The 144,179-nt window shown below is 42.3% G+C and overlaps 1 protein-coding gene and 1 long non-coding RNA gene across 2 annotated transcripts; both read left to right on the forward strand.

The window, feature by feature from the left end:
• The first annotated feature begins 32,516 nt into the window (after positions 1–32,516).
• LOC138371201 (uncharacterized) lies at positions 32,517–34,028 on the forward strand. The gene is made up of 3 exons (XR_011230333.1): positions 32,517–33,254; positions 33,394–33,522; positions 33,899–34,028. It is a non-coding gene; the product is annotated as an uncharacterized lncRNA (long non-coding RNA).
• Positions 34,029–41,040: 7,012 nt separating this feature from the next.
• On the forward strand, positions 41,041–118,416 carry LOC138371339 (tripartite motif-containing protein 5-like). The gene is made up of 5 exons (XM_069336127.1): positions 41,041–41,306; positions 71,582–71,651; positions 98,887–99,588; positions 113,984–114,163; positions 114,280–118,416. Exons 2-5 carry the CDS (start codon positions 71,646–71,648, stop codon positions 114,790–114,792), a joined length of 1,401 nt encoding a protein of 466 aa, XP_069192228.1. The 5' UTR covers positions 41,041–41,306; positions 71,582–71,645; the 3' UTR covers positions 114,793–118,416.
• The last annotated feature ends 25,763 nt before the right edge of the window (positions 118,417–144,179 follow it).

A 144,179-nucleotide genomic window follows, 5' to 3' on the forward strand; every position in this document is an offset into this window, starting at 1 on the left:
GTAACTCTGTGCCAAGTAACCCTATTCTAGCGTATGTTCCAGCAGAGGTTCAAGAGAGTGATGAAGTTTCTCCTCCGGTTCTCGTGACCACCCGTGCACAAGCCGCACGTCCACAGCCAGCTGACTCTACTGCTACCGCTGTCCCTCAAGACCCTCAGAAACTACCCCCGCATCTGACCAAGTTGGAGTTCCATAAGTTGCAGAGGGAAGATCTTACTTTAACACCATTGTTTTTCCAGGCTGAGACTCAACCCGACAGTATTCCTGGGTTCTTCCTAGAGAACGACTTGCTCTACCGCAGATATAGACCCAGTAAACTGAAGGAGGAGGACGATTGGGCCAACATCGAACAACTTGTGATTCCTACCAGCCTGCGGCCCACTATTCTACACCTGGCCCACGGAGCACTCTCCCACTACGGCTTCAATAAGACTTACCATGGAATTCGTCAAGACTACTACTGGCCAGGTATGGTAAATAGCGTCAAACAGTACGTAAAACAGTGTCATACATGTCAGATGGCAGGCAAACCGAACATCTCCATTCCCAGAGCGCCACTGATTCCCATACAGGTGCCTGCGGAACCTTTCCACAGACTCATAATAGACTGTGTTGGTCCTTTACCTCGGACCAGTTCAGGTAACGCCTACATCCTAACCATCCTGTGTCCTACCACCAGATTTCCCATAGCAGTTCCAGCGAAGAACATCACGGCTGCTACGGTTGTAAAACATCTATTGAAGATCTTCACTCAATACGGATTTCCCAGGGAGATTCAGAGAGACTGTGGTACGAACTTCACCAGTGATCTCTTCAAAAGGACACTGGAGGAGTTCAACATCAAACAGGTACTGTCCAGCCCCTATCATCCTGCTTCACAGGGTTCTCTTGAACGTAGTCATCAGACAATCAAAGCACTCTTGAAAAAGTTTTGTAGTGAAACCTCTAAGGATTGGGATAAGCAAATCGACCTTATAATGTGTATTTTCAGAAGTCTCCCCAATGAGTCCCTAGGAGTATCTCCTTATGAGATGCTCTACGGCCGTAAGTGCCGTACTCCCCTTAAGGCTTTCAAAGACTCTCTCCGAGATGCCACCTTCAGTGAGCATCAGAATGTGCCCCAGTTTCTTCAAAACCTTCAACACATTCTAGAGAGAGTCCACCGTTTTGCCCATGATAATCTATTGAAAGCCCAGGAGAGAATGAAGACTCATTACGACCAGACCAGCAAAGTAAGAAAATTTAAGCCGGGAGACTTCGTCCTAGCATACTTCCCTATCCCAGGTTCACCTTTACAAAACAGGTTTTCAGGACCCTACCGCGTCAAAGAGTGCAGAAATAACAACAACTACGTCATAGAGACTCCAGATAGGCGGCGGAAGACCCAGCTGTGCCACGTCAACCTCCTGAAGCAATATAATGGTACTCCTCCCACTGTCCTGATTAATTATTCCACCTTCACAGAACCCTACATCCACAGTGAGACCTTCCCAGCTTCTCCTCCCGAAAGCACTGACAAGGAGTCGGCGCTTTCTAATTCCGAAATCCTTAATGATCTTCCCAAATACTTTCAGGATAATCATAGTGCACCTCTTGTCAAGATCTTCAGAGAACATCAGGAGTTGTTCCGAGATGACCCCCAAGAGTGTAATGTTACCCAGCACGACATCCAACTGCTCCCCGACACCCGGCCGATTCGTCAACCCTTCTACCGAATCAGCCCGAGCAAGAAGGAAGTCATGCGTGCTGAGGTGCAGTACCTCTTGGATCATGGACTGGCTACACCTTGTGAGTCCCCCTGGGCCTCACCTTGTATCTTGGTGCCCAAACCCCAAGGTAAGGTGCGGTTATGTACTGACTATCGTAAACTGAACAATGTAACTGTCAAGGATGCTTACCCCTTGCCAAGGATAGATGACATCCTTGATGCCATTGGTAGTGCCCAGTACTTGTCCCAAGTGGACTTGCTTAAGGGGTACTATCAAGTGTGTCTAACGGAGCGCGCTAAAGAGATATCTGCCTTCATCACTCCTTTTGGACTTTTCAGATATGAACGCCTTCCTTTCGGACTATGTAATGCCCCGGCCACCTTTCAGAGAGCTGTCAACCGTGTCATCCAGGGCTTGGATAACACATACGCCTACCTGGACGATATCGTCGTAGCATCCAACACCTGGAGTGAACATCTGCTCCAGCTGCGACGTCTGTTCTCCAAGCTCCTGACAGCCGGCCTCACCATCAACCTGGGCAAGTCCACCTTCGCGAAAGGTAAAGTGCGTTATCTGGGTCATGTTATTGGGAGTGGCAGCATAGCTCCGTTAGACTCACACACTCAAGCCATCCAACAGTATCCACAGCCTACCACCAGGAAGCAGCTCCTGCGCTTCCTTGGTCTTGCCTCCTACTACCGTAGGTTTGTGAGGAATTTCAGTACAGTCGCCACACCTCTAATTCTATTAACCAGTCCCAAGCAACGGTATAATTGGACCATGCAGCAAACCGTTGCTTTCGAACAACTCAAATTCCTCCTCTGTTCTAATCCCATTCTCGCCTCACCAGATATCACCAAGCCTTTCGTCCTACATGTCGACGCCAGTGGTACCGGCGTTGGTGGTGTCCTGATGCAACAACGAGGCGAGGAGATTCTACCTGTCAGCTACTACAGCTACAAATTGAAACCACACCAGAGGAACTACAGCACTATTGAAAAGGAGCTACTATCCATAATCCTGAACTTCCAACACTTCGCTCCGTACCTACAAGGCGCCAGGTCTACCACCATCTTCTCAGACCACAACCCTCTCCGCTTCCTACATCAAGCTCAATTCACCAACCAGCGTCTTCTACGATGGGCTTTGTATTTACAAGATTTCAACCTGGAGATCCGCTATATCAAGGGTTCTGACAACACCATAGCCGATGCCCTCTCCAGAGTTTATGAAGTAGAAGCGACTCCATCTATTACTCCACCACATAACGACGTACTTCTTCCAGAACCGCAGGCTTCGGGGGAGAGTTGTGACGATAATCTCCTTCAAGAGATTGAGCCTGCTCTTCCTCCAAAAATACGTCGATACATCTATATAAAACTACTATGGAAGAAATGTCCAACAACGACAACAACACCAGCAAGGTTTGCCAGAGCGCAAAACGTATGCAGCCAGGAACACCTGCTCAGACTCAAACCGCCAAACTACCTGTCTTGTTGCCGGCTCCTCGCTGATTAGCCGCCGGTCTGGCTGCAACTGCACTCCGCCCACCATACTACTTGATGTCTGGGGCCGCCACGACCTCAGTCCTCAGAATATTCAGTGCTTTCATACGGTTAACACTTCTTCCTGGTAGAATGAGCTTTGGCTTACGTGTACTGAGAGAGGTGATAGCTTAAAGCCAATATTCCCGCACCTCTCATTTTTTGTATATTGCACTTCTTGTTATTTTGCTCACTTGTCTTAACGTAACTTTTCATTGTGTCATTTAATTATTCTTATTATTTTGATTGATTGATTTTATTATACGAATTTGTATGTCCATTTTATTCATGTTTTGTTTATTTAACGTAATTAAAATTTCATTGTTAAAGTTTACTTGTGTTTTGTGTGTCTTCTCCTTACCTTACCACAGACGAAGTTCCAAATTTTATATTTTTTTTAATACTATGTGACGAGGCCATACCCCTAGCTTTGAACAGCCGAACACCAACGCGTTACCGTCACAATATATATATATATATTATATATATATTATATATATATTCAAAATTCGTCAGTGTACTACATTTTTGTTGTTGCTTTTAGGTGATGCTTTTAACCAGTGTACGTGGGTCTGATTGTGCAACCACGGTTCGAAGAATAATGAAGATATGAACAAACGGCCTGTGGTCACTATACAGTCTGGAAGGGCAAAAGAAGAAATTGGCATTTCGACAAAAACAAGAACTATATAATGTTATTTTAAGTAAGTAATCAAAAAATTAAATAATTTTTTTAAAGTTTAAAATTCACTTAAAAATTTAAATTTTAAGTTAAAAAATTTTAACCAAAAAACTTAATATTTTTCATATTTGGAACCATTCCATAATATTTTCCCAAGCATAAATGATTATATTTCTATCACTTGCTCTTAAGATTGTTTCATTTAATAGAGGTTGGGCATAATTGTTCTCTGCTGCTAATAGAACTGACTGACTTAGCTATAGGAAAATGTAAACTTAATTGGTTTATCCATTACAGTATTGTGCAGTTTATTTCATGATCCTGTGCTTAATACTTGCATAAATAGTAGATTACAAAATGCATTTTTATATCATTAGTATTGAATAATAATAATGCAAATAATTGACTTATAAATGATGTACAATTAATTGGTAGGTGATATTATATTATTAATATTTTTTCATTCTTGCAAAGCCTTAACAAAGCCATTAACATGTTAATATAAACTTGATCACCTTCCACTTATTTTCTCATGTGCTACCTACATGTACAAAACCTTATTCCTAAATGCATATTTTGTTCTGAAGCTTGTCCTTTATATGTTGTGTATCACCATCTCTGGAGAGTTTTATCTGATAGCTGCTCCCGCAAGTCAGACCTTATCATTGCTGCAGTCGCTGTGAAATCCAAGGTTTATGTGAACGAATGTCTTACCAGATTCAGACAAAATCTCTTATTTAAACTACGTGGAATTCGCAATAGATCCACTGCTATTAAACATTGTTTTGTGCGCGATGGTAAAATAATAGCTAGGAAGACTGACTCTGGAAAAACTTATGTCATAACCACTGAAGCACACCTCACTTCTTTCCTGGATGACTGTGGGATATCAGCTGAATAACCAGAACATAATTTGTAGTCTCACATACAACCAAAGTGTACTTAAGCTCTGCCTTTCCTTTCCAAAGGTGTTTATTTTTATTTTTATTTTTATTTTTACTTTATTTTTTGTTTGTCATCTTTGCCTGTTTTATACCCTTAATTATTTGTTCTTAGTTAATCCCCTTGTCACTAAACCTAGGGCTTTTTATTACCCTGTTAATTAACCATTACTAAGCTAATTATCTTCAAGATCATTTTTTTTTTTATGATTATTATTTTTCTTATTATTTTTTATTTTACATTTATATTGTCAGTCTCTACTGATTTTTTGTGTTTTATTTTATGTAACTTCTGTGTCCTCACTGGCTATCTATTGGATCTTTATTTTACTTCTAAATTGTTACTATTTTATTGTATCTTGACAAAAATCAGAGGATACAACTGACGATTTACTATAAAACCAGAAAAACGGCCAACCTACTCATGAGAAACTCTCCAGACACAAAACAGAACGCTTTAAAAGAGACTAACGTCGTCTATGCCTTCAAATGCCTTCTTGGGGACTGTAAGCTCCAAAAAACCCAGTATATAGGCAAGACAACAACATCTCTTTCTAGGCGTTTAACGATGCATAAGCAACAGGGCTCCATTAAGGAACATATAATCTCTTCCCACAACCAAACCATCGCCAGAGAAATCCTAGTAAACAACACAGAAATCATCGATAGCAGGCGGCTTGACGTTTGCGAAGCACTACACATCAAGAAGTCAACACCAGCAATCAACAGCCAATTATTGCACAACTATATTCTATCCACCTCAAGACTCCGCTCCAATATAGAAGCATCAAGAAATATGGACCAATAGGCTTTCTACAAACACTTCTATTCAATATCCATTGTTTCGTGTTCTGTCTTGTGTTGATGAAATTAATACCCTATTAATACCCTCTTGTTCTGTCTTGTGTTGATGAAATTAATACCCTATTAATGCCACATCTTGTTCTGTCTTGTGTTAATGCCACATCACCCCTTCCACCTCACTCAAATGTAGATATAAAATCGGAGATGCGTAAGTTCTATTCAGTTGTGTATTTGTGAACTAAAGTCTTTGAAAATGTAATAAGTTTTACGAAACGCGCTCGTGTCGCGTCAGACTAGAAATAAAAATGAATTTTGGAGAATTGATTTTTGATTTACCTCCAACAGTGAAAAGAAATGTACGAAAGATTGAGAAAATTCGTGTTAGAATTATTAATCTTACTTTTTCGGTCATATTTAATAATATTTCGGTCATATATATATATATATATATGACCGAATATATATATATATATATATATATATATATATATATATATATATATGTCGTACCTAGTAGCCAGAATGCACTTCTGAGCCGAATATATATATATATATATATATATATATATATATATATATATATATATATATATATATATATATATATATATATATATATATATATATATATATATATATATATATATATATATATATGTCGTACCTAGTAGCCAGAACGCACTTCTCGGCCCACTATGCAAGGCCCGATTTGCCTAATAAGCCAAGTTTTCCTGAATTAATATATTTTCTCTAATTTTTTTCTTATGAAATGATAAAGCTACCCATTTCATTATGTATGAGGTCAATTTTTTTTTATTGGAGTTAAAATTAACGTAGATATATGACCGAACCTAACCAACCCTACCTAACCTAACCTAACCTATCTTTATAGGCTAGGTTAGGTTAGGTAGCCGAAAAAGTTAGGTTAGGTTAGGTTAGGTAGGTTAGGTTGTTGAAAAACAATTGATTCATGAAAACTTGGCTTATTAGGCAAATCGGTCCTTGCATAGTAGGCTGAGAAGTGCGTTCTGGCTACTAGGTACGACATATATATATATATATATATATATATATATATGTCGTACCTAGTAGCCAGAATGCACTTCTGAGCCTACTATGCAAGGCCCAATTTGCCTAATAAGCCAAGTTTTCCTGAATTAATATATTTTCTCTATTTTTTTTCTTATGAAATGATAAAGCTACCCATTTCATTATGTATGAGGTCAATTTTTTGTTATTGGAATTAAAATTAACGTAGATATATGACCGAACCTAACCAACCCTACCTGACCTAACCTAACCTATCTCTATAGGTTAGGTTCGGTTAGGTAGCCGAAAAAGTTAGGTTAGGTTAGGTTAGGTAGTCGAAAAACAATTATTTCATGAAAACTTGGCTTATTAGGCAAATCGGGCCTTGCATAGTAGACAGAGAAGTGCGTTCTGGCTACTAGGTACGACATATATATATATATATATATATATATATATATATATATGTCGTACCTAATAGCCAGAACTCACTTCTCAGCCTACTATGCAAGGCCCGATTTGCCTAATAAGGCAAGTTTTACTGAATTAATATATTTTCTCTAATTTTTTTCTTATGAAATGATAAAGCTACCCATTTCATTATGTATGAGGTCAATTTTTTTTATTGGAGTTAAAATTAACGTAGATATATGACCGAACCTAACCAACCCTACCTAACCTAATCTAACCTATCTTTATAGGTTAGGTTAGGTTAGGTAGCCGAAAACGTTAGGTTAGGTTAGGTTAGGTAGGTTAGGTAGTCGAAAAAACATTAATTCACGAAAACTAGGCTTATTAGGCAAATCGGGCCTTGCATAGTAGGCTGAGAAGTGAGTTCTGGCTACTAGGTACGACATATATATATATATATATATATATATGTATATATATATATATATATATATATATATATATATATATATATATATATATACATATATATATATATATATATATATATATATATATATATATATATATATATATATTTCAGGATTTTTCACAGGATTTTCCCCATGAAACTGACAGAGAAGACTGTACTGCCATCGTGATCCAGGAATTGCGTACTAAGTTGAATTATTCAATCGAAGCAAGAGACATTAAGTCAGCTTATAGAGTGGGTGCCAAATCATCTGGTACAAACAACAGAAAGATTAGGGTGAAGTTAGATAGCTGCTCCCGCAAGTCAGACCTTATCACTACTGCAGTCGCTAGGAAATCCAAGGTTTATGTGAACGAATGTCTTACCAGATTCAGACAAAATCTCTTATTTAAACTACGTGGAATTCGCAATAGATCCACTGCTATTAAACATTGTTTTGTGCGCGATGGTAAAATAATAGCTAGGAAGACTGACTCTGGAAAAACTTATGTCATAACCACTGAAGCACACCTCACTTCTTTCCTGGATGACTGTGGGATATCAGCTGAATAACCAGAACATAATTTGTAGTCTCACATACAACCAAAGTGTACTTAAGCTCTGCCTTTCCTTTCCAAAGGTGTTTATTTTTATTTTTATTGTTTTATTTTTTATTTTTTGTTTGTCATCTTTGCCTGTTTTATACTCTTAATTATTTGTTCTTAGTTAATCCCCTTGTCACTAAACCTAGGGCTTTTTATTACCCTGTTAATTAACCATTACTAAGCTAATTATCTTCAAGATCATTTTTTTTATGATTATCATTTTTCTTATTATTTTTTATTTTACATTTATATTGTCAGTCTCTACTGATTTTTTGTTTTTTTTTATTTTATGTAACTTCTGTGTCCTCCCTGGCTATCTATTGGATCTTTATTTTACTTCTAAATTGTTACTATTTATTGTATTTGCTCTTATTCTTGTGTTTTGCTTTATCGTGTATCTTGTATCGTGATCCCTCTGCATCCTATGCACACTGATATTGATCCTGATCAAAATCTTCTGTCTCATATCTATACCAACCAGCACATTGATCATCATTATTGTAAGTATTTCACAGCACACCAGGCTAAAAACAAACTTCAAAATAGCACCTATCTATCAGTTTATAACCAAAATGTTAGATCACTTGGTAAACATTTTGACGATTTAAATGCATTACTCACAGCAATAGGTACTAACCTATCGTTCATTATTTTAACAGAAACTTGGCTAAATAAAGATTATACCCAACTCTACAACTTAGCTGGTTATAAAGCCATTCATAACTGTAGGCCTAATAAAAAAGGTGGTGGCACAGCTATATATTACCGAGATACATTTATCTGCAACAGTGTTATTAGTGACAGAGATGACTACTGTGAATATACTTTTGCTCAGTTTACAATTAAATCCCTTAAATCTTCTTTGACTATTGGAGCCATCTATAGATTTCCTAATACTAACATAGCTTCTTTCTCAGACAACCTAAGGAATCTTATTATAAACAACAATCTCAACAAAAACCACTTCATTCTGGGAGGAGATTTTAATATTGACCTGGGTCAACAAAATTGCTCTCAAGTTGACTATTTCCTTAACAGCATGAACTCCTGTATGCTAATCCCCACAATCACCAAACCTACCCGAGTCACTCAAACATCAGCCACTACCTTGGACCACATATGGACAAACATAACAGCTCCCCTTGTATCTGGTATAATCTACGACAGAACAACTGACCACTATCCTACCTTTCTCATAGCGAACATGGACATAACACCACCAAAAAGCAAGAAACTTTCATTTAGGCTACACAGTGAATCAGCTTTAGACAATCTTACAGAGGCACTTTACAATATTAACTGGGATTCTGAATTCAATAATACCCATGATATAAATTCATTAGCTAACCTCTTCATTTCCAAAACTCTAAGCCTCTACAACATTCATTGTCCCCTTCTTACCAAGCAAGTAACTGACAAAAGATTAAACAATCCATGGCTCACAAGTGGCATTCTCAACTCAATCAACAAGAAACATGAATATGAAAAGAAAGTTAGGATTGGCCTAGTTTCAAAGGAAGTAGCTAAAAGGTACTCATCAATGCTTACCAGTATCATAAGAAAGGCAAAACTTGCATATTATGTGAATAGATTCAATGAAGCAAAAGGCAACATGAAAAGCACTTGGAAAACTATCTCTAGTATCCTAGGAACTAAACAACACTCACATAACCAAATAAAACTCTACAAGGATGGGGGTATACCGTCAACTGACTTAGAAATGGCAAATGAATTTAATAGTTTCTTTTCATCGGTTGGTGCTAATCTTGCCAGTAAAATCCCACAGACTCAGACACATATCAACACATATCTCTCAGGCAGCTATCCAAACTCTCTTCTCCTTTCACCAATCAGCCCGGCAGATGTTGTGTCCATCATACATTCTCTAAAAACCAAGGCAGGGAACACCAGTGAAATTCCGTCCATTGTGTACAAGAGAGCCTCCCATGCCCTTGCCCCACCCATAGCACTACTGTTCAACAAATCTATAGAGTATCACACCTTCCCTGATATCCTCAAAAAAGCAAGAGTAACGCCAGTCCATAAAGGAGGCAATCCGGCGGACATAAACAATTATAGACCAATATCAAATTTACCCATTCTATCAAAAATATTTGAAAAAATTATTTACAAACAGCTCTATTCCTACCTCGTAAAATTCGACATACTCAGCCCCTGCCAGTTTGGCTTCCGGTCCCAAAAGAGTACCAATGATGCAATCATTAGTCTCCTTGACATTATCTACTCAGCCCTTGACAAAAATGAGTTTCCGATTGGACTCTTCATTGACCTAAGAAAAGCCTTTGATACTGTTAATCACAACTACCTCTTACTTAAACTCCAGCATTATGGAATCCGAGGCCTTGCCCTTGACTACATCCGATCCTATCTTAGTGACAGACACCAATATGTAACCATCAATGATACAACTTCTTCCACTCTACCAATTACCGTTGGAGTGCCACAGGGCAGCATCTTAGGACCTCTTCTATTTCTTATATATATAAACGATCTGCCTAATGTCTCTAATATTCTCAAACCTATATTGTTTGCTGACGATACTACCCTTATCTACTCAAACCTCAACCCACATACACTAAATAATGTTGTGAATAATGAATTAAAAAAAGTCCACTTATGGATGTCAACGAACAAACTAACATTAAACATCGAAAAGACTTACTGCATCTTATTTGGAAGCAAATCATCAAATGCAATTCAGCTACAGATAGACAACATTAACATCAGTAATAAAAATGATGGCAAGTTTCTTGGCCTATTCCTAGACAAGAGACTCAACTTCAGCACCCACATTCAACACATAACTAAGAAAGTCTCTAAGACAGTTGGTATACTCTCCAAAATCAGATATTATGTTCCTAACTCTGCTCTCCTCTCACTATATTATGCACTAATCTACCCCTATCTTAATTATGGTATCTGTGCATGGGGGTCTACCACTGCAAACCACCTTAAGCCCATCATCACACAGCAAAAATCTGCTATCAGAATAATAACTAACTCTGCTTTCAGACAACACTCAGCTCCCTTGTTTAAATCCCTAAACTTGCTAAATATTAACTCCCTCCACACATTCTCTTGTGTCAACTACATTTACAAAACCCTGTTCTTAAATGCAAACCATGCTCTGAAACTCTCCCTGGACAGATGTAATAGGACCCATTATCACCACACCAGAAATAAATATCTCTTTGATATCCCCAGGGTCAAACTTAATCTGTGTAAACACTCTATGCAAATTAAGGGACCTAGTCTATGGAACTCACTCCCTAGTGAATTGAAAAACTGTAAAACTTTTGCCTTATTTAAAAGCAAAACCAAAAAGTACCTAACTTCATCTATTTAGTTTCCTACACTGAGCTTTAAATTTGCTCTGTACCTAGTGTTACCCAATCTCCTAATTTTTATGTAATATCAAACAACCTTATCATTGTGTTCATTGCTGTCTTCTTTTATGTGCTAGCCATATGCTGTATTGTGACTACCAATTTTTGTCAACTACCACTCAAGCTGTCATTGCAATCAATCTTATATTGTTTCTGCTGTATTGTGCCTACCAATTTGTTGTCAACTACCATTTTAAGCTGTCATTGCAATCAATCATAGCTACCTATGTGCTTTAATATACTGTACCTATAATTTTCTCTCATCTTTTTTTTTTCATTCCATGTAATCTGTTATCATTTTTTGTCTATAAATTTTGCAAGTATTTACCTCCTTAAAATTTTCTTAGATTAAGGACCTGCCCGAAACGCTGCGCGTGCTAGTGGCTTTACAAGACTGTAATTACAAGACTGTAATAACTGTATATATATATATATATATATATATATATATATATATATATATAATAGTCAATAGGTACCTGGGAGTTAGACAGCTGCCACTGGCTGCTGCTGCTTCGTGGGGATGTGTAACAAAAAGGTGGAGGCCTGGTCGAGGACCGGGCCGAGAGGACGCTGAGTCCCGAAATCATCTCGAGATAACCTTCTTGAGGTTATCTTGAGATGATTTCGGGGCTTTAGTGTCCCCGCGGCCCGGTCCTCGACCAGGCCTCCACCCCCAGGAAGCAACATGTGACAGCTGACTAACTCCCAGGTACCTATTTACTGCTAGGTAACAGGGGCATTTAGGGTGAAAGAAACTTTGCCCATTTGTTTCTGCCTCGTGCGAGAATCGAACCCGCGCCACAGAATTACGAGTCCGCGCTATCCACCAGGCTACAAGGCCCCTACCGCAAGATAACCACAAGATAACCCTCAAGATAATCCTCAAGATATAACCTGGTTGCTGCTCTTGTACAACATTGCCGGAAAAAAATCAAAAAGGGCAAATAAGGAGACCTTCGACAAGCAGCTGGCTTCCTGTCCCCATCGAGGCTACTAGCATTGGTAGCGGCCCTAAGGTAAATTCAGGTAAATTACGAATTCACATAAACTCAGACATTAAGGCAATTCCAGTCACCCGGGCCGTCTCATTACCCAAAGCTACTCAAATCTACCCAAATCTACCCAAAGCTACCTAAATCTACCCAAACCTACTCAAATTTACCCAAATCTATTCACAGCTACCCAACACTTCCTAGCATTACGTAAATAATGAATAAACATGATATATTTACTCACTATAACGTTGGTGCCAAAGGTAGAACACGAAAAAATACAAATTTTTACTCCGAAATAATATACGTTTATAACGAAATTAGACGAAAGTCAGTGGCATGAGAGGCCATAGGAAGTCGTCGATCCAAGCGACAATGTTGTGGAGCGACTTATTCAAGATATATTGTTGGCTACAGGTTATATTTAGGAATTAGGTTTGGATAGGTTAGGTTAGGGGGTTTGTTAGGTTAGGTTTTGTTAGGATGGTTAGGTTAGGTAGATACAAGATGCTCATATGGCAGCAAATACTCTTTAGGAAACAATGTGTCTGGGATAAGTCGCTCCACTACCCGGAGCCGGTCCGTCTAATTACCACAAGCTACACAAGCTTCACAAAGCTTCCTGACAGTACGTTAGTAATGAATAAATATGATATATTTACTCATTATAATGTTGGTGATGAATGTACAACACGAAAAAACATAATTTTAATCTGAAAAAGTATTTTTTTTAAAAAGAAATTAGACGAAAATAAAAAGCTGGTGACGCCAAATCAAGTCGACGATCCAAGCTTCGGTTAGGTTAGGTTTGGTTTGGTTTGGTTAAGTTAGGTTAGGTTAGGTTAGGTTAGTTTAGGTTAGGATAGGTTAGGTTAGGTTAGGTCAGCCTAACCTAACATATCATATTTATTCATTAATAACGTATTGCCAGGAAGCTTTGTGAAGCTTGTGGTAGCTTGTGGTAATTAGACGGACCCGATACTAGAGATCTGTGGAGGTGCAACTGCACCCTGCGTGACGGGAGATGTCTCCCGTGAGGAGCTGATACTGGAGATCTGTGGAGGTGCGACTGCACCCTGCGTGACGGGAGATGTCTCCCGTGGTGAGACTCGATGATTATGAAGATTAAGCCACCCAAAAGGTGGCACGGGCATGAATAGCCCGTAAGTGGTGGCCCTTTTAAGCCATTACCAGTATCAAGTGCTGATACTGGAGATCTGTGGAGGTGCGAATGCACCCTGCATGACGGGAGATGTCTCCCTTATGAATGTGTTAAGATGAAGATGAAGCAACCCAAAATACAATACAATACAATTTTATTTAGGTAAGGTACATACATACAATAAATATTTACAAGGATTGTTTAACTTATAGGTATAGCTAGTACATACAATGCCTAAAGCCACTATTACGCAAAGCGTTTCGGGCATGGTGGCCACTATTACGCAAAGCGTTTCGGGCATGGTGAAAAGGTGGCACGGGCATAAATAGCCCGTAAGTGGTGGCCCTTTAAGCCATTACCAGTATCAAGAGCTGATACTGGAGAGTGGCATGAGAGGCCATAGGAAGTCGTCGATCCAAGCGACAATGTTGTGGAGCGACTTATTCAAGATATATTGTTGGCTACAGGTTATATTTAGGTTAGGTTTGGATAGGTTAGGTTAGGGGGTTTGTTAGGTTAGGTTTTGTTAGGATGGTTAGGTTAGGTAGATACAAGATGCTCATATGGCAGCAAATACTCTTTAGGAAACAATGTGTCTGGGATAAGTCGCTCCACTACCCGGAGCCGGTCCGTCTAATTACCACAAGCTACACAAGCTTCACAAAGCTTCCTGGCAGTACGTTAGTAATGAATAAATATGATATATTTACTCATTATAATGTTGGTGATGAATGTACAACACGAAAAAACATAATTTTAATCTGAAAAAGTATTTTTTTAAAAAAGAAATTAGACGAAAATAAAAAGCTGGTGACGCCAAATCAAGTCGACGATCCAAGCTTCGGTTAGGTTAGGTTTGGTTTGGTTTGGTTAAGTTAGGTTAGGTTAGGTTAGGTTAGTTTAGGTTAGGATAGGTTAGGTTAGGTTAGGTCAGCCTAACCTAACATATCATATTTATTCATTAATAACGTATTGCCAGGAAGCTTTGTGAAGCTTGTGGTAGCTTGTGGTAATTAGACGGACCCGATACTAGAGATCTGTGGAGGTGCAACTGCACCCTGCGTGACGGGAGATGTCTCCCGTGAGGAGCTGATACTGGAGATCTGTGGAGGTGCGACTGCACCCTGCGTGACGGGAGATATGTCTCCCGTGGTGAGACTCGATGATTATGAAGATTAAGCCACCCAAAAGGTGGCACGGGCATGAATAGCCCGTAAGTGGTGGCCCTTTTAAGCCATTACCAGTATCAAGTGCTGATACTGGAGATCTGTGGAGGTGCGAATGCACCCTGCATGACGGGAGATGTCTCCCTTATGAATGTGTTAAGATGAAGATGAAGCAACCCAAAATACAATACAATACAATTTTATTTAGGTAAGGTACATACATACAATAAATATTTACAAGGATTGTTTAACTTATAGGTATAGCTAGTACATACAATGCCTAAAGCCACTATTACGCAAAGCGTTTCGGGCATGGTGGCCACTATTACGCAAAGCGTTTCGGGCATGGTGAAAAGGTGGCACGGGCATAAATAGCCCGTAAGTGGTGGCCCTTTAAGCCATTACCAGTATCAAGAGCTGATGCTGGAGATCTGTGGAGGTGCGACTGCACCCTGCGTGAGTGACGGGAGATGTCTCCCGGACCAAATGGTGACCAGATGGTGGTGAGACTCCTCATGCGTTTGCTTAAATATGCGCCCCCCCCCCCCCCCCACTGCGCGCGCAATTCTCACGGAGCGCTGCGTAAATGTTTTTCTCCTTCCCAGAATTCCCCCGCTTATTTCAAATAAGCAGTGGCCATTTCTTTAAAGATGTGGGAGAGTTTTGTAGCTGGATGAGGTCGTAGTCTGCTGCCTGCTCTGTGTCGAAGCTGTAGCGTCTTGGGTCGATTAGAACTGCCTACACCGAGTACTACATTCTTGACTGGAGATTGTACTGGTCGATATTCATCAAATCGCTTACATATATGGGGCCGGATTCAGGAAGGTACTTACGAAGGTTTTTCCTCTTAGCTAAGAGCGTTTTCCGTCTTAGCGCCTTCGTGGCGGCTACGTCCGTATTCAATTAACTACCCTAAGTGGAAAAATCTTCGTAAGTTCATTCCGGGATTTAAGTGTGGTTTCGACCACTCGTAGCTTTACGTAAACTGGATATAAGTCATTTTTTCTCTACTACATAACACTGGGATCGATTTATGATATTGGAACATGACCAAAATATTATAGCTGGTGAATCTAGTGGAGAGGAGTCCTTCGTGTTAGTTATATATGCATTCTCTGCTTGAAACTTGAAGTAAATATGTGTTTGATGATAGTAGAATTAGTTTTATAATAGCAAGATATTATACCAGTAGTTATTAAGTAAATAAACACTGGTGAACATGAAATATGAGAGGTGATGAGCCCTGCCTGATGGGATCATTTACTATCACCAAATGCCCCTGTTCACCTAGTAGTAAGGGTGTACTTTAGCTATACATACCCATTTCTAATTTATTTAGTTTGGTTTTATTTTGAAATTAAATCTGGGTGAGACATAAAATAAAAATATGCTGCACAAATGATGTTAGGTAAGGAAAAGGGTAAAAATGTCAAAAACTTTATTCATTGAATACTTAAAGCTATAATTATGACTATATAGACTACTAAAAAAGAGAGAGGGAAGTAGGGGTCCAAGACCTCTTCCTGTTATACAATTTGGGTGTGGAACAAGTAATTATCAAAAGAAGGCACCATGCCGGGAAGGCTATGTAGCAGTAAGGCAGTGAGATGAGGCAGCTACTTATTTGAGAAATGCTTATTTTATTTACCTTATAAGCTGAGGCAACTTATTTTATTTGAGGAATACTCAGCTGATTCCTCTACATTTAGCATGGAACAAATTTGTGTCCAAGACCTCTTCCTGTTACTCAATTTGGCTGTGTGTAACCAAACTAGAAGTGCTCTACAAATCAAGGGACCCAGAATGTGGAATGACCTCCCGAATCATGTCAAAGGCTGTACCTCTCTCAACCAGTTTAAGAGTTAAACCAAGTACTGCCTAATTAACTCCATGTAACCTAACTTACCTCCTAAATGTCAACCCATGTCTTGCTATTTTTTAAACAACGCTGTTCACCAACATGTGCAATTGCTGATTTATGCTATGTTAACCCCCTTTTTGTATTTTTTATTCCTTCTTTCAACACAATTTATACCTAATCTCGATTGCTATTAAGTTTTAGGCTGTGTTTTTTTCCCCCCACACCTTGCCCGAAATGCTATGAGTATTAGTGGCTTTAGGTATTGTATGTACTAGCTCTGCCTATAAATCCAACATTATGTTTGTAAATCAACTGTATGTACTTTTCCTGAATAAAATGTATTTATTATTTATTTTTTAATCAGCAAGTATTAAAAGAAGGCACCAAGCTGGGAAGGCTATGTAGCACCATTGTGTGTAACAATAAACCAAATTTTTTTTAACAAATAATGCACCTGTATGGAAAAACAAATCCTGTCAGCTGTAAAAATATTGATGCAGTTATTTAAATGAAAAATATAATGAAAGAAATATTACTGGTTTATTTTTATCCTATCTTTTTGTACTGTACAGTATATCCAAGGAAGTGAAAAATTAAGACATAATGCACAATTTAATGAATGATTAGCATGGATTAGCAGTTCAAAAGAATATGACTTGTATTACATATCAACATGAGATCTTAATGATCCATGGTCAACATGATTTAATAAGGATAATACAGTACTGTATTTGTAATAATACAAACTATAATTTAAAATCTTTATTACTGATTTTTTTTATTAAGAAGATTAGGTATACACAGCAATGTGCTGCTACCCTATTCTATATGGAATATTACACAGTGTAGATAAAAAACTAGCTATAAGTTTATCTAATACTCCCATCTCACAGGATGGTTAGACATACTGTACATGGAATCAATTTAGAAAATACCAGCCTCAATACAAAAAACAAATCAACTCTGACTAAACAACTCTAAGCAATTTTCACAAGAGGTAAGCACTGAATCATGGAAACATTATATTATAATTACTCTTACCAGTTTCTACAAAACTCCTCTCAAACAATGTATTTTTAAACATGTTTAGGTATACACAACAATGTGCTGCTTCCCTATTCTGTATAAAGGACCACACAGTGTAGATCAAAAACCAGCTACAAGCTCACACAACATCCTCACCTCACAGGATGGCCAGTCATACATGGAATTAGGAGAGAACAAAATACTTAATGCTGATCTATTAGCCTCCACTGGCAAAATCTGGGTGCAGCACAAGAATATCTTCCAATATTCCTGAGTGTATGAAGTATAATTACAGAGCTCAAAGTACCTCATACCATTTGGTATGAAGTCACTGATAGCAGGACAATCACAGATATAGTGTTGGAGAGTATGTTCTCTCAAGTAGGACTGAAAACAGATGTTTTTTTTTTCCACCGAGAGGGCTATAAACCCATGGAACTGCCTACCCGCTGAAGTCGTAAATGCCAAATTCCAGCTAAAAAATAACATTAATTCAATTGGCGGGCCCTTTAACAAGCCGCCGGCTTTCTGTCCTCTTCGAGGTCACTAGATAGTTAGTGGCCATTGGGTAAATTCAGTAAATATATACAATAATTGTCAGCGCATCTTCCGAGCAACAAGGACAGCTACACAGTATCTCTTAGAATTACATAGGTAAACAACAAATGTAACATATTTGTTTACTACAATGTCGGTGCTGGCTGTAGAAGTTGAAAAAACATTGTTTTACTTCGAAATATACTAATTTTATAAGAAAATTCGACGTAAATAGGAGGCAGTAGAGCTCCTATAAGCCAGCGCTAAATCTTCAATATGAAGAATGTTGCTGCTCTCTGATTGGCCAAACAAAACACAGTAGTGACCTCTATCGGCACGCAGGTGAACCAACAATTTTCTTCCTAAGTATACCTTATTGAATCGCACCTAAGCATCTTCTTAGGGCGCACTTAGGAACCTTCGTAGCAAACCCACTTACGAAGAAATACACAGAGCTTCCTGAATCTAGGTCCAGGTACCTATTGACTGCTTGTATGTATGTATGTATATGTCGTACCTAATAGCCAGAACGCACTTCTCAGCCTACTATTCAAGGCCCGATTTGCCTAATAAGCCAAGTTTTCATGAATTAATGTTTTTTCGTCTACCTAACCTACCTAACCTAACCTAACCTAGCTTTTTTTGGCTACCTAACCTAACCTTACCTATAAATATAGGTTAGGTTAGGTTAGGTAGGGTTGGTTAGGTTCGGTCATATATCTACGTTAATTTTAACTCCAATAAAAAAAAATTGACCTCATACATAGAGAAAAGGGTTGCTTTATTATTTCATAAGAAAAAAATTATAGTAAATATATTAATTCAGGAAAACTTGGCTTATTAGGCAAATCGGGCCTTGAATAGTAGGCTGAGAAGTGAGTTCTGGCTACTAGGTACGACATATATATATATATATATATATATATATATATATATATATATATATATATATATATATATATATATGTCGTACCTAGTAGCCAGAACACACTTCTCAGCCTACTATGCATGGCCCGATTTGCCTAATAAGCCAAGTTTTCCTGAATTAATATATTTTCTCTAATTTTTTTCTTATGAAATGATAAAGCTACCCATTTCATTATGTATGAGGTCAATTTTTTTTCATTGGAGTTAAAATTAACGTAGATATATGACCGAACCTAACCAACCCTACCTAACCTAACCTAACCTATCTTTATAGGTTAGGTTAGGTTAGGTATCCGAAAAAGTTAGGTTAGGTTAGGTTAGGTAGGTTAGGTAGTTGAAAAAACATTAATTCATGAAAACTTGGCTTATTAGGCAAATCGGGCCTTGCATAGTAGGCTCAGAAGTGAGTTCTGGCTACTAGGTACGACATATATATATATATATATATATATATATATATATATATATATATATATATATATATATATATATATATATATATATGTATATATATATATATATATATATATATATATATATATATATACCTGACTGGCGACGTTGGTATATCTGGTTTAATTATTTGTGAAGGGAAAGAAAGCAACATTAATTTTGTCGACTTTATTATAAAACATATATGATGAACTACACGTGACGCCTCTGAACCTTCCTAGATCAGCTGACTAATGTTTACACCAGATCAGCTGATCATTGTTTACCAAATCAGCTGATCATTGTTTACACCAGATCAGCTGACTAGTGTTTACACCAGATCAGCTGACTAGTGTTTACACCAGATCAGCTGATCATTGTTTACCAAATCAGCTGATCATTGTTGATCAGATCAGCTGACAATTGTTCACCAGAACAGGTGGTAAACATAACAGGTGTTCGGTGACACATGTGTGTTATATCCATCAAGGTTCCCCAAAAATGATGAGTTGAGAAATGTTATCCCTAACATTGGCTTGTAACAGTGGAGTTCACATGTGTTTGAACAACCTGGTTTGCTTGTTATCAAGCTTGTTCATCTATGTTCACTATAACATGAAGCTTTGTATATATATATATATATATATATATATATATATATATATATATATATATATATATATATATATATATATATATATATATATATATATATATATATAATATATATATATATATATATATATAAATATATATATATATATATATATATATATATATATATATATATATATATATATATATATATATATATTATTATTAAATATGACCGAAAAAGTAAGATTAATAATTCTAACACGAATTTTCTCAATCTTTCGTACATTACGCTTCACTGTTGGAGGTAAATCAAAAATCACTTCTCCAAAATTCATTTTTATTTCTAGTCTGACGCGACACGGGCGCGTTTCGTAAAACTTATTACATTTTCAAAGACTTCACAAATACACAACTGATTAGAACTTACGTATCTCTGCTATTATATCTACATTTGAGTGAGGTGGGAGGGATGATGTGGCATATAGTGATGTGGCATTAACACAAGACAGAACATGAGGGGATATTAATAGGGTATTAAAAGTATCAACACAAGACAGGACAGAAACAATGGGTATTGAATAGAAGTGTTTGTAGAAAGCCTATTGGTCCATATTTCTTGATGCTTCTATATTGGAGCGGAGTCTTGAGGTGGGTAGAATATAGTTGTGCAATAATTGGCTGTTGATTGCTGGTGTTGACTTCTTGATGTGTAGTGCCTCGCAAACGTCAAGCCGCCTGCTATCGCTGTATCTATCGATGATTTCTGTGTTGTTTACTAGGATTTCTCTGGCGATGGTTTGGTTATGGGAAGTGATTATATGTTCCTTAATGGAGCCCTGTTGCTTATGCATCGTTAAACGCCTAGAAAGAGATGTTGTTGTCTTGCCTATATACTGGGTTTTTTGGAGCTTACAGTCCCCAAGTGGGCATTTGAAGGCATAGACGACGTTAGTCTCTTTTAAAGCGTTCTGTTTTGTGTCTGGAGAGTTTCTCATGAGTAGGCTGGCCGTTTTTCTGGTTTTATAGTAAATCGTCAGTTGTATCCTCTGATTTTTGTCTGTAGGGATAACGTTTCTATTAACAATATCTTTCAGGACCCTTTCCTCCGTTTTATGAGCTGTGGAAAAGAAGTTCCTGTAAAATAGTCTAATAGGGGGTATAGGTGTTGTGTTAGTTGTCTCTTCAGAGGTTGCATGGCTTTTCACTTTCCTTCTTATGATGTCTTCGATGAAACCATTGGAGAAGCCGTTATTGACTAGAACCTGCCTTACCCTAGGCAGCCAATTATTGCACAACTATATTCTACCCACCTCAAGACTCCGCTCCAATATAGAAGCATCAAGAAATATGGACCAATAGGCTTTCTACAAACACTTCTATTCAATACCCATTGTTTCTGTCCTGTCTTGTGTTGATACTTTTAATACCCTATTAATATCCCCTCATGTTCTGTCTTGTGTTAATGCCACATCACTATATGCCACATCATCCCTCCCACCTCACTCAAATGTAGATATAATAGCAGAGATACGTAAGTTCTAATCAGTTGTGTATTTGTGAAGTCTTTGAAAATGTAATAAGTTTTACGAAACGCGCCCGTGTCGCGTCAGACTAGAAATAAAAATGAATTTTGGAGAAGTGATTTTTGATTTACCTCCAACAGTGAAGCGTAATGTACGAAAGATTGAGAAAATTCGTGTTAGAATTATTAATCTTACTTTTTCGGTCATATTTAATAATATATATATATATATATAAATGCTAGAACAAGCATGGCAAATGATCCTGTGTCACCCCTAGGAGATTCCTGGGGCACCCTAGGAGACATTGGGACACCCTAGGAGAATCCTGGGTCACCCTAGAAGACTCCTGGGTCACCCTAGGAGACTCTTGGGGTCACCTAGAAGACTCCTGGGTCACCCTAGGAGACTCCTGGGTCACCCTAGGAGACTCCTGGGTCTCCTTGTGCTATTTACATGTACAAAACCTTGTTCCTAAATGCTAATCCTGATTTGAAACTCTTCATTGATGGATGTAATAGAACCCACGAGCACCACAACATAAATAAATATTTTGTTGATTTAAATTGACAGTCATGCTAATTTAATTGCCAGTCAGGCTTATGTAATTCACAATCATCTTAATATAATTGCCAGTTTGGATAATATAATTGACAGAGAGGATTATGCCAGTCAGGCCAATATAATTACCAATAAGGCTAATATAATTGCCAATCAGGCAAATATATAACTTCGAATTGGGCTTTTTCACCCACAGGGTTATTGATTGATGGAACTGCCTACCTGTCGAAGCCTTAAACTGCCAAAACTGTGTTGAATTTCAAAATATAATTGGAACAGATCATCAAGGCAAATGGGGATAGGAGTGAGACCTTCAACAAGCCACCGGCTTCCTGTTCTCATTGAAGCCACTAGGGTTAGTGGCCCTCAGGTAAATCGGGTAAAGTCTTATTCCCAGACAATTGCAGCATAACTGATAAAATAGGGTACAGTAATATAAATTTCTGGTTAATTTTGAGTGATATAAATTTATATAGTAATATAAATTTAAATTTCATATTCACTTCACTGACAGTTATAAATGCCAGTCTGCCTTCAATAAACTCTTTGGTGAAATATTTATAATCAAGAGAGGAACTCATTTATTTATTTATTTATTTATTTATGCATATACAAGAATGTACATTGGGAATGTGAGGATACATAATAAGGTAATTACAGTCTTGTAAAGCCACTAGTGCGCGCAGCGTTTCGGGCATGTACTTAATCTAAGAAAATTTTAAGGAGGTAAATACTTGCAAAATTTATAGACAAAAAAATGATAACCGTTACATGGAATGAAAAAAAGAAGACGAGAGAAAATTGTAGGTACAGTATATTAAAGCACATAGGTAGCTAAAATTGATTGCAATGACAGCTTGAATGGTAGTTGACAAAAATTGGTAGACACAATACAGCATATGGCTAGCACATAAAAGAAGACAGCAATGAACACAATGATAAAGTTGTTTAATACTACATAAAAATTAGGAGATTGGGTAACACTAGGTACAGAGCAAATTTAAAGCTCAGTGTAAATAAGCCTAAGCAAAAAATAAAAAATGGACATCAGTTTGCATATGAATCTGATGAGAAAATTCCTTGATTAGTATACATTTCCCTTCCAATGAAATGGTCTCATCTTAAGTATGTCTCAGACTGTCTTCTTCACCAACTCCAATGCTATATAATATTACAACAAAAATGTCCATAACTTAGCTACAGAGTATATTAAATTTTAAATAAATTTCCACAGAGAGCAAAAACAAAGCACATTATTATTTACATAAATATGAAGAAAAACATTTAAAGCTTTGTTTTATCTTTGCTAAACTAAAGAGATTTTTCTATACTTATAAGCAATTTTGAGTTTTCCTACAGTGACAGCTTCTCTAGTTCTTGCTTGGTCATCTAACTCTCATAAAAGAACAATATAATAAAATATCTTTAGATCTTTACCTTTCATTGTTTAGTGTATTTCTCAAACAAAATATAATTACCTCTGAAGAACATTCAACTGAACAAATCCACAAGGGCCATGACAAGGATTCGAACCTACATCCAAAATCATCCCAGACACTGCCTTAATCGACTGAGCTACGACATGGTCCAACTGACAGTGTGATAACACACTGTTAGATTAAAGTTAATATACCATTATGTGCCTCATTATCCTTTAACATTCTCTTAATTATCTTCCACACTCAAAGTGTTTAGCCTATTATTTGCATGTGTCATCTTGTGCCTCTTCATATGTCCACGGTGACGGAATGTCTTCCCACACTCTGGACACTCCTGAGGTTTGTCATCTAAATGCACTAACATGTGAGTGTTCATACTTCCACACTGATTGAATCTCCTCCCACACTCTGGACACTCGTGAAGTTTATCACCTGAATGTACTAACATGTGCTTTACTATAATTCCACGTTCTTTAAATTTTTTGCCACACTCAGCACATTGAAAAGGTCTCTCATCCGTATGCACCATCATGTGAGTCTTCATATTTCCAACACGATTGAATCTCTTCCCACACTCTGGACACTCATGTGGTTTGTCACCTGAATGCACTAACATGTGAGACTTGATTTGTCCACGCTGACTGAATCTCTTCCCACACTTTGGACACTCATGTGGTTTGTCACCTGAATGCACTAACATGTGAGACTTGATATAACCAAGATGACTGAATCTCTTCCCACACTCTGGACACACATGAGGTTTATCACCTGAATGTACTAACATGTGTCTTATTATAGTTCCACGTTCTCTAAATTTTTTGCCACACTCGGCACATTGAAAAGGTCTCTCATCCGTATGCACCATCATGTGAGTCTTCATATTTCCAACACGATTGAATCTCTTCCCACACTCTGGACACTCATGAGGTTTATCACCTGAATGCACTAACATGTGAGTCTTCACATGTGAAGCACCGGTGAATACCTTCTGACACTGTGGACACTGGTGAGTCTTCATCTTCATTATGACAGGTGCAGTTTGTGTGAAGGTTTTCTCCCCCGGATGTTGGGAGAAGCGTCAAGGCTTGAGTGTTGTTTCTTAGAGTTAGACTTGATGTGAGCACTTGGCGGTCAATGGTGGTGCTTCTTCTTTATGATAGGTACAGTTTGTGTCAAGGTTTTCCCTTAATGCTCGTGCTGGACATCACCGGCGGGTGCTGCTAAAATGGCGGCGATTGTTTACCCTCTCATCACCTGAGCGTTCCAATGTTTTGGTCTGGTTCCACATATCATTTTTCCAATCTGTTATTTTTGTTTATAGCTAGTCATTTAAAATTAACACTTGTATTTATTCTCATGTTTTTGAATCAAAGAATGTACTTGGAATTGTTTCTTTAAACATAAGGCCACACGATTATACTTTTTGAAGGAAACAGCTCTCTCACTGGGATACAAGATACTCCTTACATTGACAACACTAATTTTTTTGCCATTTCGGACACCAGTTTTGGACGTTTCGCTTATGTGTACGTGTTCAATATTAAATCGACTATATAATGCTATTAATAATTAAATTATTACAAATTAAATAATTAAATTATTTATTATAAATAAATACTTAAAAAATGTATTATGTATGTTGTATTAAAAATTAAAAATACGGATGTACACTATTTCACTCGGAGATATTTGCATATTACGAATTATAATCTGAAAATATATACATATAACAATGTATAACCATATATGAAAAATCAAACAGGAAATTACTTAAGCACTTGCGTGATAATCAACACGTCATAATATACTTTGGCTGATATGTTCATCAACATGGAAGTGCTTAAGTTTTTTCCTTCGTGGTTATACATTGTCTTCAACTCTACATTGTCATACTATTCATTACGTGTTAATTTTTTCATGAAGCCTGTGAGGTGCGGATAAAAGATAAACTTATAGCCAGTTTTTTTTATTTAGTCTCTGTAATTCTTCATATAGAATATATCGTAGCATTATATAGAATAGGGTAGCAGCACAATGCTGCGTATACCTAAGCTTATCAATGAAAAAAAGGGATTTATATACACACACACACAAATATATATATATATATATATATATATATATATATATATATATATATATATATATATATATATATATATATATATATATATATATATATATATATATAAATAAATGTTTATTTAGGTAAGGTACATACATACAAGAAACTTTTACAAAGATTGGTTGACTTATAGGTAGAGCTAGTACATACAATGCCTAAAGCCACTATTACGCAAAGCGTTTCGGGCATGAAAAACTTAAATGACAAGCTTAATACTAATTGAGCATAAAGAGTAGAATGAAAACAAGAAATGAAAACATAGCTGAAAAAGTAGCACAAATACAATTATGTCGACAAACAGCGCTCTTTAAAAAAAAACAGACATTGGTTGACAATAGAAGGGTAAGGTAGGTTACACTGAATTTATTAGGTATAGCTTCGTTTTTATCTTAAACTGGTTGAGAGAGGTACAGTCTTTAACATGGTTGGGAAGGTCATTCCACATTCTGGGCCCCTTGATTTGTAGAGCATTTCTAGTTTGATTAAGTCGTATTCTAGGAATATCAAAACTATTTATTTCTGGTGTAGTGCTCATGGGTTCTGTTACAACCTTCTATGAAGCTTTTGAGATCGGGATTGGCATTATAGTTTAGCGTTTTATATATGTATAATACACATGAGAGAATGTGCAGTGACTTAATGTCTAACATATTCAGAGATTTGAGTAGGGGTACCGAGTGATGTCTGGGGCCAAAGTTGGATATTGTCCTAATAGCAGCTTTGTGTTGAGTAATTAGAGGACGTAAGTGATTTTGGGTAGTAGAGCCCCAAGCACAAATACCATAGTTGAGATATGGATAGATAAGGGAGTAATATAAGGAAGAGCCAATGATCTTTGCTAGCTTTGCTGAAGGATTAAGGATATTGTATTTAGTTATATCAGTTCAGGGATAGGATGTTTTTTTCTCAGATGTATTGGGCTGTCAACAGCATAGTCGGGATTCATATCCCTGGATTTTTCAATTTTGTATTTATGATTATTACTAGACAACCTGCTGGTCGTCACTGATGATTAGATAGAAAAGTTTTTGTTATTTTTGGAGGCTCTGGTTCAGATTGTTGATTATAGAGTAAGGAATTGGGATAAGAAACTGCGTGCTAAATATTTTAACACAAAGTTTCTTAAATACTTGAGCGAGGGGGTTGTAACAGTAATACAAGAAAGTATCTTACTGAAGTCAAATGCTTCTTTAGTAACATACAAGACTTATTCTCTGTTCTCAAGATGTAACATTAAAAGTTGGTAGTGACCCGACTTGCTAGGGAAGGCCCCCTCCCCCCAAAGGGATGTGAGCCCATAGTGTTAGAAACGGGGACGCCACACCCCCCATCCGTGTCGAGTCGTCAAACTAGGAGAATTATGAAAGATATTACAGAATTAGGAGGAATTATCAATCATGGTTAAGGGGACTTATTACGGGTTTCGTAAAAATTGTTCAATTTGTTTATAAATTTATTTATGAAATGGTTATAGAAAGAGCTGCAACTGGTCCAAGTTTCAGCATCACACCCTAAACAGAAAAGGAGAAAAAAAATACACAACGTATTATGCAACGAATTTTCAACATTTTCAAATAATTTCAGGGAACACATGTGTCAACTAAAATCATTTCTATAACACTCAAATATTAAACTAACACATAATAATAGATTGTATTGATCAGTTTTATCAAAAAAGTGTTTAGTGCAATAATTAAATTATTCAAAGTTACCCTTCCAAAAATATGCAATATATGATGTTTATAAATGTTTATAAAATCAACAAATGGACTTTGGACTAAAATGTCTCAATAGGTTTGTAGAAGCGCAAACTCTACATATAAGGTGTAATTTGCATGTAAATTGATTAATAAATGAAAGCTGAGAAACGCCTTGAAGTTATAAATTACTTTCCAGAGTAAAATAAAGATCCAAGTTCGGCCACCTGTAGCTGAGCTTGACTTCGACAGATTTCGTTCATAATTGGGACCCTTGCAGATAGCCATCCATTGAGCAAGGTGTGCAAGTTTCATGCAAATCCCTTGATAACAAACGAGAAAAAAAAATTGGCCAAAAAAAAAGGGAAAAAAAAAAATTACATATAAATATATTGCACATGCATATTACAATTATTACAAGAGTTTGTGCTTCTACAGCACATAGTAGACATTTTAGTTGACACATGTGTTTCCTGAGATTATTTGAGAATGTTGAACATTCGTTGCATAATACGTTGTGTATTTTTTTTCTCCTTTTCTGTTTAGGGTGTGATGCTGAAACTTGGACCAGTTGCAGCCCTTTCTATAACCATTTCAAAAAAAAAATTATAAACAAATTGAACAATTTTTACGAAACCTGTAATAAGCGTAATAAGCCCCCTTAAGCACTTATGTTAAAATTAACGTCAATTGAGAACAGAGAATAAGTCTTGTATGTTACCTAAGAAGTGAAAAAATCATCCCATTTTGTTGCAACTGTCGAGGCAGCCACAATGCTGGTTCCTCTCTATTTATTTATTTATTTATTTATGCATATACAAGAATGTACATAAGGAATGTGAGGATACAAATATGGTAATTACAGTCTTGTAAAGCCACTAGCACGCGCAGCGTTTCGGGCAGGTCCTTAATCTAAGAAAATTTTAAGGAGGTAAATACTTGCAAAAATTATAGACAAAAAAATGATAACAGATTACATGAAATGAAAAAAAGATGAGAGAAAATTGTAGGCACAGTATATTAAAGCACATAGGTAGCTGAGATTGATTGCAATGACAGCTTGAATGGTAGTTGACAAAAAAATTGGTAGGCACAATACAGCAGAAACAATATAAGATTGGTTGCAATGACAGCTTGAATGGTAGTTGACAAAAATTGGTAGTCACAATACAGCATATGGCTAGCACATAAAAGAAGACAGCAATGAACACAATGATAAGGTTGTTTGATATTACATAAAAATTAGGAGATTGGGTAACACTAGGTACAGAGCAAATTTAAAGCTCAGTGTAGGAAACTAAGAAGATGAAGTTAGGTACTTTTTGGTTTTGCTTTTAAATAAGGCAAAAGTTTTACAGTTTTTCAATTCACTAGGGAGTGAGTTCCATAGACTAGGTCCCTTAATTTGCATAGAGTGTTTACACAGATTAAGTTTGACCCTGGGGATATCAAAGAGATATTTATTTCTGGTGTGGTGATAATGGGTCCTATTACATCTGTCCAGGGAGAGTTTCAGAGCATGGTTTGCATTTAAGAACAGGGTTTTGTAAATGTAGTTGACACAAGAGAATGTGTGGAGGGAGTTAATATTTAGCAAGTTTAGGGATTTAAACAAGGGAGCTGAGTGTTGTCTGAAAGCAGAGTTAGTTATTATTCTGATAGCAGATTTTTGCTGTGTGATGATGGGCTTAAGGTGGTTTGCAGTGGTAGACCCCCATGCACAGATACCATAATTAAGATAGGGGTAGATTAGTGCATAATATAGTGAGAGGAGAGCAGAGTTAGAAACATAATATCTGATTTTGGAGAGTATACCAACTGTCTTAGAGACTTTCTTAGTTATGTGTTGAATGTGGGTGCTGAAGTTGAGTCTCTTGTCTAGGAATAGGCCAAGAAACTTGCCATCATTTTTATTACTGATGTTGATGTTGTCTATCTGTAGCTGAATTGCATTTGATGATTTGCTTCCAAATAAGATGTAGTAAGTCTTTTCGATGTTTAATGTTAGTTTGTTCGTTGACATCCATAAGTGGACTTTTTTTAATTCATTATTCACAACATTATTTAGTGTATGTGGGTTGAGGTTTGAATAGATACGAGTAGTATCGTCAGCAAACAGTATAGGTTTGAGAATATTAAAGACATTAGGCAGATCGTTTATATATATAAGAAATAGAAGAGGTCCTAAGATGCTGCCCTGTGGCACTCCAACGGTAATTGATAGAGTGGAAGAAGTTGTATCATTGATGGTTACATATTGGTGTCTGTCACTAAGATAGGATCGGATGTAGTCAAGGGCAAGGCCTCGGATTCCATAATGCTGGAGTTTAAGTAAGAGGTAGTTGTGATTAACAGTATCAAAGGCTTTTCTTAGGTCAATGAAGAGTCCAATCGGAAACTCATTTTTGTCAAGGGCTGAGTAGATAACGTCAAGGAGACTAATGATTGCATCGTTGGTGCTCTTTTGGGACCGGAAGCCAAACTGGCAGGGGCTGAGTATGTCGAATTTTACGAGGTAGGAATATAGCGGTTTGTAAATAATTTTTTCAAATATTTTTGATAGAATGGGTAGATTTGATATTGGTCTATAATTGTTTATGTCCGCCGGATTGCCTCCTTTATGGACTGGCGTTACTCTTGCTTTTTTGAGGATATCAGGGAAGGTGTGACACTCTATAGATTTGTTGAACAGTAGTGCTATGGGTGGGGCAAGGGCATGGGAGGCTCTCTTGTACACAATGGACGGAATTTCACTGGTGTTCCCTGCCTTGGTTTTTAGAGAGTGTATGATGGACACAACATCTGCCGGGCTGATTGGTGAAAGGAGAAGAGAGTTTGGATAGCTGCCTGAGAGATATGTGTTAATATGTGTCTGAGTCTGTGGGATTTTACTGGCAAGATTAGCACCAACCGATGAAAAGAAACTATTAAATTCATTAGCCATTTCTAAATCAGTTGACGGTATATCCCCATCCTTGTAGAGTTTTATTTGGTTATGTGAGTGTTGTTTAGTTCCTAGGATACTAGAGATAGTTTTCCAAGTGTTTTTCATGTTGCCTTTTGCTTCATTGAATCTATTCACATAATATGCAAGTTTTGCCTTTCTTATGATACTGGTAAGCATTGATGAGTACCTTTTAACTACTTCCTTTGAAACTAGGCCAATCCTAACTTTCTTTTCATATTCATGTTTCTTGTTGATTGAGTTGAGAATGCCACTTGTGAGCCATGGATTGTTTAATCTTTTGTCAGTTACTTGCTTGGTAAGAAGGGGACAATGAAGGTTGTAGAGGCTTAGAGTTTTGGAGAGGAAGAGGTTAGCTAGTGAATTTATATCATGGGTATTATTGAATTCAGAATCCCAGTTAATATTGTGAAGTGCCTCTGTAAGATTGCCTAAAGCTGATTCACTGTGTAGCCTAAATGATATATTTACTTACGCCCTGTGAGCGTCGTGGGCGTACACACGCCCTGTGGGCATCGTGGGCGTACACACACGCCCTGTGAGCGTCGTGGGCGTACACACGCCCTGTGAGCGTCGTGGGCGTACACACGCCCTGTGAGCGTCGTGGGCATACACACGCCCTGTGAGCGTACACACGCCCTGTGAGCGTACACACGCCCTGTGAGCGTCGTGGGCGTACACACGCCCTGTGAGCGTCGTGGGCGTACACACGCCCTGTGAGCGTCGTGGGCGTACACATGTGGGTTTAGAAAGATGATCCCTATCTTAATTATGGTATCTGTGCAAGGGGGTCTCTCTGCAAACCACCTCAAGCCCATCATCACCCAACAAAAATCTGCTATCAGAACAATAACAAACTCTGCTTTCAGACAACACTCGGCTCCCCCTGTTTAAATCCCTCAACATGCTAAACATAAGTTCATAATCTCCACACTTTCTCCTGTGTCAATTACATTTGTAAAACCCTGTTCTTAAGTGTAAACCCTGTTCTGAAACTCTCCCTGGACAGATGTAATAGAACCCATTATCACTACACCAGACATAAATATCTCTTTGATATCCCCAGGGCCAAACTTAATCTGTGTAAACACACTATGCAATTAAAGGGACCCAGTCTATGGAACTCACTCCCTAATGAATTGAAAAACTGTCAAACTTTTGCCTTATTCAAAAATAAAACCAAAAATTACCTTATTTTATCTTCATAGTTTTCTAACTGGTGCTTTATCTGGCATTGTATCTAGTGCTACCAAATCCCCCAATATTTGTGCCTAAGCCATGTTGCTTTACCATTGTAATCTTAGATATCATCTGATATCATGGTTGTTGTATTGAGTACATATCCTGCTGCATTATTCCTTGAAATGATCCTCATACTGTGCTTCAGTGAACCAATGTATAACCCTAAAATGTTATCCTAATGTACCTAGTAATCCTTTCATTGTTGTGTATTGTTTTTATTGTGTATTGTTCTAATCTGCTTTTGAGTCAAAAGTTCTTGCAATGTTCCTGTAAACATTTTTGACGATTTGCTGTAATTATTCAACTTAAAATTATCTGTACCTGTATAGTAAAGCTGTAAAGTACCTGTAAACATTTTTATGTCAATTTTGCTGTGAATAGTCTAAAATTTTCTGTTAGTTTAAGGATTTGCCCGAAACGCTATGCGTGCTAGTGGCTTTACAAGAAGGTAAAATCAACTCAATTTCTATGTTCTCTGTTAATCCCCAATGTACCTTCTTGTATATAAATAAATAAATATATAAATATGCAGGCAATGTATATACTGTATAATAAATAAATAATAAATAAATAAATGATATAATCGATAATTTTATACATTTTATGATAAACATTTTAAAAAGGGGGCATTATCATTGTTTGGCCGAAAAATTCGGCCAAACACGAAAAATTTATAAAAATAATACAACGTTCTGGCAACACCGTGGTGCAAACCGTTTAATGTTATGATAATAAATAACGTAATTAGAGTAAATTTTCCAGCCGCAATTGTCCGAAATCTGGTCCTCGCGGCTCGGGTGCGCCGTAGGGTGATGCGTCATACGTTGTAAGCGTCTAGTATTTCGCAATAGAGTGGAAAATATCTTGTTATGAATATACAAATTATAAACACACTCATTGGCAACAGTCTTGTGTGAGAGGGAGGGACGATAAGCCGATTACTGGCTCAGTCACCCCCTCTGTGTCTGTGCAGGCGGTCGTATGCCTGACGCGCTCTCACAGATCGTATTTTCTTGCATATACTGCACAATGGATATAGTATCGGACAAGAAGAAAGCTCTAAAGGCAAGAGCTCTACGCGTTAGCCAAGTAAAGAAGGAGCGTAAAGCCACACTGAGACAAAACAAGAGTTCTCTTGAGTGAAGAGAGAGGGCAGCCTCCCGCCCCACAACACACTACCTCGCCTCACTCCCTCACACTCCCAGGCACCCACACCTCCTGTGGCACCTGCCACACCTCTGTGGCACCTGCCACTCCTCCTGCTGCACCTGCCACACCACCTGCGGCACCTGCCACACCACCTGCGGCACCTGCCACACCACCTGCGGCACCTGCCACTCAAGATCTTAGACCTGCAACTCAAGACGTTCTCCCTCTTGATGTTGCAAGATGTTGCATATTTCAGACCAATTATATTAGGTTAGTATGTATTATTTTTTATATCTTGATACTACATCATAAATAATTGTAAATATAAAGCTGCTGTCTTTTTTTTTTATTTTTTTTATTTATTTTTTTTTTATTTTTTTTTTAATAATTTTTTTTTTTTTTTTATCAGGCGATCTTCATGGAACTTACACACCTTACTGAAGGAATGCCAATCTACAAGGGTGGTAATTTTGATTGAAATTGGTCGTTCATCAACCTCAGCCAAAGGTAGCTGAACTTTGACCTTGATTTTTTACAGGTAACTAATTTGCAACTATATGGTTGAATAACTTTTTTATTTATTATTCAATTTACATGGAACTTGCACATTATATGTAGAGTCTGTGCCTCTAAAAACCCAAGTTATATTTTTCCCCTAAGATCATTTATTGATTTTATATATATTTATAAACATCATTTTGTTGCATAATTTTTTGGGTGAACTTTGAAAATTTGTATTATTGCACTAAATAGGTTTGGGATAATAATGCCACTAGACAACCTTTATTATATAGTATTGTGATAGCTGAGTATCATAGAAATAATTTCAGTTGATATTTGTATTTGTTATATCAACTTTAAAACATGTAAAAAAATGGTTAAAAAAAGTTTTTTTTTTCTCCCTCTCTATTTAGGCTGCGATGCTGAAACTTGGACCACTTGCAGCCCTCTTCACGTGTAACACGTCAATAAATTTTCATTGCACTAGAACAACTTTTATGAACCCTACCTTAACCCAGTTTTATCCAGTGCTCCCACATGTCCCTTAGGCTTGTATTTTAACTTATTTATGTTACTTGATCTATAATTGTCACGCTATCACGGAATAAATCCACATATTGACTTAGATATCTCTGAAGTTACACAGTTTTTACACATTATCACTCCCAGTGAATTAACTTAATTAACCCCCTGTCAACTAGTGGGGCTAGGTTTCCTAAGTCTCCTTGTCTCATTTTCTGACTTAATTTTTAACTTACTCTTAACTAGTTATTTACTGAAATTATTTAATTGAGTGCATTAATAGTTCTTCAGGTCTTATTAATTATACAGTCATAACTGAACTATTTATAGTTAATAATCATTAGCTTAAATTTGCCTATGCTTATTATTCAACTTTTCTTTGATTTCATTTATTACCTAGGTTGCCTAGCCTCGCCATGCTCCCTTACTCCATTGTACCCCTGGCTTTGCCTGTGTCTCAAATTGCAAATTGTTACTTACAGTGTACCTGAGAGTACTTGTAAGCAATCTACCTCATTTTTCATTTTTTGCTCAATTTGTTTTTGTATTGCTTAGTCTTGTTTATATTTTTGTTTTGTATGTCTATATCTTGTGTTTTGTATAGTCCATGTTTATATGTTTTTTCTTTAATCTCATTTATTACCTAGGTTGCCTAGCCTAGCCATACTCCCTTACTCCATTGTACCCATGTAAGCCCCTTTTGTGTTTGTTTTGTACAGTATTGTGTACATTTTTTTCCCTATTTTATAGCTTACTTCTACCTTGTAATTTGCCTTTCTTTCCTTGTATTTCCTGCAATCAGCTTTTTTTATGCAGACAAGTATAGACCCAGAACTTAACCTCTTATCCACTATCTATGACAATAATCACTTTAATGATCTAAATTGCAGATATTTTGCAGCACATGATGTAAACAATGTATTAACTCATAATCACAATATCTCTGTAATCAATTTGAACGTTAGATCCCTAGGTAAACACTTCGATGATGTTAGTGCCTTGATTGAAGCTATTGACAACAAATTCTCTTTTATTATACTTACTGAAACATGGTTGAAAGAGGATACTACTCAACTCTTTAACATGCCTAACTACTCAGCAATTCACAACTGTCGTCAACTTCAGAGAGGTGGTGGCACTGCTCTTTACTACCACCAAGAACTAACATGCTTAAAAGAAATTAGAACTAGAGACTGCTATGGGGAGTATATCTTCGCCAGCTTCAGAGTCAAGGGTGCCGAGTCTGTCCTGTCTGTGGGTGCAGTCTATAGAATTCCCAACACTGATGTGTCTGAATTCAACTCAAACCTTAGAAATCTAATACTTGATAACAGACTGAACAAAAACCACCTAATTATCGCAGGGGACTTTAATATTGACCTCTGCGAGCCAGAACACCCTACTGCTGTTAGCTTCCTCAACTGTATGAATTCCTGCTTCCTCATACCCTTAATCACTAGACCTACTAGAATCACTGATAGCACTGCCACGACTCTAGATCACATCTGGACCAACATAACCTCTCCGCTTACTTCAGGTATAATCACCGATAGCACTACAGACCATTACCCCACATTTCTCTTAACTAACATTATCAAACCACCTCTAGAAACAAGGGAGTTAAGCTTTAGGCTGCACAATGAAACTGCTATAAACAATTTTATAACTGCTGCTGATAATGTCAACTGGGAGTCCGAGTTAGGTAACATAGGGGACATCAACCTAGCAGTGCAATCTTTTCTACAAACAACTCTTAGCCTTTATAACACCCACTGTCCTAGGCTTACAAAACAAGTCACAAGCAAAAGGCTTAACAATCCTTGGCTTACAAAGGGAATACTGAAATCCATTAACAAAAAACACGACCTTGAGAAGAAGTATAGGTTAGGAATTGTCTCCAAAGAATTCTCAAAGAATTACTCATTATTGCTATCTAAGATAATTAGACGAGCCAAAACTAAATACTACGAAGATAAATTTACCCAAATAAAGAGCAACATTAAACAAACTTGGAGCACAATTTCACAAATATTGGGATCAAAGAAATCTTTAAATAACAAACCGACTCTCCTGTCTAATAACGATGGTCAGCTTTCAGCCTCTGATTCTGCTATTGAGTTCAATAGGTTCTTCTCTTCCATTGGTTCATCCCTTGCAAATGATATTCCATCTTCCAGTACTGACATTAAGGACTATCTTACAGGTAACTATCCACAGTCTCTGTACCTAAAGCCTATTAACTCCACTGACGTCAATGAGATAATCCTTTCCCTTAAAACCAAGTCTGGTGCCCTTGAGGAGATACCAACTTTAATTTACAAAAAAGCCTCCAGATCTTTAGCCCCTGCTATTGCTTTGCTCTTCAACAAGTCACTTGAACTCCAAACCTTTCCAGATATTCTAAAAAAAGCGAGAGTAACGCCTGTCGACAAATGTGGTGATCCCACAGATGTTAACAACTACAGACCTATATCAATCCTGCCAAACTTGTCAAAAATTTTTGAAAAACTAATATATAAGCAGCTTTACTCATATCTAGCCAAACTCAATATACTTAGCCCCTGCCAATATGGCTTCAGACCCAAAAAAAGCACTAACGATGCACTTATTAGTATGCTTAACTCGATTCATACAGCTCTTGATAAAAATGAGTTCCCTGTTGGGTTATTTGTGGACCTGCGTAAAGCTTTTGATACTGTCAACCACCATAACCTTCTTCTTAAATTACATCATTATGGAGTCAGAGGACACTCCCTACAATACCTCGAGTCCTACCTTACTGACAGGCTCCAATATGTTTCTGTGAATAATACAATTTCTCCCACCCTACCCATCAACATTGGTATTCCTCAGGGCAGCATACTTGGCCCTCTCCTCTTTCTCATCTACATTAATGACCTTCCAAATGCCTCCCAACACCTCAAACCAATTCTATTTGCTGACGACACAACCTTCATTTACTCCAGTCCTGACCCTCTTGCTCTAAATGCCACAGTAAATACTGAGCTAAATAAAGTCCATCTTTGGCTAACTGCCAACAAACTCACCCTTAACATTGACAAAACTTTCTATATTCTGTTTGGCAATAAATCCTCTAGTCAAATAAATCTCAAAATAAACAATACCCAAATTTGTAACAAATTAGATGGCAAATTCCTTGGCATTCTCATTGACCACAAGCTGAATTTCCAGGGACACATTCTAAATATATCAAAAAAAGTTTCAAAAACTGTGGGCATTCTTTCTAAGATCAGATATTATGTACCACGCCCTGCCCTGGTGACTCTCTATTACTCCCTTATCTATCCTTATCTCAACTATGGTATTTGTGCTTGGGGTTCTACTACCCAAAATCACTTACGTCCTCTAATTACCCAACACAAAGCTGCTATTAGAACAATATCCAACTCTGGCCCCAGACATCACTCGGTACCCCTACTCAAATCTCTGAATATGTTAGATATTAAGTCACTGCACATTCTCTCATGTGTATTATACATATATAAAACGCTAAACTATAATGCCAATCCTGATCTCAAAAGCTTCATAGAAGGTTGTAACAGAACCCATGAGCACCACACCAGAAATAAATACAGTTTTGATATTCCTAGAGTACGACTTAATCAAACTAGAAATGCTCTGCAAATCAAGGGGCCCAGAATGTGGAATGACCTTCCCAACCATGTTAAAGACTGTACCTCTCTCAACCAGTTTAAGATAAAAACTAAACACTACCTAATAAATTCCCTGTAATCTACCTCACTCCTCTATTGTCAACCCATGTCTGTTATTTTCTTTTTTTTAATCAACACTGTTTGTCAACCTATTGTATTTGTGCTGCTTTTTCAGTCATGTTCCCCCTTTTTTTTTATCTTTATTTGTATTTGTTCTCAACACTTTTTATTCTTTATGCTCAATTAGTATTAAGTTCTAGATATTAATGTTTTTCTTGCCCGAATCGCATTGCGTAATAGTGGCTTTAGGCATTGTATGTACTAGCTCTATCTATATATCAATCCATTAATGTAACATCACTTGTATGTATATACCTTACCTGAATAAACATCTGAATCTGAATCTGAATTGTGGGGTTCAGTCCCTGAGCCCATTATGTGCCTCTGTAACCCTTTCCACTACCGCCCACAAGATGGGTATGGGGTGCATAATAAATGAACTAAACTAAAACTTCTTTATTGACAGCAGAGGAGCGTTAGAGTCTTTAAATAGCAGACGCCCAGTATATCAGAATATTGTGATAGAGTGTAGAGAGAATGTTAAGAGACTAGAAAAAACTGGGTATAAAGTAAGATTCATGTGGATCCCTTCACATGTGGGAATACTGTTGAATGAGGTAGTTGATGACATAGCGAAGAGAGCCACTGAAAAAACTCTTGTTGATGTTGTATGTCAGTTAACCTTGAAACAAATAAAAACAAGACTCAAGGTGATTCAGGAGGGTGAAGAAATGATAAAGAGAATGGCAATGGTGGACAGTAGTAACACACTTAAGAATTATTCAATAATAAATACAAATTTGTCCTTCACTTATGGTAAAGGAAAGTCTACTTGGAAGGATTCAATTTACATGAGATTACGATTAGGATATAAATATATCTGGCAATACGGTGTTGATGTCAGTGAAAAAGATAAGGAGTGTAAATTATGTAGTATGCCGTACGCCCACACCTTAGAACATTATGTATTAGAGTGTCAACTTATTGAAAAATATAGAAATAAGGAAATAAATAGTGTACCACATCAAATTGTTTGGATGTGTGATAATGGTATAATAGACAGTATACTTAGGAGCTACAAGAATTTTGCCCCAAGAATGTAACAATTATATGCTGTACTTGCTGTATGCAATGTTAAATGGGATTCTTGTACTGTTATATGTCTATTTGTACTCACTGAATTTGTGCGCCCCTTGAGGGACTTGAAGTAGAGGGGGGTAGAAATAGCCTAAGCTACTCTATCCCTTTGAGATGTATTTATTGCTTATCTCAATAAACATACTTGAACTTGAATTATGAAAGATATTACAGAATTAGGAGGAATTATCAATCATGGTTAAGCACTTATGTTAAAATTAACGTCAATTGAGAACAGAGAATAAGTCTTGTATGTTACCTAAGAAGCATTTGACTTCAGTAAGATTTGTATATATGAAAAAGTATTTCGTCATTGGAAAATAAGTACCCAGTCTAGTTTCCTAAATCATGTAATTAGTGAAATACAAGTGCTACTGAATATTGTAATTAATCTGGCTCTTGTATCTAGATAAATCCCAATTGTTTTGGAATAATAAAGTCACCTTCAGTGACAAATACTGGATTTTAGTTAATAATCATTTTCAAAGATTAATCTGGCAACTAGCCTGGGTCAGCCTGTGAGAGGTCAGTGTGGAGAGGTTAGTTAGTGTGTGTTGGAAGCTTCCTGGGGGTCAACATCTCTCAGAGAGTAAGGCTGAACAACTGGCCTGGGTCAGCCTGTGAGAGGTCAGTGTGGAGAGGTTAGTTAGTGTGTGTTGAAGGCTTCCTGGGGGTCAACATCTCTCAGAGGGTAAGACTGAACAACTAGCCTGGGTCAGCCTGTGAGAGGTCAGTGTGGAGAGGTTAGTTAGTGTGTGATGGAGGCTTCCTGGAGGTCAACATCTCTCAGAGAGTAAGGCTGAACAACTAGCCTGGGTCAGCCTGTGAGAGGTCAGTGTGGAGAGGTTAGTTAGTGTGTGTTGGAGGCTTCCTGGGGGTCAACATCTCTCAGAGAGTAAGGCTGAACAACTGGCCTGTCTGTGGTGTTTAAGGTATCTGTCTCTGAAGTTTTAGTACAGTGTAGAGTCCACATCATTTTTGTATTCAGTATTCAGTTTAGGAAGTGTTCAGATAGAACGTTTGAAACTTACCATTATTTTCAGTGTTAATCTTTGCTGTAATAAATCTGTTATAGAATTTGTGGTGTTTAGTGGAATTTCCCCAACGATAATTTTTCATTGTTGTTGATCTTAAGTCCCCGTGTTTGAAACCTGGGTTCCCCCTGTAAGCCTGCAGCTGCTTTAGATTCAGCTGCTTACAACAAAAGTTCCAAAGTAACACGGGCTATGGTGAGCCCGTAGTGGACTTACCTGGCACAGGAGCGGGGCTATAACTGCCCTGTAAGCCAGCAAGCATTTATTTAATACCAAAGATAGTCCCTTTATACTTAGATTTAATTCCCACACTAACGTCGAAATCTTATCCCATCCTTTTCCGATAACTGGGGATCCATTTTCGGGGTTTATGCCTAGTTGAGGGAATCCTGCTCCACCGTCAATTGAGGAAACTAATCAGTGGGTAGCAGGTGGTGGCGGAGAACTTCAGAGTTGCAGTATAACATAGAAGGGTACAGTATCCTCCAGCCGTGACATCTAAACTGTCAAATGTTTAGATCTTGACGAGGTGAACTATTATAGGCTACACAGCACATACTCTGGTTCCTGTATATAGTTTTACTTAGTAACGACCAGCATTTAACCAGGAAAGTGAGGGTTAAAGGCTAGCCCCCCTTACACCAGTAGAACAGTCCAGGGTCCCGGTAGTACAGTCCAGGGTCCCGGTAGTACAGTCCAGGGTCCTGATAGTACAGTCCAGGGTCCCGGTAGTAGAGTCCAGGGTCCCGGTAGTAGAGTCCATCACAAGTCAACAATTTGGACGATGTCAATCCGGACACTTTCTTCAAAAGGTCAGATGTAATACGAACGAGGAGCAAAGGGTTCAAGCTCAACAAGCCACAATGTAGGACAGAAAACAGGAGAGGCTTCTTCACCCGTATGGTTGTAAACCCGTGGAACAGCCTACCCGCCAAGGAGTAGGTAAGGTAAACACCAAAACTCTACTGGGTTTTAAAATACAGATAGAAAAGATCATCCAGGCAAATGGGTAGGAACTTTGACAAGCCGCCAACTTCCTGTCCTCGTTGAGGCCACCAGTATTAGTGGCTCTCAGGTTAAACGTCAGCAAAGATCAGTAACCAAAGAAAATGGGAAGAGCACCGTGGCGGGTAAGCGAGCGAGCGAGTGACGTCATCACAACAAAGGTTGCTATAGACGTCTCCACGACTCGTGAAGTTCGCCTGTCTTAAAGACCTGTGTCCACAATACCCGCCAAATTGTCCCTCTCACAGTACTCTCAGGACACTTGTGACAGTGTAAGTGTGTGGTGAGGCCACACCATTGAGGATATACCACGAGGGAGAGACAAAACTGTTGAAGGAAGGAGTCACTGGCTCCACCTGACCACCTTGTTCCTCGCACTCTCATCATCCGTAAGTTCTTGAGTACTTTCTGCTCCACCATTGTCTTACACCTCAACATGCAATTGTTGGGGTGTGGAAATAGGCCTATGGCAGTGTTGGGGTGTGGACATTGGCCTATCGAATATGATAATTTTTATAATAATAATAATAATAATAGAGAAAATCTACTGGGACTGTGTGGTGTTGCAAACCCATGACCAAGGCATTGCCAGCTGCATACTCTACCACTGTACCACCACTGACTTCCTAAAAGTCTTACAATCAGATTTCTACTGATATCACAGGAAGTCCTGAAGCCAGGCCAAGTTTTACGTAAGGCCCCTAAGCACTCAGGTGAAGGGGTTAAGTATTGTAGTTGAACACCGTATGCCCATCTTCAGATACACAGAAAATCGCACTAAGGAGATATACATCAATGAACGATCCACTGGGGCTGTGAGGTGACGCAAACATTGCAGGTTCACATCGCCTCACAGCCCGAGTGAATTTTCTCATTGATGTATATCACGTTAGTGTGATTTTATGTGTAAATAATAATATTAAAAATATTATTATTATTCAAAAGATTGTGTACAAAGAACATAAGAGTAATAAATGAATAATGGCTTTACCATTGTGATCATTGCTGTCTTATATGTGCTATCAATCTGCTGTATGGTGTCTGTTAATCTTGTTTAAATTAACAATCAAGTTGACAATGTAATCAACCAGAGCTTTAATAAACCAATGTGCTTTAATATACTTACTATTCTCTCTCATCTCATTTTTTTTTCTTGCAATGTATGTTATCATTTTATTAATTCTGCTAGAATTTACCTACTTAAAATTAGCTGTTAGGTAATAGTTAGATAATGACCTGCCCGAAACACTGCGCGTACTAGTGGCTTTACAAGATTGTAAATATTATGCTATGTATTCTCTAACACAATGTACCTTCTTGTATATAAATTAAATAAATAAATCAATCCATAAGGGCCGTGAAGAGGGTTCGAACCTACATCAGAGAAGATCCCAGACGCTCCTTAACCACTTAACTGCGCCAACCGAGAATACGCAGTTTGTCAACCGAGAAAGCTCATTTTGATTTTTTCGTACCCATTCTAAATGTGTGCGAGGTTGGTTGTGTACGAAATGGACTCTTAGGACCTCCAGTGAGAGGTAGCCATCTAGGAAAAAATTCCCCTTATGCCCTAGGGCTGCTGGCTGGGTTAGTACCGAGTGGCACACGCGCCTCTGGCTCCCAAACACCTGTCCGACGCGAGTTGAAAGATCGTGCTTTGTCGGTGAAATTCAAACCTTAATGTTTGAAGAATATAAGGGTCATAATATTGGTGAAGCTAGACGCAATAGGATCTAACACAAAGATCAGATGCAAGTGATACAGCACCTATGAGGACGATACAGCGAGCATATCCAGTTGTAGCTCTGAGCGCCACCCTTGCCCATCTATGCTATCTCCAATTTATTTAGATGATACATAGATGAATCGTTTTCTGCATTCAGTGATGATGCATCTGATACAAGTAGCATAGATGAGCAGTGTTAGCGGCTTCCATGGTGGTGTTTTCCATAGATATTTTCAAGAATAGCTGAATCTCTTCTTTACTGACGGACACTCTTTGAGGCTGGCTGAATCTCTTCTTTACTGACGGACACTCTTTGAGGCTGGCTGAATCTCTTGTGTGGGACCTTACAAGGGGATCTTTTCACGACTACCTTACAAATTGATCTTTCCTTGTAATCTTTTCAAGACTACCTTACATTTTACAAGCTTGGATACATACTACCTACAGGTACTAATGCCAAGGGTGTACATGAGTGCGTTATTTGCAAGCACACAGAACAAAGAAACAGGAAGCGAAATTCTATCTGTACCTGGTGCAACGAGAGCGAAGTCGCGCTGTGTACCCTGGACTACTTCATTGATTATTACTCACTTCCGAAGTACTGATTGTGTAATACAGTGTGTTAGTGTGTAAATAGTGTGTGAAACTGTACATATTGTAATTTTAGTGAATTTTTAACACGTAATATTGCGACAATAAACATTTATTGTGGACACATTACTGACACATGTATCACAGTTTCATGGAACATTATGAACATTCTGCTGTATACATATTGTAAAGGATACAAATATGCATCATATATGCACACAAGCATAAGAAATATTGCCGGAACAACCGTGGACATATTCAAGAGGAAACTAGATTTATTTCTCCAAGGAGTGCCGGACCAACCGGGCTGTGGTGGGTATGTGGGCCTGTGGGCCGCTCCAAGCAACAGCCTGGTGGACCAAACTCTCACAAGTCAAGCCTGGCCTCGGGCCGGGCTTGGGGAGTAGAAGAACTCCCAGAACCCCATCATCCAGGTATCAACCAGGTATACGATAAAAAAACAAACAAATAAAACCAAATTGGAAATACATAAAACAGATAATTGAAAATATATTTGTGCCAACATCTGGTGCTTGAATGGCCCGCGCGATGATGTCTGGGCGTGTCACGCATGGGCCACCAGCCCCTGATGACATCACAACGCACCTTGTCCACATCCCCAGAGCCAAAGTAAGTGGAATTTGGTATTTATTTTTACATAGATATTGTGAGAGTTTTAAGTGGTGGAATAAATGAAATTGTTATAAGGAATTGAGCTCGGAAAATTTCTAAGAATTTTCTTTATTCTTTAACCTTTATTCCTGTCGTGATATTCAATTAGGTCGCCTGAGGAAGGACTTGCTTAGCTAATACACCAGTGTAGTAAGCAGCTCATTCCTCACTTTGGGACCATGTATGAACAATTGACTAGGCGCGAGCAAACGCCGAGACCCCAATGAAAATTGAAATCCCCTCCACTTGGTCGTCGACCTTCGCCAATCGCTGAAGCGAATCTAACGAGTAGGTCCTGGGCTCTCACAACAATAATTTATTGTTATGTGGTGCCGTATATTTGGTCCAAAACTCAGAATCGGTCTCAATTTTATTAGTCGAGTGTGAAGAACACATGCATAACAATAATAGTGTGTGGGGTGTAACGAAAAGACAGTGTTAACCATAACAACTTAGTTTATTCAATAAAGTACTAACTACTACAACAAAACAAAAAGAAATGTCAATGACGTTACTCGAAATCCTTCCTGTGACACTATCAATGACAGCTAGACACCAGCCCCTCGAACTGCATAATGAACTAACTCGAACATAAGCGTGAACACAGAGGCATCAATAAAAAAAAAAGAACTAACAGATCTATAATCACAATTACAACAAATGACACAGTGGGTTTTGAAACACGTCTCCAGTAACCTCCTAACTGTTCTACGCCTCAGTGCAGTCTACACCTGCAATGGCGGATGCAATGCAATCAAATCAATAGTCTTTCAATGACAACAATAACTAATGGGTTCACTGGCAACTCCAGCAAACCTTCCTCAAATTAATCCTTACGTTAACACTCCGTGCCACGGACGATCAACAATCAATAACAATTGATTTACGTTAATAACACAAGAACATTTACGTTAATAACAAAATAGCATTTACGTTAATTTAATAACTCTTACAACTGTCACTAGTAACGCAGAAATTACACAACACTCTACCTGTCGAGCATTCAGTGAGAAAATCCCATTAATTAATCCCTGTACTACCAGACAGCTGATTAATCTCTTTACTAGTTACGTTAATTTACGTTAATCAGTTACTAATCACTCAGCGATGGTAAACTCTGATTTACAATGTCCAAAGTGCTAAGAGAACGGTAATCACTCGTGATTAGCTTTAGAGTAATTAATTATTATCCTCAAGATCAATAATTAAACAATAAAAATACGCAACCTTTCACACTGGCTCAGCAATTTACATTAAGGTATGAATTCCGTCTAAGCCTTCCATACTCAGACCAATTCAGGTGGCTAATAACAGTAATTAGCTCCACGTTTACGTTATTCTAAAATGACGTTACTCCTCCCACGAGTCAATCAAGTGCCGGTACTTCCGGACAGATAAATAATGACGTTACGTTAATGGAACAATGAAGCATTCGTGTGAGTCGATCAAACAAGGATCGAGGTTAATTATTTTGACTTCCTGAAACACGTCAATTACCCGGCCCACTGACCATTAATTACGACAGACAATACTGGTTGATACCTGGTTGATGGGGTTCTGGGAGTTCTTCTACTCCCCAAGCCCGGCCCGAGGCCAGGCTTGACTTGTGAGAGTTTGGTCCACTAGACTGTTGCTTGGAGCGGCCCGCAGGGCCACATACCCACCACAGCCCGGTTGGTCCGGCACTCCTTGGAGGAATAAATCTAGTTTCCTCTTGAAAAAGTCCACGGTTGTTCCGGCAATATTTCTTATGCTTGCTGGGAGGGTGTTGAACAACCGGGGACCTCTGATGTTTATACAGTGTTCTCTGATTGTGCCTATGGCACCCCTGCTCTTCACTGGTTCTATTCTGCATTTTCTTCCATGTCGTTCACTCCAGTACGTTGTTATTTTACTGTGTAGATTTGGTACTTGGCCCTCCAGTATCTTCCAGGTGTATATTATTTGATATCTCTCTCGTCTTCTTTCTAGTGAGTACATTTGGAGGGCTTTGAGACGATCCCAATAATTTAGGTGCTTTATCGCGTCTATGCTTGCCGTATATGTTCTCTGTATTCCCTCTATTTCAGCAATCTCTCCTGCTCTGAAGGGGGAAGTGAGTACTGAGCAGTATTCAAGACGGGACAACACAAGTGACTTGAAGAGTACAACCATTGTGATGGGATCCCTGGATTTGAAAGTTCTCGTAATCCATCCTATCATTTTTCTGGCTGTTCAATATTTGCTTGGTTATGCTCCTTAAACGTTAGGTCGTCAGACATTATTATTCCCAAATCCTTTACATGCTGTTTTCCTACTATGGGTACATTTGATTGTGTTTTGTACTCTGTATTATGTTTAAGGTCCTGATGTTTACCGTACCTGAGTACCTGGAATTTATCACTGTTAAACATCATGTTATTTTCTGATGCCCATTCGAAAACTTTATTAAGATCAGCTTGAAGTTTTTCAATGTCTTCAGCCGAGGTAATTTTCATACTGATTTTTGTGTCATCTGCAAAGAATGATACGAAGCTGTGACTTGTATTTTTGTCTATATCTGATATAAGAATAAGGAAAAGCAGCAGTGCAAGGACTGTACCCTGAGGTACAGAGCTTTTAACTGCACTTGGACTAGATTTTATATGGTTGACCGTTACTCGCTGAGTCCTGTTTGACAGAAAACCGAGTATCCAGCGTCCTACTTTACCGGTTATTCCCATTGACTTCATTTTGGGTGCTGTCACGCCATGGTCACATTTATCGAAAGCCTTTGCGAAGTCCGAGTATATCACATCAGCATTCTGTTTTTCTTCTAATGCCTCAGTGACTTTGTCATAGTGCTCAAGTAGCTGTGAGAGGCACGATCTTCCCGCTCGAAATCCATGTTGGCCTGGGTTGTGAAGGTCATTGGTCTCCATGAAATTGGCGACCTGACTCCTAATCACTCTCTCAAATACTTTTATGATGTGCGATGTTAGTGCAACTGGTCTATAATTCTTTGCCAATGCTTTGCTCCCTCCCTTGTGTAGAGGGGCTATGTCTGCTACTTTAAGTGCATCTGGTATCTCCCCCGTGTCCAAGCTCTTCCTCCACACTATACTGAGTGCCTGTGCTACCGGCACTTTGCATTTCTTTATAAATATTGAATTCCATGAGTCTGGACCTGGGGCTGAGTGCATGGGCATGTTTTCAATTTCTCTTTCAAAATTTAGTGCGCTCGTGTTGATATCAGTTATGTTTACAGGGGTTTGAATATCCCGCATAAAGAAATTGTCTGGATCTTCCACTTTCATGTTTATTGGAGTGCTAAACATGTCCTCGTACTGCTTTTTTAGGATTTCACTAATTTCTTTGTCATCCTCCGTGTATGAACCTTCACTTGTATGAATAGGTCCAATACTGGCAGTGGTTTTTGCTTTTGATTTCGCATATGTGAAGAAATATTTTGGACTTTTCTTTATTTCCTGATTTGCTTTCTGTTCTAACTGCCTTTCTTCAGTTTCATATGAGTGTTTCAATTTTCGCTCGATTTCTTCAATCTCCCTATTTAAATTATTCCTTCTTTGACAGGAAATTTGTGTCTGCATAATCAGTTCCGTTATTTTTTTCCTGCGTTTGTAGTGTCGTCTGCGTTCTCTTTCTATGTTGGATCTCTTTCTGGCTTTCCTCAAGGAACATGTTTTAGACAGACTTGATACGCTTCCGAAGTCAGTTTTTCTATTCCTTCTGTAGGACTTGTATTACTTAGAACAGTTTCCCATGGAATGTTTGTAAGTTTCCTGTTTATTATCTCCCAGTCTATCCATTTATTATTAAAATTGAATTTACTGAATAGCCCCTCTCGCTTTATCAACGTTTTAGGTCTATTCTGAGTATTGATGGTCGTTTGCACTTCAATGAGCTTATGATCTGAGTATGTGGTATCTGATATTGTAATGTCTCTGATAATGTCTTCATTGTTCGTAAAGACCAGATCTAGAATATTTTCATTTCTCTAATTCTTATCCGGCTGACGGCTAGGCTCCTTGAGACTACCGAAGCTGCTTGCAGGAAAGTAAATTAACCCAAACGTATTCTACGTTACTCAAATTGTCAAAGAACAAATTCCCTTACAGCAATGGGCGTTCCCTTGGTTACGTTATATTAATTGCCTCGCATCACCTCACTGAATACTGGACTTCGATGTCCTACCAGATAAACAGGAGAATACATGTGTACCCAAGTACTCGTCTACAGCCGAGTTCACCCACGACAATGACAAATCACACTAACAAATCACAGTGATTTACGTTACAATGCGGTTGCAATGACAATTCTGCAGAACCTAGTAAAATAATATACAGGACATGAACCCTCTAGAACACTGCCCCACAATGACTTTACTGAACTGCAATCACATACGGTGATTGCTCAACTCTAGCAACAATCACCATCAAATAACAACCCCTTTGCAATAACATACTCGGCAATATTATAGACTCGTGGGTTGGTTGGTGTTGTCGTCGTCGATCCTTCTCTACGGACAACCCAACCCACAACTCGGTAGAGTGCTTATACTAGGAGATCACCCTTGGCGCTTCTGGCTCTTGGAGAGGGGCTCAACGTCACACGTTCAGGGGATGCGGCTCCAACACTTAGCCTCGTCGTCACGTGCACACACCCACTCGAGCCGCTGTGGCTCCCCACTCTCTCCTTATGAGATATGATCTCCTCAATCCCCCTATGACTTACTAGTATTACCTCCTACCCTGTCCACAGCAGTGGTTCATGGTTCTTTCTCTCTCTCCTTCTTTACTACCTCCTGGGAAGCCTCACTAGGACAAGGGCAAACACCAGCAAATTGTGACACATTTACTGAACAAAGCACATACACGATACATACACACATATAATAATAATGAATCCTATACTCTATAATATCACAATCAGGTTGCACTCCAATACCATCAGAACTCTATTATCAGCTTATCAAGTGGTATCCTATCTCCTGGTTCACCACCTGATACTATTAACCTCCTCAAGTTGGTCAAGCCTACACACTGTTGCACCATCAACAAGATAACATATATATATAGAAAATCAGCATTTGAATGCAATAACATATACCAGTATAAATGTTCATTGATACTTCAGTATAAAAAACTCCTTGGCATAAGAATGCAAACAGTCACTCACCTCTCACTGCGTCTTGCACGCTACTGACAACCAAACACTATCAACTCCCTACTAGTAATCCACCAGAACTTCCCCTTCCACCTCTGGAAGTTCACAACCCTAATATCCTTAGGTTCTTCCAGGCTTCACTACCAGGATCCTCTGCAGCTCCTCCAGGCTGCTATCATGAAGTTTCCTTGAGTAACTACGGTGCTTCACCCTTCTGTTAGGTTCTTCCACAGCTCTCTTGGCTGCTACACCACCTCTACAGAAGCACGTGACACTCCTCTTCACTGCTGCTTCTCCTCACAGCTCGAGGTCCTCTGCTCCACTACCTTGGAGTCTCATCAGCTACATCATCTGCTGGCTTCGAAGTTCTCAGCAACTTCTTCCCCAAAAGACAAACCTGCAACCCATCGACGTTCCAATAAAATGTTCCCCATTAACACATAAACAAAAATAACCACACAATATGCTTGCCTCAAACCTCTATCTGTTCTCTACATACAGTGAGAGTGGACTCCCCCGTTTTGGGCGGGTCCATACTCCACCTCGCCTGGCGGCGGCGTCCTCACTCGCTGGGAGGGTCTTCCTCCATCCGGAGCCAGGCTCCCTCAGTCGTCCGCCAGAGCTCAGAGAGGACGGACGTCGCTCCGTGCTCCTCCCTCTCCACTCTCCTATTTCAGGCCTTCTGCCTTATTAAAACATGTCTAACCTATAAATAAACATTGCTACTGTCGCTGGGCACACGACCAACTACAATGCAATCACTATGAACTGGCGTATATCGTGCTTACCACAGAACGTCTGGTCGAGGGCGCTTCTTCCTCTGACGAGGTTTGGTCAGGGCGCTCCACGGCCCACAATAATGCTTCTGGGCGATTTAATATCTGCTCGTCGACCAGGACTTGAGACCACAACGTTCCCAGCTCGATTCCACAGCTGGTACGTCCGCTCACTTCTCTTCTCTTCGAGATATATCACTAGGGGTTCCCTTCTGGCGGGAGCTCAAACGGAGCGCGGCTTCCCCCTGCGATGTCTGGCACTCAAGTGAGGTCAAGGTCCTCCAGAAGCGAGCCTCACGCCTCCAGCAAAATGTCCACATCTCCTAGCCCGTCATTTATCTATTTTCTTCTGCATTGCCCATAATCTCAAACTGTTACACATATCCAACCAACTATTTTACATATGCGTTATCACCTCAATACTTGCTAGACCTTCTAGTTAGGTCAGGCTTGCTGAATAACTCTCAAGAAGGGAGACTCGTTTCTCCTGCAGGCTGAGATCATAACACTCCCCTCCCCTTATTTTTGAGAGTTATTCCAGTGGCAAAGCTCGGGATAATACATCCGCCACCACACTGTCTCGTTCTTCAACCAATTGGTTCGAACGGTTGATCTGTTTACATACTCCCGTAGGAGTCTACAACTAGTTCGTTGCTCCTTGCAACATCTGGCTCACAACTCGCCAGAAATATGATCTTCTCACAAACGATTTGACTTCTCTGGCACCTCTTGGCTAGGCTGTCCTCCTTGGACGCCTGCACTCCATCGGTCCACTCTACTTATTGTTTCCACCCTCCGTTTCCTCGTCTTCCTCTCTTCACATCCAGAGTCAGACATCTACTGTCTGTATCTCCTCTGTCGTCTTCACACTTCCATCTACTGCCATTATACTTTCGTCTCCTGTCATCATACTTCACTCCCTCGTCTTCACCGACTATCCTCCCTTTCGTCTCATTTATCCGAGACCTCATCCTGTTTGACTTACATCGAGTCCTCGGCTTTCTTCTATTCCTCCATGCTTGCATCATCATCTTCTTCCTGCACTTCTCACCTCTATACAACTCCATTTCTTCTCCTTCGACTCTTCTTCGTTCCCTAAAAGTTTCTTCGGGCACTGTATTACATCCAACAGCACTCGACCGTACATGTCGCTCTATCTCTCCCAGAGTGCTCGTAAGCATCTCTCCACACATACTGTCTCTTCTCCTTTCATTTTCTCGGCTATTACTCTTCACCATCTCTCCTCCACGTTTTCTGTGAAACATGTCAACTCTTGACATCTCCCGCAACTTAACTCCATTATCCATATGCCTCTGTGCTCGTGGACCACTTGACGCTCTACTCTCGTCTTCAGTCTGTCCACATCTTTCCTCATTCCTACTCAGCACAGTTGCGTTCACCTTCCGACCCTTAATTTCAGCAGTCTGGGCTCTACTCAGGTCCGCTCTCTTCTCACGATTCTTCTTCGGCTGGGCCATCTTCACTTTCGACCTCACCGAGACTCCATTTTCCTGGGCTGGACCTTCATCAAACAGCCACGCTATGTCTACATCGATCTCTTCCACCGGTTTAATCGACACTGTCTCACCTTCTCCAGTGTCTTCCTCGTCGGCCAACTCTGCCTTCGTCACTACCGAGACAGGGTTTTCAATGGCTTGGCGGTCTCCTGACTCATCTTCTCGGATGTCAGTCAGGTTCACACTCTCAGGTGTCCCAACCGTGCCGTGGCCTTCTGGGCTCTCCTCTGGCACAGTCTCCGCCATGACTCTTGTCAACACCTTTGTCCCACACAAGTCATTTCCCAGGATCACTTGGACTCCTGGAATAGGTATGTCGGGGCACACTCCCAACATCACCTCTGCCGACACATATTCCGACCTTAGCTGGACAGCACATACGGGCATGTCACTCTCCGACAATAACCCATATACTTTCATCTTCCCACTGCCAGCTAATCGTCGATCATTCCCAATCAGGCTTCTCACGATCAAGCTCTGATTAGCTCCGGTATCTCTTAAGATACCAACTTCTACCTCAGGTTGGCCTCTTATACTGATCCAACCTTTGCTCATGAACGGCCTATACCTCTCGTTCACTAAGTTCGCTCTCTGTGGTTTGTCTTCGAACACATTAGTATATTTACCTCGGGGGTCACACATGGCCAGGGTCACAACTCTCTTGCCCTGCCGACAATCTCGCATCACGTGACCCAATCCGTTACAATTGTAACATCTCATCTGGGAAAAGTCTCTTCTATATGTACCAGAGTAGCTCTGACTCTGCCCACTCGTATTGGAGTTCCTCGGGCCAGACGTACTACTCGTACTCTGTGGAGCTTTACTGGACTCTTGATTCCCTGGATAACGATTAGTTTCTCGTTTAGCTCCTCCATCCTCACTTCCAGACGAAGTGCGCGACCTACTCTTCTGAGTTTTAGGGTACTTACTTTTATCTGCCCATTTATCAAAATTTTTCTCATCCCAGACTCTTCTGGGCCTCTCGTAATTTCTTCCTCCCCAGACTCCATTGGATCTGCCATTGCTGCGTCTCGCCTCGCTTCTCACTCTGTTCTCCCTTAAGCTCTTGTATGCTTCAGTAATCCTATCCGCCCTATCTGCGGCATCTTTCACCTCCATTATCCCTGCTTCTTGGATCTTGAACTTTGTTTCGGGATGCATCATCTCCAAGAACTTCTCCATGACCATCAGTTGCTTCAGGTCAGCATAAGATCCAACTCCAGCAGCCTCAATCCACTTCTGGAATCGTCTTTCCAGATCTCTTGCTGTCTCAGCAAACGTACATGCTCCAACTTTCACCATCTCTCTGAAGCGCTTTCTATAAGCTTCTGAGGTTAACTGAAACGAGCGCAATATGCTGCTCTTTACCGTGGCATAATCCTGGCACTCTTCCAGTGACAATTGGGTGTACGCCTCCCTGGCTGCACCGGTCAATCTTAACTGGACCAGCTGGGCCCATTCCTCCTGTGGCCACTCCTTGATACTGGCTACTTTCTCAAAATGCTCGAAAAAGCTCTCTGCCTCTTCGGGAACAAACAAGGGAATGTCCTTCTCCCTAACCCTAACATCTGGTGGGTGTGATACCTGGGTGGTGCTCTCTGGCAACCCATGTTCAATCCTTTGTTCAGCCAAGGTTCTATTCGCTTCTATCTGCATTTGTTTTGTTCTCTCTTTTTCTTTTTCGACCTGGGCTTTTTCTTTTTCGACCTCTAGTCTTGCTTTCTCTTTTTCTTTCTCTTGTTCCAACTCCAGTTCTCTTATTCTGGTTTTCTCTTTTTCTACTTCCAGTTTGGTTTTCTCGGCTTCATTTTTCATCTGGAGTTCCAATTTCATCTTTTCCAGCTGGAACTGTCTCTCCTTGTCCTCTCGTTGTTGCTGCATCTGGAGCTCTAACTGGAATCTCTCCAAGCTCCTATTCCGGCTACTCCTACTACTGCGGCTACTCTTGCTGCTCCTACTCGATCCCTGGGATCTCACTTCATCCTGCCCATCATCCTCCTTTCCACTTTCAGCTCCTTTTTGGGCTCCTTGCTCTGCCGCTTCACTTCTGGCTCTCAACTGCCTCAGGATCTCATCCTTCATCCCAGCTAATTTAGATGCTTTCAACCTGATGCCACATTTTTCTGCTATTTGTTTCAATTGATCCCTCGTGCAACCTTCCAAGTCCTCAGGCTTGCCTGACTCCACAAATGCTTGCACCTTATCCATCTTTGTCCTGTGAGTCTTCCCAAGAGAGAATATACACCTGCGGTCACACAGTTTATTTCAGCAAGGGTGTACAAATCCACTCTTGGACAGGGTGTGGGTGTGTCAGTTCACTCTCCCGGACACAGGCCCCCAATTTTATTATAGACTCGTGGGTTGGTTGGTGTTGTCGTCGTCGATCCTTCTCTACGGACAACCCAACCCACAACTCGGTAGAGTGCTTATACTAGGAGATCACCCTTGGCGCTTCTGGCTCTTGGAGAGGGGCTCAACGTCACACGTTCAGGGGATGCGGCTCCAACACTTAGCCTCGTCGTCACGTGCACACACCCACTCGAGCCGCTGTGGCTCCCCACTCTCTCCTTATGAGATATGATCTCCTCAATCCCCCTATGACTTACTAGTATTACCTCCTACCCTGTCCACAGCAGTGGTTCATGGTTCTTTCTCTCTCTCCTTCTTTACTACCTCCTGGGAAGCCTCACTAGGACAAGGGCAAACACCAGCAAATTGTGACACATTTACTGAACAAAGCACATACACGATACATACACACATATAATAATAATGAATCCTATACTCTATAATATCACAATCAGGTTGCACTCCAATACCATCAGAACTCTATTATCAGCTTATCAAGTGGTATCCTATCTCCTGGTTCACCACCTGATACTATTAACCTCCTCAAGTTGGTCAAGCCTACACACTGTTGCACCATCAACAAGATAACATATATATATAGAAAATCAGCATTTGAATGCAATAACATATACCAGTATAAATGTTCATTGATACTTCAGTATAAAAAACTCCTTGGCATAAGAATGCAAACAGTCACTCACCTCTCACTGCGTCTTGCACGCTACTGACAACCAAACACTATCAACTCCCTACTAGTAATCCACCAGAACTTCCCCTTCCACCTCTGGAAGTTCACAACCCTAATATCCTTAGGTTCTTCCAGGCTTCACTACCAGGATCCTCTGCAGCTCCTCCAGGCTGCTATCATGAAGTTTCCTTGAGTAACTACGGTGCTTCACCCTTCTGTTAGGTTCTTCCACAGCTCTCTTGGCTGCTACACCACCTCTACAGAAGCACGTGACACTCCTCTTCACTGCTGCTTCTCCTCACAGCTCGAGGTCCTCTGCTCCACTACCTTGGAGTCTCATCAGCTACATCATCTGCTGGCTTCGAAGTTCTCAGCAACTTCTTCCCCAAAAGACAAACCTGCAACCCATCGACGTTCCAATAAAATGTTCCCCATTAACACATAAACAAAAATAACCACACAATATGCTTGCCTCAAACCTCTATCTGTTCTCTACATACAGTGAGAGTGGACTCCCCCGTTTTGGGCGGGTCCATACTCCACCTCGCCTGGCGGCGGCGTCCTCACTCGCTGGGAGGGTCTTCCTCCATCCGGAGCCAGGCTCCCTCAGTCGTCCGCCAGAGCTCAGAGAGGACGGACGTCGCTCCGTGCTCCTCCCTCTCCACTCTCCTATTTCAGGCCTTCTGCCTTATTAAAACATGTCTAACCTATAAATAAACATTGCTACTGTCGCTGGGCACACGACCAACTACAATGCAATCACTATGAACTGGCGTATATCGTGCTTACCACAGAACGTCTGGTCGAGGGCGCTTCTTCCTCTGACGAGGTTTGGTCAGGGCGCTCCACGGCCCACAATAATGCTTCTGGGCGATTTAATATCTGCTCGTCGACCAGGACTTGAGACCACAACGTTCCCAGCTCGATTCCACAGCTGGTACGTCCGCACACTTCTCTTCTCTTCGAGATATATCACTAGGGGTTCCCTTCTGGCGGGAGCTCAAACGGAGCGCGGCTTCCCCCTGCGATGTCTGGCACTCAAGTGAGGTCAAGGTCCTCCAGAAGCGAGCCTCACGCCTCCAGCAAAATGTCCACATCTCCTAGCCCGTCATTTATCTATTTTCTTCTGCATTGCCCATAATCTCAAACTGTTACACATATCCAACCAACTATTTTACATATGCGTTATCACCTCAATACTTGCTAGACCTTCTAGTTAGGTCAGGCTTGCTGAATAACTCTCAAGAAGGGAGACTCGTTTCTCCTGCAGGCTGAGATCATAACAGCAAGTACTATAATTTCCAAATATTAGAATACTGCACACACTTACTTCCTGTTGCAAATGACCCCAGTGCTCTCAATAACCCCTAGAACATAGGTCCACACATTGCAATCACCACAGTAAATAACACAATAACACTAGGCACCGTGACACTACGATTATATATATATATAATTACTGCTGACACATGTAGCCTACAGTTATCAAACGTTATTGGGAACACTAAGGAGATCTCGCACTCCTTAAATCACATGGGTGAGTGATTTATCGATCCCGCATGCCGATAAACACTATCGAGAGTTACGTTACTCGACAGAGCGATGGCGGTCTCTCCAGACAGCCTCGTCACTCACCAAATTCTACCAAAATTATGTTAATACTGCAACCACAATACATATATATATATATATATATATATATATATATATATATATATATATATATATATATATATATATATATATATATATATATATATAATATATATGCGAACAAGCCTGAATGGTCCCCAGGACAATATGCAACTGAAAACTCACACCCCAGAAGTGACTCGAACCCATACTCCCAGGAGCCACGCAACTGGTATGTACAAGACGCCTTAATCCACTTGACCATCACGACCGGACAAAATGAGGTAATAGCCGAGGCTATTTGAACCACCCCACCGCCGGCACTCGGATAGTAATCTTGGGCATAGCATTTTACCAAATCTAACCCAAATCTAAAATATTTTACGAAATATATATATATATATACAGAGCACCACTTGGTTTCCAAACCCCTTGGGGACGAGACCCGTCGGTTAACATGTAAGTTCGTATACGAGAAATAGAGGGGAAAAAATAAACTAGAAATGTAAAAAGAAATTTTTCCGAAAAAATTTACGAAAAAACTCTAGGGGAAAAAATCGACAGGTTCAAAGCGTAAATGCGACTGTGTTTTGTTTGTACTCACCAATAAGTGAAGTCCTGATCCGCTTTATAAAAGTCCTTAATTGTTCCTAACTGATTATTAAGACGTCTGGCAAACATCCTCTGGATGTTTCCTGCCAGCCTGCAGGCACATCCTGCCTAAAATATACGATGATGTACTGTACATTTAAGAAACAAATCTGGGTCACAGGTCTGTGGAGTGTGGTTAGGCTTACGGAGTCAGCCGGTCCCTCCCCCACCACCAACACACCTCCCCCTCTCCCCCCACCCCAAACCCATACACACACACACACACTCAAAGGTCACGTGGTTCATGGTTCACTTCAACACCCATATATCGCTTCCTGCCTGCCTGCCTCCTTCCCAGCCTGCAAGCCTGCCTGCCTGCCTGCCTCCTTCCCAGCCTGCAAGCCTGCCTGCAAGCCTGCCTGCAAGCCTGCCTGCCTGCCTGCCTCCTTCCCAGCCTGCAAGCCTGTCTGCCTGCCTGCCTCCTTAATTCCCAGCCTGCAAGCCTGCCTGCCTGCCTGCCTCCTTCCCAGCCTGCAAGCCTGCCTGCCTGCCTGCCTCCTTCCCAGCCTGCAAGCCTGTCTGCCTGCTTGCCTCCTTCCCAGCCTGCAAGCCTGCCTGCCTGCCTGCCTCCTTCCCAGCCTGCCTCCTTCCCAGCCTGCAAGCCTGCCTGCCTGCCTGCCTCCTTCCCAGCCTGCAAGCCTGCCTGCCTGCCTGCCTCCTTCCCAGCCTGCAAGCCTGTCTGCCTGCTTGCCTCCTTCCCAGCCTGCAAGCCTGCCTGCCTGCCTGCCTCCTTCCCAGCCTGCCTCCTTCCCAGCCTGCAAGCCTGCCTGCCTGCCTGCCTCCTTCCCAGCCTGCAAGCCTGCCTGCCTCCTTCCCAGCCTGCCTGCCTGCCTGCCTCCTTCCCAGCCTGCAAGCCTGCCTGCCTCCTTCCCAGCCTGCCTGCCTGCCTGCCTCCTTCCCAGCCTGCAAGCCTGCCTGCCTGCCTCCTTCCCAGCCTGCAAGCCTGCCTGTCTGCCTGCCTCCTTCCCAGCCTGCAAGCCTGCCTGCCTGCCTGCCTCCTTCCCAGCCTGCAAGCCTGCCTGCCTCCTTCCCAGCCTGCAAGCCTGCCTGCCTGCCTGCCTCCTTCCCAGCCTGCAAGCCTGCCTGCCTGCCTGCCTCCTTCCCAGCCTGCAAGCCTGCCTGCCTGCCTGCCTCCTTCCCAGCCTGCAAGCCTGCCTGCCTGCCTGCCTCCTTCCCAGCCTGCCTGCCTCCTTCCCAGCCTGCCAGCCTGCTTCCTTTCCAGCCTGCCAGCCTGCTTCCTTTCCAGCCAGCCTGCCTCCCTCCCTGCCATCATGCTAACGGGTAGTGTGTGTTAGGCTTATCTTCGGGAATGAGCCGGTCTCGCCCCCACCACCAACAAACCACCCGCCCCCCTACATCCCATCTCTCAAGGTCACGCGGTTCAACCGCGACTACCACTCACTCCCTGCTGCGCCTGCCTGCCTGCCTGTGCCTGCCAGCCTGCCTTTCCCTCCCTAATTCTCACTACTTCCATCCCTTCCTGCCTACCTCCTAGCACCTCTCCCTACCTCCCCCTCCCTCTTAGCATCTCTCCCTACCTCCTAACATCTCTCCCTACCTCCCCCTCCCTCCTAGCATCTCTCTCTCCCCCTCTCTCACTGATTCTCCCCCCCCCCCTCATTCATACTGCCTCCCACCTAAACTCCATCGTCCATCCACCCACCAGTCAGCCATCACTGATGCAATGCGTGCATTTGGAGCCAACATGGTGCACAGATGTTTCTTGATTGTGCAGATATGTAAAACAAAAGCACAGAATGAACATTCCAGCCTTATGGCAATTCAAAATAATAGGAATAATAGGCCGTGAATCTGTGAAGTCACAGTGGGCAAACTGGACCATCTCCCACCCACCACAAGAAGCCGGCGTGACGCTTGGCGGACCCCTTCCTACCCGAACTTTGTTCGGGTAGCATGACTCCCCAACCCCAATCGGGAAACTGGAAGTTTCGGATAACTAAAGTTCGGAAACCAAGTGGTGCTCTGTATATATATATATATATATATATATATATATATATATATATATATATATATATATATATATATATATGTATATATGTATATATAAATAAATCACACTTGTCACATCCCTGGGAACAATACAAGAAATTAAGACCACACTGTGGTACACTCCATAATAATCATTGCCAGGAATCACTGACGTTACACACACATTAACCTGAGCGCTCAGTGTTGGAATTCCACACCTGCAAGACTACACATGGAAATGATATCACTCCATCCCACGGACGATCAAAAATGCTTTAATTATCACAATGGAATATAATTATTACATGGACATCCTCTCTGTCCGTGGCTAATCTATGTATACTCTGTTCCCGTGTGTACCCACACACACACACACACACACACTGTACGTCTGTGTACACAAGACGCAAGTCCCTCTGGACTGACAAGATGACAATAAAGGGTGATTATCTCCTCGTCCACACTTCACTTCACCTCCACAGGTGCTGCGTGACAATGTGGACGGAACACCTGACTTCGAATTCAAGATTTAAGAGACTAACTGATCACCAGAAATACACACATAGGTATTTACTCATTCATACTGCCGGCTTGCACACCATTCCCATACATCAGGCACCCCGCTACGGGTGGCTGCCTCAGTCACGGCAGTAGTAGGTGGCGTAGGCGGTGATAGTACATCACGTGGTATTTTACGAACAATTGGCGCGCACTCGAACCCCTCCCCTCACAACACGGCTCAGTTCGCACCCTCGACCCACCGGTAAAGCGAGGCGTTCGTACCCAGGTGATGCGCACAATGATAGCATCTTACACAAACATGGGAAATCTGCCTTAAAACTCTGACACGAATTTCCCCGTTCCCATCGACTGCTACAGAGTACTAGCAGGTATTATTAATAATCACTGGTATGGGATCTACAAGTCTGTTACTGCTCGTATGCACATTACCCCACAATCCCAGATCACTGTACCTCTACCCACTGTACACAATGTCTTTCTCCAATCCAAGCAACAACTTCGGCCGGATTCTGTGACGACCCCCGTCGTCGATGAAGCAGGAGGTGAAGCAGTTGAGTAATCAACCCACCACGACGCCCTATACTCAATTTGGCCGAATTGAGTACAGAGAGCGTCTTGACAAAGTGGCAGCTATGTTCAGAATGACGCTTACACCCGCAATTCCCGCGTCCTCCTCGAAATAACCAATGAGAGGAAGGCATACAGCGGCCTACCCCTCTCGACCAATCAGCGACGGTGTAGCACAGCCCCTAGGGCAACTCCAAGATGGCCGACCAACATGGCGGCTCAAGATGTTTACTAAGATGGCAGCTGTTTCCATGACGATGACTGGCTAGCGCGCGGGAGGCCCACAGCTCACCCCACGCCTGGGGCCTAGCTGTTCCCGCGCAAAGTTGAGTCTCGCTCAAGCCATACAATGAGGTTACCTTGAGGTGCTTCTGGGGCATAGTGTCCCCGCGGCCCGGTCGTCGACCAGGCCTCCTGGTTGCTATCGGCATATCTCTTCTACTCTCATATCATCATGCTATGAGATGATGCTATCGGCATATCTCTGTCCACAGATGTGCTACTCCGGCCAGGGTAACATTTCTGGACTGCTGATGAATGGGGCTCTCACATGAGCCCAAACACTAGATGTTTCGGTTGCTGGTTACCAAGCTTAAGTCCGCACACTTAACAAGTGTACTGGCCTCCACAGGCATAAGAGCACTATTGTAAGTGAGCTGGTGAACCATCTCCTCACAGACATGTTCAGGGAAGGGAATTTATCATTTTACAAAGAAAAAATGAATTTTTGGGAACACTTTATTTCATGCGCACAGGGGGAATTTCACAATAAACTCGGCGCAGCATGGTGGTTAATCGACTGAGCTATGACACGGATAAGAATTGCAACCAAGAAATCAACTTGACCTACCACGGATCTTGCAGTCTCTCCGAGACACAAACCAGGTTTTTACACAATTTCCCCATGCACCTGAGCTCTGTCAATAATCTGTTCTACCTCTTTGCCCTTACTTCATTACACACTCTCGGACGTAGGTTCGAACCCTCGTCACGGCTCTTGTGGATTTGTTCATATCAAACTTGAAATGAAACAAACAAACAAACTCATTTCAAATTTGTTCATATCAAACCTACCCATACTATCAAAAATATTTGAAAAAATTATCTACAAACAGCTCTACTCATACCTCGTAAAATTTGACATACCCGGCCCCTGTCAGTTTGGCTTCCACTCCCAAAAGAGTACTAGCGACGCAATTATTAGTCTCCTTGATATAATTTACTCAGCCCTTGACAAAAATGAGTTAACGACTGGACTCTTCATTAACCTGAAAAAGGCCTTTGATACTGTTAATCACAACTACCTCTTGTGTAAACTGCATCATTATGGGGTCCGAGGCCATGCCCTGGACTATATCCAATCCTATCTTAGTGATAGACACCAATGTGTAGCCATCAATGATATATCCTCTCCTACTTTACCTAACCATTGGAGTGCCACAGGGCAGCATCTTGGGACCTCTCCTATTTCTTATATACATCATTGGTCTGCCTAATGTCACCAACATTCTGAAACCTATATTGTTTGCTGATGATACTACCCTCATCTACTCTAACCCCAACCCACATACACTAAATAATGCTGTTAATAATGAACTAAAAAAAAGTCCACTTATGGATGTCAACCAACAAACTAACACTTAACATAGAAAAGACCTACTACATCTTATTTGGAAGCAAATCAACAAATGCAATTCAGCTTCACATAGACAATGTTAACATTAGTAATAGAAATGATGGAAAGTTTTTTGGCCTATTCCTAGATAAGAGACTCAACTTCAGCACCTACATACAACACATAACTAAGAAAGTCTAAAACAGTTGGTATACTCTCCAAAATCAGATACTATGTACCTAACTCTGCTCTCATCTCAATATATTATGCACTAATCTATCACTATCTTAATTATGGTATCTGTGCATGGGGTTCAATCCACTGCAAACCACCTCAGGTCCATCATCCCCCAGCAAAAATCTGCTATCAGAATAATAAATTCTGTTTTCAGACAACACTCAGCCCCCTTGTTTAACTCCCTAAACATGCTAAACATAATCTCATTCCACACATTCTTTTGTGTCAACTACATTTACAAAGGCCTGTTCTTAAATGCAAATCATGTTCTGAAACTCTCCCTGGACAGATATAATAGGACCCATTATCACCACAACAGAAATAAATATCGCTTTGTTATCCCCAGAGTCAAACTTAATCTGTACACACACAATCTATGCAAATAATGGGATCTAGTCTATGGAACTCACTCCCTAATGAATTGAAAAGCTGTCCAACTTTTGCATCATTCAAAAACAAAACTAAAAAGTACCTAATCTCATCTGCATAGTTTTTTTACCTTGTTGCTTTAAAATTGCAATGTATCTAGTGCTACCCAATCTCCCAATCTTCATGTACCCAACCCAAACAACTTTACCATTGTTATCATTGCTGTCTTCTTATATGTGCTTTCAATTTGCTGTATGGTGCCTATTAATCTTCGTTTAAATTTCCAATCAAGCTGTCAATGCAAGCAATCAGAACTTTAATATAACAATGTGCTCTAATATTCCTACTAATCTCTCTCATCTAACTTTTTTTCTCTCTTGCAATGAATCTGTTATTTTATCAATTCCGCTAGAATTTACCTACTTAAAATTATCTGTTAGATTAAGGACCTGCCCGAAACGCTGCGCATACTAGTGGCTTTACAAGATTGTAAATACCATGCTATGTATTCTCACAAACCCAATGTACCTTGTATATAAATAATTAAATAATTAAATAAATAAATAAAAAAATTTGATGCATCACGCTATTGTGATTTCTATGTGTAATAAGAGTATTGTTCAATTGAAGGGACAGCAGTTACACATACTAATGAAGCCACTATTACGCAAAGCGTTTCGGGCAAAATTAATAGTAATATAGAAATTTTTTAATTATTGTTGTGATGGGGTAAAACACTTAATACTATAAGAGAAGTAAGCTAACAAAATGAGAATGTTCAAGGAAAATAAAAAATTAATACAAAGGTGATTCATAAGGATGACAAGCATTTATTTATTTATTTATATACAAGAAGGTACATTAGGGGTTAAGAGAGAACATAGAAATGAAGTTGATTTTACATTCCTGTAAAGCCATTAGCACGCATAGAGTTTCGGGGAAGTCCTTAAACTAACAGATAATTTTAAGTAGATAATTTACAGTAAAATTGACAAAAAATATGTACAGGTACTTTACAGCCTTACTTTACAGGTACAGAGTATAGTCAGAGTACTGGCATAGATTATTACATTATGGAGTCAGTAGTTCTAGCAACAGTACAGTAGTTTATTTACATTAATTACTGAATGGAAATACAAGGTGTATTTTAGAACTGCTCCTCATGACATTTTCTCGGAACATATCAGAACATAGAGTAACATAAACATACTATAATTTAAGGTTAATGAGGCCAGCACTTACAAATAACCAAGATCATAAAGGACACGAGTAAACACTTTATCAAAGAAATGCGTGATAATTAAATGACATTAAATGTAGACAGTAAATGTAGAAATTATGAGTAATACAGTGTGCCCTCGCTTGAACGAAGCTATATGGGGGCGTAGCCGATTCATTTCAGTGTGGAATTCATTCCATCAATCCGGCCCCAGCATCCCCCTCCCCCCCCCCAAAAAAAAAAAAAAAAAAATTAATAATACATATGCCAGTACACATTTGCCTTTTGAAAAATTTAAATAACCAAGAATTTGAATTGCAATGAAATAAATTGATATTGCACGTTACAGTACTGTACTTACCCTACCAGTTGAGTTTTGTAGTGCAAACTTTGTTAGCCTTAATATCCTGAGAGTGCCACACGTATGAATATAAATTGTTTAAAGAACAGTAACTTTTCTAACAAATGTACATTATACACTACGGTCTGTACATAAAGTACAGACCACTAGAATCACACTACTGCAGTACACTTATATCATAAACTACACTTTGTACATTTAATGTCATTAGAACTGTGCTGTACAGCTCAATTGGTACTCCCAGGTAAGTTATGGCTAGTGCTGGGTGCTGGTCTAGTGGCCTGGGTATCCTCAGCAGATAATTACCTAAGTGTAGTTACAGGATGAGAGCTACGCTCGTGGTGTCCCGTCTTCCCAGCACTCTTTGTCATATAACGCTTTGAAACTACTGACGGTCTTGGCCTCCACCACCTTCTCCCCTAACTTGTTCCAACCGTCTACCACTCTGTTTGCGAAAGTGAATTTTCTTATATTTCTTCGGCATCTGTGTTTAGCTAGTTTATATCTATGACCTCTTGTTCTTAACGTTCCAGGTCTCAAGAAATCTTCCCTATCGATTTTATCAATTCCTGTTACTATTTTGTATGTAGTGATCATATCACCTCTTTTTCTTCTGTCTTCTAGTTTTGGCATATTTAATGCCTCTATCCTCTCCTCGTAGCTCTTGCCCTTCAGTTCTGGGAGCCACTTAGTAGCATGTCTTTGCACCTTTTCCAGTTTGTTGATGTGCTTCTTAAGATATGGGCACCACACAACTGCTGCATATTCTAGCTTTGGCCTAACAAAAGTCGTGAACAATTTCTTTAGTATATCGCCATCCATGTATTTAACAGCAATTCTGAAGTTAGAAAGCGTAGCATAGACTCCTCGCACAATATTCTTTGTGGTCCTCAGGTGATAGTTTTCTATCTAGAACCACTCCTAGATCTCTTTCTTTATCAGAATTCTTTAAAGATTTCTCACATAATATATAGGTTGTGTGGGATCTATGTTCTCCTATTCCACATTCCATAACATGGCATTTATTAACATTAAATTCCATTTGCCAAGTGGCACTCCATGTACTTTTGTCCAGGTCTTCTTGAAGGGCATGACAATCATCTAAGTTTCTTATCCTTCCTATTATCTTAGCATCATCAGCAAACATGTTCATATAATTCTGTATACCAACTGGTAGATCATTTATGTAGACAATAAACATCACTGGTGCAAGAACTGAACCCTGTGGTACTCCACTTGTGACATTTCTCCAGTCCGATACATTGCCTCTGATCACAGCCCTCATTTTTCTATGTCAGAAAATTTTTCATCCATGTTAGAAGCATACCTGTCACTCCTCCAATATTTTCCAGTTTCCAGAACAACCTCTTATGTGGAACTCTGTCGAAAGCCTTTTTTAGGTCCAGATAGATGCAGTCAACCCAACCATCTCTTTCCTGTAATATCTCTGTTGCTCGATCATAGAAAATGAGTAAATTCGATACACAGGATCTTCCAGATCGAAAACCATACTGTCTGTCTGATATTATATCATTTCTCTCCAGGTGTTCTACCCATTTAGTTTTAGTTATTTTTTTCCAATATTTTGACTATTACACTTGTTAATGATACCGGTCTATAATTAAGGGGGTCTTCTCTGCTTCCACTTTTGTCGATTGGAACTATGTTAGCCTTTTTCCACATATCAGCTACAACTCCTGTATACAGGGATGCCTGAAAAATCAGTTGAAGAGGAATGCTGAGCTCAGGTGCACATTCTCTCAGAACCCATTGTGAAACTCCATCTGGACCAACTGCTTTGTTCTTATTTAGCTCCTTGAGCATTTTTTCCACTTCTTCTCTGGACACCTCTATGTGCTCTATGTTGTTCTCTGGAATTCTTATTGTATCTGGTTCCCTGAAGATTTCATTTTGTACAAACACACTTTGGAACTTTTTGTTTAATGTTTCACACATTTCCTTTTCATTTTCCGTGAATCTATTTCCCATTTTCAACCTCTGAATATTATCCTTTACCTGCAATTTGTTGTTTATGAATTTATAGAACAGACCTGGTTCTGTTTTGCATTTGTCTGCAATCCCTTTTTCAAAATTTCTTTCTGCCTCTCTCCTCACTGCCGTGTAGTTGTTTCTCGCATCTTTGTATTGCTGGTATGTTTGGGGGTTCGGCCTCTTCCTGTATTGATTCCATTTTTGTGTCGTTTGGTCTCTGGCCCTCACGCACGCAAGGTGAGTCCTTGCTAGTGCTGGGTGCTGGTCCAGTTGCCTGGGCATCCTCGGAAGGTGAGTCCTTGCTTGTGCTGGGTGATGGTCCAGTTGCCTGGGCATCCTCGGAAGGTGAGTCCTTGCTAGTGCTGGGTGCTGGTCTAGTTGCCTGGGCATCCTCGGAAGGTGAGTCCTTGCTTGTGATGGGTGCTGGTCCAGTTGCCTGTGAGTCCTTGCTAGTGCTGGGTGCTGGTCCAGTTGCCTGGGTATCCTCGGAAGGTGAGTCCTTGCTAGTGCTGGGTGCTGGTCCAGTGGCCTGGACATCCTTAGAAGGTGTGTCCTTGCTAGTGCTGGTCCAGTGGCCTGTACATCCTTAGAAGGTGTGTTCTTGCTAGTGCTGGGTGCTGGTCCAGTTGCCTGGGCATCCTCAGCAGGTGAGTCCTTGCTAGTGCTGGGTGCTGGTCCAGTTGCCTGGACATTCTCAGGAGGCGAGTCCTTGCTAGTGCTGGTCCAATTGCCTGGGCATCCTCGGATCATGAGTCCTTGCTAGTGCAGGGTGCTGGTCCTGTAGGCCTACTGTGAAACCGTACCAAAAACTTTTGAATCTTAGTTTGTTTCTTTGTTGTGAGTTTCATTATAATATCTTTCATGTCCTTTAGGTGCTGGTAATAATCTGTCAGCTCTTCATTATCAGTTACATCAACCAAATCAAGCAGATCATTAACCTTTTGCAATGATGCAGCATATGGAATAGGTAACACACTATCATCTTCCTCTTTCACATCCTCATCATTATTACCAGTAACACACTGGATAATCTCAGTATCAGTTAATTCAATATAACCTGGATCATCAGCATCATTATCTAACCACTCAGTCACATCAGAAAGTTGCAAATCTTCCTCACCTTCATCTCTGAATGTCTCAAAAATCGCATTATCAAAGCACTCAAAATCATAGTCATCTTCGTCTTTATTCTAACCAGGTACCGGACTCAGAATTTTATTCCATGCATTCTTTTATGTGGTGACCTTCAACTCGCTCCATTCCTTGGCCTAGTTGTAAATTGCATCTTTAATTGAATATTTCTTGAAATTTTCTAGTGTTCTACTAAACTTCGTATCCTTATTAGGCATCTCGTCTTCCTCAGAGAGCAGAACTTCCAAAATATCTGAATTCATAGCTCTTTTATAAAGCCTTTGAGAGCATAGATAACCCCTAATCCATGGGCTGTATTACAGATGTAGTGTTTGGTGGTAAAGCCATACATGTTATTTTGCCATCAGGCGATGTTAATTTAGCAATGGGGTGAGCTGGGGCATTGTCAGTCAACAACATTGCCTTTACCTCAGCAGGATGAATTCTACACATATTGATCTGCTGCTTTTTTACTTCTTTACAAAAATGATTCTGGAACCAATCCTCAAAAATAATCTGTGTGAACCAGGCATTTTTTGTGTTGTAGTAGATGACAGGTAATCTGTTCATGCAGTTTTTCAATGCTCTGAGGTTGGCAGATTTCCCAACAATTGCGCACTTTGTTCGGTGACTGCCATCTGCGTTACAGCACAATAATGCTGAAATTCTTTCCTTCTTTACCTTGCAACTAGGAATACTCTTCTCAAGCCTGAAGGTCAAAGTGTTTCTTTGAAGGCATTTCCAGTTAAAGCCTGTTACATCTGCATTGTACACTTAAAACCAGCTTAGATTATTAGATATAATGTGCTGAGAAAGTTTATGCTTATATGCATTAGCACTTCCAACATCTGCACTTAATGCCTCGCCACAAATTTTCTTGTTAATGATGCCATACCTTTCTTTAAATTGACATACCCATTCAGTGCTAGCCTTGAAATTGTCAATGTTTAACTTTACAGCAAGTCTTTCAGCTGCATTTCTAATAGAATCAACTGAAACAGCAATTCCTTTCACACCATGCTGTGTAAACCATTTAAATACAGACGAGTCCAAATCCGTATACTTAGCAGGCCTCAATTTTTCCTGTTGCCTATTGCATCAGAGCAAAGAATTTCTTAATATTATCCTTCTGCTTTTTTATATCACAAATTGTAGCTTTACCAATGTTGAATTCTTGGGCGAGTCGAGTGACAGAGTATCCACGCTCTGCTTTCTCTGTTAAGTCAACTGTCTGATCAATTGACAAATGTTTTCTCTTTTATTTTATACCTTCAATACCATGAATGCTGCTCTGAGACATCTTGATAGATTAAATGAGTTCAAACAGTAAAAATTGTTCAAATTTATCACAAAATCCTTCACGCGCGAGCCCGACGTTTTTACCCCAGGAAGAGGAGAAGCACATGGTGCCAGCCATCTCATCCAGGCCCAATGCGTTGACATGACCTGTGCTTATTTTATAGGCATACTCAAAATTTAATGTACATATTGACTGTTACAAGTTAGTTTTATTTAAAATATTATTATTGTTATAATTAGAGAAATATTGTTAGTTTGAAGTTTTATGCATTTTATACAGTACAGTTCTGTATTAACCCTTAAGCTGTGCATGGCATACATATACAACAGGACCTGATGGCAAAGTTCAATTTCTCAAATTTGCTCTAATGCTTTCCAAGTTTTTGTGCATACTAGCAAATCCTGCAACTTTGTCTAAATGATCATAAACGTAACTTGTAAAGTAAGAAAATAAAAAATAATTATAAAATTGAATATTGAAAACTTCAGATATTGAGATAAGCTGCAAAAATATAAACTATCACTAATTGTTCATTTGGTGTTATTATGCTCTCAGAATAGTATATGATCTTCATTTTCATAGATTTAGAATATATGTTTTCAGTTTAGTTTACTGTAAAAAATATCATCAATGTGGCATTTGAATTATGCGCCAAATTTAGAAAAAAAATTGATAGCTACAAATGTTCAGGGTTTGTGAAAAATCCATTCTAATAGGATTGTAGAACAGACAACTGTGCACAATATTTGTAAAAATCGTGAGAATCGGTCAGAAACTGAATTTTTTGAAGCTGACTCAAAGTTTTAGAGATAATTGAAGTTAAATTTATCGATAATGAATAAGGTAGTTCTAATTCATTAATTTACTTATATGTTTTAATAAACGTTGTTTGGCATTCGTACTCAAATATGTGAAAGTTGTAGGTCAATATGTGTTGGAATGATGTCAAGAAAAAATACCCCCCACCCCAAAAAAAAAAAAAAACTAAATACTGTATAGGAAAAATTATAATGATTTAGGGGATAAAAATATATATAGTGGCACCTCGATTAACGAGTTTAATCCTTTCTGGCACCGAGCTCGTTATGTGGAAAACTCGTCTTTAGAAACAAATTTCCCCATATAAAATAAAGGAAATAAATTTAATCCGTTCCACTCACAAAAATATCCATACTTGTATGACATTTTATAATGTAAATATAATACTGCACATGTATTTATGAATGTTTTGTTGTACTATTTTCATGTTTACCTTATGAAGAGTCGTTGCTTGCTTGAATGAGACGATGGGGAGGTGGGAAGGAGGAGAGGGGTTATGGTGTGGCAGGAGAATCCACCTCTGAATCAGGGGGGCTCTCTCGGGAATTTCTCCCCACTGGGACCGGATTGTGGATTCACTATCACTGGCTCTTCTTTTCTCTACTTTTCCAAAGAACGTATCTATTGACAATTGCTCTTGTCTTTGTTTTAGGATGTTCCTAAAACGAGTCGGCAAATTGTCATTAAACATGTTCACACACAAGGTTGTCACTGCTTTATCAGGGCAGCTTTTCCAAGAATGCGGTCACCTTTTCAAACATTCCCAACACTTCCCTGATCTCACTGAAAGAGGCAGCATCCTCCCTTACCTCCTACCCCCTTACTAATGGTGCAAATTGTTGATGAGGATCTGCCATACTCCATTGTGAGATCAGTCACACAGACACCACGCTCATGCTTTGCTATAATTTCCTTCTTCAAATCCATAGTAATTGTGTGTTTCTTCCTCTTGACAAGACTATCTTTAACAAGCAGCTTCTTTGGCGACATCTTGCGTTACAAATTGTTTTCACAAAACCACAAAATACTGAAAGAAAAGCACAAATAAATGCAGAGGGATGCTTGTCATGCGCGATACAACAACAACACTGGCGTCGGAGGCGTCCGAGAATTTGTGAGAACCCGCGAGACGCTAGGAAGCACCATGTGGTTTTGCTCGTTAATAGAGGTGAAGCTCGTCAATAGAGACAAATTTGCTGTGAGTGGCTCACTCGTTACTCGAAATGATCTTAGATACAGCCGCTCGTTAATCGAGGTGCCACTGTACTTTATAAAAGTGATAAAGCCCTGATCATCAAAAACCGCCTAAAGAGACAAAGAAAATAGAATTTGAAATCTGTGAAAAACTCAGTCAAAAGAAATTCAAAGTCCCAAGTTCTGCCAGTTGTGACTGATTTATTGGGTGACCAATTTCATTCTATCTTGACATAGTTAGGGATGGGTATGCACTCTCCAGGATGTAGAGGTTACATCAAAATGAGATAATAAACAAGGGAGATAAAAAATATATATATTTTTTGGATATTGGTGACAGTAACAGATATTAACATTAGGCAATACATTTTTATGATATTTAACAAAATAGAGCATGATAACATACTCATTATTATTGGTATTATGATGCATCACTCAGCAATGCTATACAGGCACCAGCTGCATATCCACTTTGTGGACACTTCTTGCTACTATTCTTCTTCTTTGTACATTGTACAAGTGCTTGCATCTCTTTATTACTGCATTATCCCTCAGTTCCAGTTAATAGGAGCTGTTCTCCTTATCAACAAAATGTTCTCCTTTTAAAAAAAAATTGTCTAAAATACATTTTTGAAAATATTAGGATGAAACTTGCATGACGCTTATGCCAATAAGTTGGAGATTTGTCTAACATTTAATATTAATTTTCACATAATTCAAATATTTTTTGCCCAGCCCCAGCTTTTACAGCCCAGGCTGTAGCAGCTTTAGGGTTAATGCACGTGGTTTGTATTACATAGGCTGTTAGAGAGGGAGGGGAGGCAACCGAGAACCCGCCCATACCCCTTCCCCTTTCCTGCCCCACCCTCCTTACTCCTGCCCACCCTCCATACTCCTGTCCACCCTCCTTACTCCTGCCCACCCTCCTTACTCCTGCCCTCCCTCCATACTCCTGCCCTCCCTCCATACTCCTGCCCATCCTCCTTACTCCTGCCCACCCTCCTTACTCCTGCCCACCCTCCTTACTCCTGCCCATCCTCCATACTCCTGCCCACCCTCCTTACTCCTGCCCACCCTCCTTACTCCTGCCCACCCTCCTTACTCCTGCCCACCCTCCATACTCCTGTCCACCCTCCTTACTCCTACCCACCCTCCATACTCCTGCCCACCCTCCTTACTCCTGCCCACCCGCCTTATTCCTGCCCACCTTTCTTACTTCTGCCCACCCTCCATACTCCTGTCCACCCTCCATACTCCTGCCCACCCTCCATACTCCTGCCCACCCTCCTTACTCCTGCCCACCCTCCTTACTCCTGCCCACCCTCCATACTCCTGCCCACCCTCCTTACTCCTGCCCACCCTCCTTACTCCTGCCCACCCTCCATACTCCTGCCCACCCTCCTTACTCCTGCCCACCCTCCTTACTCCTGCCCACCCTCCATACTCCTGCCCACCCTCCTTACTCCTGCCCACCCTCCTTACTTTTGCTCAAAGTACAATACCTAAAAAATATTATTAAATTTTTCTAAAAATGTACTATGTTTTGGTGGGAAAAATTTAGTCATAGAAACCTTAAATTTGTTTTATTTTGCCTAATAGGTAATACTGCTTCCATCTCTGCTCGGCTCCCAAGGACGATAGCAGACACAACTTCTGCCCATTAATGATGGTAAGGACAGTTTTATTCTTACTGTACTACCAGTGTGTGTGTGTGTATCATATTGTTATTAACTAGTGATGGTAAGTATATTTATTATGTTGCCATTAACTAGTGATGCTGAGCGTATTAACCCTTTAAGTGCGCAACACATCATATGATGGGTTAAGTGACTTGCAGTAACTTGTGCTCCACATCATATGATGCATTGGAGTACCGCGCAAGATTTGAAAGGCCCGCGGGTAGAGGGGACTCCCATACGCTGCTTAGGGGTTATAGTAAACAGACACCATTTTGTAAAAAAAAATCCAGCTCACGCTACCATCGCGTGGGAGGCATCAGTTACCCAGCAGCCACCATGTCGAGCGCACGGCCGAACGCTTATCGGGCGCGCACCACGCAATCACTCGTCCAAGAGCAAATAACCAGTGAATTATTTTCTGATGGTGAGGAAAGTAATTTTGATAACTGATATTGATAAAGACTACACACAATTGACCGATGATAGTAGCACTGACAGTGAAAATGAGATACAGCCGCCTCCCATGGCGAGGCCTATACTGTATGCTCACCCATACCACTTAGCCCAGTGTCTACTCCAATTCACCCTCGACCACACAGTTCATGTGATTATTTAGAGTCTGAGGATATTTTCGGTAACAAGTCAGAGGAAGGTGACTCTTTTTCTGGTTTTAGTGAAGTGGAATCAGAACATAGTGTTACCGAGCCTGGTGCCAGTACCAGTGGTGTTACTGGGCAAGAATTTGTTACGTCAGCAGTGTCTCGCCCAGCCAAGCGCCGCCGCATGGAACACGCCGCCGAGGCACCAAGAGTAGTGTAGTGATGGTGATGTTCTCGGGTAGTGTACTCACCTAGTTGTGCTTGCGGGGGATGAGCTCTGGCTCTTTGGTCCCGCCTCTCAACTGTCAATCAACAGGTGTACAGGTTCCTGAGCCTATTGGGCTCTATCATATCTACACTTGAAACTGTGTATGGAGTCAGCCTCCACCATATCACTTCCTAATGCATTCCATTTGTCAACCACTCTGACACTAAAAAAGTTCTTTCTAATATATCTGTGGCTCATTTGGGCACTCAGTTTCCACCTGTGTTCCCCTAGTGCGTGTGCCCCTTGTGTTAAACAGCCTGTCTTTATCAACCCTGTCGATTCCCTTGAGAATCTTGAATGTGGTGACCATGTCCCCCCTAACTCTTCTGTCTTCCAACGAAGTGAGGTTTAATTCCCGTAGTCTCTCCTCGTAGCTAATACCTCTCAGCTCGGGTACTAGTCTGGTGGCAAACCTTTGAACCTTTTCCATTTTAGTCTTATGCTTGACTAGATATGGACTCCATGCTGGAGCCGCATACTCCAGGATTGGTCTGACATATGCGGTATATAATGTTCTGAAAGATTCCTTACACAAGTTTCTAAAGGCCGTTCTTATGTTAGCCAACCTGGCATATGCTGCTGATGTTATCCTCTTGATATGAGCTTCAGGGGACAGGTCTGGCGTGATATCAACCCCCAGGTCTTTCTCTCTGACTCTTGAAGTATTTCATCTCCCAAATGGTACCTTGTATCTGGTTTCCTGCTTCCTACCCCTATCTTCATTACATTACATTTGCTTGGGTTAAACTCTAACAGCCATTTGTTCGACCATTCCTGCAGCTTGTCCAGGTCTTCTTGAAGCCTCAAACTGTCCTCCTCTGTCTTAATCCTTCTCATAATTTTGGCGTCGTCAGCAAACATTGAGAGGAATGAGTCTATACCCTCTGGGAGATCATTTACGTATATCAGAAACAGGATAGGTCCAAGTACAGAGCCCTGTGGGACTCCACTGGTGACTTCACGCCAGTCTGAGGTCTCACCCCTCACTGTAACTCTCTGCTTTCTATTGTTTAGGTACTCCCTTATCCACTGGAGCGCGCTACCAGTTACTCCTGCCTGTTTCTCCAGCTTATGCATCAACCTTTTATGGGGTACTGTGTAGTGTGGTGATGTTCACGTGCTTCCACCTTATGTGCACGTAGCGGCCGTACTGTGCGTAAACGGGCTTCAGCTCCTGGTCCGCTGTGTACATCACTTCCTCGCCGTCGTGCCCCTGTTGCGTCTCGCAGGACACCAGGTGTACTAGTGTGGAGTGATGGTGCTGGTTTTGTTCCTCGAATTCCTGCCTTTGACAATAAAGATGGGATTACCGAGCTTTTTCCTGATAATGGAGAGGATATGAGTGAATTTTACACTCATATCCTATTTTATTTTACAGCATTCTATGATGAGCCGCTCATGGAATATATTGTACACCAAACGAACCTTCATGCGGCTCATCTCATTAGAAGAGAGATAACAGAATTTTCATGATTGCAACATTGGAAAACCACCAATGTAGGTGAAATGTATGTGTTTTTAGCAATATGTATTGTTGATGAAGCACTGTGTCAAACACGCTATCACAGATTACTGGAGCAAAGATCTGACTATTTCAACACCTTTCTTAGGGAAATATATATCCCGAGATAGGTTTCAGATACTCCTCAGGTGTCTGCATTTTGCATGTAATGAGGACCGGGCAGAGGATGATAGACTTTGGCGAGTGATGCACTATATGAATGAAGTGATTGATAAGTTCAGAGATTTTTACGTACCAGCACAGAAGCTGGTGATTGACGAATCCTTTGTGCTTTTCAAAGGATATGTTTCATTCAAGCAGTATATTCCCTCCAAACAAAACAGATTTGGATTGAAATTCTTTGTACTGTGTGACTGTGAAACAGGATATGTGTTACACATGATTCTGTATTCAGCTAGTGATGTAGACATTCCCGGTAACGACGAACATGGTTTCTCGGGTAGTGTGGTGAAGTCACTGATGGCACCATGGATGAACAAGGGCCACATCTTATACACAGATAATTACTATACAAGTCCATTGCTAACTAAGTTTTTGGTTGAAAATAGAACTGGATTGGTTGGCACAGTAAAGGCACGAAGGAGGGAAATGCCAGTGTTTGACGGTAGACTCTCAGTTGGTGAGTGCCAGTTACGGAAATGTGATCAAATACTCTCGGTTCGGTGGAAAGACAAGAGAGAAGTGAACATGCTGACAACCATTCATGAGGGTACAATGTTGAACAGTGGCAAGGTGAACTGTGTAACGAAAGAACCAGTATATAAGCCAGATTGTGTTCTTGACTATACTGTAATATCAACATGCGTTTGATTAATAAGGCTAACATGATGGTTGGCACTATCGAGTGTGTGCGGAAAACATTGAAATGGACGAAAAAAGATTTTTTCCATCATGTTGACATGAGCATGTTGAACTGCTATAATATGTATCTGGTGAAAACTGGACGTAAACCTAGTTTCCGTGCGTTTGCTTTTACACTTGCAACACAGTTATTAGCAAAGCTTGGTAAAGATGTCCCTGGCATGCAAAGACCAATCATGAACCCAGTGTTGCAGCATGCTGTAACACCCAGGCTTGCTCACATGGAGGCCTTTCAGCAACACAGACTAAAACATTTGCCACCAGCTGGAAAGCGTGCAATAGGCCAACATGAATGCCTAGTATGTAAAACAACAAAAAGGAGAGTACAGAAACGTAAAGTGGTGCAAACATGGTGTGAAGCGTGTGCAGTTCCATTGTGTGCTGTCGACTGCTTCAACGACTACCACTCTCTCTAAGAATTCTAAATGTGCAATAATAGTGCAAAAGCCTGTACATAGTGCATGCTTGTGTGTACATATAATAATGAACATTGTGATACATAATATAATGGCATAATGGAAAACATTTGTGTGCACATGTGTATACTCGATGTATGTAACATTTATTGACAATGACTGTGATGTAACATTATGTGCAACACAATTGTGACTAATATTGCTAATAAAATAGGCCTAAACACTGTAAATAATGCCGCGAAAATAAATTCGTGGCAACTCTGGCTGCTTGAAGACCGCGCGCGACGCCTCTGGGACACACCGTGCATGAGCGATCATGCATGGTGTGACGTCATCTCCCATCTTGTCGGCTCAATTACGTCGTCGGTAAGTTCAATTGAATTTTTTGTTCTCATGGTCAGGGAACACGACTTAACAGGTTGGGAAGAAAAATTTTTTTTTTTTTTTTTGGTATGCGCCTGTGGGTGACAAATGCTAAATAGCCCGGAGCCACACAAGGGTTATTCTTGGTGTTTTCATTACCCAGTGATGGTGAGTGTATTCATCATATTGGCATTACCCAGTGATGTTGATTGTATTAGTCATGGTATTATTAACCAGTTTTGTTGAGTGTATTAACCCTCTGAAATGCATTAGCGCCTAATTTCGCTCGATCAAGGGGTGCGCATAACACCTTAACCACTGCTCTGTGCCAAACGACAAATGCTTTTCGCCAATAACTGTCCCCACCGACAAAAGTTTTTTTTTTGTACACGGTCAAAACACGCTCGCGGTAGGTTGGATACAAAATGAACTCTTGGGAGGGGAGGACCAGTGAGAGGCAGCTTTCTTTGAAAAAAATTCCCAGAATGTCCTAGGGCTGCTCGCTGGGTTAGTATTGAGTGAGTAACCATGGGGTGGTGCACACGCCTCTGGCTCCCAAACACCTGTCCGACGCAGTGTTGAAAGATCGCTCTCTGTCGGTGAAATTCAGACCTTATAGCTTAAAGAACATAAAGGTCATGATATTGATGAAGCTAGGCGCAATAAGGACCTAACACAAAGGTCGGATGCAAGTTATACCACACCTATTAGGATGATACAGCGAGCGTATCCAGTTGTAGCTGTGAACGCCACCCATGCCCACCTATGCCATCTCCAATTTATATAAGGGATACATAGATGAATCGTTTTCTGGGTTCAGTGATGATGCATCTGATACAAGTAGCATAGATGAACAGTGTTAGCGGTTTCCATGGTGGTGTTTTCCATAGATATTTTCAAGATTAGCTGAATCTCTTCCAGAATGGCTGAATCTCTTCTAGATTGACTGACACTTGCTGTAAATGACTGAATCTTCCAGTCAGGGACCTTACAAAGCAATATTTTCAAGACTACCTTATGCATTACGAGCTTGGCTACATACCACTTTGTAACACGGATTTGGGTTTCTCTCTCTCTACTTCTCTTCCTTCTTTGCCCTCTACCCGTATTTTTACTTTTTATTCTCTACCAAGGGACTCCAAAACTTTTACCAAAGCCAACTCCACGCCACGTGGTCCTAAGACGATTGACCGACTTAGGATTCTACACCCAGTATGACGTGACCTAGGCTCTGAGCAAAACCCTAGAGTCGCCTCTACGCTGCCACCACCAGACCAGTAACACAAGAGCAATGATCGAGGTCTGGATCGATCACGCTAATTAATCAACCTAGGGGCTTGATCCCCACTATATACGATGACCTTGAGTGTGGAATAAATTACACGGTAATGATAATTCCGATTCGATGTTAGAATCGGCGCCCAATCCAACTTTACCTCGTGTGGACCACGTGACCAGGACAAGTTTACACATAAAACACATGGAAATAATGAAATGCAAAATATTAACAAATTTAATTTATTAAAAGAAAACTAAAACAAAATCTAAATATGTTCACTCCCTGTCACTTTAACACTCCCTACTTGACCTGAGTGGCAAATGAGAAGACTATCCCTATAATTAACAATAGCAACTATACCTTGGGCGACCACAGCTCTAGATGTTTGGCTGGTCTTGGGGAGAGGTAAGATGGTTGGCCTCTTATCCCAGCTGCTCCCGTTTCCACACTGATCTCTCCCTTGTCTGGTCTACCCCAGACAGACCATTGTAACCTTCCGCCTAGTCAAAGTTTCACAAAGTTACTAGCAAGGTTTAAGTTATAACAATTAACCTCTGTTGTACTTAATTGATCCAGACTGGTTGAATTATTTTACTGAAATTAAATTACACAAGCCTCTAACGGCAGAGCTGTTCCCGATCACAAAGATGGTTATTAAAACTTTGAGAAATAGTAGACCTGTCAACCCCTGATGACCTATGACCGCCGGTCACTCCGCCTTACAAGTTAGATCTGATTCGTGACGTCACTGATGGTGACTTAAACTCAATAATTAGAATACTCTTGATATTGTACCCAGTACTATTATACAATACAATTTTAATGCAAAATGAATAAAGGCTAATTTCTCTAAATTACTGAATACTATAGGATGGTTCATTATACAAAATTATGAACAAAGATGCCCGCCATTTGTGACTCAGACCTGCTAATTCCCAGGGGACTGGGCGTTGTTGAGAGGTCAGGTCCCTACTCGAACTTCTGGAACCTTCTGGAATAATTCTTACAACAGCCTAGTTTGTTACAACTTACAAGTACTAAAGCCAAGGGTGTACGTGAGTGCGTTATTTGCAAGCACACAGAACAAAGAAACAGCGAAAATCTATCAGTACCTGGTGCAACGAGAGCGAAGTCGCGCTTTGTACCATGGACTACTTCATTGATTATTACTCACTTCCAAAGTACTGATTGTGTAATACAGTGTGTTAGTGTGTAAATAGTGTGTGAAACTATACATATTGTAATCTTAGTGAATTTTTAGCAAGTAATATTGCAACAATAAACATTGTGGATACATTACTGACACACAGTATCACAGTTCCATGGAACATTATGAACGTTCTGTTGTATACATATTGTAAATAACAAAAATATGCATCATATACAATAAAAAAAACTAATAAAACAGCATTGGAAATACATAGAACAAATAATTGAAAATATATTTGTGGCAACTCACAATGCTTGAATGGCCTGCACGCTTGTTTCTGGGAGTTTCTGGTACGGGCGACCAGCCATGATGACGTCACAGCGCACCTTGTCCACGTCCCCACTGCCAAAGTAAGTGGAATTTTGTATTTATTTTTACATAGACATGTTCAGGGTTAAAAAAGCATTTTTTGGGGAACACTTGATTTCATGCGCATGGGGAATGTCACAATAAACTCGGCGCATCACAGTGGTTAAGGCACTCGTAGATATATTGTAGGGTTCAAAACTTGGGTACAAGATGGATTCCTGAGGTGTTTGCCAGCTTGAAAAAAATTCCCAGCATTCCCCATGGTTGTGGGCAAGCTCATATTCAAGGTAGCAACCATTTTGTATGTATCTGTTTGTATATTGAGCTCCCAGTCTCTAGTTGGTCATGTTTTTGAGAAAACACTCTCTGATGTTGAAATACAGGGCATATTGCTTGAAGATGAGCATGCCAGTGATTTTGATAACTCAAATCTGGAAAAAGACCTAAGACAGGTGTCTGATACTAGTGATACAGATATTGAAGTGAACGCTGTGGAGAGTATGTACAGTACACAGCTCTCACAGCCCTGCCATGCCGGCCTAGGTCATCACCATCAGTGGAACAACACAAATGAATTTTTGTATGTTCTCCTGAACATTTAGCGCCAAATGCAATTTGTTCGGATTATCCGGGAATGCTTTAGAGTAGGGTTCGTTAGAGTGAGGATGCACTGTAATTGAATCACTAATATGCTCACAATACTTTTTGAGTATAGCGATGGATCACATTTTATTATATAAATATATCACACTACACACTATTGAATAATATTACTCGAAAAAAAAACAGAAAAAAAAATCAAAGACATTGAAATAATTAAGTAATAATATTTTTGTGGCAACTCCCGCCTGACAGCTCGGGTGGAGCTGACTGCCTCCGATGATTACTCTGTCAACGCCTCACTTTTGCCAGACTTCCTCGCCCTATTGTGGTCAAAATATGTCACAAATTATTTTCTATTTTTCCCATGATCAGGAAACACACATGAACACTTTTATAACTTTTTCTTCAACACGTGTTGCAGGCTAAAATCGCAAGAGAGCAGCTCAAGGGTTAACAAAAACCAACTAATAATATCAGGGGTTTCGCGGCCTGATGAGGGTATCGACATCATAAAACCAAAACACGCCGAGTCCCTGATGAAGGTAATGCCATCATCAATTAATGCATTTTTAAAAATCCCATTTATTGTCCGAATATTATGGGACTGGTTTTAAATGTGCCCCTTTATATTGTGAACAGTTTGATAGCAAAATGAATGACGTAGCATGAAAATTGAGGTTAGAAAGCTGAAAAGAGTACAGTTCATCCTCACTAACGAACCCCGTTCTAGCGAATTCCCAGAAGATCCGAACAAATTGAATTAGGTACTAAATGTTCAGTGGAACATACAAATGTTTGATTAAGCGAAGATTGTTCATCCAAGCAGTCACCGAGACCGAGCGTCGGAGGTGGCTGTCATCATCTATGATTCGCCAAAGTGTAAACAGTTATACAGTGTTTTATTATGCTTACCCATTGTTTCTAGGGATAAATGGTTGAAGGATGATAAAATGGTATCAAGGGTCATTGGTGAGAGTTGTTGTCAGGGGGGGCAAGTGGTGTCAGTAGTTAGGATTTATTGTTAGGGGGGGGCAGGTGGTGTAAGTTATTCTCATGGAAGGCAGGTTGTCAGTGGTGTAAGTTGTCAGGGAAGCTGGAGTAATAGTGGTGTCAGGGGAGGCAGGTTGTGTCAGTGGAGAGCTCTGGCTCGAGTTATCATGTAAATGGCAACACGTGGCTGGCGCCTCCATGCTCCACCTTGATAGTTCACTCACTGTCTGCTTTTCACCAAATTAGCTGAGAAAATGTTACCATTTCAGTTGTTTGCAACACAAAGCTCTATCATATTCCATAGTCAAAATTAACAATTTATAATAAATTGTGGTGTCAGTGGTGAGAGGATGTATTAGGGGGTGGAAAGGCGTCAGAGAAGGAGGGTGAGTAGAGACACCAGCTGACTGCTACAGCACGTGCCTGCCTCGATACTAAGCTCACTTGCTGCTTTTGACAAAATTAGGAGAGAAAATTTTACCATTTCAGTGGTTTGTAATGCATCGCTCTACCATATTCCGTAGTCAAAATGAAGAATTCATAATAATGTGTGGGGTCAGTGGTGAGGGGATGTATTGGGGGGGGGAGGGAGGGGTAAGGAGGCGGCTAGCCTCTATGCAGTCAACATTGGGTCGAGTTTCGTCGAGGTCTGGGTTCAAGGTCTGGCCTGAGGCCTGGTCTGGCCCAAGGCCTGTCAGTCTGGCTGCCACCCTCCCCCCCTCACTCCTATACTGCCAACATGCTACAACCCCTCCCCCCTCCCCTCCCGCACCTGACTACCAGCGGCCGGCCCTGACCCTCCTTCCCCTACCACCGGGGGCCGCCAACCACCCCTCCTCCTCTCTTCAGTTTGTTGAGAAAATTATATGATTTTGCTTTTTTGGATTCAATAATGCTCATATATGTAGAATTTTTAATCCAAATTGTTTGTAAGTGATTGTTCTATCAAATGCCATAGTGAAAATGAAGACTTCATAATAAATGAATTGTTTATGAATATTTATGTAGACTGATACAGTTGGCTTATGGAAATCCTGGCCATTACATCATATTTGCAGCCACCAATAACAGTCACATAGTTTTGATTTTAATATGGAATTGTTTACAATTGATTGTTCTATCATGTGCCATGTTCAAAATGATAAATACATAATAAATAGATTTTCTGTGATTTTTTGTTTTGTTGATAGTGGATGTAGGACCTTTGTTATTTTCACATGAAGGGGAGGGACAGCCTGGGGCTGACGGGTAGAACGAATTCCGCAGTGAAACGAATCGGCCTCGCCTCGTTCGAGTGAGGTCACACTGTATAAATATTTAAGTGTGGTTTGTGCGCTCACGGCCAATGCTCAGCCTTCGTTGCAGTGTGTGCCAGGTCGCTTGCCAGGCCAGCAAAAGAGTTAATCTTCCTTGGAGATTTCAATTTACCGAGTCTAAGATGGAGAATGGCAAACACAATTAGCATAGCAAGGAATGACCCGGGAAATAACCAACCACAGGTTAGAGAACTTTTGAGATTCTGTGACAAATTCTCGCTCAATCAACAGATTACAGAACCAACTAGGAACGAAAACACACTAGACTTGTTTTCTAGTGTGTTTTTGTTGTTTTCTAGTTTTCTAGACTTGTTTTCTAGTTCATCATTAGTTCACAAACAATGATGAACTAATCAGAGACATCACAATCTCAGATACTTCATACTCAGGCCATAAGCTCATTGAAGTGCGAACTAGCATAAATAATGGTAGTAGGTCTAAGAGACCCAACAAGCGAGAAGGAATATTCAATCAATTCAATTTTAACAATAAGAGGATCGACTGGGAAAAAATAAATGTAGACCTTGCAACCATTCAATGGGAGACAGTCATAAACGACAAAACTCCCACACAGGGAATAGCTCAACTGACAGCTGAAGCTTACAAGGTCTGCTTGAAGCACGTGCCTGTGAGGAGGGGCAGAAAGAGGACCACTCTAGAAAGAGAACGCAAACAACTCTACAGGAGAAGGAAAAAAATAACGGAAATGCTTCGGCAGACACAACTATCACAAGCAAAAAAAATAAGCCTAAGCAGGGAGATCGAAGAAATAGAACAAACGTTGAAGCGATCATATGAGTCTGAGGAAATGGAATTGGAACAGAAAGCTATACAAGAGATAAGGAAAAATCCGAAATATTTTTTCACATACGCAAAACCAAAATCAAAAACCTCTACCAGTATTGGACCGTTAATTACAAATGAAGGTACGTACACAGAGGACAACAAAGAGATTAGTGAAATTCTAAGACGCCAGTATGAGGCTATGTTTAGCACACCAATAAACAACATGAAAGTTGATGACCCAGACAGCTTCTTTATGAATGACATTCAAGCTGCAGATAATATAACGGATATTACCACAAACTCGAAAGACTTTGAAAGAGAAATTGACAATATGCCTATGCACTCAGCTCCTGGGCCTGACTCATGGAATTCAATATTCATAAAGAAATGTAAAGTACCAGTAGCGAGAGCACTCAGCGTAATTTGGAGAAAGAGCCTGGATACAGGGGACATACCAGCAGCACTTAAATCTGCAGATATAGCTCCGTTGCACAAGGTGGGGGGGAGTAAAGCCTTGGCAAAAAATTATAGGCCAGTTGCACTAACATCACACATAATAAAAGTGTTTAAAACGTTTGTATATAGGGTAATAACACCACAAACAGTATTGTTGGGGTGAAACTTTAGTGCGTCTGACCTTGAATGTGTGAAGGAAGCAGCCGCCACCTGACTGTGTGTAGTGACGTCTCTTAGTGCCTGAACTAACTATATCAACTTAGTTGTACAGTTGTGGTGAACAAAACATGTAGATACTTACATATAACATCTGTATATAGTGAATAAAATCAAAAACAGTATTGTGGGAGGAGAATGTGGGTGAGGGAGGGAGGAAGTAGCAGCCAGAGGCGGGCTGCCACTGGTTGCCACTGCCACTCAGCATGCCAACTTAGTGGTTCGTTATGGTGAACACGAATGTAGATACTTATATGTAACGTCTGTATATAGTGAATAAAAGCAAAAACAGTATGGTGGGAGGAGAATGTGGGCGAGTGAGTGGCTGGCTGGTGTGTGGCGGTCACTCCTCGTTGCTTTTTGACTCATATTAGCGACTTAATGGTACGTTATGGTGAACAAAACATGCAGATATTTATATATAACCTGTGTATATAGTGTAATAATCGACAAAGTATTTGTTCACTGTTTGATGAACATAATAATTGAATCAACAATATGCACACTATATTTTTGAGTACAGCGATGATTCACTCATTTTATTATATAAATATATCACACTACACACTATTGAATAATATTACAGCAAAAATACTATGAAAAATCAATCAGAGACATTGAAATAATTAGGTAATTATCTCTTTGTGGCCACTCCTGCCTGACAGCTGGCGAGCAACAGACCGCTTGGGACGCACGCTGAGTCAGCGCCTGTTTTTTGCCAGACTTCCCGCCCTATAGCGGGCAATATATGCCACTTACGATATTTTTATTATTTTTCCCATGATCAGAGAACACAAATTAACAGGTTTAAAAGAAAAAATAATTATTTTTTTGTATGCGCCTGTGGGTGACAAATGCTAAATAACTTTGAGCCACACAAGGGGTTAAACATAATACAGGGTACATAACACAATCAAATTTGCCCATAGTAGGTAAGCACCATGTAAAGAATTTGGGAATAATGATGTCTAACGACCTAATGTTTAGGGAGCATAACCAAGCAAATATTGCGTCAGCCAGAAAAATGATGGATTACGAGAACTTTCAAATCCAGGGATCCCATCACAATGGTTGTGCTCTTCAAATAACTTGTGTTGTCGCATCATGAGTACTGCTCAGTACTCACTTTACCCTTCAGAGCAGGAGAGATTGCAGAAATAGAGGGAGTACAGAGAACATATACGGCATACATAGACCCGATAAAGCACCTAAATTATTGGGATCGTCTCAAAGCCCCCCAAATGTACTCACTAGAAAGTCGACGAGAGAGATATCAAATAATATACATATGGAAAATACTAGAGGGCCAGGTTCCAAATCTACACTGTAAAATAATAACATACTGGAGTGAATGATACGAAAGAAAAAGCTCAATAAAACCAGTGAAGAGCAGGGGTGCCATAGGCACAGAGAACACTGTATAAACGTCAGTGGTCCGCGGTTGTTCAACATTCTCCCGGCAAGCATAAGAAATATTGCTGGGACAACCGTGGACATCTTCAAGATAAAACTAGATAGGTTTCTCCAAGGAGTGCTGGACCAACCTGGCTATGGTGGGTATGTGGGCCGCTCCAAGCAACAGCCTGGTGGACCAAACTCTCACAAGTCAGAGTTTGAGGAGTAGAGAGTACTCCTCAAGTACTTCCAGTAGAGTAGAAGTAGAACAACTCCCAGAACCCCATCAAGCAGGTAAACTGCCTCTAGATACAATGAAGATAAGCCTTAGGCTACACAATGAAACTTGTAAAAGCAACTGTATTGCTGCTGCCTCTAATATCAATTGGGAGTTTGAAATAGGTGACATAGTGATTATCAACCTTGTAGTGCAAACATTTCTTCACAAAACTTTTAGCCTTGCCTTAAGGCTACCTTGAGGTGTTTTCTGGGCTTAGCGTCCCCGCTGCCCGGTCGTCGACCAGGCCTCCTCGTTGCTGGATTGGTCAACCAGGCTGTTGAATGCGGCTACTCGCAGCCTGACGTATGAATCACAGCCTGGTTAATCAGGTATCATTTGGAGGTGCTTATTGAGTTCTCTCTTGAACATTGTGAGGGATCGGCCAGTTATGCCTCTTATATTTAGTGGAAGCGTGTTGAACAGTATCAGGCCTCTGATGTTGACAGAGTTCTCTCAGAGTACCTATTGAACCTCTGCTCTTCAATGGGGGTATTCTGCACATGCTGCCATACCTTCCGGTCTCAAATGATATTATTTCTGTGTGCAGATTTGGGACCAGCCCCTCTACTATTTTCCACGAGTAAATTACAGTAGTTGCATGTCTCTGCACCTTTTCCAGTTTGTTGATGTGCTGCTTAAGATATGGGCACCATACAACCACTGCATATTCCAGTTTTGGTCTGACAATAGTTGTGAATAATTTCTTTAGTATTTTGCCATCCATGTATTTAAAAGCAATTCTGAAGTTAGAAAGTGTAGCATTGGCTCTTCACACAATGTTCTTTATGTGGTCCTCAGGTGATAGCTTTTTATCTAGAACCACTTCTAGATCTCTTTCTTTATCCAAATTCTTTAAAGATTTCTCACATTTCATAGAGGTGTCTGAATATAAAGTGAAAAAAATGCCAAAGGAGCTAAGTAAGAACAAAGCATTTGGTCCAGATGGAGTTTCACCATGGGTTTTGAGAGAATGTGCACTTGAGCTCAGCATTCCACTTAACAGATTTTTTCAGGCATCCCCGTGAACAGGAGTCCTAGCAGATGTGTGGAAAAAGGCTAACACAGAACAAATGTTTGCACTACAAGGTTGATATTCACTCTACTACCTATTTCAGATTCCCTGTTGATATTAGAGGCAGCAGCAATCTACAACAGTGGCAGCAGGGAAGATCCCATCAAATATAGACCTGTATCATTGACAAGTGTTACAGTATAGTGAAAATTTTGGAAAAAACCAGCGTTGAATGTAATGAAACGCCATTTTCTGGGTGAGACCCGGAGGCTCCCCGGAGCTTTACCAGGCTGATATGCTAATGTCAGACTTTGGCATCAGTCATGTGTATGGAGTTCAAGGGCCTACCGGGGACCACGGCCAGAACCTGGCCCCCTCAGAGAGGCAAGGGGAGCAATGGCCTATAGAATGGCTTATGCATCGTTAACGATGCATAAGCAACAGGGCTCCATTAAGGAACATATAATCTCTTCCCACAACCAGACCATCACCAGAGAAGTCTTATCAAAAAACACATAAATTATCGATAGATACAGCGATAGCAGGCGGCTTGATATCTGCGAGGCACTACACATTAAGAAGTCGATACCAGCAATCAACAGCCAATTAATGCACAACTATATTCTACCCACTTCAAGACTCCGCACCAATATAGGCCCATTGCAGGGTCTTACATTCTTCCTTTTAACTTACAAAATATTATACCCATTGTTTCGTGTTTTGTCTTGTGTTGAAAATTTGTTTTCACCTCATCCAAAACTGTTGTAACATATCACCTCACCCAAATGCAGGTATAAAATCAAAGCTGTTTAACCCTTACACTGCTCAGGGGTCCTGGGGACATTTACACCCCTGTGCGCAAGAAAAAAAAAAATTCAACATTTTTTTTTCGTCTTCTAGACATGTTAATTTGTGTCCCCTGAGCACGGGAAAAATAAAAAAAATCGTAGGTGACATATTTTGGGCGCAATTGACCGAGAAAGTCTGGCAAAAAGTGGGCGTTGACAGAGCGGTCGTCAGACCCGGTCAGCGTCACCCGCGCTGACAGGTGGGAGTTGCCACAAAGATATTATTACCTAATTGTTTCAATGTCTTCGATTGATTTTTTCTTAGTTTTTTTGCAGTAATATTATTCAGTAGTGTGTATTGTAATATATTTATATAATAAAAGTGGTGAATAATCGCTATACTCAAAAGTATGATGTGCATATTAGTGATTCAATTATTATGTTTATAAAACCATAAACAAATAGTTTTGCTGCTTTTACACTCTATACACAGGTTATATATAAGTATCTGCATGTTTTGGTCACCATAACGAACCACTAAGTTGGTATTGTGACGGTAACGCGTTGGTGTTCGGCTGTTTAAGGCTAGGGGTATGGCCTCGTCACATAGTTATAAAAAAATAGAAAAACTGGAACTTCGTCTGTGGTAAGGTAAGGAGAAGACACACAAAACACAAGTAAACTTTAACAATGAAATTTTAATTACGTTAAATAAATCAAAACATGAAAATAATGCACAAACAAATTCTTATAATAAAATCAATGAATCAAAATAATAAGAATAATTAAATGACACAATGAAAAGTTACGTTAAGGCAAAATAACAAGAAGTGCAACAAAAGTTAAGTGGGAGGTGCTGGAATATTGGCTTAAAGCCACCACCTCTCTCAGTACACTCTAGAGTCTAGCTGGGAGGTGTGCTGGCTACGAAAGCACTGAACATTCTGAGGACTGATGTTGGGGCGACCCCAGACATCAGGTAGTATTGGGGGGGGGGGGCGAGGCAGGTGCAGCCAGACCGGCGACCAATCAGCGGAGCCGTAGCGATCAACGGGTAGTTTGGTGGTTGGAGTTCGAACAGGTGGCTGGCTGCATACGTTTCTGCTCACCCTGGCAAGCCTTGCTGGTGTTGTTGTCGTTGTTGGACATTTCTTCCATAGTCTTTTTATATAATTGTGAAGACGTAATTATGGAGGGAAGAGCAGGCTCAATCTCTTGAAGGAGATTATCGTCACAACTCTCCCCCGAAGCCTGCGGTTCTGGAAGAAGTACGTCGTTATGTGGTGGAGTAATGGATGGAGTCGCTTCTACTTCATAAACTCTGGAGAGGGCATCGGCTATGGTGTTGTCAGAACCCTTGATATAGCGGATCTCCAGGTTGAAGTCTTGTAAATACAGAGCCCATCGTAGAAGACGCTGGTTGGTGAATTGGGCTTGATGTAGGAAGCGGAGAGGGTTGTGGTCTGAGAAGATGGTGGTAGACCTGGCGCCTTGTAGGTACGGAGCGAAGTGTTGGAGGTTCAGGACGATGGATAGTAGCTCCTTTTCAATAGTGCTGTAGTTCCTCTGGTGTGGTTTCAGTTTGTAGCTGTAGTAGCTGACAGGTAGAACCTCCTCGCCTCGTTGTTGCATCAGGACACCACCAACGCCGGTACCACTGGCGTCGACATGAAGGACGAAAGGCTTGGTGATATCTGGAGAGGCGAGAATGGGGTTAGAACAGAGGAGGAATTTGAGTTGTTCAAAAGCAACGGTTTGCTGCATGGTCCAATTATACCGTTGCTTGGGACTGGTTAATAGAATTAGAGGTGTGGCGACTGTACTGAAATTCCTCACAAACCTACGGTAGTAAGAGGCAAGACCAAGGAAGCGCAGGAGCTGCTTCCTGGTGGTAGGCTGTGGATACTGTAGGATGGCTTGAGTGTGTGAGTCTAACGGAGCTATGCTGCCACTCCCAATAACATGACCCAGATAACGCACTTTACCTTTCGCGAAAGTGGACTTGCCCAGGTTGATGGTGAGGCCGGCTGTCAGGAGCTTGGAGAACAGACGTCGCAGCTGGAGCAGATGTTCACTCCAGGAGTTGGAGGCTACGACGATATCGTCCAGGTAGGCGTATGTGTTATCCAAGCCCTGGATGACACGGTTGACAGCTCTTTGAAAGGTGGCCGGGGCATTACATAGTCCGAAAGGAAGGCGTTCATATCTGAAAAGTCCAAAAGGAGTGATGAAGGCAGATATCTCTTTAGCGCGCTCCGTTAGACACACTTGATAGTACCCCTTAAGCAAGTCCACTTGGGACAAGTACTGGGCACTACCAATGGCATCAAGGATGTCATCTATCCTTGGCAAGGGGTAAGCATCCTTGACAGTGACAGAGTTCAGTTTACGATAGTCAGTGCACAACCGCACCTTACCTTGGGGTTTGGGCACCAAGATACAAGGTGAGGCCCAGGGGGACTCACAAGGTGTAGCCAGTCCATGGTCCAAGAGGTACTGCACCTCAGCACGCATGACTTCCTTCTTGCTCGGGCTGATTCGGTAGAAGGGTTGACGAATCGGCCGGGTGTCGGGGAGCAGTTGGATGTCGTGCTGGGTAACATTACACTCTTGGGGATCATCTCTGAACAACTCTTGATGTTCTCTGAAGATCTTGACGAGAGGTGCACTATAATTATCCTGAAAGTATTTGGGAAGATCATTAAGGATTTCGGAATTAGAAAGCGCTGACTCCTTGTCAGTGCTTTCGGGAGGAGAAGCTGGGAAGGTCTCACTGTGGATGTAGGGTTCTGTGAATGTGGAATAGTTAGTCAAGACAGTGGGAGGAGTACCATTATATTGCTTCAGGAGGTTGACGTGGCACAGCTGGGTCTTCCGCCGCCTATCTGGAGTCTCTATCACATAATTATTATTATTCCTGCACTCTTTGACGCAGTAGGGTCCTGAAAATCTGTTCTGTAAAGGTGAACCTGGGATAGGGAAATAAGCAAGGACGAAGTCTCCCGGCTTGAATTTTCTTACTTTGCTGGTCTGGTCGTAATGAGTCTTCATTCTCACCTGGGCTTTCAATAGATTATCATGAGCAAAGCGGTGGACTCTCTCTAGAATGTGTTGAAGGTTTTGAAGAAACTGGGGCACATTCTGATGCTCACTGAAGGTGGCATCTCTGAGAGAGTCTTTGAAAGCCTTAAGGGGAGTACGGCACTTACGGCCGTAGAGCATCTCATAAGGAGATACTCCTAGGGACTCATTGGGGAGACTTCTGAAAATACACATTATTAGGTCAATCTGCTTATCCCAATCCTTTGAGGTTTCACTACAAAACTTTTTCAAGAGTGCTTTGATGGTCTGATGACTACGTTCAAGAGAACCCTGTGAAGCAGGATGATAGGGGCTGGACAATACCTGTTTGATGTTGAACTCCTCCAGTGTCCTTTTGAAGAGATCACTGGTGAAGTTGGTGCCACAGTCACTTTGAATCTCCCTGGGAAATCCGTATTGAGTGAAGATCTTCAATAGATGTTTGATAACCGTAGCAGCCGTGATGTTCTTCACTGGAACTGCTATGGGAAATCTGGTGGTAGGACACAGGATGGTTAGGATGTAGGCGTTACCTGAACTGGTCCGAGGTAAAGGACCAACACAGTCTATTATGAGTCTGTGGAAAGGTTCCGCAGGTACCTGTATGGGAATCAGTGGTGCTCTGGGAATGGAGACGTTCGGTTTGCCTGCCATCTGACATGTATGACACTGTTTTACGTACTGTTTGACGTTGTTTACCATACCTGGCCAGTAGTAGTCTTGACGAATCCCATGGTAAGTCTTGTTGAAGCCGTAGTGGGAGAATGCTCCGTGGGCCAGGTGTAGAATAGTGGGCCGCAGGCTGGTGGGAATCACAAGTTGTTCGGTGTTGGCCCAATCGTCCTCCTCCTTCAGTTTACTGGGTCTATATCTGCGGTAGAGCAAGTCGTTCTCTAGGAAGAACCCAGGAATACTGTCGGGTTGAGTCTCAGCCTGGAAAAACAATGGTGTTAAAGTAAGATCTTCCCTCTGCAACTTACGGAACTCCAACTTGGTCAGATGCGGGGGTAGTTTCTGAGGGTCTTGAGGGACAGCGGTAGCAGTAGAGTCAGCTGGCTGTGGACGTGCGGCTTGCGCACGGGTGGTCACGAGAACCGGAGGAGAAACTTCATCACTCTCTTGAACCTCTGCTGGAACATACTCGAGAATAGGATTTATTGGCACAGAGTTACACACCTGGGGTTTGTCCATGACGATCAGGTTGGTCGGTTGCAGGTCTTCTGCCAAGTCGTTGCCTAGGAGAAGTTGCACTCCAGGCATGGGAAAAGGCTTTTCCCTGACGGCGACTTGGACTTCCCTGTTCACGTAGGGACAATCCAGGTGGACTCTGGCGAGAGGGTATGGAGTGGTAGCAGTGAGGTCAGTGATGAAGACTGTTTCCCCGGTGTAGACTATGTTGGGCACAGCCGACTTCAAGATGATCGATTGTAGAGCCGCTGTGTCCCTCAAGATCTTCAATTTGAAACGTCCCTCCGGATTTGAACCGTTGGCAGAGACAGTTCCAGTATACAGGTGGTTACTGAAAAGAGAAAGATCATTAACATCAACACCAACATTCATCACAGGCTTACCGGACTTAGGAGGAGTTGGTTTGGGTCGTTGTTGGTCAGTGGTTCCCTTGTATTGAGACTTACCACACTTGTCTATGGTATGTCCATAGAGTCTACAATACTTGCAGTACAGTTGTGAACCAGCTTGATCGGGGCTCACCTTCTCGTAACTGTACCACGACTTCTTACTGGAGGATGGTTCAGGTGTCAGCCGGTGGATGAGGCTGTAAGTGTCAGCCGACTTAGCACACTTCAGGTAGTCGGTTTCTTCTTTATCTGCTAAGTAGAGGCGGACAGGAGGCGGCACACGTCTCAAGAATTCTTCAACAAGCATCAGGTTGACGAGTTCTGTAAAAGTAGAGACATGTGCTGCTTCCAGCCATTTCATGAAATACCTCCGTTTCGTGTTAGCAAACTCGAGGAAGGTAGTGGTACTTGCCTTCAGGTGGTCACGGAATTTCCTTCTATAACTTTCAGTAGAGAGGAGGTAGGCGTCCAACACTGCTTGTTTCAGAGTGTAGTAGTCATTCTCAGACGCCAAAGTACTGAGTGTGACTGCAGCTCTACCTGTAAGATGGACTCTGAGAAGTGTGGCCCATTGGTCGACAGGCCAACTGAGTTGATTAGCAAGGGTTTCAAAGGTGGTAAAAAACACATCAACTTCTGCTTCTACAAAGGATGGCATTAACTTACTTGCATGTGATATATTAAAACTGACGGGAAGATTGGCAGTAGCTTGCTGGCGTTGAGCGAGGTGTGAAGTTTCCAACGTGTATTCCCGTTGACGACACTCAAGAGCCAGAGTCGCTTGTTGCTTGTCATGTTCACGTTGCATTTCCAACTCGCGTTGTTTGGTTTCAAGCCGTATGCGTTCCCGCTCCTGGAGTAAGGCAATCTCACGTTCTTGTTCTTCCCTTCGTATGGCAGCAGCTCGTTCTTGTTGTTCGAGGGCTTCCCTTTGCTGCTCACGTTCAATCTTGGCCAGCTCTAGTTTGAGTTTCAGCGTTGCCAAATCAGTTTTATCTGCAATATAGTAAGTTTCATGAGTTTCAGAGTCTATCTTACCTTGCTCTAAATAGTAATCCAGCAACAGATTGTGTAGGTCATTTTTGTTGGCTTGGTAGGGAACTTCTAGTTGATACTCATGTGCAAGAGTTTGTAATTCAGTCCTCTTGGCACGACTTAAAGTCCCTATTTCACCTGCTGGATTTGCACGGAAAGTTTGGAGACGAAACATGGTGAAATTAGCAAATAAAGGTACACGAATATTCAATAATGAAATGTCAGAAACAGGACAACGTGGCAACTGGTACCTATCCTGTGTGATCTTTAACAATTAACGTTAAGTGAAAGATATTAAATTAAATCAAGGGCGCAGGAAATCTTGTACCCGGTACTCATGTAAGAGAATAAGGGCAAGAAAATCCTACTAACAAATGAAACAAAGTTTCGAAAACAAATGAAACAGTTAAATGCTTCAAAAGTAAAATTGGTAGTCCAAGGATGTAGGCATACCTTGCCAAGTCTCTAAAGGACATAAAGCAAGTTTTCCCCACTGAATTTAATATGATACTTACAGAATTAGCGAATTTTTGTGCTCTGAAAAAATAAGCTAATTCCCTACCGTTGTATGTATCATCATCTCTGACTGACGTGTAGGGGTGCGAGGTGTCAACTGGTGACGAGAACTGCTGCTGAGGTCCCAATTCAGCAACTAAAGTTCGAGCTAGAGGAACTATGGCCCTCTTTGTCCTCCTACAGTCAGATTGCAGAAGATTGGGTACTCTTGACCCGGGGCAGACCACAGTACCAGGGTACCAATATGATGATCTGTCAGAATGAGAAATATTCAAGGGACATAGATGGTAAATACGAGTAATAACATGGAGGGAGAGATGACCAATTAAGAGTATGACTGAGGCCTACAGTCACCACGTAATCCAAAGTTGTCTCACCTTCACTATATGTTACTCTCGTAATGCACAATACACCGCACCTTATAAAAAATGAAATTGAATGAAAAATAGTAAAGCTACGTTAACAAAGTTAAATACGCTTACCATAAATTACCACTTGGCACCAGTACCTGAGTGAAGCTCCTAGGACAGGCCCCCATATAACTTGTGACGGTAACGCGTTGGTGTTCGGCTGTTTAAGGCTAGGGGTATGGCCTCGTCACATAGTTATAAAAAAAAATAGAAAAACTGGAACTTCGTCTGTGGTAAGGTAAGGAGAAGACACACAAAACACAAGTAAACTTTAACAATGAAATTTTAATTACGTTAAATAAATCAAAACATGAAAATAATGCACAAACAAATTCTTATAATAAAATCAATGAATCAAAATAATAAGAATAATTAAATGACACAATGAAAAGTTACGTTAAGGCAAAATAACAAGAAGTGCAACAAAAGTTAAGTGGGAGGTGCTGGAATATTGGCTTAAAGCCACCACCTCTCTCAGTACACTCTAGAGTCTAGCTGGGAGGTGTGCTGGCTACGAAAGCACTGAACATTCTGAGGACTGATGTTGGGGCGACCCCAGACATCAGGTAGTATTGGGGGGGGGGGGGCGAGGCAGGTGCAGCCAGACCGGCGACCAATCAGCGGAGCCGTAGCGATCAACGGGTAGTTTGGTGGTTGGAGTTCGAACAGGTGGCTGGCTGCATACGTTTCTGCTCACCCTGGCAAGCCTTGCTGGTGTTGTTGTCGTTGTTGGACATTTCTTCCATAGTCTTTTTATATAATTGTGAAGACGTAATTATGGAGGGAAGAGCAGGCTCAATCTCTTGAAGGAGATTATCGTCACAGTATTGAGAGTCGAAAAGCAACGAAGAGTTACCACCACACACCAGCCAGCCACTCGCTGCCACTCCCTCAACACACGCACTAAACTTTCTTCCCCCAACAATACCATTTGTGGTGTTATTACACTATATACAGACGTTATATATAAGTATGTATATATTTTGTTCACCACAACTGTACAGCTAAGCTGAAATAGTTAGTTCAGGCACTAAGAGTCGTCGCTATACACAGATGGCGGCTGGCGGCTCCCTCACTCATTCAAGGTCACACGCACTAAACTTTCTCCCCCAACAATACTGTTTGCAGTGTTATTACCCTATATACACATGTTATATATAAGTATCTACATGTTTTATGCACCGTAACTATACACCTAAGCTTGTAGTGCGCCCAAAGAGCATAGTGGCCACCCTCTAAACAGCTAGACAAATCGTGCAGACGACGTCACCTCCGTCACCCATATGGCTCCTCCCAGCATAATCCTTTTGCTGTTAATACACTAATACACACATTATATATAAGTATCTACATTTGTGTTCACCATAGAGAACCACTGACCTGGTATGGTGAATGCAAACAATAACAGGTGGCCACACAGTCAGTAAACGATGCTGTCTCTCTCCGTCTCTCAGCATCACTCCTCCCACAGCGCTAATTATTACAACATTCCTGCTATTATCACAACCCTGGTTATTTATATCAGTCAGGGGTCATCTGTAATATTGTCATCGCTAAATAATAACAATTATATATTTATTTTGACATTTTTCGGCGATGCTGTGGTCACAAGCTGAACAGCAAAGCTGTTCGCTCATGCTGCGTGCGCCAGCCTTGGTTGCTCCAACAGTACTGTGCCTCTTACACCTGAGAATATTGCCCACGATTTTTTAAAAAAATGGCGTCTGTTTACAAGAGCCCTGAGGAAGCTTCTGTGAACCCCGTGTAGCCGCGGGCCATTTGAATCGGGCCTGGCACCCTATGGCGTATATATACTCCATGCACATCGTGGGACATGTTACTCAGGGCGTATATATACACCATGCGCAGTTTAAGGGTTAAACTCTGTTTAGTGTTTGTAAGTTATAGTTGTGTGTGTGTAAACTAAAGTCTTTGAAAATGTAATAAGTTATTACGAAACGCATTCAAGTGTCGCGTCAAACTAGAAATAAAAATGAATTTTGGAGAATTGATTTTTCAATTACCATCGACAGTGAAAACAAACATAAGAAATATGGAGAAAATTCGTGTTAGAATTATTAATCTTACTTTTTAGGTCATATTTAATAATATATGTCTACAGGAAAGACTGCTACCAAAATATACTAATATATATATATATATATATATATATATATATATATATATATATATATATATATATATATATATATATATATATATATATATATATATATATATATAATGTCGTACCTAGTAGCCAGAACGCACTTCTCTGCCTACTATGCAAGGCCCGATTTGCCTATTAAGCCAAGTTTTCATGAATTAATTGGTTTTCGACTACCTAACCAACCTAACCTAACCTAACCTAACTTTTTCGTTTACCTAACCTAACCTAACCTATAAAGATAGGTTAGGTTAGGTTAGGTAGAGTTGGTTAGGTTCGGTCATATATCTATGTTAATTTTAACTCCAATAACAAAAAATTGACCTCATACGTAATGAAATGGGTAGCTCTATCATTTCATAAGAAAAAAATTAGAGAAAATATATTAATTCAGGAAAACTTGGCTTATTAGGCAAATCGGGACTTGAATAGTAGGCCGAGAAGTGCATTCTGGCTACTAGGTACGACATATATATATATATATATATATATATATATATATATATATATATATATATATATATATATATATATATATATATATATATATATATATACATACACTGTATATATATATATATATTAGTATATTTTGGTAGCATTCTTTCCTGTAGACATATATTATTAAATATGACCTAAAAAGTAAGATTAATAATTCTAACACAAATTTTCTCAATATTTCTTATGTTTCTTTTCACTGTCGATGGTAATTGAAAAATCAGTTCTCCAAAATTCATTTTTATTTCTAGTCTGACACCACATTTGAACGCGTTTCGTAATAACTTATTACATTTTCAAAGACTTTAGTTTACACACACACAACTATAACCTGCAAACACTAAACAGATTTCTTACTATGCTATAATTCAAATGTTTTTCATTTTATATACCTGCATTTGGGTGAGGTGATATGTTACAACAGTTTTGGATGAGGTGAAAACAAACTTTCAACACAAGATAGAACACGAAATATTGGGTAAAGTTAAAGGGGAAGAATGGAAGTAAATGCAAAGGGCCTATTGGCCCATATTTCTTGATGCTTCTACAGTATATTGGTGCGGAGTCTTGAAGTGGGTAGAATATAGTTGTGCATTAATTGGCTGTTGATTGCTGGTGTAGACTTCTTAATGTGTAGTGCCTCGCAGATATCAAGCCGCCTGCTATCGGTGTATCTATCGATGATTTCCGTGTTTTTTGTTAAGACTTCTCTGGTGATAGTATGGTTGTGGGAAGAGATTATATGTTCCTTAATGGAGCCCTGTTGCTTATGTATCGTTAATCGCTTGGAAAGTGATGTTGTTGTCTTGCCTATATACTGAGTTCTTTGAGGCTTACAGTCTCCAAGTGGGCATTTGAAGGCATAGACGACATTGGTCTCTTTCAAAACGTTCTGCTTTGTGTCTGGAGAGTTTCTCATGAGTAGGATGGCAGTTTTCTTGGTTTTATAGTAAATCGTCAATTGTATCTTCTGATTTTTGTCTGTAGGGATAACGTTTCTATTAACAATATCTTTCAGGACCCTTTCCTGCATTTTATGAGCTGTGGAAAAGAAGTTCCTGTAAAATAGTCTAATAGGGGGTACAGGTGTTGTGTTAGTTGTCTCTTCAGAGGTTGCATGGCGTTTCACCTTCCTTCTTATGATGTCTTCAACGAAACCATTGGAGAAGCCGTTGTTGACTAGGACCTGCCTTACCCTACAAAGTTCTTCATCGACTTGCTTCCATCCTGAGCTGTGGCTGAGAGCACGGTCGACATAAGCGTTAAGAACACTCCTCTTGTACCTGTCTGGGCAGTCACTATTGGCATTGAGGCACATTCCTATGTTTGTTTCTCTAGTGTAGACTGCAGTGTAGAAACCTCCGCTCCTTTCCATGACTGTTACATCTAGAAAGGGCAGCTTCCCATCCTTTTCCATCTCGTAGGTGAAACGCAACACAGAATTTCGCTCAAATGCCTCCTTCAGCTCCTGCAGATGTCTGACCTCAGGTACCTGAGTAAAAATGTCGTCAACATACCTGCAGTATATGGCCGGTTTCAACTTCATGTCGACTAAGACTTTTTGCTCGATGGTACCCATGTAGAAGTTTGCAAACAGGACACCTAGGGGAGAACCCATGGCATCATAAGAAGGAAAGTGAAACGCCATGCAACCTCTGAAGAGACAACTAACACAACACCTATACCCCCTATTAGACTATTTTACAGGAACTTCTTTTCCACAGCTCATAAAACAGAGGAAAGGGTCCTGAAAGATATTGTTAATAGAAACGTTATCCCTACAGACAAAAATCAGAGGATACAACTGACGATTTACTATAAAACCAGAAAAACGGCCAGCCTACTCATGAGAAACTCTCCAGACACAAAGCAGAACGCTTTAAAAGAGACCAACGTCGTCTATGCCTTCAAATGCCCACTTGGGGACTGTAAGCTCCAAAAAACCCAGTATATAGGCAAGACAACAACATCTCTTTCTAGGCGTTTAACGATGCATAAACAACAGGGCTCCATTAAGGAACATATAATCTCTTCCCACAACCAAACCATCGCCAGAGAAATCCTAGTAAACAACACAGAAATCATCGATAGATACAGCGATAGCAGGCGGCTTGACGTTTGCGAGGCACTACACATTAAGAAGTCAACACCAGCAATCAACAGCCAATTAATGCACAACTATATTCTACCCACCTCAAGACTCCGCTCCAATATAGAAGCATCAAGAAATATGGACCAATAGGCTTTCTACAATCACTTCCATTTCAATACCCATTGTTTCGTGTTCTGTCTTGTGTTGTTGAAATTAATACCCTATTAATGCCACCTCTTGTTCTGTCTTGTGTTGATGAAATTAATACCCTATTAATGCCACCTCACCCCATCCACCTCACTCAAATGTAGATATAAACAAAATCGGAGATGCGTAAGTTCTATTCAGTTGTGTATTTGTAAACTAAAGTCTTTGAAAATGTAATAAGTTTTACGAAACGCGCTCGTGTCGCGTCAGACTAGAAATAAAAATGAATTTTGGAGAATTGATTTTTGAATTACCTCCAACAGTGAAAAGAAATGTACGAAAGATTGAGAAAATTCGTGTTAGAATTATTAATCTTACTTTTTCGGTCATATTTAATAATATATATATTTATATATATATATACTGTACTTTATAAATCAAATAGATAAGATTTGGTGGTCTTATCACCACCAAATCAACTAAGCCCAGATTTGTGTGAGACCAATAGTCAATTTATCCATCATGGTTATGTTTGGTGAAGAGTATCACTCAATCTCAACAGTCCTGTAACGTAATTGTGTGTTCCCATAGTAAGTGTAAAATAATCCAGAGTTGTTCAATAAAACCCATGTGTTAAGATGTAACCCACAGTGTACTTATTGTCCAACTTAGACTAAGAATACTTGATCCTTCCCCCATTATCACATACGATACATACATTTCCTTCCATTATTCTTAATAAAGTAAGGACGGGTTTTGTTAGTCTGTACTCTTGGGTACGGCTTATAAACTTATATACGGCCCTGCTGCTGCAATGTGTTACCAAAATATATTATCCCATACTCCGGGATATGTTTATAAAAAATATTGGCCTTGCTGTGAATGTGTTAATCTGTCAGTAATATTAACCCTGCTTTGAAATAGCTAATGCAAAGAATGTATAAAAATATGTAATTTGTATTAGTAAATAAAGTACTGTAATATTAGTTTTAGTTGTAAATACATCTAGCAAACTAAATATTCTTTTCCACAGGATAACAAGCCAGAGGAATGTTCAGTGTGTTTTAACGATTATGCCGAAAATCGGCTACGACCTCGCACACTGCCATGTGGCCACACATTCTGCTCCCAGTGTATTGACAATGCTATCAAGAATGGTCAGCTGACCTGCCCCAGCTGCCGTGCCGAGCACGCTGCCACAGCTGCTACTCAGTTCCCAATTAACTATGCTGTGGAGGCTTTAGTTAGGAAACTCAAAAATATCCAGCTAACAACTGAGGAAGTAGTGCCAGCAAAACCTTATGAAGGTTCTGCCAAAGGCATCAGTAAGACATTACGTTCCATGGTGCAGGAGCAGATGAGCAGCATCAGCCGCCTCATTACTAGCTGTGAAGAGGTACTGTCCCAGCTGGGGGAGTACCGGGGGCAGTTGGGGGACTGGAAGACTCATCACCTCCAGCTCCAGGACAGACTCTATGCTCTGGTAGAGCAGAATAAGTCAGCAATGAAACTCTTGGAACTGGAGGATACCAGTGTGGTGGATATGACAACACAAGGAGAGGAAGGGAAGACTCAGCTGCAGGCCATGTTGGGGAGCCTCAACACAGTCAACACAGCACAGGAAGTATTCATGACCATCAATGAAGTTGACCAATGCAACATGGAGGTAGAAAATTGGCTCCGGAAGTGCCAGGAACTCTTCCCAGATGTCAAGACTGTCCACACCTCAGTGAAGGTACGCTGCTGAAGGTCACATTGTTCTCACCCAACTGAGTGTAGTATTGCCTCTATATAAACACTTTTGACATGGACACACATCAAGATGAGAGTAGACTTTATATATAGGAAACTTTTTGTTCTAACACCTGAAACATTTTTATTAATAAAGTCAACTGTCATCTTGGTGTTTCTCTACACTGTGGTCAGTGTAGAAAAACATTACTTATATTGTCAAATTACTTTACTCAGAGGCTGATGCTTCATTTACTCAGAGCCAGGTTCCGCCATTAATGTTTGTGTTGGCAATGACAGGTGCAGGAGACCATGAGGGAGGCCCTGGAGATGATGTCCACAGAGACAAGTGCCACAGCTGACCCCGTACACCTGGGAGACTCAGCCTCCACTATTAATGTTTGTGTTGGTAATGACAGGTGCAGGAGACCATCAAGGAGGCCCTGGAGATGATGACCACAGAGACAGGTGCCACAGCTGACCCCATACACCTGGGAGACTCAGCCTCCACTATTAATGTTTGTGTTGGCAATGACAGGTGCAGGAGACCATGAGGGAGGCCCTGGAGATGATGTCCACAGAGACAAGTGCCACAGCTGACCCCGTACACCTGGGAGACTCAGCCTCCACTATTAATGTTTGTGTTGGTAATGACAGGTGCAGGAGACCATCAAGGAGGCCCTGGAGATGATGACCACAGAGACAGGTGCCACAGCTGACCCCATACACCTGGGAGACTCAGCCTCCACCATTAATGTTTGTGTTGGTAATGACAGGTGCAGGAGACCATCAGGGAGGCCCTGGAGATGATGACCACAGAGACAGGTGCCACAGCTGACCCCGTACACCTGGGAGACTCAGCCTCCACCATTAATGTTTGTGTTGGTAATGACAGGTGCAGGAGACCATCAGGGAGGCCCTGGAGATGATGACCACAGAGACAGGTGCCACAGCTGACACCGTACACCTGGGAGACTCAGCCTCCAGCATCATGAATAAAGTTCAGGAAATCACTGGAGAGATCCACCAGAAGCAATTAACAGTAAGTTTCTGATTTCCTCTCATAGGTCATATCACAAGATATTGAGTTGCGTTTTGAGGAGAGGAAGCCTGTTCTTAGGTTTATCGAGGTTCCCCAAGGTCAACTACTGACTTTCCTTAACATACAATGCACAATAGTTGCCTAACTCCTGGATAAATATTTACTGGTAGGTGAACAGACCTATCAGGTGAAAGGAAGCATGTGAACCATTTCTGTCCTGCATGGTGATTGAACCTGTGATCCTCTATTGAACCCGGGATCCTGGCTCCCCTCACAGAGGCACAGAGAGCGGGTGACACTCCACCAACCAACCGGGAAAGCATTCAGGAAGACAGTGAACCAAAACAGACCACTGCTGGGTTCGAAGAGACTGAAGCCTTAGAACTGCCAACAAACTCCCAGACAATGCCAGCATAAACCTCCCTGCCAGAAGAGGAGGCTGGAATTTCAGGTCCAACACCAACCCCCTGCCAGTAGAGGGGGAGTGGAGCTACGGGTCCAGCACCAACCCCCTGCCAGTACAGGGAGGCTGGAGCTACAGGTCCAGCACCAACCCCCTGCCAGTACAGGGAGGCTGGAGCTACAGGTCCAGTACCAACCCCCTGCCAGTACAGGGAGGCTGGAGCTACAGGTCCAGCACCAACCCCCTGCCAGTAGAGTGAGGCTGGAGCTACAGGTCCAGCGGTCCAGCACCAACCCCCTGCCAGTACCTGGTTGATACCTAGTTGATGGGGTTCTGGGAGTTCTACTCCCCAAGCCCAGCCCGAGGCCAGGCTCGACTTGTGAGATTTTGGTCCACCAGGCTGTTGCTTGGAGCGGCCCGCAGGGCCACATACCCACCACAGCCCGGCTGATCCGGAACTTCTCTTAGAAAACCGTCCAGTTTTCTCTTGAAGATGCCCACAGTTGTTCCGGCAATATTTATTATAATCACTGGGAGGACGTTGAACAAGCGCTGACCTCTGATGTTTATACAGTGTTCTCTGATTGTGCCTATGGCACCCCTGCTCTTCACTGGTCCAATCATGCATTTTCTTCCATATTGTTCACTCCAGTATGTTGTTAATTTACTGTGTACATTTTGGACCTGACCCTTCAGTATTTTCAGTGTGTATATTATTTGGTAACTCTCTCGTCTCCTTTCTAGAGAGTACATTTGGAGAGTTTTGAGACGATCCCAATAATTTAGGTGTTTTATCTCGTCTATGCGTGCCGTATATGTTCTCTGTATTCCCTCTAATTCAGCAATCTCTCCTGCTCTAAAGGGGGGACTGAGTACTGAACAGTACTCGAGACGGAACAACACAAGTGACTTGAAGAGTACAACCATTGTGATGGGATCCCTGGATTTGAAAGTTCTCGCGATCATTTTTCTGGCTGATGCGATATTTGCTTGGTTATGCTCCCTAAATGTTACATCGTCGGACATCATTATTCCCAAATCCTTGACATGCAGTAGAGGTGGGCTAAAGCTACAGATCCAGAACCAACCCCCTGCCAGTAGAGAGGGGCTGGAGCTTTAGGTCCAGCACCAGCCCCCTGCCAGTAGAGGTGGGCTGGAGCTACAGGTCCAGAACCAACCCCCTGCCAGTAGAGGGGGGCTGAAGGTACAGGTCTAGCACCAACCCCCTGCCAGTAGAGGGGGGGCTGGAGCTACATTTCCCACACCAACCCCCTGCCAGTATAGTGGTTGGCTGGAGCTACAGGTCCAGAATCAACCCCCTGCCAGTAGAGGGGGGGGGGCTAGAGCTACAGGTCCAGGACCAAGCCCCTGCCATTAGAGGGGGCTGGGGCTACAGATCCAGCACCATCCCCCCCTGAAAGTAGAGGGGAGGCTGGACCTACAGGTCCAGCACCAACCCCCTGCCAGTAGAAAGGGGCTGGGGCTACAGATCCAGCACCATCCCCCCTGCCAGTAGATGGGGGGGGGGGGCTGGAGCTACAGGTCCAGCACCAACCCGCTGTCAGTAGAGGGGGACTGGAACTACAGGTCCAGCACCAACCCCCTGCCAGTAGAGGGAGGGCTGTAGCTACAGGTCCAGCACCAACTCCCTGCCAGTAGAAGGGGGCTGGGGCTACAGGTCCAGCACCATCCCTCCCCCTGCCAGTAGAGTGAGGCTGGAGCTACAGGTCCAGCACCAACCCCCTGCCAGTAGAGGGGAGGGGCTGGAGCTACAGGTCCAGCTTCAACCCCCCTGCCACTAGAGGGGTGGGGCTAGAGCTAAAGTTCCAGAATCAAACACATGCCAGTAGAGGGGGGCTGGAGCTACAGGTCCACCACCAGTCCCCTGCCAGTTGGGAGAGAGGGGGGGGGGGGTTGGAGCTACAGGTCCAGCACAGACCCCCTGCCAGCAGAGGGGGGCTGGAGCTACAGGTCCAGCACCAAACCCCTGCCAGTAGAGGTGGGCTGGAGCTACAGGTCCAGAACCAACCCTCTGCTAGTAGAGGATGGCTGGAGCTTCAGGTCCAACACCAACCCCCTGCCAGTAGAGGGGGGCTTAAGATAGAGGTCCAGCACCAACCCCTTTCCAGTAGAGGGGGGGGGGCTGGAGCTACGGGTCCAGCACCAACCCCCTGCCAGTAGAGGGGGGGCTGTAGCAACATCTCCAACACCAGCCCTTGCCAGAAGAGTGGGGCTGGAGTTACAGGTCCAGCTCCATCCCCCTGCCAATAGAGGGAGGTTATCTTGAGGTTATCTTGAGATGATTTCGGGGCTTTAGTGTCCCCGCGGCCCGGTCCTCGACCAGGCCTCCACCCCCAAGAAGCAGCCCGTGACAGCTGACTAACTCCCAGGTACCTATTTACTGCTAGGTAACAGGGGCATTCAGGGTGAAAGAAACTTTTGCCCATTTGTTTCTGCCTCGTGCGGGAATCGAACCCGCGCCACAGAATTACGAGTCCTGCGCGCTATCCACCAGGCTACGAGGCCCCCTCGTAGGAGGCTGGAGGCTGGAGCTACTGCTCCAGCACCAACCCCCTGCCAATAGAGTGGGGCTGGAGCTACAGGTCCAGCACCAACCCCCTGCTAGTAGAGGGGGGCTGGAGCTACAGGTCCAGCACTAACCCCCTGCCAGTAGAAGGGGGCTGGAGCTACAGGTCCAGCATCAACCCCCTGCCAGTAGAGCGGCGCTGGAGCTACAGGTCCAGCATCAACCCCCTGCCAGTAGAGTGGGGCTGGAGCTACAGGTCCAGCACCAACCCCCTGCCAGTAGAGGGGGGGCTGGAGCTACAGGTCAAGCACCAACCCCCTGCCAGTGGAAGGGGGCTGGAGTTACAGGTCTAGCACCAACCCCCTGGCAGTAGAGGGGTGGGTTGGAGCTTCTGGTTCGGCACCAACCACTTCCCAGTAGAGGGGGGCTGGAGATACATGTCCAGCACCAACCCCCTGCCAGTAGAGGGGGGCTGGAGATACATGTCCAGCACCAACCCCCTGCCAGTACAGGGAGGCTGGAGCTACAGGTCCAGCACCAACCCCCTGCCAGTACAGGGAGGCTGGAGCTACAGGTCCAGTACCAACCCCCTGCCAGTACAGGGAGGCTGGAGCTACAGGTCCAGCACCAACCCCCTGCCAGTAGAGTGAGGCTGGAGCTACAGGTCCAGCGGTCCAGCACCAACCCCCTGCCAGTACCTGGTTGATACCTAGTTGATGGGGTTCTGGGAGTTCTACTCCCCAAGCCCAGCCCGAGGCCAGGCTCGACTTGTGAGATTTTGGTCCACCAGGCTGTTGCTTGGAGCGGCCCGCAGGGCCACATACCCACCACAGCCCGGCTGATCCGGAACTTCTCTTAGAAAACCGTCCAGTTTTCTCTTGAAGATGCCCACAGTTGTTCCGGCAATATTTATTATAATCACTGGGAGGACGTTGAACAAGCGCTGACCTCTGATGTTTATACAGTGTTCTCTGATTGTGCCTATGGCACCCCTGCTCTTCACTGGTCCAATCATGCATTTTCTTCCATATTGTTCACTCCAGTATGTTGTTAATTTACTGTGTACATTTTGGACCTGACCCTTCAGTATTTTCAGTGTGTATATTATTTGGTAACTCTCTCGTCTCCTTTCTAGAGAGTACATTTGGAGAGTTTTGAGACGATCCCAATAATTTAGGTGTTTTATCTCGTCTATGCGTGCCGTATATGTTCTCTGTATTCCCTCTAATTCAGCAATCTCTCCTGCTCTAAAGGGGGGACTGAGTACTGAACAGTACTCGAGACGGAACAACACAAGTGACTTGAAGAGTACAACCATTGTGATGGGATCCCTGGATTTGAAAGTTCTCGCGATCATTTTTCTGGCTGATGCGATATTTGCTTGGTTATGCTCCCTAAATGTTACATCGTCGGACATCATTATTCCCAAATCCTTGACATGCAGTAGAGGTGGGCTAAAGCTACAGATCCAGAACCAACCCCCTGCCAGTAGAGAGGGGCTGGAGCTTTAGGTCCAGCACCAGCCCCCTGCCAGTAGAGGTGGGCTGGAGCTACAGGTCCAGAACCAACCCCCTGCCAGTAGAGGGGGGCTGAAGGTACAGGTCTAGCACCAACCCCCTGCCAGTAGAGGGGGGGCTGGAGCTACATTTCCCACACCAACCCCCTGCCAGTATAGTGGTTGGCTGGAGCTACAGGTCCAGAATCAACCCCCTGCCAGTAGAGGGGGGGGGGCTAGAGCTACAGGTCCAGGACCAAGCCCCTGCCATTAGAGGGGGCTGGGGCTACAGATCCAGCACCATCCCCCCCTGAAAGTAGAGGGGAGGCTGGACCTACAGGTCCAGCACCAACCCCCTGCCAGTAGAAAGGGGCTGGGGCTACAGATCCAGCACCATCCCCCCTGCCAGTAGATGGGGGGGGGGGCTGGAGCTACAGGTCCAGCACCAACCCGCTGTCAGTAGAGGGGGACTGGAACTACAGGTCCAGCACCAACCCCCTGCCAGTAGAGGGAGGGCTGTAGCTACAGGTCCAGCACCAACTCCCTGCCAGTAGAAGGGGGCTGGGGCTACAGGTCCAGCACCATCCCTCCCCCTGCCAGTAGAGTGAGGCTGGAGCTACAGGTCCAGCACCAACCCCCTGCCAGTAGAGGGGAGGGGCTGGAGCTACAGGTCCAGCTTCAACCCCCCTGCCACTAGAGGGGTGGGGCTAGAGCTAAAGTTCCAGAATCAAACACATGCCAGTAGAGGGGGGCTGGAGCTACAGGTCCACCACCAGTCCCCTGCCAGTTGGGAGAGAGGGGGGGGGGGGTTGGAGCTACAGGTCCAGCACAGACCCCCTGCCAGCAGAGGGGGGCTGGAGCTACAGGTCCAGCACCAAACCCCTGCCAGTAGAGGTGGGCTGGAGCTACAGGTCCAGAACCAACCCTCTGCTAGTAGAGGATGGCTGGAGCTTCAGGTCCAACACCAACCCCCTGCCAGTAGAGGGGGGCTTAAGATAGAGGTCCAGCACCAACCCCTTTCCAGTAGAGGGGGGGGGGCTGGAGCTACGGGTCCAGCACCAACCCCCTGCCAGTAGAGGGGGGGCTGTAGCAACATCTCCAACACCAGCCCTTGCCAGAAGAGTGGGGCTGGAGTTACAGGTCCAGCTCCATCCCCCTGCCAATAGAGGGAGGTTATCTTGAGGTTATCTTGAGATGATTTCGGGGCTTTAGTGTCCCCGCGGCCCGGTCCTCGACCAGGCCTCCACCCCCAAGAAGCAGCCCGTGACAGCTGACTAACTCCCAGGTACCTATTTACTGCTAGGTAACAGGGGCATTCAGGGTGAAAGAAACTTTTGCCCATTTGTTTCTGCCTCGTGCGGGAATCGAACCCGCGCCACAGAATTACGAGTCCTGCGCGCTATCCACCAGGCTACGAGGCCCCCTCGTAGGAGGCTGGAGGCTGGAGCTACTGCTCCAGCACCAACCCCCTGCCAATAGAGTGGGGCTGGAGCTACAGGTCCAGCACCAACCCCCTGCTAGTAGAGGGGGGCTGGAGCTACAGGTCCAGCACTAACCCCCTGCCAGTAGAAGGGGGCTGGAGCTACAGGTCCAGCATCAACCCCCTGCCAGTAGAGCGGCGCTGGAGCTACAGGTCCAGCATCAACCCCCTGCCAGTAGAGTGGGGCTGGAGCTACAGGTCCAGCACCAACCCCCTGCCAGTAGAGGGGGGGCTGGAGCTACAGGTCAAGCACCAACCCCCTGCCAGTGGAAGGGGGCTGGAGTTACAGGTCTAGCACCAACCCCCTGGCAGTAGAGGGGTGGGTTGGAGCTTCTGGTTCGGCACCAACCACTTCCCAGTAGAGGGGGGCTGGAGATACATGTCCAGCACCAACCCCCTGCCAGTAGAGGGGGGCTGGAGATACATGTCCAGCACCAACCCCCTGCCAGTAGAGGGGGGTGCTGGAGCTACAGGTCCAACACCAACCCCCTGGCAGTAGAGGGGGGCTGGAGTTACAGGTCCAGCACCAGCCCCCTGCCAGTAGAGGGGGGGCTGGAGATATAGGTCCAGCTCCAACCCGCTGCCAGTAGAGGGGGGCTGGAGCTACTGGTCCATCCGTAACCCCCTGCCAGTAGAGGGAGGGGCTGGAGCTGTAGGTCCAGCACCAACCCCCTGCCCGTAGAGGGGGCTGGAGCTGTAGATCCAGCACCAACCCCATGCCAGTAGAGGGGAGGGTTGGAGCTTCAGGTTTAGCACCAGCCTCTTGACAATAGAGGAGGGCAGGAGCTACAGGTCCAGCACCAACCCCCTGCCAGTAGAGAGAGACTGGAGCTACAGGTCTAGCACTAACCCCCTGGCAGTAGAGGGGGGAGGGGGCTGGAGCTACTGGTCCAGCACCAACCCCCTGGCAGTAGAGGGGGGCTGGAGCTACTGGTCCAGCACCAACCCCCTGGCAGTAGAGGGGGCTGGAGCTACTGGTCCAGCACCAACCCCCTGGCAGTAGAGGGGGGCTGGAGCTACAGGTCCAGCACCAACCCCCTGCCAGTTGAGGGGGGCTGGAGCTACTGGTCCAGCCCTAACCCCCTGCCAGTAGAGGGAGGCGCTGGAGCTGTAGGTCCAGAACCAACCCCCTGCCACTAGAGGGGAGGGTTGGAGCTTCAGGTTCAGCACCAGCCCCTTGTCAGTAGAGGGGGCAGGAGATACAGGTCTAGCATCAACCCCCCATGCCAGTAGAGGGGGGGCTGGAGTTACAGGCCCAGCACCAACCCCTTGCCAATAGAGGGGGGGATGGAGCTACAGGTCCAGCACCAACCCCCCTGCCAATTGAGAGGGGGCTGGAGCTACAGGTCCAGCACCAACTCTCTGCAAGTAGAGGGGGGCTGGAGCTACAGGTCCAGCACCAACCCCCTGCCAGTAGAGGGGGGCTGGAGCTACAGGTCTAGCACCAACCCCATGGCAGTAGAAGGGGGGCTAAAGCTACAGGTCCAGCACCAACGCCCTTCCAGTAGAGGGAGGCTGGAGCGACTGGTCCTGAAAGAACCCCCTGCCAGTAAAGGGGGGCTGGAGATACAGATCCAACCCCCTGCCAGTAGAGGGGAGGGTTGGAGCTTCAGGTTCAGCACCAACACCTTGACAGTAGAGGGGGGGCTGGAGCTACAGGTCCAGCACCAACCCCCTGCCAGTAGAGGGGGGGCAGGAGCTACAGGTCTAGCACCAACCCCCTGACAGTAGAGGGGGGCTGGAGTTACAGGTCCAGCCCCAACCCCCTGCTAGTAGAGGGGGGCTGGAGCTACAGGTCCAGCACCAACCCCCTTCCAGTAAAGGAAGGCTGGAGCTACTGGTCTAGCACCAACCCTCTGCCAGTAGAGGGGGGCTGGAGCTACAGGTCCAGCACCAACCCCCTGCCAGTAGAGGGAGGGCTGGAGCTACAGGTCCAGCACCAACCCCCTGCCAGTAGAGGGAGGCTGGAGTTACAGGTCCAGCACCAACCCCCTGCCAGTAGAGGAGGGCTGGAGCTACAGGTCCAGCATCAACCACCTGCCAGTAGAGGGGGTTGGAGCTACAGGCCCAGCACCAACCCCTTGCCAATAGAGGGGGGGGGGCTGGAGCTACAGGTCCAGCACCAACCCCTCTGCCAGTTGAGGGGGGGGGGGGGGTTGGAGGTACAGGTCCAGCACCAACCCCCGGTCAGCAGAGGGGGGGCTGAAGCTATAGGGCTAACACCAACCCCCTGTCAGCAGAGGGGGGGGGGGGCTGGAGATATAGGGCTAACACCAACCCCCTGCCAGTAGAGGGGGGCTGGAGCTACTGGTCCAGCACCAACCCCCTGCCAGTAGAGGAGGGCTGGAGCTACAGGTCCAGCATCAACCACCTGCCAGTAGAGGGGGTTGGAGCTACAGGCCCAGCACCAACCCCTTGCCAATAGAGGGGGGGGGGCTGGAGGTACAGGTCCAGCACCAACCCCCGGTCAGCAGAGGGGGGGCTGAAGCTATAGGGCTAACACCAACCCCCTGTCAGCAGAGGGGGGGGGGGCTGGAGATATAGGGCTAACACCAACCCCCTGCCAGTAGAGGGGGGCTGGAGCTACAGGTCCAGCACCAATCACCTGCCAGTAGAGGGGGGCTGGAGCTACAGGTCTAGCACCAACCCCATGCCAGTAGAGGGGGGCTGGAGCTACAGGCCCAGCACCAACCCTTCGGCCAGTAGTGTGGGGCTGGAGCTATAGGTCCAGCATCAACCCCCTTCCAGTAGAGGGGGGCTAGAGCTACAGGTCCAGCACCAACCCCCTGCCAGTAGAGGGGGGGCTGAAGCTACAGGTCCAGCACCATTCCCCTGCCAGTAGAGGGGGGCTGGAGCTACAGGTCTAGCACCAACCCCCCATGCCAGTAGAGGGGGGCTGGAGCTACAGGCCCAGCACCAACCCCTTGCCAATAGAGGGGGGGGGGGAATGGAGCTACAGGTCCAGCACCAACCCCCCTGCCAGTTGAGGGGGAGCTGGAGCTACAGGTCCAGCACCAACTCCCTGCAAGTAGAAGGGGGCTGGAGGTACAGGTCCAGCACCAACCCCCTGCCAGTAGAGGGGGGCTGGAGCTACTGGTCCAGACTCATCCCCCTGCCAGTAGAGGGGGCCTGGAGCTACAGGTTCAGCACTAATCCCCTGACAGTAGAGGGGGGCAGGAGCTACAGGTCCAGCACCAACCCCTCTGCCATTAGAGGAGGGGCTGGAGCTAAAGGTCCAGCACCAACCCCTTTCCAGTAGCGGGGGGGGGGGGGGCTGGAGCTACAGGTCCAGCACCAACCCCCTGCCAGTAGAGGGGGCTGGAGCTACAGGTCCAGCACCAACCCCCGGTCAGCAGAGGGGGGGCTGAAGCTATAGGGCTAACACCAACCCCCTGTCAGCAGAGGGGGGGGGGCTGGAGCTATAGGGCTAACACCAACCCCCGGCCAGTTCAGGGGAGGGTTGGTGCTTCAGGTTCAGGACCAACCCCTTGACAGTAGAGGGTGTTGGGCTGGAGCTACAGGTCCAGCACCAACCCCCTGCCAGTAGAGGGGGGGGGCTGCAGCTACAGGTCCAGCACCAATCACCTGCCAGTAGAGGGGGGGGGGGGCTGGAGATACAGATCCAGCACCAACCCCATGCCAGTAGAGGGGAGGGTTGGAGCTTCAGGTTCAGCACCAACGCCCTTCCAGTAAAGGAAGGCTGGAGCTACCGGTCTAGCACCAACCCTCTGCCAGTAGAGGGGGGCTGGAGATACTGGTCCAGCCCCATCCCCCTGCCAGTAGAGGGGGCCTGGAGCTACAGGTTCAGCACTAATCTCCTGACAGTAGAGGGGGGCAGGAGCTACAGGTCTAGCACCAACCCCTTTCCAGTAGAGGGGGGGGCTGGAGCTACAGGTCCAGCACCAAACCCCTGCCAGTAGAGGGGGGGCTGGAGCTACAGGTCCAGCACCATCCCCCTGCCAGTAGAGGGGGGCTGAAGCTATAGGGCTAACACCAACCCCCGATCAGCAGAGGGGGGCTGAAGCTATAGGGCTAACACCAACCCCCTGTCAGCAGAGGGGGGGGGGGCCTGGAGATATAGGGCTAACACCAACCCCCTGCCAGTAGAGGGGGGGCTGGAGCTACTGGTCCAGCACCAACCCCCTGCCAGTAGAGGGGGGCTAGAGCTACAGGTCCAGCACCAACCCCCTGCCAGTAGAGGGGGGCTGAAGCTACAGGTCCAGCACCAACCCACTGCCAGTAGAGGGGGGCTGGAGCTACAAGTCTAGCCCCAACCCCCCATGCCAGTAGAGGGGGGCTGGAGCTACAGGCCCAGCACCAACCCTTCGGCCAGTAGAGGGGGGGGGCTGGAGCTATAGGTCAAGTATCAACCCCCTGCCAGTAGAGGGGGGCTAGAGCTACAGGTCCAGCACCAACCCCCTGCCAGTAGAGGGGGGCTGAAGCTACAGGTCCAGCACCATCCCCCTGCCAGTAGAGGGGGGCTGGAGCTACAGGTCTAGCACCAACCCCCCATGCCAGTAGAGGGGGGGCTAGAGCTACAGGTCCAGAACCAACCCCCTGCCAGTAGAGGGGGGCTGGAGTTACAAGTCCAGCATCAACCCCCTGCCAGGAGAGGCGGCCTGGAGCTACAGGTCCAGCACCAACTCCCTGTCAGCAGAGGGGGGGGGGGCCTGGAGATATAGGGCTAACACCAACCCCCTGCCAGTAGAGGGGGGCTGGAGCTACTGGTCCAGCACCAACCCCCTGCCAGTAGAGGGGGGGGCTGCAGCTACAGGTCCAGCACCAATCACCTGCCAGTAGAGGGGGGCTGAAGCTACAGGTCTAGCACCAACCCCCCATGCCAGTAGAGGGGGGGCTGGAGCTACAGGCCCAGCACCAACCCCCTGTCAGCAGAGGGGGGGGGCCTGGAGATATAGGGCTAACACCAACCCCCTGCCAGTAGAGGGGGGCTGGAGCTATAGGTCCAGCATCAACCCCCTGCCAGTAGAGGGGGGCTAGAGCTACAGGTCCAGCACCAACCCCCTGCCAGTAGAGGGGGGCTGAAGCTATAGGTCCAGCACCATCCCCCTGCCAGTAGAGGGGGGCTGGAGCTACAGGTCCAGCACCAACCCCTTGCCAATAGAGGTGGGGGGGCTGAAGCTATAGGTCCAGCACCAACCCCCCATGCCAGTAGAGGGGGGGCTGGAGCTACAGGCCCAGCACCAACCCCTTGCCAATAGAGGTGGGGGGGATGGAGCTACAGGTCCAGCACCAACCCCCCTGCCAGTTGAGGGGGGGCTGGAGCTACAGGTCCAGCACCAACTCCCTGCAAGTAAAAGGGGGCTGGAGCTACAGGTCCAGCACCAACCCCCTGCCAGTAGAGGAGGGGCTGGAGCTAAAGGTCCAGCACCAACCCCTTTCCAGTAGAGGGGGGGGGCAGGAGCTACAGGTCTAGCACCAACCCCCAGCCAGTAGAGGGGTGCAGGAGCTACATATCCAGCACCAACCCCCCATGCCAGTAGAGGGGGGGGGCAGGAGCTACAGGTCTAGCACCAACCCCCAGCCAGTAGAGGGGGTGCTGGAGCTACAGGTCCAGAACCAACCCCCTGCCAGTAGAGGGGGGCTGGAGCTACAGGTCCAGCACCAACCCCCAGCCAGTAGAGGGGGGCTGGAGCTACTGGTCCAGCACCAACCCCCTGCCAGTAGATGGAGGCTGGAGCTACAGGTCCAGCACCAACCCCCTGCCAGCAGAGGGGGGATGGAGCTACAGGTCCAGCACCAACCCCCTGCCAGTAGAGGGGAGGGTTGGAGCTACATATCCAGCACCAACCCCCAATGCCAGTAGAGGGGGGGGCAGGAGCTACAGGTCTAGCACCAACCACCAGCCAGTAGAGGGGGGCTGGAGCTACAGGTCCAGCATCAACCCCCTGCCAGTAGAGGCGGCCTGGAGCTACAGGTCCAGCACCAACCCCCTGCCAGTAGAGGGGGGGCTGGAGATACAGGTCCAGCACCAACCCCCTGCCAGTAGAGGGGGGCTGGAGCTACTGGTCCAGCACCAACCCCCTGCCATTAGAGGCGGCCTGGAGCTACAGGTCCAGCACCAACCCCCTGCCAGTAGAGGGGGGGCTGGAGATACAGGTCCAGCACCAACCCCCTGCCAGTAGAGGGGGGGCTGGAGATACAGGTCCAGCACCATCCCCCTGCCAGTAGAAGGGGGCTGGAGATACAGGTCCAGCACCAACCCCCTGCCAGTAGAAGGGGGCTGGAGATACAGGTCCAGCACCAACTCCCATGCCTGTAGAGGGGGCTGGAGCTACAGGTCCAGCACCAACTCTCCTGCCAGTAGAGGGGGGCTGGAGCTACATTTCCAGCAGCAACCCCCTGCCAGTAGAGGGGGGCTGGAGCTACAGGTCCAGCACCAACCCCATGCCAGTAGAAGGGGGCTGGAGCTACAGGTCCAGCACCAACCCCCTTCCAGTAGAGGGAGGCTGGAGCGACTGGTCCTGAAAGAACCCCCTGCCAGTAGAGGGGGGCTGGAGCTACAGGTCCAGCACCAACTCCCTGCCACTAGTGGGGGGCTGGAGCTAAAGGTCCAGCACCAACCCCCTGCCAGTAGAGGGAGGCTAGAGCTACAGGTCCAGCACCAACCCGCTGCCTGTAGAGGGGGGGGGGGCTGGAGTTATAGGTCCAGCTCCAACCACCTGCCAGTAGAGGTGGGCTGGAGCTACAGGTCCATCACCATCCCCCTGCCAGTAGAGGGGGGCTGGAGCTACCGGTCCAGCACGAACCCTTCGGCCAGTAGTGTGGGGCTGGAGCTATAGGTCCAGCACCAACCCCCTGCCAGTAGAGGGGGGGCTGGAGCTACAGGTCCAGCACCAACCCCCTGCCAGAAGAGGGGGGCTGGAGCTACAGGTCCAACACCAACCCCTGCCAGTAGAGTGGAACTGGAGCTGCAGGTCCAACACCAACCCCCTGCCAGTAGAGGGGGCTGGAGCTACAGGTCCAACACCAACCCCCTGCCAGTAGAGTGGGGCTGGAGCTACAGGTCCAACACCAACCCCCTGCCAGTAGAGGGGGCTGGAGCTACAGGTCCAACACCAACCCCCTGCCAGTAGAGTGGGGCTGGAGCTACAGGTCCAACACCAACCCCCTGCCAGTAGAGGGGGCTGGAGCTACAGGTCCAACACCAACCCCCTACCAGTAGAGGGGGCTGGAGCTACAGGTCCAACACCAACCCCCTGCCATTAGAGTGGGGCTGGAGCTACAGGTCCAACACCAACCCCCTGCCAGTAGAGGGGGCTCGAGCTTCAGGTCCAGCACCAACCCGCTTCCAGTAGAGGGGGGGCTGGAGCTACAGGTCTAAAATAACGGGACTGACACTGACCACAGGTTATAATGGGTCTGACACTGACCACAGGTGATAATGGGGCTGACACTGACCACAGGTGATAATGGGGCTGACACTGTCCACAGGTTGAGGACCTCCACAGGATGAGGGAGCCCGTCAAGAGGCTGGTGGAGGCTGGCCGGGTGTTGGCCGTCCAGGAAGACCAAGATGGCCGCCGCTCCGCCAGGATAACTCTACAAGACGGACAGCTGTACCTCCACCCACTCCTGCGTCAGCCCACGCCCACCCACGCCCACACCCTCCAGGTTACTTTATTACACTCACTAGTCTTACTGACATTACTGACTTACTGAGTTTTGATAACTAATATGATAACATTTTGTTATACAGTTATCAGCATGATTTATTTCATTTCCTGCAGGAGAGTGAGGTTGTGGGCGTGCTGGAGCCCTCCTGCACCCTGGCGTTCCTTGACCTCGGGTGGGCGGGGTCAACAAGAGGGCGGGTCACCATCCGGCTGACCCCTGACACTCCGCTGGCCAGACAGTTTGTGTTGTTGTGTACGGGCCAGCGGGGCCACACCTACCGCAACACTAAACTGTTGGAGGTGTGGGACAAGGGTTGGCCGGGGGAGTGGGTGGAGGGCGGAGACTACGAGAGTAATGATGGTGAGGGAGGAGCCCCACTGCTGCCTGACCCCCAGGGGCAGTACCGGGAGTCAGGCCAGGCAGGCGCTGTGTGGGCCAGGTGGAGGCCGGGGGGTCCCAGGAGTGCCCAGTTCACCATCACCACCAGGGACCGCCAGGATGGTTACCTGTGGTCACATGTCTTCGGTGATGTGGTGAGCGGCCTGGATGTGGTGAGGGCAGCAGTCAACCACAGTGACATTAGGGAGGTGACTGTAGTGGACTGTGGTGTTGTGCTGCCACTCTAGTTCACTGTACCATCACTACTGTGGTGTTGTGCTGCCACTCTAGTTCACTGTACCACCACCATCACTACTGTGGTGTTATGCTGCCACTCTAGTTCACTGCACCACCACCACCACTAGTGTGGTATTGTGATACCACTCTAGTACACTGTACCACCACCATCACTACTGTGGTGTTGTGCTGCCACTCTAGTTCACTGTACCATCACTACTGTGGTGTTGTGCTGCCACTCTAGTTCACTGTACCATCACTACTGTGGTGTTGTGCTGTCACTCTAGTTCACTGTATCACAACCATCACTACTGTGTTGTTGTGCTGCCTCTCTAGTTCACTGTACCACCACCATCACTTCTGTGGTGTTGTGCTGTCACTCTAGTTCACTGTATCACTACCATCACTACTGTGGTGTTGTGCTGCCACTCTAGTTCACTGTACCATCACCATCACTACTGTGGTGTTGTGCTGCCACTCTAGTTCACTGTACCATCACTATCACTACTGTAGTGTTATGCTGCCACTCTAGTTCACTGTACCACCATCATCACTACTGTGGTGTTGTGCTGCCACTCTAGTTCACTGTACCATCACCATCACTACTGTGGTGTTGTGCTGCCACTCTAGTTCACTGTACCACCACCATCACTACTGTGGTGTTGTGCTGCCACTCTAGTTCACTGTACCACCACCATCACTACTGTGGTGTTGTGCTACCTCTCTAGTTCACTGTACCACCACCATCACTACTGTGGTGTTGTGCTGCCACTCTAGTTCACTGTATCATCACTACTGTGGTGTTGTGCTGCCACTCTAGTTCACTGTACCATCACTACTGTGGTGTTTTCCTGCCACTCTAATTCACTGTACCATCACCATCACTACTGTGGTGGTGTGCTGCCACTCTAGTTCACTGTACCATCACTACTGTGGTGTTGTGCTGCCATTCTAGTTCACTGTACCACCACCATCACTACTGTGGTGTTGTGCTGCCACTCTAGTTCACTGTACCATCACCATCACTACTGTGGTGTTGTGCTGCCACTCTAGTTCACTGTACCATCACTACTGTGGTGTTGTGCTGTCACTCTAGTTCACTGTACCATCACCATCACTACTGTGGTGTTTTGCTGCCTCTCTAGTTCACTGTACCTACACCATCACTACTGTGGTGTTGTGCTGCCACTCTAGTTCACTTTATCATCACTACTGTGGTGTTGTGCTGCCACTCTAGTTCACTGTACCACCACCATCACTACTGTGGTGTTTTGCTGCCACTCTAGTTCACTGTACCATCACCATCACTACTGTCGTGTTGTGCTGCCACTCTAGTTCACTGTACCACCACCATCACTACTGTGGTGTTGTGCTGCCACTCTAGTTCACTGTACCACCACCATCACTACTGTGGTGTTGTGCTACCTCTCTAGTTCACTGTACCACCACCATCACTACTGTGGTGTTGTGCTGCCACTCTAGTTCACTGTACCACCACCATCACTACTGTGGTGTTGTACTGCCACTCCAGTTCACTGTACCATCACCATCACTACTGTGGTGTTGTGCTGCCACTCTAGTTCACTGTACCATCACCATCACTACTGTGGTGTTGTACTGCCACGCTAGTTCACTGTACCATCACCATCACTACTGTGGTGTTGTGTTGCCTCTCTAGTTCACTGTACCATCACTACTGTGGTGTTGTGCTGCCACTCTAGTTCACTGTACCATCACCATCACTACTGTGGTGTTGTGCTGCCACTCTAGTTCACTGTACCATCACTACTGTGGTGTTGTGCTGCCACTCTAGTTCACTGTACCATCACTACTGTGGTGTTGTGCTGCTCTCTAGTTCACTGTACCACCACCATCACTACTGTGGTGTTGTCCTGCCACTCTAGTTCACTGTACCACCACCATCACTACTGTGGTGTTGTGCTGCCACTCTAGTTCACTGTACCACCACCATCACTACTGTGGTGTTGTCCTGCCACTCTAGTTCACTGTACCATCACTACTGTGGTGTTGTGCTGCCACTCTAGTTCACTGTACCATCACCATCACTACTGTGGTGTTGTGCTGCCACTCTAGTTCACTGTACCATCACCATCACTACTGTGGTGTTGTGCTACCACTCTAGTTCACTGTACCATCACTACTGTGGTGTTGTGCTACCACTCTAGTTCACTGTACCATCACTACTGTGGTATTGTGCTGCTACTCTAGTTCACTGTACCAGCACCATCAATAATGTGGTGTTGTGCTACCACTCTAGTTCACTGTACCATCACTACTGTGGTGTTGTGCTGCCACTCTAGTTCACTGTACCATCACCATCACTACTGTGGTGTTGTGCTACCACTCTAGTTCACTGTAACATCACTACTGTGGTGTTGTGCTGCCACTCTAGTTCACTGTACCATCACCATCACTACTGTGGTGTAGTGCTGCCACTCTAGTTCACTGTACCATCACCATCACAACTGTGGTGTTGTGCTACCACTCTAGTTCACTGTACCATCACCATCACTACTGTGGTGTTGTGCTGCCACTCTAGTTCACTGTACCATCACTACTGTGGTGTTGTGCTGCCACTCTAGTTCACTGTACCACCACCATCACTACTGTGATGGTGTGCTGCCACTCTAGTTCACTGTACTACCACCATCACTACTGTGGTGTTGTGCTGCCACTCTAGTTCACTGTACCACCACCATCACTACTGTGGTGTTGTGCTGCCACTCTAGTTCACTGTAACACCACCATCATTAATGTGGTGTTGTGCTGTCACTCTAGTTCACTGTACCATCACCATCACTACTGTGGTGTTGTGCTGCCACTCTAGTTCACTGTACCACCACCATCACTACTGTGGTGTTGTGCTGCCACTCTAGTTCACTGTACCACCACCATCACTACTGTGGTGTTGTGCTGCCACTCTAGTTCACTGTACCATCACCATCACTCTTGCATCACTGCGTGTTTTGATGCCAATGTAATTTAAGGACAGACTTTTTTCACAATATCATCATAACTTCACTATCTTTGGTATTATACTTTGGTATCATATACCTGACAATCACGGCTGTATCACCATCAATGCTATATCTTCCCAGTCCTGTAACCTATCATTGCTGTATCACTATAGCTTCACTATCACCTCTATATATCACCATCACCTCAGGCCCCACACTTGGGGTCATATACTGACCATGTTGAATAACAAATTGTTGGTGTCACTATATGACAGCTATTGTCACTGTTATATCACCAACAGCTCACTATCACATAACACTATCACTGCTACACCAACATCATTTCACTTTCTCTGCATTATCACCTCACACTGATATATTTCCTCCTTATATTCACTGATATATCACTATCACTGCTACAGCATCACTACCTCATCATCACTACTGTATCACCATCACTGTCAAATCACCATCACCTCACTACCACTGCTATACTACCATCACTTCACTATCACATGGGTGTGTTGTGATATTACCATACTGGACCATGGTGTGTTCTGATATTATCATACTGGTCCCTGGTGTGTTGTGATATTACCATACTGGTCCATGGTGTGTTGTGATATTACCATACTGGTCTATGGTGTGTTGTGATATTACCATACTGGTCCATGGTGTGTTGTGATATTACCATACTGGTCCATGGTGTGTTGTGATATTACCATACTGGTCCATGGTGTGTTGTGATATTACCATACTGGTCCATGGTGTGTTGTGATATTACCATACTGGTCCATGGTGTGTTGTGATATTACCATACTGGTCCATGGTGTGTTGTGATATTACCATGCTGGACCATGGTGTGTTGTGATATTACCATACTGGACCATGGTGTGTTGTGATATTACCATACTGGTCCATAGTGTGTTGTGATATTACCATACTGGTCCATGGTGTGTTGTGATATTACCATACTGGTCCATGGTGTGTTGTGATATTACCATACTGGACCATGGTGTGTTGTGATATTACCATACTGGTCCATAGTGTGTTGTGATATTACCATACTGGTCCATGGTGTGTTGTGATATTACCATACTGGACCATGGTGTGTTGTGATATTACCATACTGGTCCATAGTGTGTTGTGATATTACCATACTGGTCCATGGTGTGTTGTGATATTACCATACTGGTCCATGGTGTGTTGTGATATTACCATACTGGACCATGGTGTGTTGTGATATTACCATACTGGACCATGGTGTGTTGTGATATTACCATACTGGACCATGGTGTGTTGTGATATTACCATACTGGACCATGGTGTGTTGTGATATTACCATACTGGTCCATAGTGTGTTGTGATATTACCATACTGGACCATAGTGTGTTGTGATATTACCATACTGGTCCATGGTGTGTTGTGATATTACCATACTGGACCATGGTGTGTTGTGATATTACCATACTGGTCCATGGTGTGTTGTGATATTACCATACTGGTCCATAGTGTGTTGTGATATTACCATACTGGACCATAGTGTGTTGATATTACCATACTGGACCATGGTGTGTTGTGATATTACCATACTGGTCCATGGTGTGTTGTGATATTACCATGCTGGACCATGGTGTGTTGTGATATTACCATACTGGTCCATGGTGTGTTCAGATATTACCATACTGGACCATAGTGTGTTGTGATATTACCATACTGGACCATGGTGTGTTGTGATATTACCATACTGGTCCATGGTGTGTTGTGACATTACCATACTGGTCCATGGTGTGTTGTGATATTACCATACTGGACCATGGTGTGTTGTGATATTACCTTACTGGACCATGGTGTGTTGTGATATTACCATACTGGTCCATGGCGTGTTGTGATATTACCATACTGGTCCATTGTGTGTTGTGATATTACCATACTGGTCCATGGTGTGTTGTGATATTACCATACTGGACCATGGTGTGTTGTGATATTACCATACTGGACCATAGTGTGTTGTGATATTACCATATTGGACCATGGTGTGTTGTGATATTACCATACTGGACCATGGTGTGTTGTGATATTACCATACTGGTCCATAGTGTGTTGTGATATTACCATATGGGTGTGAGGTGGTGTTATGCCCACACATACACCAGTATGATCATACTGTAGCTGGTGTATGATGTGCTCAAACTGTATAGTGATGTCTTGGCTGATTAGCCTAGTATCACGAATATTAATTTATGTAGTTATTCTTTTTTCGTCAACACACTAGAAATAATTGTGTATTGCCAATGTATTCCACATATATCTATGTATATTATATATCTGTACCATAAATCCTTGCCATGTATTTGTGGATATATATTAGAAGTCTAGTGAATAGCAGTAGCCTAATGTCATGTAGCTTGAAAAACATCCGTATATGCTTATATTATGGAATGCTACATAATGCTGTATAGGAAATATTATGTGAACTATGATGGAGAATGTATAAATTTAGGTCTCGGAAGTATTACTGTCATGTATACTGTATAATTTCCCTTTCATTATTGTTCATTGCATTGTCCTCTAAAATTAAATTAGATTTTGGCACTGTGAGATGTATACCACATAGATATGGTTTTGATTCACATGTTGCATATATATACTTAATATTGTAATCATGTATACTTATGCATAATGGCTGGCTGGCAGACGTCTTGAAATCCTCCCTTAACCCCTCCTCCCCTCTCCCGCCAGTGTTACCATGTCTTGCCAATATGAATTCTTTGTTCACATATTTTTATATCATGATATAATCTTTAATGTCCTGAATTATTGATATGTATTATTATGTAAGGTTGTGTATTATAGTCTTTTTTTTTGTTGATATATGAATTAGAAGTTCTTGATCGAGATATGTCTGTATATGAGCTTGAGATATTTGAAAGAGAGGAGTCAGCTGACTCATAGAGGTGGATACAGTGTGGCTCCCGGCCAGCATGGCTCTGGGCGGTCACTCTTTGATTTTCTCAGTCGAGCGCATGTGTTGCCGCTACGTTCCGGGTTTTGTGACCTTATTTGTGTCATTTGACTGCTAGGATATTTGTCATGTTGCAGTAATGTATACCATGGATCAGTTCTACCATTGTGCATCCTTTATACCAGGTGATATATCTTAGTGAGGTGGGTACCTGAGGATCTTAAGTGATGCCATTGTGCTGTATATGATATTGATTCCTCATACCTCATTTGTTAATGGTTGTGACACCACCACCACCCTGTATTGGTATTAGCAGCATAATAGGCGCTAGTGTCCCACTGCGCCACGATAGAGCCTGGCGTCAGCTAGTGCTGATTGTATGCAGTTTTGAGACCTGTTGATGATCATGCCCAGCTTTGAGAAGCTGGATAAATCATTGAGTGTGAGTTTATAGATTGTATTCTTTTTTATGTTATGTTCATTTATGTTAATGCCCAGTAAACTGGTATATTTTTTGTTAGCCTTTCACTCCCCCTAGATACTTATTGATATTTGGCAAGTCTATGTTTTCCATTGATCTCCTGACCATTGATCTCCACTGAAGCCTGACCAGGATTTTCACACAATTCCTCCATGCACTCTGGTTGTCATCTAGGAATGTTCTACCTCTGATGCTCCTCTTTTAATACACAGAGTAATGACACTAACATGTGATTACCCCCCATGCACTTTGTCAGAGTGCATGGGGGGGGGGGATTGTGTGAAAATCCTGGTCCGGCTTCAGTAGAAGCCTCAGGAAACCCTCGTGTGTTCTGCAGAACTCCAGATTGCAGTCCTTTTCTATGTCGTGGCCTGATTGTCTGGGGCATGAGCATGAAAATACCCACCACATAGGTTCGAATCCTCATCACGGCTCCTAAGGATTTTCTCACTAATTTAATTATTCCCGTCCTAATTAGTAACAATATGTATTCGAGAAATAGTGATGGGCTTTAATTACTCTTGGTTCACTTCCACACCTGTAGAGGTATGAAATAAACTCCTAAGTCAAAAAATAGAACATTCAATACAAATAAATGACGATGGCAAAATATTGATATTAACTGAGGCTGGACCCACAACCCCTCAGTGTACTCTTCTTGAACTCTCCTCAACACTCCCGTTACACCATGTTACAAACATGTTGTTAATTGTCTTATATCACACGTGACTGTCTCCTCTGTAACTGAGGTGAACCTTTGGTCAAAACTGTACATGTATCTAATGTGCTCATGTGTTCAATATCTTCACCACATAACCTTCACTTCCTGGCCAAAAATAGTTACCAATAAATCAACATATGGTGAAACACTCCACATAATGGACAACAATAAATGGGTACACTAACTTGCACATATACGTCTAATATTGGTAAGTCCCTTGACGATTGTTCATCAATAACATTCCCTGAGGTAATTAAGATCGGCCATTCTCGACACCAAGACAAAAGAATATTACATGCATGGAAATGTATGAGCAGTTGGTCATAGGAGACACTGCTAACGACCCGTTGTTGAGTGCCTTAAACACTCCACTGGGATGTTGGGGCAATGTTTACACTGATGCATCTGGCAGCGTGGCGCCTCCCTTGCTGGCTGAGACCCAGTAACAGTCTGGGCTTCACACTCTCCTCCAAATATATCAACCCAGCCCCTTGTTTACACACTGCTTTTGTAACTGTGTGGACCTGTGTACTGCTGTGGGAGTGGACGGGGTTAGAAGGAAAGACCCGGTTTAAACACTTTAATGCGCCCGGGCCTCGTGAAAAAAAAATGACCGCTGCATTATGTAGGAATGCTGAGGAATTTCTGATGGAGGAGAAAGACAGTTGCACAGCGCGTTCCGCGGCGCAGCGCGTTCCGCGGCGCAGAGCGCCATGGGGTCCTATATAAAGAAGAGAGGAGAGGTCACGTGTTCTCTCTTGCTCCAGACACGCTCCGCTTCGCAAGTCAAAAGAAAAAACCCACCCTCCTCCCCTTCCTAAGTACAGCAGTACAAAACCTACGCACAGTCCTATGTACTTTGTCCTTTATAGACGGGGTATTGGGGGGGTGCAGCGCCGGCCCCTAAGTATTACGCTGTTCGCAGCTACTTACTCTGACTTGTAGGAGTAATGTTAAATTTGCCCTCTAGGTGTATTCTACAGCTACTGGTAATTTACGTTTTCACATTATGCAACCTTGTGGAGCATGAAGTCAACGAGCCTTTCTTGATCTCCGTAACCAGCATTTAATCTGAACTGTATGTCTGGGGGAAGATTATTGAAGCTAGAGGTGGTTGCCCAAACATCGACTAACTCGTTTGCTCTGTGTAGAGGGTGAGGGTGTGCTACTTGGCCGATCTTATCGCCTTTAATTATTTTAATATCCTTCCATGCCTGGCTGAGGGGGGTGTGAGAGTTGAGACTGTTAACAAATGTTTCCCAGTTATCTTGCCTGAGCTCTGTCATGCGCTCCCTCGCCTTGGCTAGGGCTTTCTGAAAGAGCTTGAGCATTGCTGGCGTACGTGTTTCCCTATATGCAAGCCCAACTCGTCTGGCAGTGCGTTTCAAAGTACGCAGTTTGGGGTCATTGTAATAGGCATAGCGTTTATTACCTTTCATATCGTTCCGACTATTGGATGGTGCAGGGGGCCGACCTAAAGGGTCAGCAAACATCTGAATGCTCTGTACTAGATCGTCGTTAAATGTCTGGACTGTGGAGGGATCATAAGTGCTGTACCACTCTGACACATGAGCAACAAAGTCTTCACATTGAGCAGGAGGAACACTGAGCCATTTGCATTTGAAAGTTCCACCGGGCAAGATGGTATTTCCAATACATAGAGTAGTCAATCTAGGGTGATGATCTGACAACAAATCTGTTACAATAGATGATGTGCACCAGACGTGAGAGACGTTGAAACCAACACAGAGGTCTAGAATGCCTCCACAAATATGCGTGGGTTCAAGGTCACCCACAATCTGCACATCTTGGTGACTATTTAGTAGCGACAGCAGTTGATTCCCGTTACCGTTACTGAAGTGAGAGCCACCAATGTCCTTGTGTCTAGCATTGTAGTCACCAAGAATGATGGTGGGCTCTGCTTGAGCGCAGGCCGGAAGATCAATATAATTTAACTTTCCTGCTGGAGCATATAGATTAAATACATTGAGAACAGAGTTTATTTATTTATTTATTTATTTATTTATATATATGCAAGAAGGTACATTGGGTTTGTGAGAATACATTGGATAGTACAGTATTTACATTCTTGTAAAGCCACTAGTACGCACAGCATTTCGGGCAGGTCCTTAATCTAGCAGATAATTTTAAGTAGGTAATTTCAATCGGCATTGATAAATGATAAAGATACATTACAAGAGAAAAATGAGATGAGAGAGATAAGTAGGTATATTAAAGCACATTGTTATATTAAAGCTCTGATTAATTACATTGACAGCTTGATTAGTAATTTAAACAAGGTTAATAGACACCATACAGCAGATTGACAGCACATATAAGACAGCAATGATCACAATGGTAAAGATGTTCAGATTGGGTACATAAAGATTGGGAGACTGGGTAGAAAAAGATACAGATAAACAAGATTTATAAACACCATACAACAGATTGGCAGCACATATAAGAAAACAGCAATGATCACAATGGTAAAGATGTTCAAATTGGGAACATAAAGGTTGGGAGATTGGGTAGCAATTGATGGTTGAGTTGCCCACATAGATCCTCACTCCATGATACTGTTGACCGGCAGTTTGTTTTTCTGCCAGAAGTTGATGGGGTAGGGATTGTTTGATGTATAGAATGCAAGAGTTACTGGATCTGAGTCTCCGTGGTGTAGTGGTAAGACACTCGCCTGGCGTTCCGCGAGCGCTATGTCATGGGTTCGTATCCTGGCCGGGGAGGATTTACTGGGCGCAATTCCTTAACTGTAGCCTCTGTTTAACGCAACAGTAAAATGTGTACTTGGATGAAAAAACGATTCTTCGCGGCAGGGGATCGTATTCCAGGGACCATAGGATTAAGGACTTGCCCGAAACGCTACGCGTACTAGTGGCTGTACAAGAATGTAACAACTCTTGTATATATCTCAAAAAAAAAAAAAAAAAAAAAAAAAAAAAGAGGGCAATTTCAGGGGTGAGGATCTTGCGGGAACTCTGCACTCCTGGAGACATACAATATCGATGTGTTCAGTTGTTACTTTGTGATGTAAATCTGAGAACCTTTTTTTAAGGGACGCAATGTTCCAGCTAAGGAGCTTGCTCTAAATGCCACAGTAAATACTGAGCTAAATAAAGTCCATCTGTGGCTAACTGCCAACAAACTCACCCTTAGCATTGACAAAACTTTCTACATTCTGTTTGGCAATAAATCCACTAATCAAATAAATCTCAAAATAAACAATACCCAAATTTGTAACAAATTAGATGGCAAATTCCTTGGCATTCTCATTGACCACAAGCCTAATTTCCAGGGACACATTCTAAACATATCAAAAAAAGTTTAAAAAACTGTGGGCATTCTTTCTAAGATCAGATATTATGTACCACGCCCTGCCCTGGTGACTCTCTATTACTCCCTTATCTATCCATATCTCAACTATGGTATTTGTGCTTGGGGCTCTACTACCCAAAATCACTTACGTCCTCTAATTACTCAACACAAAGCTGCTATTAGGACAATATCCAATTCTGGCCCCAGACATCACTCGGTACCCCTACTCAAATCTCTGAATGTTAGACATTAAGTCACTTCACATTCTCTCATGTGTATTATACATATATAAAACGCTAAACTATAATGCCAATCCTGATCTCAAAAGCTTCATAGAAGGTTGTAACAGAACCCATGAGCACCACACCAGAAATAAATACAGTTTTGATATTCCTAGAGTACGATTTAATCAAACCAGAAATGCTCTACAAATCAAGGGGCCCAGAATGTGGAATGACCTTCCCAACCATGTTAAAGACTGTACCTCTCTCAACCAGTTTAAGTTAAAAACGAAGCTATACCTAATAAATTCCCTGTAACCTACCCTACCCCTCTGTTGTCAACCCATGTATATTTTTTTTTTTTTTTTTTTCAAATCAACGCTGTTTGATTGTAATTTTCTGTAATAATTTGTAATTGTATTTGTGCTGCTTTTTCAACAATGTTCCCCCCTCTTTTATCTCTATTTTTATTTGTTCTCAACACATTTTATTCTTTTTACCCATTAGTTTTAAGCTTTAATCATTAATGTTTTTTCCTGCCCGAAACGCTTTGCGTAATAGTGGCTTTAGGCATTGTATGTACTAGCTCTATCTATAAAGCCAACAAACTTTGTAAAATCTCTTTTTGTATGTACCTTACCTAAATAAAAATTATTATTATTATATAAAAATTATTATTATTATTATTATTATTATTATTATTATTATATCAATCCATTAATGTAACATCACTTGTATGTATGTACCTTACCTGAATAAACATATTTATTTATTTATTATTTATATTGTTCTTAAAAGATTTCCCCATTTTGCACCCGCAAGATAACTTAAGATTTTTAGGGTTGATAGATGTTAATCTTCTTGTTTGAGGAGCTGTTCACTTGACACAGTTAAGCAAGTCCCAGCTGTGTCTAGGTACAAGTGACAGGATGAACAACCCAGCAGGTTTTTCTTCCTATTGGGGAGTGTTGTACATGCTGCTATGGCGGTGTGTCCACTCACAAGATGAGTGGCGCTGCCCAATAAACTCGCCCCTCGGGGCAAAATTTAAAAATTTAATTTGAGTTTACCTGAAAAACTGAATAGAAAACCACAACTTCACCTAACCGTCTTAGTTTTTGAAGATAATAATTTTACTGCTTCTTAATTACAATTAGTACTTAACCTATAGCCTATATTGATATTACAGTTCTATAAAACTAATAAAACAAAACTAAATTATATCAATAAATTGTAAAGTAACTCAGGATATTTTAAAATTTTGTATAAAATCTATATTGTTTAATAAACCTGAAAAAGAAATTTCTGATATTTAAAACTTGGATATTGTAAATTTAATTTGAAAACTTCATCCTAAAATTCTGAGACCTAGATTCAGGAAGCTCTGTGTATTTCTTTGTAAGTGGGTTTGCTACAAAGGTTCCTAAGTGCGCCCTAAGAAGATGCTTAGGTGCGATTCAATAAGGTCCACTTAGGAAGAAAATTGTTGGTTCACCTGCGTGCCGATAGAGGTCACTACTGTGTTTCGTTTGGCCAATCAGAGAGCAGCAACATTCTTCATATTGAAGATTTAGCGCTGGCTTATCGGAGCTCTACTGCCTCCTATTTACGTCGAATTTTCTTATAAAATTAGTATATTTCGAAGTAAAACAATGTTTTTTCAACTTCTACAGCCAGCACCGACATTGTAGTAAACAAATATGTTACATTTGTTGTTTACCTACCTAATTCTAAGAGATACTGTGTAGCTGTCCTTGTTGCTCGGAAGATGCGCTGACAATTATTGTATATATTTACTGAATTTACCCAAAGCCCACTAACTATCTAGTGGCCTCGAAGAGGACAGAAAGCCGGCGTGTTGTTAAAGGGCCCGCCAATTGTCTTAATGATATTTTTTAGCTGGAATTTGGCATTTACGGCTTCAGCGGGTAGGCGGTTCCATGAGTTTATAGCCCTCTTGGTTGAAAAAAACATCAGTTTTCAGTCCTACTTGAGAGAACATACTCTCCAACACTATATCTGTGATTGTCCTGTTATCAGTGACTTCATACCAAATGGTATGAGGTATTTTGAGCTCTGTAAATACTTCATACACTCAGGAATATTGGAAGATATTCTTGTGCTGCACCCAGATTTTGCCAGTGGGGGCTAATAGATCAGCATTAAGTATTTTGTTCTCTCCTAATTCCATGTATAGCTGGCCATCCTGTGAGGTGATGATGTTGGATGAGCTTGTAGCTGGTTTTTGATCTACACTGTGTGGTCCTTTATACAGAATAGGGAAGCAGCACATTGCTGTGTATACCTAAACATGTTTAAAAATACATTGTTTGAGAGGAGTTTTGTAGAAACTGGTAAGAGTAATTATAATATAATGTTTCCATGATTCAGTGCTTACCTCTTGTGAAAATTGCTTAGAGTTGTTTAGTCAGAGTTGATTTGTTTTTTGTATTGAGGCTGGTATTTTCTAAATTGATTCCATGTACAGTATGTCTAACCATCCTGTGAGATGGGAGTATTAGATAAACTTATAGCTAGTTTTTTATCTACACTGTGTAATATTCCATATAGAATAGGGTAGCAGCACATTGCTGTGTATACCTAATCTTCTTAATAAAAAAAAATCAGTAATAAAGATTTTAAATTATAGTTTGTATTATTACAAATTTAGTACTGTATTATCCTTATTAAATCATGTTGACCATGGATCATTAAGATCTCATGTTGATATGTAATAGTCATATTTCTTTTGAACTGTTAATCCATGCTAATCATTCATTAAATTGTGCATTATGTCTCAATTTTTCACTTCCTTGGATATACTGTACAGTACAAAAAGATAGGATAAAAATAAACCAGTAATATTTCTTTCATTATATTTTTCATATAAATAACTGCATCAATATTTTTACAGCTGACAGGATTTGTTTTACCATACAGGTGCATTATTTGTTAAAAAAATATTTGGTTTATTGTTACACACAATGGTGCTACATAGCCTTCCCAGCTTGGTGCCTTCTTTTAATACTTACTGATTAAAAAATAAATAATAAATACATTTTATTCAGGAAAAGTACATACAGTTGATTTACAAACATAATGTTGGATTTATAGACAGAGCTAGTACATACAATACCTAAAGCCACTAATACTCATGCATTTCGGGCAAGGTGTGGAGGAAAAAAACACAGAATAAAACTTAATAGTAATTGGGATTAGGTATAAATTGTGTTGAAAGAAGGAATAAAAAATACAAAAAGGGGGTTAACATAGCATAAATAAGCAATTGCACATGTTGGTGAACAGCGTCGTTTAAAAAATAGCAAGACATGGGTTGACATTTAGGAGGTAAGTTAGGTTACATGGAGTTAATTAGGCAGTACTTGGTTTAACTCTTAAACTGGTTGAGAGAGGTACAGCCTTTGACATGATTCTGGAGATCTTTCCACATTCTGGGTCCCTTGATTTGTAGAGCACTTCTAGTTTGGTTACACACAGCCAAATTGAGTAACAGGAAGAGGTCTTGGACACAAATTTGTTCCATGCTAAATGTAGAGGAATCAGCTGAGTATTCCTCAAATAAAATAAGTTGCCTCAGCTTATAAGGTAAATAAAATAAGCATTTCTCAAATAAGTAGCTGCCTCACCTCACTGCCTTACTGCTACATAGCCTTCCCGGCATGGTGCCTTCTTTTGATAATTACTTGTTCCACACCCAAATTGTATAACAGGAAGAGGTCTTGGACCCCTACTTTCCTCTCTTTTTTTTTAATAATCTATATAGTCATAATTATAGCTTTAAGTATTCAATGAATAAAGTTTTTGACATTTTTACCCTTCTCCTTACTTAACATCATTTGTGCAGCATATTTTTATTTTATGTCTCACCCAGATTTAATTTCAAAATAAAACCAAACTAAATAAATTAGAAATGGGTATGTATAGCTAAGGTACACCCTTACTACTAGGTGAACAGGGGCATTTGGTGATAGAAAATGATCCCATCAGGCAGGGCTCATCACCTTCTCTCATTTTTCATGTTCACCAGTGTTTATTTACTTAATAACTACTGGTATAATATCTTGCTATTATAAAACTAATTTATTTATTTATTTATTTATTTATTTATTTATTTATTTATTTATTTATGCATATACAAGAATGTACATAAGGAATGTGAGGATACAAATATGGTAATTACAGTCTTGTAAAGCCACTAGCACGCGCAGCGTTTTGGGCAGGTCCTTAATCTAAGAAAATTTTAAGGAGGTAAATACTTGCAAAATTTATAGACAAAAAAATGATAACAGATTACATGAAATGAAAAAAAAAAGATGAGAGAAAATTGTAGGTACAGTATATTAAAGCACATAGGTAGCTAAGATTGATTGCAATGACAGCTTGAATGGTAGTTGACAACAAATTGGTAGGCACAATACAGCAGAAACAATATAAGATTGATTGCAATGACAGCTTGAATGGTAGTTGACAAAAATTGGTAGTCACAATACAGCATATGGCTAGCACATAAAAAAAGACAGCAATGAACACAATGATAAGGTTGTTTGATATTACATAAAAATTAGGAGATTGGGTAACACTCAGTACAGAGCAAATTTAAAGCTCAGTGTAGGAAACTAAGAAGATGAAGTTAGGTACTTTTTGGTTTTGCTTTTAAATAAGGCAATAGTTTTACAGTTTTTCAATTCACTAGGGAGTGAGTTCCATAGACTAGGTCCCTTAATGTGCATAGAGTGTTTACACAGATTAAGTTTGACCCTGGGGATATCAAAGAGATATTTATTTCTGGTGTGGTGATAATGGGTCCTATTACATCTGTCCAGGGAGAGTTTCAGAGCATGGTTTGCATTTAAGAACAGGGTTTTGTAAATGTAGTTGACACAAGAGAATGTGTGGAGGGAGTTAATATTTAGCAAGTTTAGGGATTTAAACAAGGGAGCTGAGTGTTGTCTGAAAGCAGAGTTAGTTATTATTCTGATAGCAGATTTTTGCTGTGTGATGATGGGCTTAAGGTGGTTTGCAGTGGTAGACCCCCATGCACAGATACCGTAATTAAGATAGGGGTAGATTAGTGCATAATATAGTGAGAGGAGAGCAGAGTTAGGAACATAATATCTGTTTTCGGAGAGTATACCAACTGTCTTAGAGACTTTCTTAGTTATGTGTTGAATGTGGGTGCTGAAGTTGAGTCTCTTGTCTAGGAATAGGCCAAGAAACTTGCCATCATTTTTATTACTGATGTTAATGTTGTCTATCTGTAGCTGAATTGCATTTGACGATTTGCTTCCAAATAAGATGTAGTAAGTCTTTTCGATGTTTAATGTTAGTTTGTTTGTTGACATCCATAAGTGGACTTTTTTTAATTCATTATTCACAACATTATTTAGTGTATGTGGGTTGAGGTTTGAATAGATAAGGTAGTATCGTCAGCAAACAATATAGGTTTGAGAATATTAGAGACATTAGGCAGATCGTTTATATATATAAGAAATAGAAGAGGTCCTAAGATGCTGCCCTGTGGCACTCCAACGGTAATTGGTAGAGTGGAAGAAGTTGTATCATTGATGGTTACATATTGGTGTCTGTCACTAAGATAGGATCGGATGTAGTCAAGGGCAAGGCCTCAGATTCCATAATGCTGGAGTTTAAGTAAGAGGTAGTTGTGATTAACAGTATCAAAGGCTTTTCTTAGGTCAATGAAGAGTCCAATCGGAAACTCATTTTTGTCAACGGCTGAGTAGATAATGTCAAGGAGACTAATGATTGCATCGTTGGTGCTCTTTTGGGACCGGAAGCCAAACTGGCAGGGGCTGAGTATGTCGAATTTTACGAGGTAGGAATAGAGCTGTTTGTAAATAATTTTTTCAAATATTTTTGATAGAATGGGTAGATTTGATATTGGTCTATAATTGTTTATGTCTGCCGGATTGCCTCCTTTATGGACTGGCATTACTCTTGCTTTTTTGAGGATATCAGTGAAGGTGTTTATATAGATTTGTTTGAACAGTAGTGCTATGGGTGGGGCAAGGGCATGGGAGGCTCTCTTGTACACAATGGACGGAATTTCACTGGTGTTCCCTGCCTTGGTTTTTAGAGAATGTATGATGGACACAACATCTGCCGGGCTGATTGGTGAAAGGAGAAGAGAGTTTGGATAGCTGCCTGAGAGATATGTGTTAATATGTGTCTGAGTCTGTGGGATTTTACTGGCAAGATTAGCACCAACCGATGAAAAGAAACTATTAAATTCATTTGCCATTTCTAAATCAGTTGACGGTATATCCCCATCCTTGTAGAGTTTTATTTGGTTATGTGAGTGTTGTTTAGTTCCTAGGATACTAGAGATAGTTTTCCAAGTGCTTTTCATGTTGCCTTTTGCTTCATTGAATCTATTCACATAATATGCAAGTTTTGCCTTTCTTATGATACTGGTAAGCATTGATGAGTACCTTTTAGCTATTTCCTTTGAAACTAGGTCAATCCTAACTAGTGTTATGTAGTAGAGAAAAAATGACTTATATCCAGTTTACGTAAAGCTACGAGTGGTCGAAACCACACTTAAATCCCGGAATGAACTTACGAAGGTTTTTCCACTTAGGGTAGTTAATTGAATACGGACGTAGTCGCCACGAAGGCGCTAAGAGGAAAAACGTTCTTAGCTAAGAGGAAAAACCTTCGTAAGTACCTTCCTGAATCCGGCCCTGAGTGTCTTAACAGAAAACGAGAAGAATTAAATCGGGGGAGGGGGTTGGGTAAATGTAACAGCCCCATAAGTGTAATTATGCACTGTTTATAACAGTAAGAAAATGTACTTATTACACTTAGTATTAAATCGTACTGTCAATTCGGAGGATGGGTTGCCCCGCGAGCGCGCCGCAGACTTTGACGTCATGGGGCCAATGGTGCTGGCTAGCGGGCGGCGACGCCTAAATGTGTATACTCGTTTCAGTTTTTTCACTTTAATTCTGGTGCTACATCGTTCGTTTTGGTATCATTGTGTTCGCAATTAAATTCCCTGCAAATGTATATGCATATAATGTCAAAAAGCCTGGCGAGACTCTCCACAGCAAAGCCTAAAGTTGGAAAAGTTACCCGTGAGCGGCCAAAATCAGCAAAATGTTTATACTCAGTTTTCTCGCCTTAATTCTCGTGCTAGGTCGCTCGTTTTGGTATCATTGTGTTCTCAAATGAATTCCCTACAGATGTATATGAATATAATGTACAAAAGCCTGGCGTGCCGTCCCATAGGAAAGCCTAAAGTTACCCGTAAACGAGCACCAATTTTACACTGCAACCTAATATATATACTCGTTCCGTTTGATAACATCAATTTTCGTGTTACATCTTTCATTTTGGTATAAAATTGTTCGTAATAAAAAGGCGCGTATTTTAAAACTAGTCTCATAAAAATAGAGCAATAACTGGAATTTTAACAAATATTTTAATTCTTGAAGCTGCTCATCATAATTATTTATATCTTTATAGTGTTCTGACATAAACTTTTGTGTTACATCTTTCATTTTGGTATCAAATTGTTCGCGACGTAAAGGCGCGCATTTTAAAACTACTCCCAACATAACAACACAATAAATAGAATTTTAACAAATATTATAAAATTTTAACTAAAAACCTATTTATAATCATATAAGTGTTCGGAAATCAAGTTTCATGTTACATCTTTCATTTTGATATCAAATTGTGCGCATTCTAAAGGCGCTTATTTTGATACTATCCCGAGGTCGATTGGATAAAAAATGAATTTTATACAAATATTTTTGTAATGGACGCAAGTCCGGTCCTCGGTTAGGACTCAGGAGAAAAAAATGGACTAACATCAGGTCCAAAGTGACCGATACTGTTTTAATACTCCATAACCCCCATAACAAGCAACAAATTCATAACGGTGTGCCTGTAAGACATTGTGCTGACGTACCATGGGAGAGTGTGCCTGTAAGACACATGGTGGTGATGTACCATGGGAGAGTGTGCCTGTAAGACATTGTGGTGATGTACCATGGGAGAGTGTGCCTGTAAGACACATGGTGGTGATGTACCATGGGAGAGTGTGCCTGTAAGACACATGGTGGTGATGTACCATGGGAGAGTGTGCCTGTAAGACACATGGTGGTGATGTACCATGGGAGAGTGTGCCTGTAAGACACATGGTGGTGATGTACCATGGGAGAGTGTGCCTGTAAGACACATGGTGGTGATGTACCATGGGAGAGTGTGCCTGTAAGACACATGGTGGTGATGTACCATGGGAGAGTGTGCCTGTAAGACACATGGTGGTGATGTACCATGGGAGAGTGTGCCTGTAAGACACATGGTGGTGATGTACCATGGGAGAGTGTGCCTGTAAGACACATGGTGGTGATGTACCATGGGAGAGTGTGCCTGTAAGACACACAGACATTCACCCAAAACGCTATGCGTGCTATTGGCTGTACAAGAATGTAAGAACCCTTGTATACAAAAGTAATAAATAAAATACAGTAATATATCATAATATATTACTGTATTATATCACAATTATGTAAAATATTATAATTCCTATTGTTTAGCTTTCTAAGTTTTCTCAAACATTACAGGGGTTACTGTGTGCAGGTGTTTAACATTAGGGGCCATTACAGGGGTTACTGTGTGCAGGTGTTTAACATTAGGGGGGGGCAGGGTCCACACAGGCTTCACATACAGGTGTAATTAGGTCAGTTTCAGTCTCATCTGTCCTGCACCTCCCAGTGTTCTACAATGTTAAAGATTTTTCTTTTAAACCATTTCATATATTATTGGGCCCCAGAGACATCATCTATAACTTTTGTTACTCCTCTGCATGAACCTTTTGTTTCTAATTTCACCCAAAAAATTATAAAACTTTTTCCTTGAAAGATTATCAGCAACTTTTGATCTCACAATATTATCTTTCTCTTTCTTGATCCTCTTTCTTGATGATATTGAGCCCCTGGTGCCACACCTGAGCTGGGGCCACCAACCATCTCTGGGGCTACCCTGCGTCTTTACGTAGGTTATGCCAGAAGGTCTGGACCCCCCCCCCCTGCATCCTTCCATAGATTATGCCAAAAGGTTTAGGGCCCTGCTGCCTCTTTCCGTAGGTAATGCCAAAAGATCTGGAGCACCCTGCATCTTTCTGCAGATTATGCCAAAAGGTAGATCTATTTTGAAATTCCCTAACATGATTATTCCAACCAGGCATACTTCTTCTTTAATTGGTTATAAGATAAATACTGTCTTCCCCTGCCCTATCTAGCACTGAAACTACAGATGTAAAAAAGTCCTTGAGATTGTTCTGATGCAAATTGCACTGAATAATATTGCAAGCAATTGCATCACTTGTGATTTGAGGATTCGTTAAGCAGGCATTTAAACTTATCCAGGTCAGCAAGAGTGGCCTTCCTACGTTTAGGTGTGTTCTAGGGAGGTTTATGTTATCTTTGGCAGCAGCAACTTGTGAGTGAGGTATATTGGAGGTGGCCATGGCAGGATGATACCAGGACAGGTTGTCATCACTGACAGCCTTATACTTAAAGGTGAGACCAGTTATATCATCAATAAGAAAATGATCAATATGAGACCTTCCATTCCTATCTCATGACATAAAGCTATAGTTAATATTAAATTAATCATTAATAGCAGGATTATGTCAATTTTCAGCATCCATGAATTCATTAAACAAATTTAAGTATACATCTTAGCGGGTAAAATCAGTGTTAAAAATCACCTACCACCCCATGAGTTCAGCATTATGATACAAATTAGTCAATTGATATATTTCTGATCATATATTTCCATACTCATCTGCACAGTTGATATTGCTTGTGGAAACCATGCATATACACACACACATAATCAAATACTGCTGAGCACCTTTCAGGCCCCTGAGCAAAGGGGCCTGACATCTGAGTGGACAGCACATCGGATTCGTAGTCTTGAGGTTCCGGGTTCGATCCTTGGTGGAGACGAAAACAAATGGGCAGAGTTTCTTTCATCCTGATGAGTCTGTTCACCTAGCAGTAAATATGTACCTGAGAGATAGACAGCTGCTACAGGCTTCTTCCTTGGGATTGTGTAACAAAAAAAGAGGCCTGGTCAAGGACCGGGCCGTGGGGGACGATAAGCCCCGAAATCATCTCCAGATAACTATAGGACACAAGTATAGCAGGAGTGAGCCCTGATACAATATTGACAACCTCAACTTTACATTGCATATTGTTATGCCCAGGATAGCAGCAGCACCATAGGGTCTTCCAGGACCTGACCAGTCAATAGACATGTCAATACTGGCAGTGGAAAAAGAACTATCAATAAATTTGAAGTGGTTTTGATATTCATAAGATGTAAGCCAGTGTTCTTGCAAAACAAGAATATTTTGCACATACCAAAATGCTTTTAACGTTCATATATTCAGGGTTTGTTATTTCTCTAATTACCTTAATAACCGGGAATTATAACTTTACAAATACTGAAGCATTGTCATGGGGGTAAATAAACCATATTACGTGAAGATCATTTATGTGCTAATTAAAACAACACTTATAGTAAGAGGACAGTAAATTGGAATGTTGAGACAATTGTCAAGTAATAATAATATAATAATTAACAGGTTTTAAGAGCCATCTATTGCACATTATTCTATCTATAAATAATCTGAACTAATAATAGAGCCTAAATAAATAATAATTAAACATCATTCACATCCATCAAGACAAGAAATTAAACGACCAATCAAAACCATATAGGTTACTCCTACACCTCATAATACAGGCCAATAATGATCATAAATATACTTATCAATTAAACAATATTCAAACTAAGGACATTACATCAAATTTTTTAAATCACTAATTTAAAAGCAGACATTCTTTTATATTAATAAATTGTCAGATTAAGGCATCTGTAAACAAATGAAATAAATATTAGTAATTAAGCCTTCGATGAAATACTCCGCATTATAATACAAATTCTGGAGTCACTCATATATATGCAAAGTTTTGGTTTATAAAATACCAGATATAAGATAATACAAATATCAGAATCAGGCTAATATTATTGCCAGATTCATATACAGTACTGTATATATATATATATAGAATTGCTTGCTACTTATATATATATAATTGCCAGATTCATATATACATATATCGAATTGCTAGATCCATATAAATATAAAACTGCCCGATTCAAGATAATGTAATTAACATATTTATGCTATATATATATATATATATATATATATATATATATATATATATATATATATATATATGTCGTACCTAGTAGCCAGAACGCACTTCTCTGCCTACTATGCAAGGCCCGATTTCCCTAATAAGCCAAGTTTTCATGAGTTAATTGTGTTTCGACTACCTAACCTACCTAACCTAACCTAACTTTTTAGGCCACCAAACCTAACCTAGCCTATAAAGATAGGTTAGGTTAGGTTAGGTAGGGTTGGTTAGGTTTGGTCATATATCTACGTTATTTTAACTCCAATAAAAAATAATTGACCTCATACATAATGAAATTGGTAGCTTTATCATTTCATAAGAAAAAAATTAGAGAAAATATATTAATTCAGGAAAACTTGGCTTATTAGGCAATTTGGGCCTTGCATAGTAGGCTGAGAAGTGCGTTCTGGCTACTAGGTACGACATATATATATATATATATATATATATATATATATATATATATATGTCGTACCTAGTAGCCAGAACTCACTTCTCAGCCTACTATTCAAGGCCCGATTTGCCTAATAAGCCAAGTTTTCCTGAATTAATATATTTACTATAATTTTTTTCTTATGAAATGATAAAGCTACCCTTTTCTCTATGTATGAGGTCAATTTTTTTTTATTGGAGTTAAAATTAACGTAGATATATGACCGAACCTAACCAACCCTACCTAACCTAACCTAACCTATATTTATAGGTAAGGTTAGGTTAGGTAGCCAAAAAAGGCTAGGTTAGGTTAGGTTAGGTAGGTTAGGTAGACGAAAAAACATTAATTCATGAAAACTTGGCTTATTAGGCAAATCGGGCCTTGAATAGTAGGCTGAGAAGTGCGTTCTGGCTATTAGGTACGACATATATATATATATATATATATATATATATATGTCGTACCTAGTAGCCAGAATGCACTTCTAGGCCTACTATGCAAGGCCCAATTTGCCTAATAAGCCAAGTTTTCATGAATTAATTGTTTTTCGACTACCTAACCTACCTAACCTAACCTAACCTAACTTTTTCGGCTACCTAACTTAACCTAACCTATAGAGATAGGTTAGGTTAGGTTAGGTAGGGTTGGTTAGGTTCGGTCATATACCTATGTTAATTTTAACTCTAATAACAAAAAACTGACCTTATACATTATGAAATGGGTAGCTTTATTATTTCATAAGAAAAAAATTAGAGAAAATATATTAATTCATGAAAACTTGGCTTATTAGGCAATTTGGGCCTTGCATAGTAGGCTGAGAAGTGCGTTCTGGCTACTAGGTACGACATATATATATATATATATATATATATATATATATATATATATATATATATATTATTATATATATATGAGTTTTATAATTGCCAGTCTTAAGATAATGTAACTGCCAGATTCAGGTTAATATAATTGACAGTCAGGCTTTGGTACTGTAAGCCATACCTACCTTTACTTAAACTTAATCATTACAGAATCTGAGGCCTTCCTGATAACTATATTCTATCATATCTTAATGATAGACACCAATATGTAGCCATTAAAGACATAACCCCCCCGTACATCTCTACTGTAACCATAGGAGTGCCACAGGGCAGCATCTTAGAACCTCTCCTATTGCTTATACACATCAATGATTTACCAAATGTCTCTAACATCCTTAAACCAATACTATTTGCTGGCGATACTGCCTTCATCTATTCAAACTCCAATGCATCACACAATAACCAAACAATCAAACAATCAAACAATCATCAAACATCAAACAATACCCAAATTTGTAACAAATTAGATGGCATATTCCTTGGCATTCTCATTGACCACAAGCTGAATTTCCAGGGACACATTTTAAACATATCAAAAAAAGTTTAAAAAACTGTGGGCATTCTTTCTAAGATCAGATATTATGTACCACGCCCTGCCCTGGTGACTCTCTATTACTCCCTTATCTATCCATATCTCAACTATGGTATTTGTGCTTGGGGCTCTACTACCCAAAATCACTTACGTCCTCTAATTACTCAACACAAAGCTGCTATTAGGACAATATCCAATTCTGGCCCCAGACATCACTCGGTACCCCTACTCAAATCCCTGAATATGTTAGACATTAAGTCACTGCACATTCTCTCGTGTGCATTATACATATATAAAACGCTAAACTGTAATGCCAATCCTGATCTCAAAATCTTCATAGAAGGTTGTAACAGAACCCATGAGCACCACACCAGAAATAAATACAGTTTTGATATTCCTAGAGTACGACTTAATCAAACCAGAAATGCTCTACAAATCAAGGGGCCCAGAATGTGGAATGACCTTCCCAACCATGTTAAAGACAGTACCTCTCTCAACCAGTTTAAGTTAAAAACGAAGCTATACCTAATAAATTCCCTGTAACCTACCTTACCCCTCTATTGTCAACCCATGTATGTTTTTTGTTTTTTTTTTGTATTTCAAATCAACGCTGTTTTAATGTAATTTTCTGTAATAATTTGTAATTGTATTTGTGCTGTTTTTTCAACAATGTTCCCCCCTCTTTTACCTCTATTTTTATTTGTACTCAATGCATTTTTTTCTTTTTACCCATTAGTTTTAAGCTTTAGTCAGTAGTGTTTTTTCCTGCCCGAAACGCTTTGCGTAATAGTGGCTTTAGGCATTGTATGTACTAGCTCTATCTATAAAGCCAACAAACTTTGTAAAATCTCTTTATGTATGTACCTTTGCCTAAATAAAAATTATTATTATTATTATTATAAGTAATATTGTAAACAACAAATTGAAACAAACTGGATGTGGTTGGATGTCAACCAACAAACTAAATATAGAGAAGACCTATTACATTGTATTTGGAAGTAAATTACCAAATGAAATTCACCTTCAAATAGATAATGTCAACATTACCATTAAAAATGATGAAAAAGTTCCTTGGCCTATACATAAACAAGAGACTAAATTTGAACACTCACATACAGTACACAGGCAAAGTCTCAAACTGTTGGTATATTCTCAAAAATCACATATTATATTCCCCATTCTTCTGTCCTTTCACTATACTATTCCCTAAGCTATCCCCTGTTTAACATAATGATAATGCTAAAGATGATAATGTTTTTTTGAGAAACGTACATAGAAAATGGGTTACAAGGACAATGTTGGATTTCTAGATAAAGCAAGAATATACTATGCCTAAAGCCACTAATATGCACAGTGTTTCAGGCATGCTGTGGATAAACACTTAAAATTAATTGTTAAAAATAATTGAGATGAAAAGCAAAAGTTGAACAAAAGTAGAAAAAATAAAAAGAATGACAATAATTACATGTTGAACGGAACAGCAAAACTGCAACAGAACAGCCGATGGTAATTTTAACTAAATAAACATGGTAACTTTTTTTGTTTACTTGGCATATAGCAGTATTACAAGTTCAGTCATTATTCATTATTGTTTAATAATAGCAAGACATAGGTTGACAATCAGTAGGTAAGGTAGGTTACATGGCATTTATTAGGTAGTACTTAGTTTCTCTCTTAAACTGGTTGAGAGAGGGACAGTCTTTGATGTTATTGGGAAGAACATTTTACATTTTGGGACTCTTGATTTGTGGAATATTTCCACTTTGGCTAAGTCACACTCTTGGAATATCAAATAAATATTTGTTTCTAGTGTGGAGTTCAAAGATTCTGTTACAGCCCCCTACCATGTATTTAAGAACAGGCTTAGCATTGCAATTCAGTGTTTCATATTATATTATTATTATTATTATTATTATTATTATTATTTATATATATATATATATATATATATATATATATATATATATATATATATATATATATATATATATATATATATATATATATAGTGCACTTGATAGGGTGTGAAGTGAGATTTAATATCTAAAATATTCAATGATTTAGATTTAAGAAAGGGGGGGAGGGCAGAATGCTGTCTGTGGCTTCAGTTTGTTATTGTTCTAAATGATGATTTGTCTTGAGTAATTAGAGATCATAGATAATTTAGGGAGAACCCCAGGCAATGATACCAAAATTGTGATAAGGACAGACGAGAGGCCAATGAAGCTTAACCAAGGTAGAGGGTGACGTACATAATATCTGATTTAGAAAAGAATGCCAGGTGATTTTAAAATATTTTTTAGCTATAATTTGTATGTGACACTGGTATTTCAGCTTTTTATCAATGAGAACATCATGGAATTTACCATCTACTTTATTACCAATCTGGATATGCCAATTCTTAGGATTGGAGAAAATGAGGGTTGTGTAAACAGCAAATAAAACTGGCTTGAGGTATTGAGAGGTATTCGGAATGTCATTAATGTAGATGAGAAAGAGTACGCAAGTAATTATCAAAAGAGGGCACCAAGCCCGGAAGGCTACGAAGCACCATCAACTGTGTGGGATATAAAAAAATGGTATATATCACTAAGGATGCCAATTCGAAAACAAAAGTGCATAAGGCAAACAATATCAAAGGTATCTGATTCCTCAAGGATTCTATGGAGGAACAAGTGACCACGAGGGACAGTCAGGAAACAAGACACACACGCCTCCTGGAAGTCAGGACATTCAACAAGGATATGCACGACCATAAGAGGGACAATGCAGTTTGGAAAATAAAGAGCTGGGCGGCGCTCCATTAAGTGCCTATGAATTAAACATTTATGGCTAATACGTAATCTCATATGGCTAATACGTAATCAGAGCCATTTCTCACCACCAATTATGGTGATGGGAGGAGGGCCATGGGGACACACTACCTTCAAGAGTATGCAGTTTGTCACGAGTAACAGAAGACCAACAATCCTGCCAATGGGTAAGGATGGAGGAATGAATAACTGGGTAGAAGTCAGAATAAGGAACACCTTTAAGGGAGATGGGGCAAGTGCAGATAGCCTCCTTAGTGACAGTCCGCACGCTCATTTAAGGACACAAATATGGCTGGGAAACTGGCAAAATTCCACTGTCCTAAATCTGTTGGAGATAAGAAACAGCCAATGTTGAATTTCGACTACAACCGAATGAACTGGATTAAAGGGCTCCAGAGCCATGAGGGCACTGTGAGAGTCAACTACAACAATAAAGGAAAATTGACAGCAAGAAAGCTGTTGACAAAGAGCATACAAAATAGCACAAAGTTCTGCTGTGGAGATGCTAGTCTCTGGAGGCAGGCGACACATAGGTGTGGTCAGGAAAAACAACAGAGTAGGCTACACCATCTGCAGACTTTGACCCCATCTGTGAAGATGGAAATGGAGCGGAAGTGTGAAGAAAAGTGTGCAAGGAAAAGTATGACATAAGCGAGAGTGAGGAGGGTGTTGTAGGGACTGTGCAATGTAGCAAAGACAGTAGCGATCATGGCGATCCTGTAGATACAGTATGCCTGTTTCATCATACAGGCTTAGGGTAGGAGTCAAATGCAAGGCACCAGAGCTGAGGTATAACCCATTATGGTGCAGAGCATCAAGACAGCATAGAGTAGAAGGAGAGGCAGACGAGTAAGCAAGACAACCATACTTGAGTTTAGACAGCACGAAGGTGGAGTGTGCTCGTATCAGCTCCCCAGGAAGTATAACTTACCTTAAGTAAATTAAGGACCTTAGAGCATCCAACTCAGAGGTTAGAGATATGGAGAGACCAAAACAAACGAGTTTCAAAGATTAACTCCATAAGTTTAGCAAAATCTTTGCACAAAAGGGGATTACCATAAAGCGACAAAGGGGGATGAAGAACGACCTTCTTCCGAGTAAAAGTCATCGCACAAGTTTTAGTTGTAGAGAACTTGATGCCATGATTGGTGTCCCAGGATGACACGGCATCAATCGCAAGTTGAAGTCGCCGTTGAAGGAAAGGCAAGTCATCACCTTGACAACAATGGGTAAGATTGTCAACAGAGAGCTGATGAGATTCCAGAGGGAAGGGAGTAAAGAAGACCACTGAGGGCAACCAGGAATATTAGTAAGTGCTCAGAACACTACTGTGAGGTACACCTTCATATTGCCGTAAAGAGGCAGAATGGTACAAACCATCACTAAAGGAACAATTAGAGCAGAAACTTCGTAGGAAGAGGAGGAGATTACCACGAATGGAGTTGGGACAAAATATGGTATCTCCAGGTGGTGTCATATGCCTTTTCCAGGTCAAAAAAAGGACAGCAACAACAGAGGTCTTTGCAGCAAAAGCAGTACATATACAGACCATGTTCACCAAGACATCAGTCATGACACTTGTAAAAGCCAAATTGAGAAGGTAGGAGGTGGCGATAGTGTTCCAAGAACATCATAAGGACATTGAACATACGTTCAAAGAGTTTGCAGACGCAACTCGTGAGGGCAATGGGGCAGATGTCCTTAGCAGCTGTCCCTGGAGACCCTGGTTTTTGAATAGGAAAAACCACCACCTGAAGCCAGTTCTCAGGGACAAATGATGACTGCCAGATATGGTTAAACAGATTCAGTATATACTGAAACCATGCATTGAGAGAGGTGACATTCATTAGGAGATGTTTCGCTTTCTGAGCCCGCTGCCATAGAACCGCAGAGAGTCAGGGCAGACTGGTGTTTGGAGAGAGAGATCATTATAGAGAAGCTGGAGATGCATGCTAAAATCTATAGGACAAGATTCATGAAGGTGCTTACGAATAAGGAAAGATGAAGGAAGACTAGAACTGGAGCCACCAGTCGAAAGAGGGGAACACAGTTCGGTGGCGACTGACACAGGATCCGCCACAATAGAACCATGGAAGTGAAGGACTGGTGAGACATCTGGAACAAACTTACCCGCAATCTTACAGGTTTTCTTCCAGATCTGGGGCAGAGGAATATCAGACGTAATGGTAGAGACAAAAGATTTCCAACTCTCAAGTTTAACCGTACGGACCGCAGTCACCTTATAAAACAAAAGAAAACAGCTGTCTGTCTGCATCTGTCTTTCTTCCAGGCTGCACTCTTACAGAGGACAGTCGAAACACCCAGCATTCCACCTGGGAACGCACTTCCGCATGCCCCTGGAGGTAGAGCAAGGAATAGAGTGGATGGCAGCATCTAATATGGTGTGATGAAAAAGGAGTAGGGCTCGACGGTTAGGCAGATAGGAGAGGTCAGAAAGAGTAGCATGTAGAGTGAATAGATTCCAGTCAGCCTTGGCAAACTGCCACCTAGAGAAGGAGAGAGAAGGGTGAAAAAAGAAAAAGGTGACAAGGATGGGGAAATGGTCACTGTTATGGAGGTCACGAAGAACCCGAAACGTGAAATCTAAATAAAGGGAAGACGAAAAAGAGGATGGTGGTGATGAAGAACAGGAACTACAGGAGGGGTAAAAGTCAAAGCACGACAAGAGGCGAGAGGAAGGATGTTGCAAGGACCGCGCAAGATATCAAAGACAGTGGCGATCACGGTGATCCTGGAAAGATAGGAAGGCAGTATCAAC

The sequence above is a fragment of the Procambarus clarkii genome, chromosome 35 (assembly GCF_040958095.1).
Source record: "Procambarus clarkii isolate CNS0578487 chromosome 35, FALCON_Pclarkii_2.0, whole genome shotgun sequence".
NCBI classification, from domain to species: Eukaryota; Metazoa; Arthropoda; class Malacostraca; order Decapoda; family Cambaridae; genus Procambarus; species Procambarus clarkii.

Bases quoted from the DNA above. Each gene is read 5' to 3' on its own strand.
- LOC138371339 (XM_069336127.1), top strand. The intron at 99,589-113,983 runs GTACGCTGCTGA...CACTGTCCACAG, and splicing joins CTGTCCACACCTCAGTGAAG to GTTGAGGACCTCCACAGGAT. The intron at 114,164-114,279 runs GTTACTTTATTA...CATTTCCTGCAG, and splicing joins CCCACGCCCACACCCTCCAG to GAGAGTGAGGTTGTGGGCGT.